Source organism: Anabrus simplex, chromosome 5 (genome assembly GCF_040414725.1).
Source record: "Anabrus simplex isolate iqAnaSimp1 chromosome 5, ASM4041472v1, whole genome shotgun sequence".
Classification (NCBI taxonomy): domain Eukaryota; kingdom Metazoa; phylum Arthropoda; class Insecta; order Orthoptera; family Tettigoniidae; genus Anabrus; species Anabrus simplex.
The window spans coordinates 27201744-27345922 of record NC_090269.1 but is presented as its reverse complement, the minus strand read 5'-3'; positions in this window follow the sequence as shown (position 1 = coordinate 27345922).

The following is a 144179-nucleotide window of genomic DNA, read 5'->3' as shown; positions in this document are numbered from 1 at the left end:
TAGCACAGCCCACTGTGTTTCTAATTCAAAATAAGTAAAATACATCGGCAGAAATACTTCTGGGATGATCTGGCGCTTACAAACGCATAATATCAATGAAGAGGAATCGTCACAGAACACCTCCGGCCCGGTCTGAATCACAAGAAGCTACCCTGCCGACAACGATTGTGAGGCATCCATGTAGGTTTACATCCTAATAATAGTTATTAACAAATCGCGCCTGGTTAACTTCTCTTAAGTTAATTAAGTTTTCCCAGACTGGGCGTGTGCTTGTTTGCTCCAACATATACACTCATATATATATATATGCAGCTAAGAAGTCCACCTGATATAACTCGTGAACAGTTTAAGATACTGGCATTCTGTCTTAATTTTCGTTAATGATATTAAGGAGCTCATAGTTCAACATACAGTGCTTTCCTAGGCTTTTGACAAAATTAATCGTCACACACGTTTCCATATGAGAACTGCTGATGATAACTATCAAGCTTGCACTCGTAGTTATTGGGACGTCGCACAGTTCGCAGCACACGAGAATCGGTCTCGAGAGCGTTGCCCATCACCCCTGCTGAAAGAATTGGAGCAAAATCGGGCATTTTAGATTACACGTTCCACTTAATGGGGGTTGCATATGCAGCAAAGCGTATCTTCCCCGTCTCAGGTTCCAATAATGCACACCGCTAGTATTCAAGTAGGTGTACATCCTATCTACAGTTATTCACAAATTATGCAAGGTTATTCAGCTAAGATATCCACCCCGGAACATTGTAACATACTGGCATTCTGTTTTCACATTCGTTAATGGTATTAAAGGGTTCATAGTGGAACATGCAGTACTTTTTCTGGCTTTTGACAAAATGTATTGGCTAACACGTTTTCATATGAGAACGTTATTTCACGCAATAACTGCCAATGATATACTATCAAGTTTACACTCCAGTTACTGGTACGTCGCACAGCTTGCACTACAGCAGGATCGGTCTCGAGAGAGAGCTTTGCCCATCACTAGCGCTACACTCTTGTGCTGTTATGATGCTCAGATATGCAGTAGGCTTGTATGGTCGGGTGACTTCCGTAACAACGCAAGTCCTGCACTTGTGTAATTTTGAAACTAACATCATACCATAGGATAAATGTTTGAAAATTGTGTTGATTTGTTCCTCATTAGTTAGAGCTCAGCGAGACTAATTCAGTTATATACAACCTGTGACAACAAAGTTTGGTGAATGAAGTCAGAACGGTCGATCCGGCAACATTGGCGACACGCAACGCTGCACCTGCGTAGCAGCAGGTTTTGACCACCTGCTCCCAACATTGTTCAGTTGAGCATCGTGTGTGTGCCATGTAAGACCTGTTTGATATAGTGAGTGTTTAGTGCGTTGGTTCTGAACTGCAAACAGGAATATGAACGACCAAAAGATCAATGTACAGTTTTGTTTATAAGCTTGGCAAGACACCGAAAGAAATGCATGCAATGCTGGCACGTGTTTATGAAGTTCAAGCGCTTGAAGTGTGTGTACGAGTGGTTCGCCCGTTTTCAAGGAGGCCGGGAAAGTTTCTGACAACCCCCGTAGCGGATGACCGGCGACCGCCATCGGTGACGAAAACATTGAGAAGCTGAGGATATTAATCATGAGCGATCGGCGATTAACTGTGCGCATAATAGCGGATGAACTGCAGATTAACCATGCATCCGTACGACAAATCGTTACCCAGAAGTTAGGGAAGAGGAAAAACGTGTTCTCGTCTTGTGTCACATCACTTGACTGATGATCAGAAGCAGGCACGTTTAGGGGCTTCAAAGGATTTTGTCGAAACGGCGGGTACGACACCAAATTTCTTGAACTGCATCATCACTGAGGATGAAGCCTGGTGTCTCAGGTACGACCCTGAAACGAAACGGCAAAGCATGGAATGGCATTCTCCGCGTTCCCTTTGTCGGAAAAATGCCAGAACCGAAAAGTCACGCATCAAAACGATGCTCATCACCTTTTTCGATAGTCAAGGCATTATCCATAAGGAATTTCTACCTGAAGGAACGGCATTGAATGCTGCACGATACATTGAAATTTTGACCCATTTCATGCAAAGTACGTCCCCAGTACGCACAACAAGGTTCATGGTTTTTCGTCCATGGCAACGCTCGCCCACACACAACCAATATCGTCAAACTGTTCATGGCAAAAAAAAAACGGGGTGGTGCAACTTGAACATCCCCCATACTCGCCAGATCTCAATCCTCCAGACTTCCTCCTATTCCCATGACTCAAACTCGCTTTGAAAGGAAAGAGAGTTGACGATATTCCTGACATCCATCGAAACGTGATGAGGCTTTTGAACACCATCCCAAAGGAAGCCTTCGTGCAAAGTTTCCAGGACATGTATTGCCGATCTCAGCAGTGCATAGTTATGGGAGGGGATTATTTCGAAGTTGATAGTACAGGACTATTTACCGAACTTTATTGTCACAGGTTGTATATAACTCATATAGCATCAAAAAGTGAACTTATGCAGTCATAATATTCAGGGCTTCAATTGGTACACATCTGTCCCTTTCATCGTACAAAATGGAATCATACACTTGTCTTTGTGCAAAAATTGACTCCTCATGCATGTTTTCTACCAACATTGATTTACAGTATGTATAGAAAAGCCACTCTTCACTGCAGCATTTCCATGAGACAGTGTAAGACAAAGCTTTATTACTTGCCAAAATTCACCATACTGTTTGTTTTCTGCTAAAATGTCAGGAAAGAAAATGTCTAAACCAATACTATCATCATATATTGAGATGTATTCTTTAATTTAGTTTCCAAAGCTTCCTTCGATTCACAACACAGAGAAATATATTGTGCTTTAGCCCTATCGGCCACATTTTCAGTTATTCTGTTAGCTTCATGCAACACTTCCAAGACACATTCCATTCGTTCCAAAGGAGTCTGACCAAGACTTGGTTGCTGATATATATGGGTTCAAACTTGTAACACCTTTTGCTAATCTATACTTTAAAGGACTCTTATCCAAAAGTTTTGTCACAACTGCCCCTAATATTTTCTGACATTGGTGTTTAAAACCAAGAATTTCTCTCTCTGAAAATTTTAGTTTTTTAAGTATCTTTTTCGTACTAAATCCTGTAGATCAAGCAAAATCACACTCCTAATATCAATGGCATTTGCCATTTTACTACACTTGACAAAGCGATTTATCAAACTTCTTAATAGTTCATTCAGATGGGAATACAAAAATGGAGCAACCGTTTTGTTACTTTGAAATCACCTGAGAAAAGGCTTTGAAAAATGCTAGTTTGCATTTTATTAAAGGGTCTTGGATTTGTTCTTTAATATCTTTACAGGACTTTATTTCTGGAAACTTAGCATTTGCAACATATGCCTTATATGGTGAAATACTTCTAAGACTCGTTCCAGACAATTAACCCTTTCCAGCCCAATGATGCCATATGGCATCATGATATTTAACGTTTTTTTCTGTGCTTTGAAAATTATCTTGAATGCCATATTACATTATGGTAGGATACGTTGTGGTGTTAGGAGTTCATTGGTAGCACTGGAGCAGTTCAGTAGTTGAACATCGCCGAAGAATAGTGCATGTTCTTTGATCATGTCGACTTGGAATTGGAGACTCCTTCACACCGCACTGCATTATAACATGTTTTATTGTAAGTACTATTCATTTTTGTTTCAAATTGTGTTATTTTGGAGATAAAGGATGTAATATAAATATTCTGTATGTAATTTTTTGTTATGTTAAGCTTGACAGGTTTTCTGTGTGTGTAAATATGTATGATGCCATATGGCGTCAGTGGGCAGCAGCCATGTCTTAGGTTATGTTTATCTGAGGCAATTAGATTTTTATTCAGCGGCCTTTCTCATTATTACTGGTTGTTTTGCGATATTATATAAACGCTTAACAGTATATTTTGATCATTAAATGTAAGAAAACCTGCTAATAAACAGCACAACTGAAATAAGTAGCCTACTATTCCAAATTATATCATAATAAATTTTCGTTAGAAGTTGCATTTCAAATTGTTGTGTACTATTTATTCACTTTATTTTTCTAGATGAATCCATTAAGTGTAAAATTTTATCTGAGAAAGAGGTCATTCTTCTTCTGGAAGGTGACATATCTGACGTTGATATCAGTAATGATGATCACAAGGAAGAAGTAACAACACCAAATACAGTTGCAGAACCAGTGCCAAATACTATTCCGGAAGTGGGGCTGAATTTTGAAGTAAATGTTGAACCTAATTTGCATGAAGATGTAATACCGTTGGCTCATCGACTTCAGGCAAAAACATCTACTTCTGGCTCACCAGTACCCAATGAGAGGCAGAGGGACTCAAGGTTGCGGTGTAAAATCTTAGAACCTATTTATTCAGAGTGCACAGTGAATCACTCTGTTCTACCAGGTGAAATGACTCCATATGAAAATTTCAAACAATTTTGTACAGCTTCTCTCATAGACAATTTTGTAGGCAACTCAAATTTATACTGTGTTCAGAAAACTTGATCCTCACTGAACACAAATAAGAATAAAATAGAGCAATTTCGGGGAATTCACATTCTGTCAGGCATAGTCAGGATGCCAAGTTACAGAACGTACTGGGCACAAGCAACCAGATTCCCCCCAATTGCTGACATTACGTACCGCAATAGGTTTGACAAACTCAGAAACTTCTTCCACATCAACGATGATAATATGAAGTCACGTGATCATCCAGAGTGTGATAAACGTTTCAAAGTCAGGCCTTTTATTGATGCCATCAGAGCTAGATTCGCTGATATTGAGCCCGAGGAGTACAATTCTGTGGATAAGTAAACTCGTGTCCTCATCCCGAGGTGGTGCAGCTCTTTTCAGGCACACCCCCATTGGAGGTGAGCTGCACGTACCATTTCAACCACATACCAGCCCTCCTGCCATTCTTAAATTTCTGGCAGTACCGGGAATCGAACCCAGGCCCCCGAGGACGGCAGCTAATAACACTAACCGTTACGCTACGGAGGCGGACAATTCTGTGGATGAAATTATAATACCGTTCAAAGGGCGAAGTTCATTGAAACGATACATGGGGTGTAAAAGTTTTTGCTCAAGCTGGTTTCAGTGGTATTGTCTACGATTTTGAAGTGTATGTTGGTAAAAGTACTATTTTATAGTCAGGAGAACCGGTTTTAACAATGGAGCATTTATACAAATGGTATTATGATTGTATTTCAGGTTCACAATTTGAAGAACATTTCATGAGGACTTGCATCGCATGTGCCCAATGATGCCATATGGCATCACAAAATTTTGAGCATATGAGAGTGCGACAAAAATTAAATATTGGTGGTTTCATGTTCAGGACGCACATTTTAGATGAAATTCACAGGAAAATATTTTTTTTCCATCACTGCAGATAATTTGGGCTGGAAAGGGTTAACATTTTCAAGCCATTGTACTGTACAATACTTCAGTGGGAACACTGTACTGCCAGTCACTGCAGTGAACTGGGCCCGGCGAGCTGTTGAGTCTTTTAATAAATAATACATGTTACACAGGAATGAGTTAAGCTCCCAATTTACAGTCATTAAACCTGTTTTAACAGCTCCATTGATAACATTTCTTACAAAATTTTACAAAGCTCCTTTAATCCTCCTAGTCAATACTATATATTTTACATCCAATTAAGACAAAACTTCACACATAAACAGACATTGTTCGACCTGGCATTGGGTCATCCTCAGTAAGACATGTATAAAATGTTAGTTAAAAAGTGTTTTAAAAGGATGATAAAAGTTAAAAAATTGTGAAATGTTGATCGTTAAAACAGTCCGATAAAGGGAATGCAATAGTTATCATGAAGAGAAAGGATTATATTAATAAAATTTGACATAATCAAGAAGGATCCCTTAAATAACCTGCAAAAAAGAATTAAAATAAATAGTCCATACTAGTACTTTCCTTTTGAAAAGAAAAAGCTCATTGCCATGAACCCTAGGTTACCAGTAGCAAAATCGTACCAAAAATTCACTCCTATCAAATACAGTAGAGACAATACGCGACACTCAGCGAGGTATCGAGGAACAGCTATTAGAGCTCTCTCTCTAGCGGATTGACCTGAGAACTACTGATTCTGTCATAAGAGCACGTGTATTTGTGTGTGAAGTTTTTGGTGTTATTTATGCGTTTTCAGTGAGATGACATAATTAAATAGTAGCGTGTATCATTTCTTGATATCTGTCTTTCTTCCGTTTACCTCGTGACAAGAAAATGTAAGTAATATTGTGTTTGCATATATGCGGTATTCTGCCAGTGACAAAGAGATTTGTATAGTACTTCATAATCTTCTGACCTGCTCCACCCATATTTTAACTGGCTTAAAATATAATACGCATATTTTGTTTCATAGTGCAGCAGTTAACCTTCAATACCGATGTGTTGTTGTAGGTGTGATCTGTGGGTTTGATTTAATTCAGGAAAATACATATGCATATGAGTGTGGCTGGTTCTGTTCCAAGTTACCCCATTTAGAATGCCATAATGCGTTGTCAAGCACTGAAGAAAATATGGGTGATTTAAGAAATGTACATGTTTTGTTGAAACAATATGATGATGCAAATTTGCTTTACCCTAATGTAATGGCATTATTGCAAGTATTGCTTATAGGGAAAGTTTGAATTTTTTAGTCTAAATTTATAGATTTTCTTTCTGTTAGTAAGCTTCAAGTTAAAAGGAAAATTGTCCAGCTCTTAAATGTAAATTCATTGAATCGTGTTTGTAAGGAATGTGCCGATATTTTTGTTGACAAGTGTTTTAATATGATGATACAATGCTTTTAAATGAGAAAAAAGAAAAATCTAGCCGTGAACTAGTGATGAGCATCGCTCTCGCGAGAATCTCGAGACCGATCCTCCTGTAGTGCAAGCTGTGTGACGTACTAGCAACTACGACTGTAAACTTGATAGTATATCATTGGCAGTTATTGCGTGAAATAACGTTCTCATATGAAAACGTGTGAGCCAATACATTTTGTCAAAAGCTTGGAAAAGTACTGCATGTTCAACTCTGAACCTCTTAATATCATTAACGAAAGTGAAAAACGAATGTCAGTATCTTAAACTGTTCACGGCATATTTGGGGTAGCCATCTTAGCCGAATAACCCTGCATAATTTGTGCATAACTGTACATAGGATGCTAGAGGCATGCAATGTTCGAACTTGAGACGGGGAAGATGTGCTTTGCTACATAAGCAACCCCCATTACACATAAGTGGAACGTGTAATCTAAAATGCCCGATTTTGCTCCAATTCTTTCAGCAGGGGTGGTGGGCAACGCTCTCGAGACCGATTCTCGTAAGCTGCGAGCTATGCGACGTCCCAGTAACTACAAGTGTAAGCTTGATAGTTATCATTAGCAGTCTCATATGGAAACGTGTGTGACGATAAATGTTGTCAACAGCGTAGGAAAGCACTGCATGTTGAACTATGAGCTCCTTAATACCATTAACGAAAGTGAAGACAGAATACCAGTATTTTAAACTGTTCACGAGTTATTTCAAGTGAACTTCTTATCTGAATAACTGGTATAATGTGTTAATAACTGTTATTAGGATGTAAACCTACCTGGATGCCTCACAATGGTCGGCAGGGTACCATCTTGTGATTCAGACCGGGGCAGAGGTGTTCTGTGACTATTCCTCCTCATGTGTTTTTAAGTGTTGGACCATCCCAGAAGTTTTTCTGCTGACGTATTTTACTTCTTTTGAATAAAAAATACAGCGGGCTGTGCTATGTGGCATCTCTTCAAAATAACAGACATCTGCGACTTACGTTGCATTTCGGACATCGTCTTCAAGTTGTCGCGTACAACTAGACACAATTACACATTGCACTGTCATATACCGAAGTACCTTATTATCATTATTATTATTATTATTATTATTATTAACAACAAATACATCGCAAATGGGACATATCCCGGTGGCAATGGTCACTAACAGTAGTGTAATAATAACCAGCATACTGATGTGGGCAAGTTTTCCTTCGTAAACAGGACCATAAGGGATTGGGATAAATTACCTGCAGCAGTCTTTGATGAATTCTCTTCCGGTATCAAATCCTTTAAGATGATGATTAATGCTAGTGTAAAGTGAAAAAATTAAAACCTGCAAGTGGGAGGACACTGAATTTGTGATTTTCTTCTGGATTTAGAATGTTAAACTAGTAGTATTTCTTCTAATATTTTCTCTTCATGGAATTGCTTGTTGTACTCTTGTTGTTGTAGTTGTTGGGTAGTTTTGTTTTAACTTTAATATCACTTGTAGTGTTAAGCTAGTAGTACGTTCAACCTATAGTATTGTAAGCCATAGTGTTAAGTAATGGAAATACATAAGCTGTGTGTGAATTAGTGTATAGGCTAATGATGCTGGATTTAGGGAGTTAAACTCGTAGTATTTCTTGTCATATTTTCTTTCGTTGTTGTTGTTGTTGTCGTTATAGGTGTAGGGTAATGCTGATTTAACTTCACTTTATTATCACTTGTAATGTTAAGCTAGTGGAAAGCTCAACCTATAGTATTGTAAGCGGTAATGTTATAATTTCGTGTGGCTATTTCTAGCCGAGTGCAACCCTTGTAAGGCAGACCCTCCGATGAGGGCGGGCGGCATCTGCCATTTGTAGGTAACTGCGTGTTATTGTGGTGGAGGATAGTATTATGTATGGTGTGTGAGTTGCAGGGATGTTGGGGACAGCACAAACACCCAGCCCCCGACCCGGCCTGGAATCGAACCCGGGACCCTCTGAACCGAAGGCCAGTACGCTGACTATTCGGCCAACGAGTCGGACAGCGGTAATGTTAAGCACTGGGAATACTTAATTTGTGTATGATGATGCTGGATTTAGAATGTTAAATTAGTAGTACTTCTTGTAATATTTCCTTTCCGTGGAATTGCTTGTTGTACTCTTGTTGTTGTTGGGTAATTATGCTAACTTTACACAAATACAGTAGAGACAATATGCGACACTTCCGGATTTAGCCTTGTTAAAATGGGAGACAAGTCGCAAGTGGCGCTCCTAGTGGCTTGACCTGAAAATTCGCGCTAAATTCAAATATCAATGGAAATGTATATACGGAAATAGATAAATAGATTACGTCTAGAAAGAAAGTGTTACTAAGATATTAACTTCAAAGTTGCTGAAGCGATTCTGGACAAATGAATGAAGAATTATTTAACAGGTTATTATTTAAAGACTGGAAGTAGACATATAATCAAGATGTGAAATGGACTGCTGTGAAAGAGCTTGATCTTTCATTTATGCATTATTTTTTTTAGCTTTAGAATTCCTGCCTGAACGTTCACGGCTAGATTTTTCTTTTTTCTCATTTAAAAGCATTGTATCATCGTATTAAAACACTTGTCAACAAAAATATCGACACATTCCTTACACACATGATTCAGTGAATTTACATTTAAGACCTGGACAATTTTCCTTTTAACTTGAAACCTACTAACAGAAAGAAAATCTATAAATTTAGCCTCAAAAACATTCAAAATTTCCCTATAAACAATATTTGCCATAATGCCATTACATTAGGGTAAAGAAAATTTGCATCATCATATCAAAATATGTACATTTCTTAAATCACCCATATTTTCTCCAGTGCTTGACAACGCATTACGCCATTCCAAATGGGGTAACTTGGAACACAACCAGGCACACACATATGCATATGTATTTTCCTGAATTACCGTAAATCAAACCCACAGATCACACCTACAACAACATATCGGTATTGAAGGTTAACTGCTGCACTATACAATAAAATATGCGTATTATACGCCAGTTAAAATATGGGTCGAGCAGGTCAGAAGATTATGAAGTACTATAAAAATCTCTTTGTCACTGGAAGAATGTATATGCAAACACAATATTAGTTACGGTACATTTTCTTGTCACGAGGGAAATGGAAAAAAGACCGCGCATTCTTCTCTACTTCATAGTTACTGGAGCCAAACACAGCACATACCTTTCCCCTCAAGTTGAGAGGAGATATCAAGGAATGACACACGCTACTATTAAATTATATCAACTCACTGAAAACGCATAAATAACACCAAAAACTTCACACACACATACACGTGCTCTTATGACAGAATCAGTAGTTCTCAAGTCAATCCGCTAGAGAGAGAGCTCTAATAGCTTGTCCCTCGATATCTCGCTGAGTGTCGCGTATTGTCTCTACTGTATTTGCTTTACAAATGACGCGAATACTCTATAACATTGTAAGGAATTATTTCCTTCGTCATCAAAACATCGGTAAACACAAGCAGTGGTCATAATATGATACTGAATGTGGGGTCTGATAACAATGTACACCTACCTGTCAAAAGAAATGGAGCAAACTCAAATATTTTAGATTAAACATTCCACTTATGCGCAATGGTGTTTGCAAATGCAGCAAGGTGAATCTTGCCTCGTATCGAGTTCAAATATTGCACGCCTCTAGTATCCAGATACGTGTACCTACAGTAGCCGTCAGCTTCTGTACTTAAACCACTCATTCCTGTACCTACCATTGTATACAATGCCAGAATGCGTATCCTTTATAATTATGTTATACTGCGTCAAAATAGACCTGGATAGAAATGAACGCCCTAGTCGCTTGTTGATACGTATTTACGAAATGGAGAAGGCCCGTGGTTGGCTATTCGCATACTCAGCACAAACAACGTTGAACTCCGACACCTGTAGGTCTAACGACACGCTGCTCGCCGCACAATGCGGGGACAACGCTCTCGAGATCTCTCGAAATTTCTCGAGAGAAATTGTGCCTGCGCTAGTCTCGAGAAATCTCGAGACCCAGTCTCAGACTGCCCATCACTACCGTGAACGTTCTGGCAGGAATTCTAAAGCTAAACAAGTACCGTAATGCATAAATGAATGATCAAGCCCTTTCACAGCAGTCCATTTCACATCTTGATTATATGTCTAATTTCAGTCTTTAAATAATAACAAATAATTCTTCATTCATTTATCCAGAATTGCTTTAGCAACTTTGAAGTTAATATCTTAGTAACACTTTCTTTCTAGACATAATTTATTTATCCATTTCCGTAGGCCTATATACATTTCCATTGATATTTGAATTCAGCGCGAATTTTCAGGTCAAGCAACTAGGAGCGCCACTTGCGACTTGTCTACCATTTTAACAAGGCTAAAGCCGGAAGTGTCGCGTATTGTCTCTACTGTATTTGCCCCTATATGACTAATTATCAATTTTAGGGGTAGCCCAACGTACAAATTATCTCAATTTATTCAAGATTTCCTTAGCACACATTATCACTACCAAGCGAATACAACGATAAAGAACTACATAGAACTTTGCGAAAGAATAAAACATATAAAGATACCAGAACACAACAAAATCCTTTCATTTGATGTCGTCAATATATATGCCAATATCCCCGTTAAAACCACTATAAATTTGATACAGAATAATTTAACCAAATTCAGTAAATTAAACATTGGTGAAATAGATGAGTTCATAGGCCTATTAAAATTCTCTTTAAGTAATAATTATTTAATTTTTGAAAAATAAAATCTACCAACAGACAGGTTTACCTATGGGAGCACCGTCCTTGAGTATTTTGGTGAACATATATATGGACCACTTAGAGCACACAAATGTCATAGATAAGATCAAAGCTATAAAATACTGAACACTTGACATCGACGATGTGCTAGCCATCATAGATAGCAGCGTTAACAAAGGAAAGGAAATTTGGAACTACTCAACAGTTTGGATCAGAATATTAAATTCACTATGGAAATGAAAAAAAAGAACTCCCTTAATTATTTAGACATAACACTATCACGTCATAAGAATAATCGCCTGGCATTTAACATTTACCGGAAACCAGCTTACACTGCTAACACCATTAAACAAAATTCAATACATCCTGAAGCTCACAAAAAAGCTGCCTACAATAGCATGTTAGAAAGAACTTTAAAAATCCCACTCTCAAAGAAAAATTTGAAAAGAGAAATCAGGTCCATCCACAAAATAGCTTTGAACAACGGATTCAGCACAAAATTTATAAATAAGCTAATCAATAAACATACTAACAAGCCCACAACTACTTTAATGAAAGTCAAAAACTAAAGAAAAATATGCACATTCACATTTAGCAATAATAATATACACATAATCACCAACGTCCTAAGAAAACAGAACCTAAAAATTGCTTTCAAAACCAGCAACACTAATGAAAGAATATTATTCAAATCTCACACAGTAAATACCGGCAATAAATACACAAATTCTGGGATATATATACTGGAATGTCAGGGATGTGTGTCAAGTTACGTCAGACAAACTGGTAGGAACTTCCTCATAAGATATACAAAACATTGCAACGCTTTAAAATATAATTGTTTCTCTGCCCCAAGTAACCATCACAAAGACTATAATCACAATTATACTAAAATAGATCAGGATCTAAAAATTCTACAACGTGAACAAAAAGGTCCACTACTCGACATTTTAGAGAATTTTTACATCAGCATGGGTAAATATAAGAACCCAGCCCTCAACTTAAATGAGATAAATGAAAAAAAACAAAAAAAAACGTAATATGGGAAACTTTTATTCCCGTCATTTGTAGTAAAAAACAGGAACATAAGAACTCACAATGATTACACTTGGTTTCAGTCACTGCTCCCATTATTCCGCACATTTCCATTCTCCCTCAAGTCCCGCCCCATTTCCCCATTCCACTTACTTGTAGCAACACGTTTTGTGTCTCGACTGCAGGAGAAAATCAGTCGAGAGCTGGACTCCCTAGTCAGAGAACACGGACTATACAAGCGGGCCACGTAACTTAAGTTAATTTTCGTTCTTCATAACTTAATCCAAATGTTGTTCCTGTTAATCACCATTTTTCAACCTTAATTAAGTTTGTATTATCCATTTTACAGACTAAATATCAGACGATTCAACTTCAATAATGCTTATGTACATCAGCCCATTTCGAAACACAAAAACTAAGGCAACAGTATAAGGGTACAGATACCAGTTGAACCACACCAAAGGACAACAAAAGGCATTGAACAGAAAGACTTCCAGCTCAACTGTTTTAATGATCAACATTTCACAATTTTTAAACTTTCATCATGCTTTTTAAAAAACTTTTTAAGTAGCATTTCATTTTGTGTGTTCCTATGTATCTTAATTTACACATGTCTTACTGAGGATGACCCAGTGCTGGGTCGAAACATATCTATTTATGTGTGATGTTTAGTCTTAATTGGACGTAAAATATATAGTATTCACTAGGAGGATTAAAATAGTTTTGTACAATTTTGTAAGAAGTTCAACCATCAATACGGATTTAAAATGAGATTCATATTCTCCATTGATTACATGCAAACCATACACTTCCAGGTTCAATAACTTTTTCCCATCAGGATTTTCTGTCTCTTTAAGCTTCCTGAGAAAGCTCAAGTTCGCATTAGGCTCATCCATTGAGGCCTGCAACAAGTTTTTTTCTTTGAAGAGGATGCAGTCCATGATTAAATTTCTGCAGCAGATCTTGGGCAGTAGCATGACCCAGAAAAACACTGTTCCAATATCTAGAAACCACTTTATGAGTGTTGGTATAAAAAAATCTGACAATAAGATTTATTTGTCCTTGTTATGTTACCTTATTGAGTGACTCATCAAAAGAAACTACATAGTCCTCACAAGTTTTCAAATTGATTGTTAATAACTCACTGAAATATTGTGCAATACCATAATTACACGTAAGAACACTTACCTTCACCAAAGGTGAATTTTGTTGCAATTGCAGTATCTGGGAACATAAGTTTAAATGTATCAATATATATTTGCACATGAACTCCTCTTGTATTTTCTAGCAACAACTTTTAACGCCCATAACATTTCTGCTTTCACTACTTCATCTTTATTAAAATAAGAAGTAGCACACTGTACTGACTTTCCACTTTGCACCCCTGCCTCAGTCTTTACTGTTTCTGTTGAACTAATAGCTACACTTCTTAATTCTGTTGAACTAGCGTTAGGTTTAACAAAAAAAAAAAAAAAAAAAAAAAAAAAAAAAAAAAAAAAAAAAAAAAAAAAAAAAATGATGACAATGATGGTTGTTTTGATTTAATATTCTGAAGCTGAGTGTGTTTTGGTCCAGTTCTATGTGAATGAATTGCCTGGCTGAATTTAAACTTCTTTCTGCACACATTACAGCAGGCTTCAAATTTATTGTCCCGTACATCAGTGAGCCAATCTACAAACTCTGGATTAAGGGTTGAATCCAGCCACTGATATGAAAGTTGTTTTTGTTGCCATCTTAATCTGAAACAAACAAAAAGCATGTTAATTGTATGCAAAAACTGTATCAAAGCACAAATACATTTATCTCAGCAATGAAAAGATACTTTAGCTTGGTAGGGCCAGAGCCCTCACACATTGTTCAGCATTTCAACAAACTCATCTTGTTTTAATGCTGCCATAGCCCGAAACATGTATGATTTTAATTTTTTAAAAATAAAATTCAACTTACCTCATCAATTGATCACGTTTCCTCGCTTCAAAGGATTCACAGGTTGCAGTTTGTTATCAGTATAAATTACGTGACCCATAACAAATTTGAGTCAATTTCCCTGACACACGCCAATTTTTAAAAGACTTCCCTGACAATCCTGACTTCCCCTGATTTTCTAGGTCGCTGGGAACCCTATTATCAGCAAAATTACCTGCTTTGCCATACATTTGCATCTCCCAAGACACTAACTTTGCAGATATCCACATCTGTGCAAGGCTCTACTTACGGTCTATCAAAAGATTGAATGATTTCTCCTTGTCACCAACTTAAATCAGTTCAATTTAGTGGGTTCGATTCCGGCTCAGTCCAGTGGTATTTGAAGGTGCTCATATATGTTGGCCTCATTTACTGGCACGTTAAAGAACTCCTGTGGGACTTCCTTCGTTCAAAATCTGAGTTGTATTATTTAATGCTATTTTACTTGGAAAGAGTCTGGACTTGTTCCGTGAACGAATGTCCTTAAAACATTGTGTAATGTTTAAGGTTTACCATTCTGTGGATTTATTTTTTTCTGATATTTCTGTTGTAGCTTTGAATTTATCATTCCATTAAATACAGTACACAATGAAGTGATTTTAAATACTAACACACATTATTATTTACTAACCTGTTCATTTTATGTGTGTGTGTGCTTATTTTTCTATTGGGTTCATGATAGCCAGGAGGCATAACCACTGGCTTCTTACAAGGCAGCCATGGTTTGAATCCTGGCCATTGTATGTGGAATTCGTGAACTGGAAAGTCACTTTCCTGTGGTTCAGTTTCCATATAAAATGTTGTATTATCCCTTCTTTGTTCCTCTGTGCAACACATTTTCTCATGTATTGTACATTCCTCTTCCTTAATTGTAATTTATTAAATGAGACTGTCTACCATAACTGGGTAGTTACTAATCACCAATCAATAAAAATCACTGATCTGCATTCAGGGCTGTTGCCCAAGTAGCAGATATCCTATCAATTGTTTACCTAATCTTTTCTTAAATAACTTCAAAGAACTTGAAAATGTATCTAATATTTCCCTTGATAAATTCCATTCACTAATTCAGAATAGAATACTCCCATCTTCTAATTTTGGATCACCTGAAACTGGGGTGGCAGTATTCATTTACTGCAATCCAGTTTTCTTTTTTGATACATGCATTTGATTTTTGTTACTACAGTCAGTTTGTCTATTAATACATTAAACATAATTAAGTCTAATAAATGTATACACTCATTTTCCAGTTTATAACTTTTTCTTAATTCTGGATGTTAAAATGTGCTATATAATCTAGAACCTGTATCCTACCCTTCATTAGGTGATTTAATGCTTGTTTTTTTTTTTCTTTCTCTTATTTTCTTTTGCCACATATTTTTTAGTATATAAAAAGAAATTGCTGTCTTACCCAGTGCGATCCACTCTTTGTTTCACAATTTTACAATTGTATGATATTCTATTTTTGATTGGGAATCACTACTCAGGTATTTGACTCTACTGTAAGTGAAGTGAGTCTCTCTCCCTACATACTCTCAAGAAATGTGCCTCTTCCATTCTATTTCTCCATATAAACAATGATTCTCTTCATGTTTTTCTCTCTGCTCCTTCTTATAGATACCCATTAATCACCACACCATACCTCTAACTCTTTTGTAAGGTTTTCTTTCTTTATTGACAATTTCACAAAATTCTAGTACTGTTCTTTAGGTCCTACATTTTCACAAAATCATCTGCTTCTCATTATGCTTCACTCAAACAGTTATTTTCTTTACTCACCCTCTTTTCTTAATATTGAATCTATTTATCCCAGTACTCTCCCATTCCTATTCTTTTGAGCATCCTTTTTCACCTTGATTACCCGGTAATCATTGCTGTTCTGAGCTACCTCGAACCATCTTGGCGTCCTGGGAATCCGAGTGGCTAGCTATCTGAACTCCCAACAAGCTGAGAGCAATTAAGAAGACAACTACCATGTGGTGATCCTCTTTCCGACCTTCACGGAGAGAGGCCATAGTATTGTGTAGGCTGAGGATAGGTCATTTACGATCTACGCACTCTTATCTCCTAAAGAGAGAACACCCCCCCCAGTGTGTTCTTGTGGTGCCGACTTCACTGCGGCCCACATCCTCACAGAATGTGCCGATCTCTCTGGCCTAAGACGGAGCCTCGGCCTGCAGGAAACACTCCAATGCGTACTAGCCGATGACGTGACTACTGCTGATCTCGTCATTCGCTTTATGTGTGACGGTGGACTTATCAAGAGTATGTAAATTACAAGTGTACTGTTACTCAGGGAACACAGGTTCCCTTTTGAATCATTAGTAATTTTTTTGGCCTCATTCAATAATTTTGTTTTGTTTTATTTTGAACTGTGTTTCCAAATTCCTTTGTTAAATAAATAATTTTGTTTTTATTTTAAATTTCTTTTCCACTAATTTGTTCAGAGAGGATGATTACCTTGTTGTACTTCCTCTTAAAACAAAAATCACCACCACCACCACCACCACCACCACCACCACCACCACCACCACCACCACCTTAGGTTTACAATGCAACAGAGAAAGTGCGCGTCACTCCTGCACCTTTCAATGAGTTCCTTGTAATTTTCAGTTTTGTGACAAGAATTTAATTCATGTTATACGCGTTTCTGTGTCGAGTAAGCCATGATTACCAATAGAGAGATAGAAGAAGGATTTGAAAAGGGTGTTAGTGCTGAATCAAGTGATGCTGACATTTCGGATTTGCAATGTGATGCCACCTTTTCTGGGTCGGAATTGGACAGTAGTTTTTGTAGTGAGGACACTAGCAAAGATTCCGGTGCTGCATCGTGTGATGATTCAACCATATCACCAGCCAGTGACAATTACTGGGGAACATTCTTAGGTTTGCAGAAACATTTTTTTATTCACACGTAGCCCCAGTTAAAAATTTCCTTTGAGTGCTAAATCTCAACCAGTTGGTTTCTATTGTGCTATAGTTAATGATGATATTATCAATATGATGGTACATGAGACCAATGAAAATGCAAGGAATGTGTTGCAAGGGAAACGTTTGAGTAGGTGGAGTAGATTCACTCAGTGGACTGATATCAGTTGTGCTGACATGAAAAAGTTCTTAGGCTTATTGATATGGATGGGCTTAGTACAGTTTCCCAAACTACATACTTATTGGTCAAGAAAAAACAGACTGTATAAAAACTATGTTGGAGGTCATGTAATGAAGCGGGACAAGTTCTTACTGATTCTGCATTTCTGGCATTTCAACAGTGAAGCGAACTGAAGTCAAGACAGGTTGTATAAAATCGCACCTCTTGTTCTTAAGCTCAATAAGTATTTCAAAGAACTAAATGAGCCACAAGAAACATTAGTCATTGACGAATCTATGATCCCCTTCAGAGGAAGACTAATATTTTGCCAGTTTATTCCAAATAAGGCTCATAAATACAGGGTGAAGGTATTCAAACTATGTGATACAGACGGCTATACCTACACCACAAAAGTGTACTGCGGCAAAGGGACAACTGCTAACCCTGGACTGCCACATGCTACAGCTGTTGTGATGGAACTTATGGATCCTTATTTAGACTGTGGATCAACTTTGTTCGCAGACAGTTTTGACACGTCTGTTGATCTGGCGAATAAACTCCTAGCTAGATGCACTCACCTGGTTGGTACCTTGCAGAAGAATAGAGTTGGGCTTCCGCCAGGTCTAAAGGAAAGAGTCAAGAAAGGAGAAATGGTTGCTATGGAATCACAGAATGGTATCCTAGCCTTGAAATGGATGGACAAGCGAGAGGTTTATGTGCTCACAATTAAGCATCAGTTAGAATTCATAACTTCAGAAAAACATGATAAGAGTAACACGGACATTTTCATATCACCCGTAGTTATTGACTATAACAAAGCAAAGCCTGGCGTTGATGTATCTGATCAGCTATCGTCCTATAATACATCTGTTCGGAAAACTGTTAGATGGCATCACAACGTAGCGACGAAACTACTAATTGGAACGCACTTGGGGTGAATTCGTGGATTGCATACAGAAACTATCAAACAGTGCCAAAGCTGCAAAAAGTGTCCATCACTACCTTCAAGGAGAAATGTGCTCTTGAACTAATGTGCTTGTCAGATGAAGTAGAAACACCTTGTCACAGTTGTGGTATCCATCTTCTTGTGGAAACGGAAGAAACTGAAAAGGCTGGAAATTCCACATGGAAGAGAAGGAAATACTGCAGCATATGTTACAAAGAGGCTAACGAAAGTGGAGGTCGACAGGCTGTAAGGAAAGCAAATAAAGTAACAACATACTGTAAACATTGCCCGGACAAAGCATTCTTATGCAAACCTCACTATGAGTTGGTTCACAAGTGATGTGTATCTTGTAAAAACTGTTCATCATCATCATCATCATCATCATCATTGACCAACTCCAGTTTCCCAGGTGTGGTATATGAGCCCCTTCCATTTTGTTCTGTCCATGAACCATTCTTTGTTCACAATCCGTTCCCAATCCTGACCTCTCTCCTCTACATCCTTCTTCACTAAGTCTGTCCATTTTTCTCTAGGTCTGCCCACTGGTCTCTTTCCCCTGATTTCTCTTTCATACTCCTTTCTTGCAGACCTGTTGGCACTCATTTTTTCACATGACCAAACCACTTCAGTCTTGCTTTTTGGATCTTTTGGAGTAAGGAGTCTTCTAGTCCTACGTCTTCTCTGACTTTTTCATTCCTGATTTTATCCCTCCTGGTCCTCTGGATCATTGTGCATAGGAACTTCATTTCTACTGCTTGGTGTTTCGAGTTGTCCTTTCTTGTTAATGTAGCGGTTTCCAGGCTGTGTGTGAGGATAAGGGTGTAGTATGATTTATACAGTGTCATCTTGGTTTAGAGTGGTACTTGTTTATCCCATAGTAGCTGTCTTACTTGGAGGTTAAAATGTATTGCTTTGCTGATTCGACTGTTTACTTCATATTTAGCTAAGTTATCCTTGGACAATATACTACCCAAGTACTTAAATTCTGTGACACTGTCCAGCTTAGTGCCATTTAGCATGATTTCTGGCTGATTGTCACCCTTCTGTACCTTCAACACCACTGTTTTAGCCTTGTTGATGTTTAATCCATATCTCTCAAACTCCTGACTCCACCCCTGCAGTCTCTCTTCTACATCTTTCTCTGAGTTACCCCAAATTACTACATCATCTGCAAATGCAAATGCTTTTAAGTCTTGTTGCCTCTTTTCTTTTAGCGTCTTTAATATGGTATCCATTACAATAATAAATAATAGGGGCGACAAAGCACTACCCTGTTGTACTCCCCTTTTTGTCTCAAACCAGTCTGACAGTCCAGAACCGACTTGTACACAGCTTCTGGTTTTCTCGTAAAGCACCTTAACTTTTGAAATTAGACTGTCTTGAACTTCAAGCTTTCTCAGGCACTTCCAAATAAGCTCCCTTGGTATGCTGTCATAGGCCTTTTCGATGTTAAGGAACAGTAGATATAAAGGCTTCTCTTTTTCCCAATGTTTTTCCATCAGCATCCTGACAGCAAATATAAGATCTGTTGTTGATCTTCCAGGCCTAAAGCCATATTGTTCCTCTTCTAAAAGTGGTTCTACAATTTCTTGTAGTCTATTCTCTATAATTATTTCCATAATTTTTAGTCCATGAGAGAGCAGAGTGATGCCACGGTAGTTGGTACAATTCCATCTGCTGCCTTTCTTTCAGTCTTCTGGGATGGTATTTTTCTGCCCTACTACATTTAGGAGTCTATATAGCCACTGGATTGCTGGGTTCCTTCTGCTCTTAACGTGTCCACACTTAACTCATCTATTCCTGCAGCTTTCCCTTTCTTCATACTTTTAAGGCTCTTCTCTATCTCCAGCCATGTGATTGGAGGCTCCATATTTTTACTGGGCTCTTCACTTTTTCCAGATTCTTCTCTGTTTTGAATTACATTTGATGCCTCTCCATTCAGGAGCTTGTCAAAGAAGTTCTAGAATTCTCTCCTGATTCCATCTTCCTCTCGTACTACTGATCCACTGTCCTGCTCTATTACCTTCATGTCTTCTAGGTTATTTCGCTTGTTTTTAATTCGTTTGTAAAGAAGTTTCTTGTTTCCTCTGCTGTCCTCTTCCAACTTTTCCACAAACTCATTCAATTTTTTCTTTTTCCTCTCTTACTATCCTCTTAGCTGTAAGTTTTTTTGTCCTGTAGAGTTCCTGTAGTTTAGTTATTTCTTGGCCACCTGGATCTTGTGCATCTTTTTGCTTTTCTTTGTCTAGCATCTTTTTTGCCAAATTTCTCTCTTTTATAGCCAATCTGACTCTGTCATTCCACCAAGGTGTCTCTTTTTCTTTCATGGTCGATCCTGTTACTCCACACAGGTTTTTAGCTTCACCCACCAAAGTATCCTTAAAAATTTAAGTCTTCACTTTTCTTTTTCTTTTTCTTTCCTTCAGGGTTGTGTTAGCCACATGATTTAGGTCTGCAATCAATAATCTATGATCACTGTCCATACTCTCACTGGGGATAACTTTGACATCAGTTACATATTTCCCTCCTCCTTTGTTAGTGATGATATAGTCGATGAGAGACTTATGTTTTCCATCCCAGCTATATCTTGTTATCTTGTGGCTGTCTTGTTTTTGGAAGAAGGTATTATTGATGATCAATCCATTTCTTCTGCACAAATCAAGCAGTTGTTCGCCTTCTGCATTTCTGTTCCCAAACCCATGTGGTCCAATTATTTCCTCATAACCAAGTCTGTCTGTCCCAACTTGTGCATTTAAGTCCCCAATGATGATGACATTTTCTTCATCAATTATATCTTCTAGATCTTGACAGAATTGTTCCTTCTCTTGAGCACTACATCCAACCTGTGGTGCATATACCTGCACTACCGTGTAATTTGTGGACTCGAGCTGCATAGATAATTTAATGATCCTATCATTCTTATAGGATACTTCGGTAATGGCGTCCATGTCTTTGGTTATCAGAAAAGCTGCACCATTTCTGGCCTCTTCCTCACGTCCACTCCATACTAATTTGTAGCCATCTCTGAGAATCTTGCTACCTGCCTTTCTCCATTTTGTTTCACTCATTCCCAATATGGATAGGTTTTTCCTCTTCATATCAATTTCTTCATTTTTTCCAGTCAGGGTCAAAATATTCATAGTCCCAATTCTTAGATTGTTCTTTGGACATATCTGTTATCCTGTCATTTCATTTATACTATGGCATAAATTCCATGACTAGCATGATATATTGTCTTCTGTGTTGTTTTCTTTTGTAATTTTAACTTTCCTTAGAACAGTGAAGCTCCATTGATCTAATAATAACCATTTCTGAAGTTATGTAACAATAGTATGTAAGAATAAAGTAATAATAGGCTCCAATCCACATTTTCCTTGCCATTAATAATTGAATTCTGATGGTTGCATAAATGCCAGAGAAATTCCACTGTCTGTTGCACAATGCACAGCATGCTGAATGGGCACCGCGTTGGAACACCTTACGTGAACAAGCAATACAATACAACAGCGAATGGTAGCGCTAGTTTCGCACGACAGTCTAAAGTTGAGAGTCCTAGACACACTACCGTGTCGCCCCATGAGGGGTGACATCGTCTTCAATGTGTTAAGTAACTGGAAAAAAAAAAATCATATGGCCTCAGCTACTATGTGCAAGCATTTTAATTTGATGCCATCTGGCTGCTTGCGTGTCAAATTTGAAGTTCTGTTTTACTGTACGCTTACTAGATGGCAGAGTAAACCAAATCTCTCTTGGGTATCTATGGCTGAGTTTTAACTAATTTTGTTGTGTAGACACCAAATGTGTCACCAGACATCTTTTACATACCAACATCATATGATATGGGCTGTCGAATGGACATTTTTCCACCCTTCAAATTTTTGACTTCCATTGCCGGGTTTCAACCCGCTATCTTGGGATCCGTAGGCCGACACTCTACTGCCGATCCACAAAGAGAGCTAATGGGTTCACTGTCGACAGCCCTGAAGATAGTTTTCCGTGGTTTCTCATTTTCACACCAGGCAAATGCTGGGGCCGTACCTTAATTTAAGGCCACAGCCGCTTCCTTCCAACTCCTAGGCCTTTCCTACATCCCATCGTCGCCATAAGACCTATCTGTGCCAGTGCGACGCATAAAGCCACTAGTAAAAAGAAGCTAAGTAATTGGAAGCAATGCTACTGACTTGTACAAGAAAAGTGGTGGAAGTTTGCACAGAATAATAAAATAAATGCAGTTTTACTCTGCAAGAATTTTAGCATGTGTGCAATAAAATTCTCACCGCTCACCACCCTCTAGGACCCCGGTACGACCTAGGGATGATGAGGTGAATAACCTTACCCACCAGGGTGAGAGAAGAAGAGAGAGGAAAAAGGACGGAGAGAGAGAGAGAGAGAGATAGAGACCCTGGCGAGAAGGTTGCTAGCGTGCCCGCCCCAAAATGGGAGTTATAGCGAACACGAGGGAGAAGATGGGCACAAGAAGAGCAACAACAAAGTTCAAGCACAATAAAAAACAAGAAACCATAGAAATAACTTACCGGAAACAGCGGAGGAAGACGACTTAAGGCCGTGGAAGTAAATGCACAAGAAAATCGGTGGCAGTGCTCCACCGAACGTGGCGAATGAAAACCAACACTTCAATTAAGTTGAAGAAATTTAATGGAAGGGCAAATAGTAGGTAACAAACCAAGTCATTAAGTTGATAAAACCCATTTTTATTTTAAGACGTAAAGCCAAAATGTAAATAAAGTCAACGTAAAGTTGAAAGGTGGAAAAGGTAATTAACAGTAAATAGAATAAAACAGAAAATACCCAGGTATGGTTTAAAAGGAAAATTAATTCATTATTAATTAACAATTAATGGTAAATAAATACTCTTTAACAGATAATAAATTGAAAATTTTATGAAAACAACAAAGAAAGAAAGGGATGACCTCCGTACCTAATAAAATGTGTTCAGAAAACAACGGAAAACCAAATGACTTCCTTACCTAAATACTACCTTGAAATAAAATGTGATCGATCACGGATAGTTATTTAATAAAAAACTAAGTTAACAATTATTCAATAAAATGGATCTTCAACGCGGCCGCTTCTCATAATTACCAAAATTAAAAACGTTCAGTTTTCACCAAGGACAGTTTCCAAGACATATGGAATTTCATGTAAAAACAAAACTCCTTCGGGGCAAGAAAATAGTAACACAACGTTAAAGGGCGGTCGAAATTAATAAATTAACTTAAAACAGAGAACGATACACTCAACTCAGAAACAAATACTTCTAGATGCACACCGGCTCAATACGCCAGACAACATTAAAACTCGACAACAATCCACACACCAAAACGTTGCCAAGGTAACCTGCAAACAAAAGCAACGCCTCCAAAAGGAGGAAAACAGGGTAGAGAAAATAATTGTTAATTGACCCAAAACCCCAGAAGGGGGAGGGGAGAAGAAAACATACCAAACGAATTAGAAAACAAAACACAGGAAAGTAAACAGAAAGCCGAAGAAGGTAAGGCTCACTACCTTGGAGACTGTACCTTGGTTTACAAGGAAAGTAACAATTTAAAGTGCCAAAAATAATTCGTTTAAATTTTAAATTAATAATTCCAATTTAGTTCACGGTGAACCTTCCACATTACTGTGATTAGTTGCCGAAACTATTTTTCAGATTTTCGATATCACACACGCACATAGGTATTAATTTAACGGCGAAGTCCAAATATTTATTATTATTATTATTATTATTATTTTTCCAGAAATCTTCGAAAATATCAAAATCCTCTTCAGGACGACGTTTAAAATGATTTCAAACACTGGTACATACCTTTGGTGATGAAGAAATGAGAGGAATTTAAACCTGACATTGTTGACGAAGAAATACAGTCACACGACCGGCATCCAGACCTCGTTGGGAAGTATCCAGACGAAAAATAAATCCAAAAATATGATCAGAAGAAATGGCCGGAGGTCTCCAACTAGTTCATACGGGGAAAATCCCCGTTAATGCAGGTATCACGGGGGTTTTCTGGAAATCCACCTCTCCATTGCGTAGTTCACAAACACACAAGCGCACATCATGGCTGACTGAAGCGAACTGAGTCTCGCGTCGGCAAGCGAGCAAGGAGACAAGTTTTGCCTGGTAGTAGGCCAGCGCATGCGCAGTTATCCTCAACGAAACACAAGGCTAGACAATGGCCCGCTGTCTACCGTAACTTTAAAAAAAGTATGCTGGCGTAAGCCGTTTGACACCAATATTCTAGGCCACAGGGCCAGTTCAAAATGGTTATAAGGGGGAGGCTCACATTATTTAATATTGTCTCAAAATGCATAACCATACCTGCCAACTTTCCTGATTTAGGCTAGAGACTCCTGATATTTGTCAGTTTTTCCTGCCTCCCAATTATAATTTTTTCCGATTTTAGCATATTTTTGGTGAACTTCAAACGTTCATTTTCAAATCTAGCTGTGACAACCTGCTCCTCTAGCTGCCAACCACTTACTGAAGCTCCGCCCCAGGGCACGCCCCACTTATATAGACAAGAGTGGGTGCGCGTGTAGGGAGTCCAGCACTGCCCTGGACGGGGCGTCAGCAGAGGCGACAGGTCGCCACGAGAGGGTAACACGCCTCTCAATTGCTGATTTTATTAAGGAAAGATACAATACAAACAAATAGTTGTGCATATGAAGAACCGGGAATTATACACAGATAGTGCCGTTACTCTTTGGACATTGGTGCGGCCCGGTTCTTCATATGCACAACTATTTGTTTGTATTGTATCTTTCCTTAATAAAATCAGCAATTGAGAAGGGTGTTACACTCTCGTGGCGACCTGTCGCCTCTGCTGACAACCCTACTGACGCCCCGTCCAGGGCAGTGCTGGACTCCCTACACGTACACCCACTTTTGTCTATATAAGTGGGTCGCGCATTTCAGCATTGTACGCCAGTAGCCGGAAGTCCTTCGCTCATTGGCCGCTTTCAAATGAGATATCGTTGTTTATTGATATGAGAAATGCATGCGAATGTGCAATGTTTATAGAAACCTGTATATCGTGACGCGTATATCGATTGTCAATCTCTTGTTCTCGCGTGCTATGTTTGTGTTCGTTCACATGAGTCTAGTTGCTATTTGCTTTACGTCGCACCGACACAGATAGGTCTTATGGTGATGATGGGACAGGAATGGTCTAGGAGTGGGAAGGAAGCGGCCGTGGCCTTAATTGAGGTACAGCCCCAGCATTTGCCTGGTGTGAAAATGGGAAACCACAGAAAACCATCTTCAGGGCTGCCGACAGTGGGATTCGAACCTACTATCTCCCGAATACTGGATACTGGCCGCACTTAAGCGACTGCAGCTATCGAGCTCGGTCATGAGTCTAGTCAGTTCTAGTAAGTTAGTGACAGAATTTCAGAGATAGCGACTAGTGAATTTTCTACAGATTTTACGAGCTATCTGGAGGCAATTCTGGCAAATTTTACTTTATTACTTGATAAAATAACATAACAGCTTAGCATAATCGTGCGGGCGTGTGATGCAATATATTAATCTATGTATTTGCTAAGTAAGGGCATGTAAGTGCACGACTGATTCACACGTGTGGAGCCTGAGTTCATACCATTTTCGGAAGGTTTATTAGAGACCAATCATCTCACTTACATACTTCCTGTGAGGGAATAGAGATGTGTAATTTTTAGCCTTCTAGCCTCATATAGCTACAGTCAGGTTATGAGACAGTAAGTGTTATTAGTACTCCTATTGTATTACACAAGACATGTAGAATAAGCAGTTTTGACCAATTGAATCTCCTGATTTTCATATCAAAACCTCCTGATGTTTGGTTTTATAAAGTTGATAGGTATGCATAACGATCCTAATATGTTTCAAATCATGCTCTTGTATAAGTGATCACACACTAATCTTCAGTCAGTTGCTAGGCTAGGTAGTTCAGGCAGCAGAGCGCTGGTCTTCTGAGCTCAAGTTAGTGGGTTTCGATCCTGGCTTGGTCTGGTGGTATTTGAAGGTGCTCAAATACATCAGCCTTGTGTCAGTAGATTTACTGGTTGTTAAAGAACTCTATGGTACAACATCTCTGAAAACCGTAAAAGCAGTTAGTGGAACGTAAAGCCAATAACATTAATTACTTCAATCATTTAGTTGTACAGTATATGATCTGATATTACTTTGATATGTGATTTACTAAGTACCTGGTTATTTTATACAGTCTCATTTAAATTGATTTTAATCCTCTCAAATATCTTTCTGTTAAGTCAGTCCAGAATCTGGTTAAATCCTTAAATGGTGCCACCAAAGGTTATAAGGAGACTGCAAAAATGAATGGTGGTGCTGTAAAGAGTTGTACTAGGGACAATAAGCAAGATAGTTAGCCATGGTTTTCTTACTGCTACATGACTTTTTCTGTAAGTAATACTTTCATAACATTCAGACACACTTCTTGTGTTCCAAATATCATTACTCAGCCCTACCCATGCCTCAGGAGTATCCTTACTGCCACAGTCGTAAATTGGACTGAGACTTAAGTGGAAGCTCTATTTTGCACTGGCCTGTGCTAAGAAAGATGCAAAAATACTACATCCATGAAGAAATAGTAACAAGCATACCTGATTGAATGGTGAATATGATAGAAGTAACTGAATAACAATGTTCTTAGGATCAGAATATGGTAAGTAAACACACTCACCAACACGAAAAATTCAACACATAATAAATGCTGAAGAGGTGTTGTGTAATTATTTATTTAATGTTTAGCACTTTATCTGATATTTTTAGACAGGGAGGTTGTTGGGTTTGTATTGTGAGCAAACGATAAAGTGTGGATTTTTTATTCCACTAGCCTTATTTTATTTTTTCATGTAATCTACAAAACTTCATTGATGTGAGGCAATAATGTTTTCCTGCTCTTCAAGCACTAATTGTTGTGTTGTCCCCATTCAATCAAATATGTTTTTGAGATGTTTCTGTCATTATCATTATCATTCTGGAGTAAACAAGCTAATAAGTCCTGAAGGTGTTGTAGTGGAAGATGGTCGCAGTATGCAGAACTATGTGAACTACACCTTTCATGATTTCTAGAACCATAAAAAGGTACAGGGAAATTGAAGACTATTTTTGCAGACCCTGATCAGGCCCAGGAAGAGCAACATGGACAAGAGATGATCCCTTCTTACAGCTTCATGTTCTCCACAACCATCACACCACCGCTGTTGAAACACAAAATCAACTCCACCAAGTTCAAAAGATCAGTGTTAGTGAGAGAACTGTCCAGAAAACCTGGAGGAAGTCCAGCTTCAATCCAGAAGACCTGCTAAAGGCTCAGAACTCATCAAACAGTATTGCATTTTGCAAGGGAACATCAAAGCTGGACAGACAACAATGGGAGTAAGTGCTGTTCACTGATGAGTTGTTGGTAGAGAAAGGGTCTCGTCCAGTATGCCTTTGCAAGGTGGTTCTTTGATGGTGTGGGCAGGAATCGTTATGACTGCAAGGACAGATTTGGTCTTCATGCAGCATGGGAGCCTTACAAAATCGGTGGGGGTGAAATCCTTCTGAAGCATTTTGTGCGTTTTGCTCCATTTATTACACACTAACACAGGAGAATGCACACCCACATGTTGCAAGATGTATACAACATTTCTTGGTTGAAATGGAGATTCATATTATTGTTTGGCCTGCTTGAAAACCCAATTAGAATCTTATTCAGCATCTATGGAACAGTTGGGAAGAGAGGTCTGTCAGCACTATCCATACACTCTACGAGACCTACAATCAGCCATCACTGATCTGCATTTAGGGCTGTCGCCCAGGTGGCAGATTCTATATCAATGGTTTGTCTAGTCTTTTCTTAAAGAACTTAGAAGTTTACAAATACTTCCCGTGATACATTATTCCAATCCCTAATTCCTTATCATATAAATGAATATTTGCCCCAGTGTGTCCTCTTGCATTTTTCAGTGATGCACTTGATGACCACCAAGCATTCATTACTGTCATATTCTTGTGGCTTGTATTGATGCTGCAATGGGAAGTCTCAGGATGATGTATCCCAAAACGATTCATGTCACATGTGTAGCACATGGACTTCATCAAGTTGATGAAGCAGTAAGAGCTGTTTTTCCTGAAGTGAATATCTTGATTTGTTCGGTGAAGTGAGTGTTCTTGAAGGCTCCTTAAGTCGCAAGAATTCTTTTTTGAATACACAGAGCCACTGTCACCTTCGCCAGTTCATATAAAGTTGGGGAACGTGGCTCAAAGCTGCTGTTTATTACGACTGTACTTTTCAAGTATTAAAAAGTAAAAATAGTAGTAGAAGACCTTGATTCTGAAGAAGTATAATAAGTGTGATCAAAGTTTGCGCTGGAGAACTACTTATATTCATTCATTCCCATTTGATGGCCATGTTAGTACGGGGATTGTTGAAAAAAGTCAAACATTCCCCAATGAACCTAACAAATTGAGTTTTCTCAAGGAAATGCAGGATGGAGTGTCGAAAAGCTCTGATCCCTGCAAATTTCAATTTTAAAACATTAATGTTCTCCAAGGCAAAGAAACAATTATTGCAGCATTAAGTTGGCTTATGCTCTAGTTGCGGCATGTGATGTTGAGAGTTTTCTCCGAGTTCAAAACATTTTAAGTGAAAATAGGTGTAAGTTTGTTTCACCGCCTGTTACATCATGCTGTGATTAGCATAATCAGAACTTGCAAATTTCATTTGGTATGTATGTAATTTTTGTTTTTTTAACAATGTTTAAAGTGTACACTTATTTTTTGTGATATATAGTACATTGCTGATTGATATCAGATTTATGTTTGTTTTCAATACATATTTCAACATCTTTGACATTTTGGCAATTTTTAGTGTCTATATGCTCAATTATCCAAAACCTGCTCAGGACTCTTCAAATAGCAAACTGTGTCCAATGTACTTATGCTTTTTTAATTAATATATTGACAAGAAATAAGAAGCTAGGAATACACTGGTGATTTTTTACCTATGTAGCTGTGGCTTCGAACAGCCCTCACACAGACCTTGCAAGTCACCTTGCTAGTGTAGAGCTGTGTGCGAAAACTCACACCGCTGCTTGCAGACTTCTAAACTGTTTTGATCGGATTACTGCTCGCGCATGAGCAGGAACAATGTTGTCCTCAAAAACATGGTCCAAGAATAAAACCATGGAGTTAATACAACTAAACGGGTGTCATGAAAAGGTGTAGGATGTAAAATCTGCCAGTTACAAATATCGTCTGGGGAAAAAAAAAAAAAAAAAAAAAATTGTAAGCAGTGTTCTTGCACATTATTTTAAACTTGAGAAGTAAAATCACAGAAAAGTGGTGATGGAGCAGAAGACGTCTAAGTGAGCATGTGATTGTATTTCGATACTATGAAGTTCATGACATCGGGAGTGGCCTGCCGATCAACAACAAATAGTTTGTGTATTAATATATATTTCAGTATGCTTAGTTTAGACTTATTTTATTAGCATAATTTCTTTGAATCGTAGACGAAGCAAATGTTGCTCCTATCTCAAATTACATAATTATTGCAATACAGTATCTCTAATGAACAGTTTATCTGCCTCCTTGCATTCAAGAAACACTTTGTCTTGCTTGTTTGTCCATTAAGTCATCAGATTCTCAAATAGCACCACCAAAGGTTATGCAGTTACTGGGAAACTGCAGCAACTGATGGTGGCGTCAAAATGACGTGTACTAGGCAAGATGAAGAGTGGGGTAATTTGCCATTGCTTTCCTCACTGGACCAGAAAGTGCTATTGCAGCACAACTGACCCTACGAGCATTGCCATCATAACAATCAGGCACACTAGTTGTACTCCGAATGTCATTACTTGTCACCACCCACACCCCAGCAGCATCCATACTGTCACAGCCAAGGATGGGACTGGGTCTACAGTGAATAAAAACCCAACATTTAGTCTATAATTTGTTGTAAAGCACAACTGATGTGATTGTTCTGGTTTGAAGAAAATACATTATCTGATCAAAAGTATCCGGACACCTATCTGTAATTGCACTTGGACTTTACCCGCATCACGTTCCATATTATTGGACATTAATATGGCGTGGGTCCACCCTTTGCCTTTATGATGGCTTTAACTTTGCTGGGGACACTTAATGAGGTGTCTGAATATCTGTGGAGGAATGGCAGCTCATTCTTCCTCAAGAGCCGAAACCAGAAAGGGTTGTAATGGTGGACGCTGGGATCTGGAGCAAAGTCGATGTTCCAACTCATCCCAAAGACGTTTCATTGGGTTCAGGTTGGGACTCCACAAACCACTGCCTCACAGATGCAGCTGTACGACAGGGTACATTATCATGCTAATACGAACAATCATCGTCTCCGAACTGGTTCTCTACAGTACACAATGGTTTAAAATATGTTCATATCATTCCACATTACGCATTTCTAAGAAATCAGAGGTATTATAAAATGGATTTTCTATAATACCTCTGAATTCTTAGAAATGCATGACGTTAGTAGTAAGCTTTAATAAAAGGTGTATGTTCATTTCGCCTTAGTAATAAGTATTAAATTATTATCAGTTGACAAAGCCTATTTGATTGTATTTGGTCAATGGCAAATAAGGATTCTTGATTCTTGACACATTTAGAGTTTTCTTCAGCACAGTAAGGGGACCACACCCCAACCATGGAAAACACCCCCATACCATAACACCACATTACTTAACATGATTGTGGGTAACATTCTCCAGGCAAATACCAAACCTAAACTCTTCCATGGGAATGCTGCAGGGTATTGCATGATTCTTCACTCCAAATCACTCATTTTTCACTGTTCAGTGGTTATTAAATTTACGAAGTACCAGTACTTCATCTAAGTAGAATGTGAGCATTCTTCATTTCATTTTTTGGTAAAGCTTTGTGTTGCACCAACACAGATAGGTCTTGCGGCAAAGATGGGATAGGAAAGGCCTGGTGTGAAAATGGGAAACCACGGAAAACCATCTTCAGGGCTGCCGACAGTGGGATTCGAACCCACTATCTCCCGGATGCAAGCTCACAGCTGACCGCACGGTCAAATCGCCCGGTATTCTTCATTTCTAATAGGGTGAAAAATGCTAGCGTGATTTTTAAGAATGAATGTTTTAGAGGGCTGATAATTATCTTGTTTTGCCCCATAACTTCTTGTGGCTGACAGGTCCATAAGAATAATGGAAACATGGCAGATCTGACTGCAAAATAGGCAGGTTTTCCACCGTAAACGGTAGCTATATGAGATTTTTCAATGCAACATATTCTTTAGCTAAATTGAGCTGTGCTAATGGTCTATGGCAGCAGTTCTCAATCTTAGAGAACCTGCGGCCCATTAAATTCATTTCTTGTAAGTCGAGAGCCCAGTCCCAACACATTTAATTGTAAGAAAGTTTCCATTGTTTTAAGTTCAGACATTTAACCAATATAAGTAAGTACAGCAAATCATCTGTGTGCTGGTAGATTTTCCCTCTGATTCTTGTGGATGGATGAGTTGTTGCAAGACAACATTTCTTTACCCTTTGAGTGCCAGCTGAAATTGCTTAGTACAGTGCTAAAAGTGCCAGGCCCAGTTTCCTAAATATGCAGAGGTTTGGATAAGTGTTCATAATTTTTTAACTACTGAAGTTAGTCACATGAATCCTTCATTGGAAGGTGCTCAACAGTCCATTCTCCCATTTATCACTCCAAAACTTTAAATATAATTAATGACAGTATGTGAAAAATCTATAATTTTTTTCTGATTTTTTTTTTTTTTCAGTTTGAGAGCCCAAAAATGTTATAGTCTTATACTCAAATTGAAAACACAGAATAGTTAATAATTGACAGAAATGCAACATTTCATCCATCTGACTGTCTTCTTTTAGAATCGGCAAATAAATTAGCAAAGTACTACATTGCATGAAAAAAACACTATGAAAAAAGACAACTTACTAACTACAAGAAGAGAATGAAACAAACCACAATATCACATTCCAACATTCACATGACACAAATTTTTCAACATTCACATTTATGCCCTGCGATGCAGGCTGAATGCAATCCTTTTTGGCAATGTACACACACAGCAACAGTCCTTTTCTTGGTTTTGCCATTGGTGCAAACTTTACACAGCCTTGTTTGCCTGTTCAGAAGTTTTATGACACCAAAAGACAATGAGGCTTGCATTTGTTGAACGAGAAGCATTTACACAGCTACTTTCCGTCTGTACATCAAACCACTCCTTTGCAAATTCCTCAATTACAGCATTGTTGAAAGATAATCATGACATTCTCTTAACACCTACGGTATGATTATGTTCGTACAAAATGTAAGAATTTAGTAACATTCGTGCCATTATTTTGAAAGTTACCTTTTTCCTAAATTTGAGAGTCCTTCTTTCATCCAAATAATTATACAGCATCTGGTCTGATGAATCAGTTAATTAATTAATTAATTAATTAAACACAATGTGTACAGTCAAGTTTTTCACCACTCTGTCATTTCCGTGATTAGAGATTGAGGTCTGTTTACACATTCCACTAAATGGTATTTAGAGCATGGATTATTGCATTTCTTGCAGACGCAATCCTCCTTGGGTTCATGGAATGCCTCAATCTGGCAGATCCTTCCATGAAACACGTGGACACAAAATCGTGTATATAGAGTCGAAGTTTGAAATTCAGTCCCTTCCAAATTTCTGACTTCATTGCATCAGTCTCCATTATTTCTTGGGGTATCTCGTCGGCTTTTTTCCGCCCCTCCTCTATGATAGTTTTATCTGCATGCATTTCCGGTAGATCAAAAATGTGCTTTATGTCTTCCATGAAGAAGGTTTCCCGTGCTTTTTTATAGGCGTAGCTATTTCTTGAGTATTTTGATATTGAGAGAGCTCGCTTAATAAATCTTGCTTTGATGCTTTCTAGCTTCCTAAGGTTCTTCACCAACAAGTATGGCCAAATTGAATACCATATGTGGCAGTCGGCATAACTTTAATTTTGAATAGTTTCATCGCTGTTGATAGGGATAGGTTTTGGAATTTGGGGATGTCATATGAGACTTTTGTTGCTGCCGTAGTCACTCCTTTACATGTAGGGAGAAAGCAGTTCCAGTAGTTTATAATACGACACCCAGTTTTTTTTTTTTTTTTTTTTTTGCTAGTTGTTTTACGTCGCACTGACACAGATAGGTCTTACGGCGACGATGGGACAGGAAAGGGCTAGGAGTGGGAAGGAAGTGGCCGTGGCCTTAATTAAGGTACAGCCCCAGCATTTGCCTGGTGTGAAAATGGGAAACTATGGAAAACCATTTTCAGGGCTGCCGACAATGGGGTTCGAACCTACTATTTCCCGAATACTGGATACTGGCCGCACTCAAGCAACTGCAGCTATCGAGCTCGGTATCCAGGTATTTGAAGCTGGATATGAATTCTAAAGGTTCTTTTCCGCATTTTTGTTGATCTATGTTAGATATTCTTCCTCCCCTTCTAAATTTCATAGCCTTTGTTTTGGAACTATTTATTTCCGTAGAATTATCTTTCGCCCATACCCTAATGTCATCTACGTACATAAGCAGTTTGACTGATTTTGAGTCTATAGATTGCCCAATATCCGAGGTCATTACATTAAAGAGAACTGGACTCATTGGATCCCCTTGTAGAACACCCTTGGTTTGAGTGATTCCTCGACATGGCGATGCCTTCATAGATTGTTACATAGTTCACATTTAAAATCGATTTCAATGTTTCTAATTCACTATTGGAAGTGCCTAATATGTTTTCCAATTTATGGATAAGTATCCTTCTGTTAATACTGTAAATGCCTTAGAATAGTCTGTATATGCATACAGCGGTCTACCAGATTGCGCTAATTTCTTGCACAAAATCCTGCACAGCCTGTAGAGTTGATTTCCCCAAGGTGAAGCTGTATGATTCGATGGTATGTTAGCACGTAGACTTTGTTCCATCCGTCTTAGAAGGAATTTAGATAAGGTTTTGAACATAACATTTTTCAGGGCAGTTCCCCTGTAAGAGTTTGGATCCTCCTTCCCTTTTCCTTTGTAGAACACAATTATGAGTGTCTTCCTCCATTGTTCTTGAAGTGACTTACGTTTTAGGCATTCATTGAATAGGCATGTTAGCGGATCTAGCAGGTCATGCAGTGTGAAATGTTCTATGTAAATCCCATCAGGTCCAGCCGCTTTGTTATTTTTCCCATTGCTTATAAGTTGGCTGACCTCCTCTGTTGTGAATGGGCGCGAGTCTTGGATGTTTGTCAGTTGCGGAGTGAAGCCGTTTTTCCTTATATTCGTTTCTCCAAGAAGATGACGAAAATGTGACTCTCATTGCGACATGTTTACAAGAGGAGTTGATGCCTCATTCTTTGAGTACTTTAAGATTTTATAAGGCTTCACTTCTACCTCAAATAATAACTTCTGTTCTATAAATAAATCATAATTTGTTTCCTTTTCCTTTAGTAGAGTTCTATATTTCCGACATTCCTCAGCATATTTCGCTAACGCATCCATACCGTATACCCTAGCAGAGTGAAGTAAATGTAATGTTGATTGTCTCATGATGTAACATTCCTTATCAAACCATGGCTTTGTAGTGCAATCAAATGAAGGTAATATAGTGGAAGCGTGCCAAATTGTGTCATTCAATGCTGCTGTCGTTCCATCCAGGTTCCCCAGCCCTAACATGTGCACGATTGTTGGAATTACTTCCCTGCTCTTTTGCCATCTTTCCTTATCTACTCTATATGTCTAGAGACTCTCTGCTTAGGGGGTTCTCCTGACTGATGAATCAGTGTCCCCCGTATACTTATTATAGTTCAACATGTCTGGTTTCATCCCTATCTGACAATTTCTTCTCGACAGTTTCAGAAATTGCAGTTAAGGAAGCGATAGAAAGGAGGAGAACTTGATTTTTCTGTGTTTTCTTTTCTCTGAAGCCACAGAGAAGCAGAAAGGGCTTCCAAAAGAAATGAATGTCCCCAACATTGAATTTCTGTGGAATCGGAAGAGGTAGAGATTTTCTGTTTTGTCTGATTGTGCCAGTTATGTAGGTTCCAAGTGAGTATAAATTCTCAGCTAGCAGAATGGATGTGAAGAAATTATCACAGAAAACATGGTATCCTCTGTTCAAGTAATTGCCTGTAGAGAGAAGATTTTTCACAACAGTGAAAGCAAGACCATCTTTTCTAATTTTTTCTTTGTCTTCTACACTTTTTGCATCACGATATGGATAGAGACGAAGACAGTAACCCACATACCAACCAGAATTGATTCCCCATCGGTGATGATGTTTATTTGGGAGATATTGTAATAACTGGGTATGTGATTTAGTTCCAATCAAAGACTCCTCGATACTAAGCTGCTGATGCAGAGTGTAAAAGTGCCTGAAGGTCAGATTTGCATGGTCTAATATGGGCTGAAATTTTGCATATGGATCATATGAAGGGTCACAAGGTGGAGAAACTTTAGAATTATCTACCATGTGAAAAAACTGGAGAATTTGAAATCTATTGCGAGAAAACATTTGTCGGAACCATGGTGTTAGCATGGAACCTTCACCAGTAGCTAAATTTGGATGGTTTGCGAATTATGCCCATGTTCAAAATGCAGATCACAAATGCCTTCATCTCCGGCAATGTTACTGGTTTCCACAGTTTTGCTCTGGATTTCGGCGTAAGATTGGGATGGGAAATGAGGAACTGTTGAGCATAGCGGTTTATTTCTGTCACAAGAATATTGAAGAATGAAGTAGAAAAAAAAAACAAGGAAAAATAAGACGATGGCTTTGAATCTGGTGGGGGACAGGGCTTAGGACCCTATACTTCCATGAAAGGCGTTGTAAACCTACCTTTATTTTCTTCCCGTCATCAATGTTTTCGTCATCTCTATCACTGATATGACCATTTGCACCATTATCATTTTCCTGATATGTTCCCGAGACACTATCACGTTCACTTTTATCAAATTCACTTTCTTCAAAGTCTGAGAAAACGTCCCCTTCCTCTGAGGATTCACTTAAAACAGTGCTAATTCCTTGTTCTTCAGGCCGAGCATGTTTACTGCTGGACACCGCCATGTTGTATGTCAGTCACCTTTCACTCACTCCAAAGAAAATTTAATATTTCAAAGCAAAACAACTATAGACTCTTCCAAGCGGCCAAATGAGGAAGCTAAAGGACCCTGCTATTGAGAAAGCATGACGTTAGTGACATATAGCGATTACAGAAGGAACTACGTGAAGTTAAACGAGGCGTTGATTATATCAACGCCGGCACTTCTCACTTAATTTCCAAGCGTCGATATAATCAACGTTGGCACTCAAGGAGTTAATACTAAAATTGAGCAATTATCTTTTATATTAACATATAAATCTGCCCTACCTAATACATATATATAAAATAAGAGTTTTGTCTGCACATTGCACAGAATTTGAAAAGAATGGTATTTCTGTATCAGTCATGTCCACAGTAACAAGGAAATGCACTTTTTACTTCTCTGTAATTTCTGTCTGCACTTTTTACTTCTCTGTAATTTCTGTCTGTCTGTCTGGCTGTCTGTCTGTATGTATGTATTTACACACATCACAAGAAAACGGCTGAAGATAATTTAATGAAAATCTGTATGTAAACTCGGGGCTATAAATCGTTTTAATTACACTGAGTGAAATGGTAGTTTAGGGGAAGGCCTAAAATTTAATTCTCAAATATTTATATTATTAGTGGTCCTATTGATAAATACTACATAACTAAAGTTATATAGAATAAAATTTATGATCATTTATGTCTTATACATTTTTGCTTCAGGCTACCAACCCGTCGGAAGGACATTTGATTGCTTTCAAGTCTTGCAAAAAGAAAAATGCAAGACCGTAATGGGACACATGGCCCAATACTTGGAAGGAAGATGATGATGATGATGATGATGATATTTTGACCGTACCAGCTATGATAACAGAGATATTCATAAATTTGTATTTTTGTCGTCAACGCAGAGTCACGATAACATGGGTGAACAGAATTTAATGGAAATCGGCATATAGAGTCGGGGAATAAGAAACCACAATCTAAGCTATAAACAATTTCATTCACCCTGGATGAAGTAGCAGTTTAGAGGAAGGCACCTAAAATTTAATTTTTAAATACCTATATTATTGGTCCTATCGAAAAGTACTGCATAACAAAAGTTATACAGAATGCAATTTCCGATCATTTATGTGTTATTCAGTTTTACCGTACCGACTATGATAAGAGTGGTATTTCAGAGGCAGAAGAAAACTGAATGTGAAGGCCTACAATATCGAAAGCACATAACATTGATTAACATTACATTGACCATTGTTTGTTGTGATGTTCTTTTTCTCTTATGCTGCCACTCAACTCCGATAGATGGGACTACTGCTGCATACCGAGTATAACAGCCTGACTGAATACTGGCGGGAAATAGCTGGAGACTTAAATAACTTTCTTCTTTAGCATATCATTCCTCTGGTTCATACATTCTCTGATACTGCTGGTATGCAACACACTGGTTCATCATAGTATTCCAGCTTTCTGCTTTTTGCCCTGGGACTCTCCACTATTCCATGCCCCCTCCCCCGCCAAGAAAAGACGAAGAGTGTTCACGGATCACAGCTGTCTGCGGCTTGGCATTTCAGCTCTAGAACATTGGACTGTTAGATCGGCAGCGTAGTACTGTTTGTTAAAAGTAAGAAAATGTGCGGTTTTTCAGTGATTGAGTATTTCATATGAAAGCATTGCTTTTAATTGTGCCATTCCTGCTGACGTCATTGTAAATGACCTATGTTCATTTCAGTTGGCTAAAACCACTAAGACAGTCTTTCTGAGTAAGTAAAAAGGCAGGTGGAGAGTGAGTGTCTGCCATTATAATGAAAGCTCCCCAATCTAATTGCGACTGATGATAGGCAAGCGGGCCTACCATTACAATGAAAATAATGAAAATTCCCTAACACAGTCTTTATATGAGAAAAAACATTTGGTGACTTCCCCGTCACATTTCTACGGTGACGTTAAGAGCTATGCAATTTAATACAATCTTGCTCACAGCACGTACACTACCTAACCTAGAATTCTGTATACAATGTAAAATTCCGTAGTGAAGCATGCGTACATCAGCTAGTTGTTATAAAATCATGCAAGCAATTATGTACTGCAATGCAAACTTGCTAAAAGATATTCACTATGACTATTCAGCCTTAAATATTCAGTGTAATTGAAAAATGTTCGTTTTTTACTTCCCAATTAATTTAATGGTCACCGACATCTGCAACATACCTGTTATTTTGTTCAGTTTTGAGAACAAAGAATTCAATGCTCATCGTTTTATTCAGCTTGCAGGCAATTTTTATGATCAGTAATAAACAGCAGCAATCTCTTTCCCAAATGTTGAATGACTTCCATGCCTGAAAATTCCCTGATCATTCAAAAATGAGCAATTGTTACATACTGGTAGTTGTAAGTTATTTATGTTTCAGAATTCAGAGATGACATGGGTCTGCACTTTTCAACACACTCACAAAAATTCTTACCCTAAGAATATTTACATTGTAAACTCTTAATTTGTGAAAAAATGCATAGAAAAGTAAAATGACTACATTCCAGGGAGTACTGTAGCTCATGGCCTTGTATCAGGCTGCTGCTTGGTGGTTGAGAAATACTGGTCTATTGTAAACTGACCAATCATTCAGTAAGATGAAAGCAATAAAAGAGACAACAGTAATGTAGCACTCCTCTTGCCTGCTTTTACGGATATAATTTTAGGTAGATTAAGAAGTGACATATTCACAGAGAATTTGAACTTCTGCAGCTTAGTACATCGTGGCCCGCGTATTAACCACGAGTGGTTTTTATCTCATTTGAGATTATCTTTGCACATTTCACTTGACGACTTGAAGTCTGCTGATCTTATAATTAGGTTTGTTAGGCTAGTACACCACTTCTACATTTACAAGTTTAGTCAAATAATGTATACTATGCTCTCTTTTAATGAACAATTTAAGTTTCAATAATTCATTTCCAATTTTTTTACTTAAAAATGTATTTGTGCAGAGTCAAAGACAATATTATAATCTTACCACAAAGGTAACTGTGGTTCATATGCAGTTCACTGCTTGTGGGATTTTAGAAAGAGTCCGACTCCTTGGCTGAATGGTCAGTGTAGTGGCTATCGGTTTGATGGTGGTTATTATTGTTTTAAGAGGAAGTACAACTAGTCAACCATCCTCTTATTAACAGTAATCAGAGAGAAAAAAATGCAAGGGGCAGACACTTCAGAAAATGAAGATAAAACACAAGGGCCACAAAGGACATGAAAATGAAAGCCTCCCTAGGCCTCGAAAACTTAATACCATCAGGGTCAGAAAAGAACAAGAGTTGACCAAGGGAGGTCGGTTAGGATAGATGAAAGTGAGGAGCCTGGTACAAGTAAGTGGAAGCAGTGGCAGGATTCAACTTAGTGGCCTGTAGTCGCCAACCCACACTCCCAAGTTGAGAGTCCCTGGGACCCGTTTTAGTCACCTCTTATGACTGCGGGAGTTCTACTGCCCCACCCACAGGGGGCATAAAAACATTTTAAAAGTTTGTATCATTTCCCATCTGTACTGGCTTATGCAGTGGGTGTCCAATGTGCGTCGCACCTAAGCTCAAGGTCACGAATAAACTGAACTTTCTTGAGTTTTGGTGATTTTTTTCCAATTTGTGATTAGTGACAGGCAGAATCAAATACAATGCATTTGAAAACTTTTGAGAATTGATACTTGCATTCAAAACCATATTCTCAAGTACAACATAACCCACCTAGCAAGTTGGCCACGTAGTTAAAGTTGCATAGCCGTGAGCTTGCATTCGGGAGATGGTGGGTTCGAACCACACCGCCGGCAGCCCTGAAGAGGGTTTTGTGTAATTTCCCATTTTTATATCAGGCAGTTATCCTCCACCACAATAACACACAGTTACCTACATATGGTAGATGCCACCCACCCTCATCGGGGGGTCTGCCTTACAAAGGGCTGCAGTCAGCTAGAAATAGCTACACAAAATTAAATTAATACCAGGCAGTTACCCTAATTAAGGCCACTACCGCTATCTTTCCAATCCTAGCCCTTTCCCATCCTTGTGTGCACTGAAAATATATTGTGTAAGAGCGACATTAAGTTGAGTAGATCTAATTGTAATTTATGCAGAACGAGACTTGCAGAAACTTACTACATATACCAGCAACCAAATAACCAGGAAAGATTAAAAAAAGAAGGGATTTTTCCATCATGTTGGCTACCTTTGTATTGGATGTGCTTTATTTTATTAGATTAGAGAACTAAAAATCTACTTAGGATTGATTGTTTCTTGGCTTGGTGTTATTTAGTAGCATATTTGTCAATGAGCTTGGCCGATCAAAGTTGCTGACCTGAAATAAATTTTCACGGGAAAGTGACAAAGTTATCCCAGTAAAAGTGAATTTAAAATACCAAAAAATTTTAACGTGTGTAATTCATGCACAAGTTTTTGTAAAATTATCATATGTAACTTCGTTCCCAATATTTTGTCGTCCTGTATTGTGTGCAAAGAAAGTCATCTTGAAGAAGTGAAGAAAAGTGTAGATGAGGGTAGTGTATATGGTGTTTCAATAATAGCAAATCCTGGTTCATAAAAGATTGTTGTTCATTAGTGTACTGGGTGGTACACCTCTACGCCGCACATTCAAATTTTCCGCCTAAAAGTACTCCTCTACTGGAGAAACACTGAACTTAAAACTGGACCTACTTAAACTTTTGCTCTGAAGATGTCACTGTGTGAATTTCGACTTGTTTTTGTTTACATTTATCAAGAAGTGTGGACATTCTCTCATAGATGTCTCTACCAAAAAAAACTATGATCATGCACCCTGGTGCGAAGTGAAGGAACTTTATTTGAAGAAATTTTGTACTCATACGTTTTTTTCTTTACTAAATTTCGTTCTTTCATTTGTGGGTTGGCAATATTAATCTTTTCTTTCTGCCAGTTTTGAAGTTAGCCAATCAATTATTTCTGTAATTAATTTTCTGCCAATCCCGTACGCCTTCTTCGATTTTGTGTGTAACTGTGTACTGTAGCCAATAAAAGCCTGTGGGTGTGTCTTAATTATTCATGAAAGGTCTCGAAACTTCCCCGAGGGTATAAAAACTGCTGATTTTCCTGTCTCTCGGCCACTTGTTTAACATCTAGCCCTGTGTATGGAAGTGTAGCAGGAGGCAGGAGGTGCCTCGTTCATCAGGCAGCAGCTCTTCAGCAAGGCAATGGCCACTTAACATTTTTATTTCTTGCTAGCTCAGCAGTTTAACACGCGGGGAAGGTCCGAAACCTTTACCATGTAACCTATCTCTATAAATATGTAAATTTCTTCCAGTTTATGTAAAACTTGAGTAAATTTGTAACTGTAAAATCGGGGATAGAGAGTGCTTTACCCTCTCGAGCTCCCCTTCATTTTGATTTGAGGTGACTACGTTTTGGTAACTGAATTTCTTTTCTTCGTAATGTTCATATTTCTTTCTTATACGGGTCACCTCCATAGTCTGGGAATAGCCCCTGTTTCATCGGCCTAGTGCCTTTTAGGTTTTAAAGTAGTTTCATGTAGGAGTGCAATTTCATGCCTCCATTCCTTTTGTATGTCGGGCCATTTACTTAACCTGTTCTTTTTCTGCTAAGGCCCAGTAGGTTGGGTGCAAGATACCCCCGTTTAATTTTATAAGTTGTGCCTTGATGGCAAGTAATTGTAAAATTTGATTTTGCCTTGAATAGGCTTGATTAACTGAGAGCCTGTTAGCTCTTTTCAAAATTAGATTACTGAGTGCCTTTTGAAGGCTTGATATTGTGAGTTGGGAGCAAGTGCTCCAGGAATTAGGGGATTTCTGCCCTTTGAACAAATTTGTGCCTTGGTAAAGTTAGGCTAGTAGCTCAAGGATTGTAAAACTTGTGGCTTGAAGCCCAGATTGTTAAATTGTCTCTAAATTTTGGATTTTCTCGTTTTGGGTCAAAGCCTTGTCATTTTACCTAACGTTTCATTGTTATAAAATTTGCTAAAGTTGAATTAAAAAAAAAAGGAAAATGTAACCTTCAGTTTAAGTTTTAAATTTTTCTTTTCTTGGCATTTGTAGTTAGACCAATTCACCCCTGCACCTTCTTTCACCTCTGCTGTTCCACAGAACCCTCGGAACAATTAGTTTCAGTATGACCCTCATATTACATTGTATTTATCTATGATATACTCTAAATATTCAAGTCCTATTAAATAGCACTGTAAATTAACCAAATCAAATTAGTTAAAATAAAACAGAAGAATGATTAAAATGGTCTTTCTTTTACCTGTTTTCACCTTTGCTTTTCTCTCTTCCCTTTTCCTGTGGTTATCTGGCTTTGTTATCCTATACTTACCACATCAAGACTAAAAATGAAATGGTGTATGGCTTTCAGTGCTGGGGGTGTCCAAGGACATATTCGGCTTGCGAGGTGCAGGTCTTTTGATTTGACTCCCGTACGTGACCTGCACATCATGAAGATGAAATTATGACGAAGACAACACAAACATGCAGCTCCCCTGTGCCAGCAAAATTAAGCAATGATGGTTAAAATTCCTAACCCTGCCGGGAACATTACCTGTTTTGTAATAAGTGTTACCAAATGTGAACGTATAGTAGTAATAATATGCAATTGTTTTAAGAAAATAAAATGTACTTACTTCATTACTTGTCTGACTTTCCCCGCCTTCATCGCCGTCAGTGCTTCTGCTTCCTCTCGATTCTATCCCTTGCAGTAAAAAATTTAAGGCTGGTAGTCAAACCAGTTTGACTTCTCGGAGGAAGAGCCACTTTTTTTGGATTCCGTAAGTTTTTTGTGCTCTTGCCTAAATTGTGATTTAATGTTGTGAATCTTTTTCTCCATCTCGTGAATGGACATAGTGAACTTCTCAGCCAGAGATTCCATTGCTTCCCTCCTTTTCACCCTGTTTTTATACTTGGTAGACATAACATCCCAGACAAGGGAGGGTGTGTAAATCCTCAATCATTTTTAGAGTAGTTTCCATCGCAAAACAACAGAAAACGAAACACAACACCAACACGTGGCGGCTATCTGCACACTGGCATCGGCGTGTCCTGGGACTTTGTCTCGTGACATGTTCAGACTACATCATGTTGTGCACCATTTGTATCATGTATCCTATGTTGAATGGGAGACCTGCGACATGGAACTTTAGTATCGCGACAGTCCCAAACACGGAAAAAAATATTGCAGGACATCCCTGGGACTTGTCGCGATACACGTGTTCCACGACTTTGTCACTTGGTGTGTACTAGCCTTTAGTCCTCATTTGCTTAGAGGACAAAAGAGGAGGACACAGACAAAGCATTCATTAAGAGACTCTCCTTCTTCCCTACCCGATGACCCAGATGTGTCCAGTATAGTCAATACACTGACAAGGGAAGAATTTATGATACAGAAGATAGAGAAGGCTTGCCTTTTCTTAACAACAGGTTGTCTTTTGTTTGGAGATTAATAGTTGCCTCCTGGAGTTCCCCATCTGTCCGTAATTTTAACAAAACGAAGGAAGATATGAACGTTTTTCTTCTAAAAACCAAGCTTATGCAGTAAAAGAAGGTATTATTTTAGAATGCAATGTCCTGTATAACAGCCTTTTCTTTAAATTTTTAATGTTCTGGCTCAATATATCTGAAGCGATACTTCACTATAAACAAAATTTTTAGTATGTATTATAAGGAATATGAATTGGGGCAAGACAATTAGGTTCACTATAGCCGAATGTTCATTATAATTGAGTTCACTATATCCAGAGTTGACTTTATGAATAATAATCTTGCTTAACATTCTCAACAAAACTACATAACACACTTGTTCAACCTGAATTTGAATCCAACCACTTTATTCCATAAATTAGGTGTTTTAATTGATTGTACTTTGTTAACAGAACTTTAAACAAACTTACTCTCCCCTACCCCACCAAGGCATAAAGTACAAGAAAAATTTCTCCTTAAGCAGGTTTAAGGGTCTCAGAGGGAGAAAATCTGGCCTCTAACCAACTGTCATTACAAAATGATACTGCATCTTCTATTACATTATTACAAACACCAAACTATGAAATACAATGATAATGGATTTCAAAGTGTAATGGTTACAAAGGAGAAATTCAGTCTTAATATTAGCAACACATATGCAACTATTAGGTCTGGGTGGAGGATATTTACTAAATAAATATGCATGTAGCAGTTTCATATTTCACTATATTGTTAAAAAGGGTTTCATATATATAAAAAAAGAGAACTTTGGTAAAAAATACAGATTAAAAATCAACGCATGATACTATATTGCATGAAAGGAACAAAGTTTATGGGGGAAAAAGGAAATTAACATGACAAAGATTGCTAATAACCAGCAATACTCGGTACTGTGATGGAGAACTAAAACTGCCATTAGCACCAAAAGTAATAGATTGATTGTGCTTTACCTGTATGCAACAAATGATCTATAATACTGAGAATGAGCTCAATCTCAGATATCTTTACTCTTTTCTTTAATTGTTATGAAATATAGAACTTTCAAAATAATATCTTTTATAGATCACTTGTTGCATGCAATAAATGTATTTCCATATCTTAAAATTCCTCAATAACAACAGCTATAGTTATCCATCAACAATTGTTTATATTCAGATAAGACAGAGAAATTTGTTTGCTTAAACATATAATAGGGTTTAACATCAGTCGAATCTTTGAACACAACTCTTCCTTAGTTAGAACTGAGCTATTTCTTTGTTGTCAAATTTCAGTCAGTTTCCAGTTTTGTACATCAAATTTTCATTGTCATCCGAGTTAATTAATTTTAAGTAATACAAGATTTAAGAATTAAATGGCATAAATAGACCAAACCTGAGTATTAAACAAGAGAATGCTTTTCAAATTAAATAACTGTACAAAATAAGTTAAATAAATATAAAGTCTTCAAGAGAGAAGGTTGAGTGACCTATTCACATTGCTAATTTCTGTACACATAAATTAAGATATGACTGTATAACGTTTACATATTTTAAGGAATATTTATAACATTTTTAAATGTAGAAGGACATAAAACACTTACTGTTAACAACAACAATTTGTCACAAAACATTATAAATATAGCTGAACTGGACAAAAAGCAGTACATTAAGAAATATCAAACATTAATGTTCATTGATTAAAAATGTACAAATTAAGTTTTAAGAAAATAAAATTTTATCTACATGGACATATTTAGTCCTATTACTAAGTATATATTGCAAAAAAAAAAGCTATGCAGATTTTAATTATAACATGATTATTGAAATTAAAAACAGATACTTCCAAAATAGGGTACAAAGCATTGCAAAACAAACTTTTCATTACACCTCTTAATGCTATTTATTAATTCTTTCACCCAGCCCATATAATGGCAGTGATATATAGGTCACAATGACCATGTATTATACAAATGCTATGTTGAAGAATGATAAAAGTATAATGTAAAATATTTCTTTGTAAGAAACAGGAAGAGAAAGAAGATGAAGAAAAGTCTATACAGACAGTAAAAGGGAAGTAGTAAGAAGTAGACCATAGTATAATCTGAATCTCCAATACAAAATTAAATAGAGAATTTATCTAGATTCTGATATAAATTAATAACCGAATACAGTAACTGAAAAAAGTATGGAGTATTAACATCACAATTACGGAATATTCAATTACTACATACATCTGAAGACAGAAAGTTATTCAGAAGGTAAGGAATACACACTAAGTACCTACAGAACATAATTATAAATATCTACATCTCGCATTAAGAGTGAATATTCACCCACCCCCCCCCAAAACAAAAACTGCCCCTTTGGTAAGTGTTGATGCTTATCTTCTGATGAAGATGGAAAGCAGAAATTAGTTTACTAGGGTCCAAGGAAGTACTAGAACGACATCGATGACGAAGACAACACATACACGCAGCCCCCCCCCCCCCCCCTTCCCAGTGAAATTAACCAAGGATGGTTAAAATTCCCGACTCTGCCGGGAATCGAACCCGGGACCCCTGTGACCAAAGGCCAGTACGCTAACCATTTAGAGTCGGACATCAAGACTAAAGATCTGTCAGGATGGCCCCTTATCGAATTTTGATGTCAACCCTCCTGATAAAACTGGGAAGCAGAAACAAGCTTATTGGGGGCTAAGAAAAAATAGATGAAAACTGGGAATGATGAGGGAAAAGTTCATCTATGTGAAGGTAACAGTGTATGATGATGTGCAGATTGTCTTCATCTTCCCTTTCTGTAGCTCCCTATTACTACGTAGACCTATCACTGCATTTACCTCATTATTTCTTATTCATATTTCTGATTAAAACTTGAGTGTCTAAGGAAGATCTATGTGTATATTAATTTGAAGGAGACCTTAATTAAATTATACAGTATATCTTATATAATTGCAGAATGGAAATTATGTACGTATGAGAAAACATTTCTTTCCCAGTTACGTAAGTACATTTTGTACTCAGGTTGAGGGAGGTATTCCTGAATTCCCACGAACTGAACATGATAAAATGCTTTGCGTCTTTATATGTGGAGGTTGTAATTATTTGTCTCTATCCCTTGTTCCTTCACCCTTGATTATGATATTTTCGGGAAGAAAATATCAATGTCATCGTATGGGCAAAAACACAACCCTCACTTTCATAATTTATAAAAAAAATTGAGCACTTTCTCACTATCTAGTACTGCTTCAGCATGAATATGAGCAGCAATGTCTGGTATGCAGGTAATATTAGATTAGGAAATGAGGTCATAAAAGAAGCAGATGAATACATACTAGGGTAGTAAAATACCTAACGATGGCAGAAGTAAGGAGGACATAAAATGCACACTAGCACAAGGAAGGAAGACCTTTCTTAAGAAAGTAAATTTGCTCACTTGGAACATTGATATAGGAATTAGAAAGATGTTTTTGAAGACTTTCGTTTGGAGCATGGCATTGTATGGAAGTGAAACATGTACGATGACTAGCTCAGAAAGAAAATAGGATCTCTTGAAATGTGGTGTTACAGAAGAATGCTGAAGGTTAGATGGATAGACCAAATCATGAATGAAGAAATACTGAATTGGTGAGAGACCGATTTGGTTAAAAGAAGAAATAGAATGATAGGACAAATCTTAAGACACCCAGGGCTTGTTCAGTTGGTTTTCGAGGGAAGTGTAGGCGGTAAGAACGGTAGGGGTAGACCAATGTATGAATATGACAAGCAGATTAGAGCAGATGTAGGATGCAATAGTTACGTAGAAATGAAAAGGTTAGCACGGGTTAGGGTGGAATGGAGAGCTGCATCATATCATTCTATGCACTGATGACTCAAACAACAACCACCACCACAGAGTCATTTACTGCGAGATGCAATATATTGTGCCGTGACTTTCATTGTGTTAAGACGACCACAAAATGCAGTCGCCGAGCCTTAGGCATTGACCATACACGGTTAAAATCCCAAGTCTGGCAGGGAATCAAACCCAGGGCCCTTGGTAAAAAAAAAACCCCACATTTGTTTTATAATGGGTTTGTATAGTGGGCAGGATATAGAGCATTAACCCAAATATAAGATGATGTATTTTGCATAAAAATGTATTTATAAAAAATGCAGTCATCTTACATGCACAGTTTATACTGAGGTAAAAGCTGTACTGGCCTGTCCAGTGAGTGTCGGTGAGCTTAAGGTCATGAATAAACCAAAATTTCTTTTACAATTTGTGGTTTGTAATTAATGATGGGCAGAATGAAATAAAATGCATTTGAAATCATGTTCTCAGAGTGCAAAACTTCCAGAAACTTACAAGATATATTGGTAACTAAATAACAAGGAAAAATAAAACATCGCACTGTACGCTTTTGTATCAAATGACCAGCTGACCTCGGACCAACTGCTTCAAGCCTACAAACACCACGTGTACTAATACACTCTACAGTACCACATGAGACAAGTATCAGAGATGTTATTGACTTGTGTTTGTAGATTTACTGGTACATAAAAGAATTCCTGCAGGTCAAAATTCTGGCAACTTGGCATCTCCAAAAAATGTACAAAAAAGGTAGTGAGTGAAAATATTTTAAATATTTTAAAAGAAGAAAGGAGAATCCTGAGGAAAATTCTCGGTCCCCGAAAAACAGAAGATGGATATAGACTGAGGTTACGCAGAGAGACAGAAGAGCATTCCAACATTGCAGCAGACATCCGCAAAAGACGTCTGAAATTCTATGGGCACGTCCACAGATTGCCGGCAAGTAGACTGACACACAAGATTCTCACCTACATAGAACATCTAAAAAATATTCCATGGGTACTAGAAGTGAAGAAGGATCTGGAAAAAGCCCAGATAAACCCAAATGACACCGCGGACAGAAACCTTTATAGGAAAAAAATTAATGGATGGAAAGTGCAACCAGAGAACGAAGTGAAAAAGAAGACTGGAGCAAAGTGGACAGAAGAACGAAAAAGGATCCACGGAGAAAGGATGAGAGCTGTTTGGCAACTCAGAAAACAGAATCGTTAGAGCTTTGCGTGATCCATTGGGTCCATACGCACATAATAATAATAATAATTATTATTATTATTGAAGCCTCCATGGCTCCAGTGGCAGCATGCTGGCCTTTCACCGCTGAGTTTCAGAGTTCTAATTCCGGTCACTCCATGCAAGATTTGTGCTGGACAAAGCGGAGGCTGGATAGGTTTTTCTCCAAGTACTCTGATTTTCCCTGTCATCTTTCATTCCAGCACCACTCTCCAATATAATTTCATCTGTCAGTGATTAATCATTGCCCCAGAGGAGTGCGACAAGCTTTGGCAGCCGGCACAGTTCCTACCCTACCGCTAGATGGGGGCTTCGTTCATTCCATTCCTGACCCGACTGAAACTAGAATCAGGTTGTGGATTTTCATTGTTATTATTATTATTACTCAGAGAAATTGAATCAAGGTGTAACAAAGCTAGTATAGTGAGACTGCAGTTGCGATCTATGGTTTTCTGTAAAAAAGAAGCGAGTTCTCAGACGAAACTATCTATACATCGGTCTGTTTTCAGACCAACTTTGCTGTACGGGAGTGAAAGCTGAATATCTTATTCATAAGTTAGAAGTAACAGACATGAAAGTAGCAAGAATGATTTCTTGTACAAAAAAGTACACGAAATTAAGAGATAAAGCATTAAGTAGGTATATATTAACCAGCTTCAGCAGCAGGGTCATGTGAGGCAATGGAGAAAGATAGATTACTTACAAGAATAATGGACTCAGCCATGGAGGGTAAGAGCAGAGGAAGACCAAGGTGACTATGGTTACTCGGTTTTTCAATGATTTAATGGCAAGAGATGTGGGACTAACTGAGGCCACAGAGCTAGTTGAAAATAGAGTGTTGTGGAGAAGTTTAGTTAATTCTCAGAGGCTTGTAGACCAAACCCTGAAAGACATAACAATATATAATGAAGATGTATACTGTGTTTACTTGCATAATTTTCCTGCTTTTTAAAGTCATTTTTAACATCAAAAACAAGGGGAGGGAAAATGATGAGAATTTAATTTTGAATATTAAATACCAATGTAATTCCACCATTTTTGTGGTAAGGTCCTTCAGCAATAGCTAGCACACAAAAAACCTCCTACAAAGAGAAAGGTTTTTCTTATTCAAAAATCTGCACAGCCATCCTCACCCAGTTGTACTTCTTCTTAAAACAAAAAACAACACTGTCACCTCCGCTTGCAACTGTGAGATTTCTGTATTACTTTTCTCTGCATTTCCAGTACCTTAACTGTAACATTTAAGCATTTTGTAAAAAAAAAATGAACAGACATTGTTTCTTAACCCTGTATCGCTCCCCATTTTAGGGCGGCTGTCCAACGGAATTACAGTGTTTTCTGACAGGGGCATTAAAATCCCAATAGACGCAGCAGCATCAATGTTGCCCTTTAAAAACACAGAAGTCAGACGAATAAAGATACAAATGTAATTTCTTTTGCATTTAGTTTCTAAGTGATCAGAGTGCGAATATCTTTGTAGGCTTACTCACTCTAATTTTGAATAAATATTGCCCAAGTCTCCTAAACCATTTCAGTGTCATTGCCTGCCTTACTAACGGGCAAGTCTCCTAGGAAGTAATCGTCAATTTCAGGTAAAACCACCAAACCCATCTAAATGCCCTTATGTCATTAGTATAATGTGTTGCCAGGTAATATCAACAGTTCCAGTTTTCTTTGTAAATATTCGGGATGAATATTTGTCTGTTTTACTACAAGCTCATTAAATTCCCACCAAACAATTAATTGAAAAATTAATTTTTCTGAACTCCCAGAAGGTAAATCATGATTTTAACCAGCACTGTTTCCTCATATTTCAAGGTCATTAGAAAGATTATCAATATTACTAGTAACATTTCTCTGCAGTCCTGTCCCTTGGTCTTCACACACACATGCAGGCGAGTCAGAAAACTTGACTGCTCTGGAGCTCTAGGAAGGGCATAGGGTTAAATTTTATGCAAAACTGAATAGCTGCCATTTCTGTATCTGGTTACATATTTTTAACAGTTCATTTTCAATTCCTGTATACTTGTCTGATTTTGGTTCCAGAAATGATACGGCTGTCTTCTTGGCACACTGCAACTGATCTATTCATTTACACCAATAGCGTACATGTGATGGCTCTACACAAAAATCATGTTCTGCAGCACTATCACCATTATTTTCCAGAAATGCAACCACTGTTAATTTTTAACTGTGCTCTGTAACTCCTGTTTTCTTTATCCATAACCAACCACTATTCACTTATGTATGTAAAAACAATGAACAAAAAGACCAGTATATGTTATAGAACAAGTGTGCGATGTGTGCATAGAGTAACACTACGAGTAACTGGCTAGTTATGGCTAGACAGGCATTGTTCAATATATTAGTTGTTTTAAGATCTTCGCTAATTGGCTGATGATGACACTTGAAATGTGTTGAAACCGGTCCCAATAAACAGGTTGTAACTACTTTTTACTACGGAGTATTGAAAGGTGGATCCTTCCCTATAATATTGTACATCTTCTTATTTCTCTATTCAATACGGAACAATCATGAAGTTTTTAACTTTAAAAGAATTTTTATGGAAGTGAACGTAACATTTTATTCCACTCACCTTGGCTAGACCGCATCTTAAATAATTAATAACAACTATGTGTTAAATGACACAGGTTTTGGAATGCACTGGCTTCACAATGTATTTTCAATGTAGTTGCCTTTGTTGGGTCCTTGGTGTAGACCGTCATGCATTTTTGAAGAAATGAAGTGTTTTGAAATGTCATGACAGAATTAAGCATAACATCAAAAGTGATTACTTTGTTACTGGTTGTCAGACAATGCCATGAACAGAAATGGCTAGAAAGTGGTGGATGTGTGATCGACCTGGTCTCTCAAACACTACATTACTTAATGTACATATAGCCGCAAAAAATTGTGTCCTTTATCAGAAGATCAAAGTCATGATCAATTCGTCTGTGCTGTGACCTTGAAGTCAGCTTTGTATTTTGATATTGTGTGATAACTTCCGTAGTGTCTAGCCATGGCATATTGCATACCACTGTGTACATATTTCTTACATTATTCAACTGCTGAATGTTAGGTTTAATATTGTCTTCATGTTTTGCACGAGTGCACATTTCCTCCAAACTAAAACAGAAAATACACCTATGGCAGAAAATATTAACACAATCACGGCAAGAAAATTACGTTAAGTTTTATTTCCCCCCAAATTTCCATTTCAGGAAGTTACAGGAGGGGGAAATTAAGTGGGTAAATACAGCATATGTATGCTGATTAAAACAAACTACTCATACAACCACGTTGAGGAGCATTTTACATGAACTCGTGGAGGCGGAAGTTTCTTTGTGAGGTGGCCTCAAACATTGCACTGAGAAAAAATAATTACAGCATCAAGTTTTCTACACAGGAATAAAAATGTTCGTAGATAAAAACTATGAACTACACTATTTTCAGTCTCTTTGCACATTTAAGCTCCCTGCTCTGTCTAAAAAGTATGATACACAAGAAATAGGAGACAATGCAGTGAAAATCTAGACTTAATTTGGAAGGAAATACATGTTCTAGTCCTCTTTAGTTTAAAAAAATCATTTATAGCTCCATTTGTCAGTTTTGAAAGCTTTCTGGCATTAACTAATATAGTGGAAGTACATTAGAACTATGAATTTAGTTTACAAAACAAGGTTTCACTTTGGGAATTTGGTGATCTAAGAAGGTTTATTTATTGTTTGCCATTTTGCATTCAGTCCTGTGTTTCCTCCATAGCCCACTGCGATGTCCTTTAAGCCTTGGCAGTTTTGCCAGATCTTACAGGAGCTGACGAATGAGAGTTGTTCTATTCCTTGTTGCTAGGAGCTCTGATAGCCGTGCCCTACTAGAAGTGCGTACCAATACATTATGATGAGTTTTACTGCAATGTACATGTGTTCGTGAAACAGAACTGTCGATACTGGAGAGTTTCTTTGTTTTAAAATCTATGTTTCCCTACACTTTTGAAGGTAAGCTAAATAATTACAATATTATATTTTTCAATAGAAATATTCTAGATCATTAATTTTGATTTTTTCAGAGAGTTACCTGTACTCATAGTGGCTACCGTACATTATAAATGTCACAATGAAGACATACAACTTCATTCCCTGCAGATTATTAAGAATCTAAGGCCACAGTTGCTCGAAAGAAATATTTAAATTTTTTTTTTTTTACAATTTGTTTTACGTTACACCGACACAGATAGGTCTTATGGTGACGATGGGATAGGAAAGTGGCGCTAACAGTGGGAAGGATGCGACAGTGACTTTAATTAAGATACCTCCCCAGCATTTGTCTGATGTGAAAATGGGAAACCATGGAAAATCATCTTCAGAGCTGCCAACAGTGGGGTTCGAACCCATTATCCCCAGAATATAGTTCCTGCCATGTATGCTTATACACTAAGGGTACAACTTTACTCTTTCACCCCTCTTAATACTGACAGTAGTGACTGATAGTTATTTTCTAACTGCTAGGTTTGATTCAGTGTCGCTAACCATACAGTTTAGGGACCTTACTTTGATCCGACGTCTTATAAGTCTTACATGTGCTGCCACTGCCTTATTGTGAAAATCACTAGTGTTACATTTGCAGGAGTAAGTAAAGCATATTTTCTTTTCCTGTAGGATTGCAAATCTGTTTGGGTAATACTAGGTAAGTAGAATTGTGGCATGTTCGAATAATGCATTTAATACCGTAGTTGGTGTTAAATGACAAACGCAGCATTTTATTAATGCAATCTTATTTTGTCCATTTCATATGTACAGAATTCAACCAGGATGTATAAGAAGCAAGAAAAATCATTTAAGAAAAGAATTCCTCCGAAAAGGAAAGGAACGTTACCTCTTCTATGAAGATCAATTCAGTTGAAATGGAAGAAGATGTTGTTATCAACCAAACCTGTCTTGTCACAACTTTTGTACGGTTTGCAGACTTTGTGTATTCTTAATGACTTATGGCATATGTGTACGTAATATATTTGCTTGTGTGTATTATTACAGCACGGTTTCACTTCGGTCCGTCAAGTAATAGCAAATTTCAAGAAGAGAGCTGAATTATTTACACAAGGCAAATACCGAAGAATACGGTTATAGCAGTGCGTATATCAAAATAAAGGCAGAAGGTGGGAGAGAGAGTTTATTTCCTTAATGCCTCACTGAGCTTGAAAACCAACTTAATTATGGATACCTTGATTTATAATTTATTTGGGTAATGGAGCCTCCAATACTGATACTTATATTGAGGTCGGTCTGTTGATGTCTCGTAATTTCAATATGTATCTAGTCAAGTTGGCAGCAGTGATGAGCCATTAAAAAAAAAAAGGAGAGCAGGACAACGATATTTGCTTTTTAGTGTATAGTCGTATGTGCCGAGTACTAGACAAGCTGACAGCTACGTGACCCAAACTACGCAGACACTCGCTCAACAGAACTATGTTTGACAGACAGGAAGATATAACGGGAACACACATAAGAAGTCTGGTCAAGCTTCAGGCTACAGATATAGTGAAGCTTGTCGACTTTTTGAGTAGGAAACATGTTCTTCCTAAAATTTTAAGAAAACGAATGTCAACCAGGCTAAGAATATATTTTTTCTTAAACTTCTAGCTGTTCTCATGTTTTTAAAGGACCAACAGCCATCATCCTTGAATTCATTCTCCACAGCAGGAGCTATCGCAGCATATATGGAAAATGTATACAAACGGTTCACTCTTTATGATATGATAATTATGATATGATATAAGTTAGAGCAGCTAATGAAGACCTATGCAATTTTCCTTCATTAGCAACGAGAAGCTTCAGTGGTTAGAAAACCAGTTTCTCGAATATCTCAACAATATCAAGATACGAAGTGAAGAATCAGGAAAGGATTCCATTAAGTACCAAAACATATGAAACGGTCAGTTACATCAACATTAAGCGGCGTGAGGTATTTTATCAAGAACGGCTTTCACTAGGTTTTAAAAGGGGATTTAATTCTGTTTCGGTCGAAGTGTTCTTCAGTGGACTGAGACAAATGTCAAGAGCAAATGACGTGCTGGACTGCAGAACTGCTACTTTTAGTATGAATAAAGTTATAAAAACAGGTATTTTGTCTCTGCCCTCTTCCACAAATTTCGGAATCACAGTAGACAATACCAATCAGGACCCAACAAGTAACAGAAGGTAGTGCTTGTGTGTATCTTTACCGAATTCCACTCTGTGTATCTTGGATGGCCTGCATAATTTTTAGAGTATGTAGTAAAATAAGTAATATTTATAATTTTACTAAATTCCTTTTTGTTTAGCTCAAAAATTTTGTGGAAGTATTTTACTTGTTTCAATTCCTACACAGACTACCATACAGTTATCTTCCCTGGCGTACACAGTAGGTTTCGTGGTGAAGGAGATTGAGGTTGAGGTATCCTGTGCTACTTGTAAAGGCATGCTGATCACTACAAACTGCCATTCTGCTCTCTTGGATCTCACTTTTAAGTGCAACAAGAACGCTACATTCCATTACTCAATCTCTAGGTTTATAGCACTTTTATATGTAACACAGAAGTTCATAGAAGACGCTGTGTCTAAGTTATCAAAGACATATAAGAGAAAGAACTTGGAGGAGAAATATTTACCACCTGCTCTGAAAGTCAGTAACTTCCTCGTTGTATTGAAATTGAAAAGTATACTGCTTCACTTAGTGAACTGATGTGCAAGAACTTCACTCCAGTTAATTCTGAGATGTACAGCTTCAGCAGCAACAGAAGTGTCTGGAAAACCAAAATACTTAAATAGCAAATCCTTCAGCCGCAAACTTCTGTATGTGTGAATTTGCCGCTTCGAGTCAATGAAGCTGGCATTCAGGGTATCAGCTATCGCCACCAAACGGAGAAATCTGCAACTACTACCTACAACAAGTGAGCAGGTGCTTTGCTAACGCTTATAGGACATCGATGAGGGCTATGGTTTCCACATACTGTCTTACTTAATTTTTGCAATCAAATTAATTAACTAATAACAATGGCAAGCTCATAAAAGGGCTTCATTGTTCATTAATGTTCATTATACTGAGGCTTGAGCTTATAAAAAGAAGTCCCTTTTTAAAGTAGAGTACAGTAATCTTAAAGATGAGTTCATTAGTACAGGGCATTTAGATATTTGCCTTACAGACCTTACAGACTTCTAAAGCATATAGATGGGACTAAGTTGATAACATTTTGAATAGGAACCCAGGTCCAGAAATGTACCATTTCCATGCTACAGGTACAACAATTTCGAACCAAGTATCTAAATCTCTAGCTTCTGCTAGGTGCAAGAGTGACAGTAATTTAATTAACTGTAACTCAGTTAATGACATTTCTAACAAACCAAAATTCTTTTATTTGGCAACAATGTTCAAAGTAAGGAAAAACAAAGAACTTAGTAATAATACTGTTGCATTAGTAATTCTTTCTTCATAAACAAAGCAACATTCACCAATCTGGTAACACTTGATTTGAAGTTGATGTACTTGAAGCACGGAAACTGTACGTTTTTGCACATGGGATCCTGTTCCTTACCTACTCAGTCCCCTCTACAAGCCATAAGAGTTAGTAGTGTGAATTTCTGAACACCCTGGATTCAGGGTTTTAAAAAACTGTTTAAATATTATAAAAAATGGGTTCAAGTTATAAACATTAAAAACAAAAAGTTGCTTTCACATGGCATACAATCTTCAAATTTAAGAAAATGAATTCCTTAAGTATCAAGTTTGAAACTCAAGATAAGTTATGACCTTAAGTCATAAACCAAGGGAATTTACATTGAATCCTTCCTTCCGAATATGTTTAGCCATTCCAGAAGTCACAGTTGCACTGACTGTGATTCAAAGCATGGCTACCCTGGTGAGAAGCTAGCAATGATGTCACTGAGCAAACACATCTGCTTGCTCATGAGGGAAGAACTTATACATCAAGCATAATAAATATTTATAATATAATAAATACCGATTGGTTTTCAGGAATGCCACTAGTAATGCATAGGAAGAATTTCCATAATTCAAAAATAAATTTTAAAAGCCAGATTTCACACTTACACAGATGGAGTAACAAGCTAAAGGTGTGGTGGTGGTGGTGGTGATTATTGTTTTAAGAGGAAGTACAACTAGGCAACCATCCTCTATTAAAGGTGTGGGATAGCAGCAGGACAATACTGAAAATGATTACTGATAAACTTCAAACTTTGTAAAATAACAGTTACTGGTTAAAATACCATTCCAGTGCAATTAATGAAACATGAAAAATTAAAATGGTAATTTAAAGATAGGGATGTGAGGTATTGTCAGCAAATATTATAACATTCCTCATACTGTTTTGGTTGTTGGATATATTCCACAATTACACAATATTGCCACAGAATTGAATTTCATTTCAAACTTCTGATTCATTATTTGCATCAAATATGACTAAGATTTCTACAATGGTAATTCAACATTTTTTTAAAATCAGAGTGTCATTATAACTAATTCGTAAAGTAATACTCCATACTTTGGTAAACTGAAAATTATACTTCCTGTTCCCAGAATTGCAGAAATAAGTCTTCAATATGATTTAGGCCCTATGTCAACAATAAATTAAAAAATCGATTTGCTGGCGATGAAGAGCCAAATAAATAATGAATAATCAATAAATATTCCAAAAAGGAAATGATGAAGTCCTAAATGAACAATAAATATCAAAAAAGTGAAAAATACTGCTTACACAGGAAGAAATTGTAACAAAATATTGTATTTTTGTTCCAGCTATAAAAATCTTCTAAAAACACAGCTACTATTCACTTAATCTATTAAGCAATACTGCTTTTTCAACCATAAAGGATGTATCAGACTATAGATTAAATACATTTGTTCAATAAAATTAATGGAATATTAGGGAGAATAAGAATAGAGAAATAAAAAAGTTAATATTAGTAAAACTTAAGAGAGAAAGAGACGACAGCCTAAAATTAACATTTGTACACTGCTGGTTTTTAAAGACTTTATCACATTTGCACTTCTATTTTGGCAGTCTATAAATCTGATAAAATTTGCATTGCATAGTGAACAATAATAGAAAGCAGTATTGATGTACAACTTTCTAGTAATAAATACCTAAAATTTTCTTTGAGGAATTATTTTCTCTCATATTGTACAGTCTATTTTACTTTACTGAATACAGCACATAAAAAATGGTAGAAATTATCTATGTTACATCTTCTTCATTTATATTAGATATGTTTATGCCATCAACTGCTATGTTACCATAGTCTGTTTTCATAATATTTTTTGCAAATATATGTTAAATATTACACAGATTAGAATATTCAGTATTGTATTTACATTATTACAACTAAAGGGGAAATATCTGGTTTAGTTTGTGATTGGGGGCTGATAAACTACTATACATAACAACTATGAACATACTAAGAATACTTCTGGCAAATAAACATGCACGTCTATGGAAGCTATTGAAGCATTCTTGAAATATGATTGACTATTTACATGTGACATACACTAGACTATGCATGTCATCTGACTTAGTTTAACATATTTCCACAGAACTGGGAGATAGTTGCTTATTAAAAAAGTAAGAATGTTTTGAATGGAAGAAACAGTCCTCTAGCATTCTTAATTAATCACAGCTCATGAATCTGAACAATGCTCCTTTGTATAAGAGCAAGATAATCTTACTTGAGTGCAGCAACACTGTATTTGTTTTGTGATCTTTTCTGGCTCTTCACTTCAATCCTATCTTGGACTTTCTGAATCAGCTCATTCAGTTCTGCCTATAAGCAAAAAATGCATTGAAAATGATATTACACAACAGAAATAATTAGATGATGATGATGATGATGATGATGATGATGATTCTTGTTGTTTAAAGGGGCATAACATCTAAGGTCATTGGCCCCTAATGGAATGAGATGGACGATATAATATGATAATTAAAATTTTAAAATGTATCCACTGACTGGAGTTGCATTGCCTGGAAGTACAGATATATAATTCAGTTAGAAGTTAAAATAACACATTAAAATACGCAGACATGAACTAAAATAAAGTCAATTGGATAAAAGCGCAGTTAACACAAATACACTAGGACAAAGGACATCATTACACATGATAACAAAGACCACTTATCCCTCATGAAATGGATGGCGAGGTCTGCTGACTGCTCGTCATCTCGCAGGATGAGGGAGATTGTACTCGGGAAGTTAAGCCTACGGCGCAGATTGACCAGGTCCATAAGGATGTGTACCACGGTAAGATGATCGCCGCAAGTACACATCGGAGGGGGTTCACCCTTCAGTAAATAGGAGTGTGTTAGTATACTGTGGCCAATCGGAAGATGACATAATACTACTACTTCCCTCCGAGAAGCCCGAAGGGTAGTCCTCCATACCTTCGTTGTTCCTTTTATCACTCTCAGCTTATTTGGAAGTGGAATGGCCTGCCACTCCATCTCCCAATGGGACATAACCAGATGTCTCAGCTGAATGCGAAAATCACTTGCTGGAACCTTGTAAGGCAACAGGGACAGTGTAACTGCCTCCTTGGCAGCCTTATCTCCTAACTCGCTTCCCTCTATACCCATGTGGCTTGGGAGCCACTTCTGGTGCCGGCATCCGAACACCCGGCCAGCAGGTCCTGGATCCGCTGCACCAGAGGGTGCTGAGGGAAACAGGTATCAATAGACTGTAGCGAGCTCAAGCAGTCAGTATACAGAAGAAAATGTCTGCGCTCCTTGGACATTACGTAACACAGAGCTTCACAGACAGCACAGAGCTCTGCTGTGTACACACTACAGGTTTCCGGGAGAGCAAAAAGAAATCTATCATTGTCAACAACGAACGCACAGCCCCCTTTGTTTCTGTCCTTGAACCATCCGTGTAAACGACAACTGAACCTGGATACCAGCCAACAACGGACAGAAAGAGCCTCCAATAAATCGAAGGGTTCGTGTTTTCCTTCAGGCCAGTGTGCAGATCCAGGATTTTTTCAGGTCGTTGTACTACCCACGGAGGTACCCCAATTAGATGTCTGACAATGCAAGGAACCGAAGGAACGTGAAACATTCTGTGACTGCTATCCAAGCGTATTCCAAATGGCCGCATTGCTCGAGGATGAGCATCGTACAGTGGACGGTTTCCATTGTGAAATACGCAAGGATGACGAAGTTACTATAGATTCAGATGATAGTACGATGGGGAGCGATGTGGAGGTTAGCCCTAACAATGAAAGTAATAATAATCAGTTACTTGAAATGATGCAGTTAATGTTAAGTAAAATAGAGGATAGTAAATCGGAAATAAAAAATGAATTGAAACAAACTAAACGTGAATTAAGTAGGAAATTGAATGAACACAAGGTCGAAGCTAATCAAAGGATGGACGCACACAGCAAACAGTTAAACAAATTATTTAAACAAAATGAAAGATTTAACAAGCAGATAGAGGAACAGAACAAATAAGCAGTAGATAAGAAATTTGTAGAGCAGAGGAATTAAAGAAACAGGTGACAAGTATTAATAATAAAGCTGACACTCAAAACGAGGCAATAAGGGAAATTAAGGAACAGATACAATACAATATCAATATGGTTAAGTGCATGATAGAAGACAAAAATGGGGAACACAGAGAAATGTTTGTGATTGTAGAGGGAAATACATTGGAGATTAAGATATTGAAAGAAAACAGAACACTTTAGTGAATGAAACTGAGAGGAGAGAGAAAGATGTAGATAATCGCATTGCGATAACAGAAACACGCATAAGGCCAGAAGGGAAAGACAAGCTAATACTGACAGGCAAAGTCATGGAGGGATTTACAGTAAGGAAACAGAATTACCGAGGGTCAATGGGAAACAAACAAACCCGCTGGAATTTCTTAAGATAGTTGGGAAACTGTTTGGGAAACGGATTGAGGAGGGGTTTATGGACTGGGAAGAGGCTATCAACATTACTGATCATGCTTTTGTGAGAGAGACGTGTTCCTGGTTTTCAGTCTATAAAAGCAACATGGAAAGTCTGAAGGAATTTAAGACGAAGTTCACAGACAAATATTGGAATGAACATGTTCAGAGCCGTGAAAGAGAAAGGGCCAGTATCCAGTATTTGGGAGATAGCGGGTTCAAACCCCACTGTTGGCAGCCCTGAAGATGGTTTTCCGTGGTTTCCCATTTTCACACCAGGCAAATGCTGGGGCTGTACCTTAATTAAGGCCATGGCCGCTTCCTTCCCACTACTAGCCCTTTCCTGTCCCATCGTCACCACGAGACCTAACTGTGTTGGTGTGACATAAAGCAACTTGAAAAAAAAAAGACAGATTATATCTTAGCTCGTGATGATTTGCCAGAATTTAGACGGAATCACAGCTGAATCAGATGTAGCCAGATAACTGTTACAATATTTTCCGGACAGGGTATGCAAAGCAGCGTGCATGAAAAATATTAAAACGATCCAGGAAACGGAGCTGTTATTAGGGAGTTCTTTTTTTTTTTTTTGCTAGTTGTTTTACGTCGCACCGACACAGATAGGTCTTATGGCGACGATGGGACAGGGAAGGGCTAGGAGTGGGAAGGAAGCGGCCGTGGCCTTAATTAAGGTACAGCCCCAGCATTTGCCTGGTGTGAAAATGGGAAACCACGGAAAACCATTTTCAGGGCTGCCGACAGTGGGGTTCGAACCTACTATCTCCCGAATACTGGACACTGGCCGCACTTAAGCGACTGCAGCTATCGAGCTCGGTATTAGGGAGTTCTGACGCATTAGGAAGCATTGGGCACAGAACAGGAAACCCACATCATTTTGTTCCTCACAGAGAGCCAAGGGACAACAGGAGGTGGCAAAACTATGAAAGTCGTAATCAGTTTCAACTACGGAATAACGGTAGGGGTGGAGCAATTGAACATAGAACGAGAAATACCCAATGAGATAGAGCACAAGTTACTAATGAGCCAAGTGTAGGCATGTAAGCGCAACCTTTAAACTAAATGCAGGCTGTAATGAAGGGTCAGAATTCCAGCCTTATCCGCAAGTAGTTAGAAATTGTGTTATGAAACTATTGCCATATGACTTAGATGTTAAGGAAGATCTTATGTATGAACCAGATCATAATTATTTAGATTCGGGTGATGAAGCTGTTAACCCTGTCATTAAATTAGAAGTAAGGGGGGAGCTTATGTTAAAAGCATTAATTGATACAGGAAGTCAGAAATCATGTATTAGCTCAGAATGGTAAGATTCTTTAGTTAAACAGGGTATTAAGAAGGAAGAGATGCCTGTTAAGTCAACATTCATTATTACAGCTGTTGGTAAAAAGTCAAAAGAAATCTGCAAGCAAGTCGCGGTGCCAATTAGTGTAGAGGGTTTTATTTCAGTACAGGTATGTCTGGCTATTCCTAACCTGGTATTATATCTTATCTTGGGATGTGACTGGCTGACTTTAAAATCGGCCCAGTTATATTACAAAGAAGCAATGGAAAATCTGAAGTGGGATAATACGGCCAACTCAAACTGAAAAATTGAATTCGGAGGAAAACAAATGTTTGTGCCATGTGGAGTGTTATTTAGGTTTCTAGATCCGAAGAGGAACCCAGAGAGGGGTTTAATTTATCTCAGTTGTGGTTGAAAGAGGATCAAGAGGATGCCTTATTTGAAACTGCGAGTAACAGTAAATTAGAGGAAGTCCAGAGGGACGAATTGTTGGCAGTGTTATGTGAACACCCTAAGATTTTTTCTGTGAAATCCGGGAAAACACATGTCTATGAACATTCTTTTTCAGTGCTGAATGACAGTCCTTTCAGCGGGCCACAGTATGCTATACCACACAAATATGCCAAGGCAGTTGACGATCAGATACAAGCAATGTTAGCTGATGGGGTGATTGAAGTGTCAAATAGCCCTTATTTAAATCCTTTAATTGTTGTGCCTAAGAGTGATGGAAGCGTGAAACTTTGTATCGATGCTAGAGAGATGAATAAACGTATTTGTGCAGACCAGTTAAAATCACAGACAACTGAAGAGTTAATTCAGGCTTTTCAGGGTAAAATAATGGTTTTCATCTGTTGATTTAAGAAGTAGCTTTTGACAGATCCCTTTGAGAGTAGAAGACAGACCTCTTACAGCATTTAGTCATAAGTACAGCTTGTATACTTTACAGCGTGTTCCCTACAGGACGAAGACGAGTTCAGCAGCTTTAATCAGAGCATTAAATATAGCATTAGGTAATGACACAGGGGATTTCGCTACGGTTTATATTGATGATCTGGTCATATCTTCTAGGACCTTTGAGGAGCACTTGAATCACTTAGAGAAGAAGAAGGTTTTTATTAAGTTTTCACTGGTTTCACTATGAAGCTAGACAAGCGTGTTTTGGGTAGACAGGAGGTGACATTTTTGGTACACTGTGTATCTGCGATAGGGGTTACGCCTGAGAGTACAAGGACTGAGAAGATATTGAATACCAGTACATATAAAGAAATTTCAAGGAATTAAGGTAGTATATTGTGGTATGCAATTTTTTCAGACGCTTTGTATTAAGCTTTGCAAACTTACTTAAGCCGTTTAGAGATCTGTTAAAAACCAGCAGTAAGTGCAGATGGACAGAATGTCATCACAAAGTTTTCAATGATTTGAAAGAAGGTTTCAGGCAAGCGGTTGTTCTTAAGTACCCCGTAGCAAATAAGTAGGGTTACTCACAGACGCATCTCACTATGGTCTGGCTGGAGTATTATGTTAAGAGGATGACAACGGAGACTTAGGAATTGTGTCATTAGCATCAAGAGGTTTAAATGCACCGGAGAAATGGTATTCTATTACCGAGTTTGAATTCCTAGCTATCGTGCATTCTTTAAGTAAATTTAAGATGTACGTCTTAGGAGTAAAATTTCAGATTAGAACTGATTATCATGCTCTTTCGTTTATACCTACATGTAAGCTATCATCCAATAGGGTTAGAAGTGGATATTGGCCTTACAGGAGTACAATTTTTTTGTCGTGCATATAAAAGGAAAAGATTCGAGACTGTGTGATGAAGGAAGTCTCCTGAAAACAGAGGAAGGCATTTTAATTTGTGCATCCCTTAGTAAGGACAGTAAGCCTGCTCTAAACAAATTACGCAACCTGTTGGTGGCACAGTCTGTGGATGAGGAATGTAGGGAACCTTTGTCAGTACTTCAGGGAGGTGAGCAAGTTACTGTAACTCGTGGTAGACACGTTTTTAAATTGTTTAGACGTCTTTCTAGCTAGAAAATGTAGCGAACATAAATGGGCTATTTGTGTACCCAAATCGCTACGAGTGGAGTAAATTTGGTTCATCCACAAGGAACTGGGGCATTATGGTGCTAATGAAGTTCTGCATGAGATCCAACAGAATTTTATCTGAGACAAGATGTGAAGAGAAATCAGAAAGGTTCTTGCCACTTGTGATCTATGTCAGTGAAGCAAAATTCCGAACCGATATTTAGAGGGACCTCGTCAGGCAATAATAGCAGAAAAACCTGGTGACTTGGCATGTATCGACCTCTTCGGAATTATAGTTATACTCTATGAGGAAAGCAGAAAATCCAGGGGAGTGTTCAAATTGGAAATGAACTTCTTGAAGTAGTGAAAATTTTTAACTATTTGGGCAGCATGATGTCACAAGATGGAAATTTGAATGGAGAAATTGATTTAAGAATACAGCAGTCTGCACGTTTCTACCAGTGTGTGAGACATTGTATGGAACAAAGATGTGTCAATGAAGTGCAAGAAGGTTTTTATACTCGTACTATTATAAACCTATAATGACCTATACTTCAGAAGCCTGGATGCTTACTAAGCGGAACCAAAGTAACATACAAGCAGCTGAAATGAGGTTCTTGAGGAGCATACAGGGAAAGACAAGATGAGATACAATACGAAATGACGAGAAGCGTGGGAGTGTGTAAACTTCAAGAAGAGATTGATATAGCAAAGCTAAAATGGTTTGGACACATGATGAGAATGCCAGGAGAGAAAATACCAAAGAGAACTTTCATGGATACAAAAACTGCAAAGAGACCTACGGGACGTCCTAGAATGAGATGAAGGAGCTCTGTCATGGACTGTATTGCAAATAGAGGAGTCGATAGCAATAAAGTACTAGAAGAGGAGTGGTAGAATCGAGTAAGGTGGAGGGCTTTGATACACTACCCTACCCAGAGAGAATCTGGAAAAGGGAATGGATAAAGAAGAAGAAAAGAAGAGGAAAACAACAGGAAAATCCTGTAGTTGTGTAATCCGATAAAAGTATGTCCCTGAATTAGGTACTCCTCAGAGAATACTGTCGGACACAATTTACATCAAAGAAGTGGAAAGCTGTAATTAGTGAATTAGGTGTTACTCATGTCCATTCATCCATCAGAAATCCTCAGCGTAACATGTGTGAATGGGTGATGAAAGAATTATCGCGAATGCTCAGATCACTAGTGCACGAGAAGCATTTCGCTTGGGTAGCGCATGTATCCCTTATTGAGACATGGATCAATGCTGTACAGCACAAGAGCACCAGATTGACACCATTGCAAGTTCATTTTGGTAGTAAGCCACAAAATGAACTGATGAGAGTGATGGTGAATTTTATATATGATTGACCAGAGAAAATCTAGTAAAATCTGGCAACCTTCGAAAGAAGCAGCAAAAACGTAAGGTACTGGATGAATTTGAGGAAGGTGACCTTGTTCTTTTAAGAGTTCCCATGCTGTCCAACAGTGAAGATAAAGTCATGAAAATGTTTTTCCTTTTATATCAAAGACCTTATCGTATACATAAGAAACTAGGATGTTGTGCTTATAAATTAGCTGATGGCGATAGTATTCTGCTTGCGTCGTACAACATTAGAAGTCTGCGTAAGTATATTACGAGTCAGGTGGATTTTCCGTAGATATGTGATGTCAGTAGGCCAGGCTACTTTTATCTTTTACATAATGTACCTGTCATGGAAGGTGGATTTTCCGAGATTTGTTTCGCTATCAAGACGATGTGTGTGAGGTATACAATAGACACGAGTTCATTAACAAAGGTTACGTCTGTTTCCCTTATGTAATGCAATTTATGTGTAACCTAGATTTTGATTTGCCATAACAAGGGTTATTAATATTGGAGAATACAGAGCTCGATAGCTGCAGTCGCTTACGTGCGGCCAGTATCCAGTATTCGAGAGATAGTGGGTTCGAACCCCACTGTCGGCAGCCCTGAAGATGGTTTTCCATTGTTTCCCATTTTCACTCCAGGCAAATGCTGGGGCTGAACCTTAATTAAGGCCACGGACGCTTCCTTCCCACTCCTAGCCCTTTCCTGTCCATCGTCGACGTAAGACCTATCTAAGATCTGTAGATTCCCTGTAGACAATATGAAGTCATCATGAAGACTTGCAATAATTATTTTACCCTAGGTTAAAACCATGCAAATGTATTAGCGTGTATGAAGTGGTAGTTACACAGCAAGAACTTATGAACACTTGATAAAGAGAAAGCCTGGGATGATTATGTAATTCAGTATATTTTATTTGTGTTTTTTCTGTACAGGTGTAAATTGAACTGTCAAATGTTTAAATCACTGCATTTAGGAAATCAGCAAGATACGATGAAAATTTGGAAAAGTGAGATATCAAAAGCTCGCTAAGTAAAATATTGTGTATGGTTTTTTTAAAGGAAATTTTGAAGTGTTATATATTATCTGTTGTAATTAAGTTGTATGTGGAATCATCAAGATGACAAACACTCAGTCACAGAAGAGACCAAGAAGTAATTTTGTAATGTATTGCTTCATGTGTGTTATGTTGTACAATGAGGGAATTTTGAGTTGATTTACACACAAGAGTAGGCATAAGAGAAATGTAAGTGGCAGAGTGTACCGTATTTCCCGGCATAATCGTCACCACCACGTAATCGTCGCATCCTTTATTTTCAATACAAAAATCGGACTTTAAATATTTAATCGCATAATTGTCACACGTCCAAATTTTGTTCACCAATGTGGTTAAAAGGTAAATGGAACTGCAATGTAAGTTGCACATGAATGTGCAATTTAAATACGTGTATCGTTTGTGGACAATTTGGCAACACAGTCACATTTGCGAGATGTTGCACAACATATAAATAAATAATACCAGTATATGTAGACACATGGCTTACCGGTAGGCTATCGGCAGTTTGACAACGTGGTCGCGAGACAGTGTACAATTTATTCACCACCTACAAATTATGAGTTCTCATTTGAAATACGTAAGGCTCTAAGTTATCGCTTATCGGCAACGTTGCCAGGAAATACCGGTACCAACACACACTTGCCTTCTAGTAGACAAGAGGTCTGACAGAATTCTGCGTTATTACACGCCCCCCCCAGCTCAACAATCGCGAAGGACCTTGGCCTAGCAAGCGACCGCTGCTCAGCCCGAAGGCCTGCAAATTACAAGGTGTCGTGTGGTCAGCACGATGAATCCTTACGGCCATTATTCTTGGCTCTCTAGACCGGGGCCGCCATCTCACCGTCAGATAGCTCCTCAATTGTAATCACGTAGGTTGAGTGGACCTCGAACTAGCCCTCAGATACAGGTAAAATTCCCTGACCCGGCCATGAATTGAACCCGGGGCCTCCGTGTAAGAGGCAGGCACGCTACCCCTACACCATGGGGCCAGCTCCTGCGTTATTGCGCACGAAGTGAAATCCAAGATGATAACGCAGATTTCCACGGAATTATTCAGCTCACGGTCAGCCGAATTATTTACGATGTCTCAGTTGTCATCGCTAGACTCATATCTTATCATAAGTGTCTGGGCATGGGATGAAAACTTTTACCCAAGCGGTCAAGGTAATTATTATCCAATGGTATTAAAGTTTTATTTCATAAACTCGTCAGTAATGTAATGTAAAATCATCAATAACTGGGAAGAAATATTAACCTAATTACCGTATGTTTAAAAGAAGTTGAAAAAATGAATGTTTGTTACTGACGTCTTCGAACACGGTCAACTACAGTAGATCTACACCGCGCTAGCTAGAGTGTAAGAAGACATCCGTGCTCCAGTTTGCGAGCTTTGCGCAAGTGCACTAGTGTTTTGCAACCAACAAGCTCAACTGATAACAAATTGCTGCATGCTTCCTTGCTGCCTAACAGTATTGGCTGCTCTGGAATGGACAGGTCACAGATGCATTTTGTCACCGGTGTGTGGGACGGAGAATTGGAACTACAGTGTGTTTAAAATTTATATTTGTAAAGTTTTTGTGTACCGGTAACTGAAATATGTTTGTAAAATTTTTTTTTTAAATATGGAAACATCAAGAAACATTGAACTGTATGAACATTGCAACGTGCAGAAGTGTTTTGAAGTGATTTCTTTTTAAAATGTAGTTTATATGTAATCTGATGTAAAATTTGTAAGGTGATTTATTTTGGAGCATCCTGTACCTGTACCACACGTGTGGTTTCCTATGATGAAATTTTGGTGTTGTAATCGTAATGTTCCAGAACTTGTGTAATTGCTAACGATGTTAAAATTACCATATATGGTAACGAGATTTCCTATTGGCAAAAGGTCCAGGAATCTAGGGTAAGTTTGATCTTATTGGTTGATTGTAATCGGGCCATTTCCGGCCTTGTGGCCGGCTTCGGAAAATTATGCGTGTGCTCGGCGTCTTTTCCATCCGACCGCCCTAGCGAGCGTTCGCGCTCGAGGGCTGCTGCCCTCGGGAACTCCTGCCTTTCCGAAGTAAGTGTTATTTCACTGTTTGCTATGTTATTCTCAATGTTTTCCGGTTTCGTTTCATTTAGTCTAATTCCTCTTGTGTTTCATTATTTCTTCGCTTAATGTCATCTTAAAAGTTTAATTTGATGAGTCCGAGTTTACCCTAGGTTCCAACTGCCGTACTTTCAATTCTTTCATCCATTATATACTTTCGCTTTAAGCTATACCTTTAATGTAGCATCACCTTCATTGTTAAATCAACTTTTATGTTAAGTTACTTAACTATGTCTTGTTTCCGTGTCGTGGAACTGCATTTTGTAAAACTTTCTTGTCATTTTTAATATAGTTGAGCTAGAGGGTGTTTCTTGTAAATCTTTTCTCCCCCATAACGTCATACGTTCCCATGGACCTCGATAAGGGCTCCCCGCAGCTTCCACATCCTGTCTTAGTTGTCATTTTTAGGCCTGTAAGAGTTCCCTGTTTTGGTTTATATGAATTCTCCGCCACTGCGTCATATTTCTACCTCCTTATTCATATTATTTACTACAAGTATTATTATATTATTTCTATATTATTATTATTATTATGGTAACCGTAATTGTCCCGAAAGAACGTTACATTTGATATCAGAGCGTGTGTTATGGAAAGGAGCGAAGGCTTACAATGATCATCCTCGGCTAACTTTCTAAAATTAATTTTAAATTTTTTAAGTTTGAATATAGGTTGTAAGTGTTTCGTGTGTGATCTTAATTCCCGCTTTTGTTTTCATGATTCTTGCCCGAGTTCATCTCACCACGTGTTTTTCGTTCCGCGATGTGCAGTCTTGTGTTACTGTGTTTCTCTTGCAATTAATGGTTGGAGGAAATGGTGCGTCACTATTTGTAACAAGTTTTTGGTCTCGTTAATTTCAATAAATTTTCCTGTGTGGCAAGATTTCACTTGACCACGTGTTTTTTTAGTAAAGTGATATCTTCACATGTCGTGTGCTGTGTTCGCGTTCCGAAAGTCTTCTTTGATAAATTTCAATATGTTTGATTATGTCAAGTTTTTTTATTTCAATATGTTTGATTATGTCAAGTTTTTTTTTCCTTCGATTCGTGTGTTTTCATCGTAACACTTGTGGGATTACTTGTTGCTTTAGGCTATGTCATTAAATTTTGCTAAGTGCTGTACTTCATTGCATGACCTAATGTTATCTCCCAAACAGCTGAGTTGCGTATTGTGTTGAGAACAGATGATTGCTTGACTAACTTCCGAGATTATGAGCGCTCAATTCAATCTTATAAAAGTTTCTCGTGTCGTAATCATCTTCTTTTTCTTCTTCCATTTACGTAAATTGTAGTGTGAATTGTCAGAGTGATCATTGTGTTCTGGTTAAATTTTAGCACGGAGTTTCCTTAGTTTTTCTGTAATTTCTGTTTTGGTAAATTTTCGGCAACAATTTTAAGGCTATGTTGTGAATTTTCGTCTATTTCTTCGAGTGTTTTCCTGTTCGTAAATCTCGTGTTTCAGCAATTTATTTTCTAAATTTTGTTTCTTGTCGCCTGGTATGTTATGGTTGGCAGTATTTCACGTGTGTGATCTTTTAAAGGTAATTTTTACGTCATGTTGTAGCTCTGTATGTACTAAAATTTCCGGTCATGTTGTGTTGTTTTTGGTCTTTTGCTGGATCTGGGTTCGTTTCCAAGTAGGTATGGGACTATTTTGGTGACTGTTTCCCAACTAGACTTCTAAATTACGAAAGTTTCCTAGTTTGTCTTGTGCTTTTCCATCGTGTAAGTGTCGGTTTCCTTGTCACGTATATTTATTTACCCGTGTATTCCTATATTTGCTAGGGAGGGTTCTATGAGGACTTGGATAGGCTCATAGGGTGACACGTGTTCACCATATTTTTAGACCAGGTAATGCTGAGGCTCATTTTGGGCAAATTTGACGGGTTACGGATCTGCACTTGTGATCGTGACAGGTTGGAAATCTAGTGTATCTGGTATGAGATTCCTCGTAATCGTTTTCTTGGTATTAGGTGCCTAGATGGAAAATGATGTCCCTTGTGATTATAAGAATGATTACTAGGAAGATTTTCTGCAAATGTTCATTTTGGTGTTCTTACGCTGAGCTATAAATTGGTAAATTCATAGTAGGTCTGCAGATGGCCAAGATTTAACGTTCTGTTAGTTTAAATTTGTCACTAGTGAAATTTTGAGGGTATCGTAATTTGGCTAAGCCATTCAGTTAAATTTTCTGCTTGTTTTGTCTTGTTCGAGTTTATCGATAGTAAGAATGTCTTGCATTACGGGTTCGTGTCTTCCAAATTTATGTAGGTACTCAATTTGTAGAAGTATGGGATTCTGTAGACTGAGTACGGTTCTAAATTTGTAGCTGTGCTGTATCTGTCCTACGAATTTTGAATATAATTGTGCCTTTGCTAGGTATATGTGTGTGTGTACTGAGAGTTAGGGTTAAGGTGCTGAGAGGCAGTTCCTCTTCTAGGAGTACAATATTGGCCCTAAGAGTCTCATTGTTGTGTGATAAGTTCAAGGGTACTTGAGGTCATGTTCTGATGTTCTGTCCTTTTATTTTGTGGGTACTTCTTGATGTGTCATTGCACAGGTGTTTTGTTTGTGTGTGTATGTATGGGTACTGTGTTCATATGTCATGTGATGAGAGTCAGTATTGAGGTCGTCCGTGCCTTTTACCATTCGTTGGTTATGCTGATTCAGGGATCGTCGCACTTGTTTTGGTAGTTTGATGTTGTCTGTGTGTATGTCGAAGGACAGATAAGCTGGGTAGTCTTGTGTGTCGTGCGGTTGTCTGGTAATCTCTGGTATGAAGGTTGTACTTGTACCTTTTTATTTCTTATATCAGTGAGTTGGATGTCTGCATGTGCACTCTTGCATCGCTTTTGTTTTTCATTTTTGAGTTCCTGTTGATAAAGTAATATGATTTTCATTTGGTATTCCTGGCTTTATTGCGCCTTAATTTGACTGGTGTGACCCATAATACGTAATGTGAGTTTATCTATGTAAAAATTTATGAGTACATGCCATGGTAATAAATAGTGACTTACTATCCTCAGTTCATTGAAAGTAGAAGCTAACGTAATTAATTATTTCTCGGTTTTGAGTTCCCTTGTAACATTCTAAATTCTTCCTTTCATTTGTTTCGTTCTGTTCCTTCATGTTGGGTGATTAAGAACGCACACGGTAACTTAATTTGGTAGTTATGAGGAATTAGTTGTAAGCAAATTTTATTAATTGGCGCACACCATTTTTCGGGTTTTGTAGTTAATAATTTAGTTAAGTTACTTTAGTTGTAATGGGAAGGGTTATTTATAATCATGTTAGATATAATTTTATGTAATGTCTGTTGGGGTAAGTTTAGAAGTTTATTGATGATTAGTTAGGGATTTTATAATGTTTTGGCACTAGGGTAAACTCTGGCAAATTTTCTTTTAGTTTTTTAATTTTCCTAAATTTTGAAATTCTGAAATAGCACTTGCCAGGAGGGCTGGGGTTTCCCAGAAACATGAGAGGGAATCTCCCTAAGGAGGCTTGTTATTGTTAATAAAAAAACACAAAAACCCACCCTCGAAACTCAAGGCTCCTCGTAACGTCATCAATAGTTCAGGCCAGTGGCCTAAGTTCTTCAGTTCCAAATTTCTGCTGCGTATGTTTATGTTCCAGTTACTGCTATGCCACTGACATTTCGACCTGGGATATCTATTTGGAGTCTGCAACGCACCTATTGGCCACTAATGTCTGATGGTGGAATGGAAAGCTGTTTAATGGTGGCAGTTGTCTCTGCTGTGCCACCTACTTTCGCCAATTATGGACCTGTTCACTAAGTTGGGTGGGCTGTGCTGAGGCTGTAAGTGAGCAATGGTTGGACTGCAATTAGGATGGAGACGCTGGCAACGGCCGCGGTCAGCGACTTCGTTTGACAGCGATACCAACGCTCTACTGGTTTTTGCTTGTATGGACGTTCCTGAAGAGAACGATGATAAGAAATTGTGGTGTGGTGCAATTTGTGGCGTTGTGAAAATATTCAAATCTCCATTAAGCCTCCCATTTTAAGTTCATTTAAATTTTGTTATTTTGGGGTAAATTTTTTTTTGTCGAGCTGAGCTCGACGTTGGGAGGAGGAGAATGTCACCGGTGTGTGGGACGGAGAATTGGAACTACAGTGTGTTTAAAATTTATATTTGTAAAGTTTTTGTGTACCGGTAACTGAAATATGTTTGTAAAATTTTTTTTTTAAATATGGAAACATCAAGAAACATTGAACTGTATGAACATTGCAACGTGCAGAAGTGTTTTGAAGTGATTTCTTTTTAAAATGTAGTTTATATGTAATCTGATGTAAAATTTGTAAGGTGATTTATTTTGGAGCATCCTGTACCTGTACCACACGTGTGGTTTCCTATGATGAAATTTTGGTGTTGTAATCGTAATGTTCCAGAACTTGTGTAATTGCTAACGATGTTAAAATTACCATATATGGTAACGAGATTTCCTATTGGCAAAAGGTCCAGGAATCTAGGGTAAGTTTGATCTTATTGGTTGATTGTAATCGGGCCATTTCCGGCCTTGTGGCCGGCTTCGGAAAATTATGCGTGTGCTCGGCGTCTTTTCCATCCGACCGCCCTAGCGAGCGTTCGCGCTCGAGGGCTGCTGCCCTCGGGAACTCCTGCCTTTCCGAAGTAAGTGTTATTTCACTGTTTGCTATGTTATTCTCAATGTTTTCCGGTTTCGTTTCATTTAGTCTAATTCCTCTTGTGTTTCATTATTTCTTCGCTTAATGTCATCTTAAAAGTTTAATTTGATGAGTCCGAGTTTACCCTAGGTTCCAACTGCCGTACTTTCAATTCTTTCATCCATTATATACTTTCGCTTTAAGCTATACCTTTAATGTAGCATCACCTTCATTGTTAAATCAACTTTTATGTTAAGTTACTTAACTATGTCTTGTTTCCGTGTCGTGGAACTGCATTTTGTAAAACTTTCTTGTCATTTTTAATATAGTTGAGCTAGAGGGTGTTTCTTGTAAATCTTTTCTCCCCCATAACGTCATACGTTCCCATGGACCTCGATAAGGGCTCCCCGCAGCTTCCACATCCTGTCTTAGTTGTCATTTTTAGGCCTGTAAGAGTTCCCTGTTTTGGTTTATATGAATTCTCTGCCACTGCGTCATATTTCTACCTCCTTATTCATATTATTTACTACAAGTATTATTATATTATTTCTATATTATTATTATTATTATGGTAACCGTAATTGTCCCGAAAGAACGTTTCACATTTATTTATTTGTTTGTGACTGACGTGATTACTGTAGACATGTGTGCGTGAGAATTTAAGTTTTTAATTTGTGTTTGGGGTGTTTGTAGAAATAATTTGTTTTAATAGTGAACAATTACGGAAAGTCATTTATATTGCAAAACATTAATGTGTGGAGCATTTATAAGCAATTATGGGTAAATAATGAAACTATTCTGTGGGCTTCAAGCTAAGTGTAATTGCCTTCGCTGAACAGCACGGGAACAGAGCTGCAGAAAGAAAATTTTCAGTGAGTGAAAAGTTGGTGCGTGACTGGCGGAAAATAAAAAAAAAGCTAAAAAGCACAAACCCTTCTAGATGCGCGTTTAGAGGTCCTAAAACAGGGAAGTTTCCTATAATTGACAAAGAACTGTTTATGTACGTCAATGAAATACGTAGCAATGGCTGCAGTGTATCATATGAAATGTTACAAATTAAGGGACGAGAGATAGCGCGCAAACACAACATACTGGTAACTCAGTTTAAGGCGAGTTGTGGGTGGATTAAGGGGTTCATGCGACGACACAATCTGTCAGTGCGAAGGAGAACAACACTAAGCCAAAAGTTGCCTGCTGATTACACGGACAAGATTGTAAATTTTCACCGATTTGTCATACGTTTGTGCAAGGAAACTTCATACTTGCTTTCTCAAATCGGTAATGCCGATCAGACGCCAATCTTTTTTTGATATGCCTCGCAATAGCACTATTGCACTAAAAGGATCACGAGTGTATTAATGAAAACCAGCGGTAGTGAGAAGTTGCGATGCACGGCAATGCTAGCCATTACAGCTGACGGAAGAAAGTTGCTGCCTTACATCATTTTCAAGAGGAAAACGATGCCTAAGAATATATAGTTTCCCTGTGGAATTCATGTACAAGTGCAACCAAAGGGTTGGATGGACGTAGAACTCATGCTGGACTGGGTTAAAACTATGTGGGATAGAAGACCCGGTGCACTACTAAAACAACCAGCTCTGCTTGTTTTAGATAGTTTCCGAGGTCACCTCGTGAATGAAGTGAAGCAACTTCTCAGTAAAAATAAGACATGACAGATAGTCATTCCTGGTGGCCTAACATCTGCTTTGCAGCCACTAGACGTATGTATTAATAAACCCTTTAAAGATCACTTACGTCGATTTTACAACGAGTGGATGATTAGCGGCGATCAGCAATTGATGCCCGCTGGAAATATCAGGCGTCCACCCTTGGATTCGTTATGCTCGTGGGTGATGAAGAGTTGGGATCTTATACCACCTGAACTAGTCTCCAAGAGCTTCAAAAGGACTGGGATTTCTAATGCACTAGATGGATCCGAAGATGACGCAGTGTGGCAGAGAGACGAAGAATCTGATACTGGTATTAACAGCGGCGAGGACGGCGCATCAGATACCGAAACCTGCGATAGCGACACAGAAGATTTGGAATAAATTGTGTACAAGTAAGTCCGTATTTCACAACAAAGCGATAATTTTTTGCAAGTGTAATATTTTAACTTTAATACTCAAATTAATGACAATTAACTTAGAACGTTCATTTTTATTTTCAGGTTGGAAAAACATTCGCTGAATTGTTGCGAATAATTACAGATTTTGTTTTAGACTATTTTAATTATTTTGATGTATAAACGCGAGTATTATGTACATCTTAAATTTGCATCAAATACAATTTAGTTATAAATAAATTTTTTGAGTAATACAAATACTGGTATTAAAAATTCTTCATATGCCGGGAAATACGGTAGGTGTGAGCCCTCAACTGAAGTGTCACTTGTTTCGGGCTCAGAGGGGCAAATATGATGTTTTGAACATCACAGAATGTATATAAAATTATCAAACTATGGAATTAATTGGAAAGACGTATATGTTTAATTTGTGGTAAGTCATTCTAAATTATTATGCTTATTTATAGGGTTTTTAGTTATCCATTTCACATTCTCATCTCATTTCTTTTACCACGGCAATGACGAATTCTGAACGAGTTGATTCTTGAGTAAGGTTTTACAACACGACCCGTATTAATAGCTTGCAGTAAATTTCTAGTAGCCCGAGGTCAGGTGACCGGACACAACATGCTAATTTTAGCCCTTTACCAGGAAAAGGACTTCATCTAGATTGCAAGACTACTTAGCCCCCTCCATATTCTGAAGCGACAGTCATAACGTGTTAACTCCTACTTTTTGAAGTTTGCTACATGACGCTTTGATTGTCCGCGAAATTTCAACATATGTGAATGAACGTTATGAAACAAGATGATGGATATACAACAATGGATAGAAGAAGGGATAGAACATCAGATCTTATTGGACCGTGTGACATGGTAGATGGAGGGAGATTTTGGAGCCTATATACATCATCGATAAGTTGGGAGAAAGTCTTAACTGCTGAACATCTTTGCATCAAGAGTGTCTTGACATCGGAGCGTCTTTACATTGGAGGTGGTCTGAAAGTCTGAAGGTTTTAACTTAGTTCACTTCGCATCTGAGTAGAGCACTACTCAAAGTTACTTTCACTGAGACCTGATTATCTCAATGACGAGAAGTAAAGTCAACGAGAGATCGGTTTTGACTTGTCTAGAACAGGAGATATCTTTGTCATGTATTTAGTTATGCTACAATTCTGTAATACAGAAGAATACAAGTGTATTCTCTCCATGAATGCAACCCAAGGTGGTTTTGATATTGAAATTAGGGCTCATTGCCACATTATGTAATGAGTATTGTAGGAAGTGTTAAAGTCAGGAAATCTGTTATCCAATTAGTGGGCAATGCACAAATAAGAAATAGGACTGGTACCTACTATGAGAGATGATCACTGAAGAACGAGAGGATTATCAAACAGCTCCTACATCATCGAACGTGTCCAGATACCAGAATCTACAGATGGTGAGCTAATGGCATAAATTACTGCAAGTCTCTGCGTAACAGTCCATTTTCTTAAATTTTATTTCATTCAATTTTTCTTTTGTTTCCGTAAGTTAAGTTTTCGTAAATACGCTGTCACGTTTATAATCGTAATAAATAGCTATTTTAATTGGTACTTTCATAAATTCTTATTAATGATTCTTAATTTCCAAGTTAGTGTGTACTTAATGGTTAGTGTTCTGTCATCCCACCTCTGGGAGTGTTTAGAGTCTCACTACCTTTCATTATTAATTATCAACTATCGTCTTCAAGCCATAAGTTTGAAGGCTGGTGCCCATGGGATATTGTTTGAAGAGAGCGAAATGAGCGAGTATTTATTTATATTAAAATTAAGGTGACCCAGCACGTCACATACTGTCGCACACATGCGGGCAAGAGCAGGTACGTCACAAGGTAGGAAGAACGAAACCATACTTCTCTGCTTAAAAGGCTATTCTCAACTGATAAGACACAGGGAAAAAAATTTAAGATTGTCTAGTGAAGAAAAAAAAGTTGGTACTTACTTGATCATACGTATACATCAGTTTACAGTACTTCAGATGATGCCTCTTCTTGGTTAGAAGATCAATTGCATGTGGTAAGCAATAAACACCTTCTTCATGAGAGTTCGTCACCTAAAATTATGAATTCCAAATAACAACAACAATAATAATAATTACAATAATTACAGAGGTATTTCCCAGCTCCCAGTAACATTCAAATTCTCTCCAAAATACTACTCTGAGAAATACAGTTAGATAAACAAATAGCAGAACACCAAGATCCTTTCTGAGAACCTTTTTGATCTTGCAGAGAACAAATATCAATATCAAATCTGTCTTCACACAAACCAAGAAACAGTACAATAACTTTTCAACTATGAACTCACTCAGCTCCAAAAATGGAGGAGAGGCCTTAGAGTCATAAATAGAAAACTTAAAATAAGAGTTTACAGTGAATTGCATGACATTACGGATGACTTAGCCATTTTTACAGACTTAGAGAAACAGCAATAGTCTAACTCAAAACCCTCCGATTCACAGTACCCAGCAACAAGATCTAAAATGATGAAGAGTTAAAATATCTACGAGAGTGAATCAGTCAGGATCTCAAAATTAACAAAACATCAGAGGAAATATTCAGGAAAATGGATATACCCTACAATCTATGGAGGAACGTTTACCAAAAGAAATCCATATCAGTCAGAGCAAAACTGATACACAATATCACAGTAATTAAACCCAAAATTATTTTCATGGCAGAAACCCAAACTAACAAAGGAGCAATACAGAAACTAGAGGTCAAGGAAGGAAAGAATTATCCTGAGAAAGATTCAAGGCCCAAGGATTTTAAACAGAGGACGGAAGATACTACCGACCCAATGAGGAACCAAAACAAGAAACTTTAATGGACACCATTATCAAAAGACACCTCAATTTTTATGAACACCTAAAAAGGATGGAAGAATTAAGACTACCCAGCATAATCCACAGAGCCAATTCATGTAAAAAAAAAAAAAAAAAAAAAAACAATGCTTTGTTACAAAGAAGTCAAAACAAGATCTTGAAACTTTCAACACCCCTGAAGCACTAATATATGAGGGGCTCCGCTTCAAAACTTGCTTAATGCACTCAAAATAAACTTTTAACTTATTAGGTCGTGTCAGTACATTTCCCGATCCACTGGTGTACTGTTGGCCACTTAACATCTCTTCATTATGTACAGTATTATATGTGCTGAACCCGACCTAATAAGTTGAAAGTTTATTTCAAGTACAATGCTGTCATGAAAATGAAACACTCATTGCTTAATGCATTTTTGACCAACATGGGTTATTACTGGCACTCGGAAATCTGGAACATAAGCAACTAAAGTGTGCAAACGTCTGCATCAAACTCATTTATTTAGCCATTTTAAAAGGCTGTTGAATATGAGGCTCCATTCCAAAACCTGCATAATGCAAACAATGAAACTCAGAATCAAAATCTGCTTAAGGCATTTACAAATTACAAGCCACCTGTCAGATTTTCTTGACAGTCTAAAATAACAAAATTAGATGCACTGTTATGGACATTACACACAGTACTGTGCAACTCGTTGGTACGTGAGCTTGTTGAATTATGGAGAGAACATCAAGACCACTGTCTACAAATCCCAAGGATCCAGGAGTAGAGGTGGAATATAGAGAAGTTCATCTTCACACAAGAAAGAAAATCCATCCTTGTCAAAAGGGAAAGCACTTATCATGGCCATCTTGAGGTACCCCAAAATGTTTTTGAGAAAGGAAACACTTTTACAAGTGTGTCGCCAAAAAGATCCAGCACTGGAATTCCCGTCTCACCAACAAAAATTGAATATGTGAAGATATTGCTGAAAAAGCACTTTGGGGGTTCATGGAGGGATGTTCCTGAATTCTCATGAAGGATGGAGAGAAACATGTGATCCAGAGGGTCCTGACATTAGTACACAATTTGTGAAAAAAAATCTGTAGTGCATGTATTAAAATAATACATAGTCTGACTAAAACAGTTTGCAAACAGTATACAAAACTGTGAAGTGCTATTCATTGTACATCTATAACTAGTAGGAAATTTGAAATAATATATGCAGACTAGCAAGATGCCCGTGCTTCACTACGGTATTATACTGAAATTTATAATTGAATGCTTAATATTTTATATATAATCCGCCAAAATTCGCGATCTGACTCGTTTTCTGAAGGAATCTGCCAAAATTCGAGATCTGACCCCTCATTTTCTGAGAGATTACGATGAAGTTCCTCCCATTTTTCAATCTCTATTTCCAGCAATCGATTCATAATTCCCGGGCTAGGTCCAGGTATTCCACCCGGTCAGTTGGGTCCCTAAATCTTTGCCATCTTTTCCTATAAGCATTTTTAATATGGATTAAATCCTTGAGGAGATCTGGTGTGGTGCTGTCTTGGGTGCCTTGGTCGTACTGAACCTTCGACGGACTGCATTCGTAGTCATTACCTGGCCAGGACCCGTTCCCAGCGCGGTCCGCACATTTTGACGACGGTCCAGATTATTATTATTAGGGTGGGTGATATTAATTGAATTTAGGTTATTATTATTATTATTATTATTATTATTATTATTATTATTATTATTATTATTATTATTATTATTATTATTATTAATGTTCTGGACCCCATAGCAAGATGCAAGACCACTACTTGGCGGTAAATTACATATGCTGCCATTGATATTGCTGACAATGTGACCGGCACCATTGTCGCGCGGAGGCAAGTGCGCGGGATTTCTGGCGATACGAATGACATACTTCCATGCGTTATTGGCCTTATTATAGAGGTGAACAATTGCACGGTCAATCTCATTCCTAACGTTTATTTCAAATGTGTTTTAATTTTTATATAAATGCCAGGAGAATCTACTGTAATCTAAGAACGTTCCCCAAAGAAAAAGATGGCACTTGAAAATGAACCCAGGAAAGATTTAAAATGATTGGTTTATGATCAGAATAAGTACATTAAAAATCCACAGCCTGTTTCCAGTCATTCGACCGGGTCAGGAATGGAATGAATAAAGCCCCATCCAGCGGCGAGGATAGGAATTGTACCGGCTGCCGAAGCCTGTCGCACTCCTCTGGCGCAATGATTAATAAATGACAAATGAGATGAAATGATATTGGAGAGTGTTGCTGGAATGAATTATGACATCGAAAACCGGAGTACATGGAGAAAAAACCTGTCCCACCTCCGCTTTGTCCAGCACAAATCTTACATGGAGTGACCGGGATGTGAACCACAGAACCCAGCGGTGAGGGGCCGGCGCGTTGCCGCCTGAGCCACGGGGGCTCCTTATAAGTACATTATGAACAGTAAAATCAATTGGTCTCAACTCCTTTATCACCCCACCGCTGTTAAGTTGATTTACCCCCCCCCCCCCCGAAAAAAGGAAGGCGTGTTTCTTTATGTTTAGAGGAGATTCTATATTTCAATGTTCACATCTGTTACCTTCAGTTTTGAGATATAAGTATCCTCATAAAAATAATTCACTTTTTTTCACTTCCTTTCACACACACCCCCCCCTCCCAACCCTTACGGGAAATTTCCGGCAAAAGTATTTGTTTCTTTAATAGTAAAGGATCTTCTAAATACCAATCATCACGACTCTAACATCTTCAGTTTTTGATTTATGTGTCCTCATGAAAGGAATTCAACTCCTGTTCACTCCTGGCCCCCAAGATGATTTGCCCCACACCAAAACGCGCCTTTCTTGTTTGTTTTTAAAGGAGATCCAAATACCAATTTTAACGTCTGTGACAACTTTAGTTTCTTTAGATGTAAGTATCATGATACAATTAATTCAATTAATTTTTCAATTCTTTCACCTTTCTGAGAATACGCGTCTTTACTTAAAAGCAGATTCCATATACCAAATTTCTCGTCTGTAACATTGTAGTTTTTGAGATATCAGTATCCTAATAGGGATGTACTGAAACACTACCGATAGATGTCTCACGTGTAGTACCCGGTATGCGCTTGTCGATCGTCATTTGTTTGTATGCGTTTTTAATGGAAGTTACCTAGTTAAATGCTGAAATTAAAGATTTAAAATATCGTTACGACAACAAAGATGACAAGAAAATTGTAATGCCTGACTATTGCTGTGTCCCAATGTCCCAAAATCAAGGTCGACCGTATTCATACCCTCAATTTCCTAAGCAAGATGCTTTCCGTAAAAAGTGGTTGCATGCGATTCATAGGCAGGACCTACGAATTAAAAATATGACTCCTAATATCAAAGTCTGCACGAAACATTTTACAGTTGAAGATTATGTCATTACTGAAACTGGTAAGTAAGCTAATTAGTACTATTAAGAAATAATTTTATAATAAGGTACCGGTAGTACATTCTAAAAAGTTAATATGACCTATTTCAATAATTTTAGGTGAAAGACGAAGACTTAAGGAGAACGCTGTACCTTCGATATTGTCATGGTATGGCACCGGTACCATGGAAATAACTCCGAGAGCAAGAAGATATAGAAGTAGAAAAACAGCCATAACACCGTGTGCGATACGGTACCCTGAATCACACAGTGACCTATAATTTGACACTGGAGCACCATTATTTCCAGACTTCCTGAACATTACTTCCAAATTTGAAATTTTTATACCGGTATTTGTCTTATGGTCCGAAACAATATCCTGAAACTCGTGCGCTACATGGAAATGAATTTCAGTCGTACTGGATGTAGCCCCAGGCACTGCTGTCACACCAATGTCGTGCCTTATGTACGCCTATAACCGGCAAAGAAAAGAAAAAATACCGTATTAAAAATGTTTTCAAAATGCTATTTGTACTTTAAGAATTCAATCTTAAGAAAAACCCTAAAAGAAGAAGTTGCTGCATTTATTCCTTACTGGTACCTTTCAATCAACTCTTGAATTTTTCCGTATATTTTTTCGCCCCTTTTCTTCAATTCTGCTTCCAAATCCGCAATCGTCATTGCAGCTATACAATTTCCCGCCTTGTTGAAAACATTAGCAGAATATGGTAACTCCATTTTAATGCATTTAAAGCAAAAGTTTCGTTTCGATGATCGCAAATGTAGGAATACTCCATATAAGTCTCATATAAAACAATCGAGCAGCGGAAAGCGCATACCGGGTAATACCATTACGCTGCCTAGCGGACAAGTTTTGCGTGATACATCCCTATTAAAAGAATCCAACCCCATTCCAGTCACTTTTACCCCCACCCCCACCCAAGTGGTTTTTGCGAAAACTAAAAATACACGTTTCTTTATTTTTAATAGAGATAAAAATACCATTTTTCACTTGTGTAACATGTTAAGTTTTTGTGATATATTGTAGAAATTTTCATTTTAAAATTTCACCCCCCTTTTTAGTTCCCCTTAAGTAGAGTTTCCAAAAACAAATCACCTATTTTTCTTTAATTTTACAGGAGATTCCAAATACCAGTTCTGTAACATTTTACATTTCTGAAACATACTGTAGATATAATCTTTCTAAAAGTTCACCCCAATTTGTAACTCCTGTTTAACCCCCATTAATTGGATTTTTTATAAACAAAAAAGTATGTGTTTCTTTATTTTTAAAGTAGATCCCAAATACCAATTTTCAGGTCAGTAATATCTTCAGTTTCTGAGATATAAGTATCCTCATTAAAGGCATTCAACCCATTATTCACCCTTTTTCACCCCTAATATTGGGATTTTCCGAAAACAAAAAATACACGTTTCTTTATTTTTAAAGGAGATTCTAAATACCAATTTTTACATCTGTAAACTTTTAAAGTTTTGAGATATAGATACACTCATTTTAAAAATTCACCCACCTTTCCCCCCCCCATTAACTGGATTTTCCAAAAACAAAAAATACATGTTTCTTTATTCTTAAAAGAGATCCTAAATACCAATTTTCAGGTCTATAATACCTTCAGTTTCTGAGATATAAGTATCCTCATTAAAGGCATTCAACCCCTTTTTCGCCCCTTTTCACGCCTCCTATTGGAATTTTCCGAAAACAAAAAATACGTGTTCCTTTCTTTTTAAAGGAGATTCTAAATACCAATTTTTACATCTGTAAACTTTTAAAGTTCTGAGATATAGATACACTCATTTTAAAAATTCACCCCCCTTTTCACCCCCCCATTAATTGGATTTTTCACAAATAAAAAAAATGTGATTCTTTATTTTAAAGGAGATCCCAAATACCAATTTTCAGGTCTGTAATATCTTCAGTTTCTGAGATATAAGTATTCTCTTTAAAGGCATTCAACCCATTGTTCACCCCTCCTATTGGGGTTTTCCGAAAACAAAAAATACGTGTTTCCTTATTTTTAAAGGAGATTCTAAAGACCAATTTTTACACCTGTAAACTTTTAAAGTTTTGAGATATAGATACACTCATTTTAAAATTTCACCCCCCTTTTCACCCCCTTAGCGACGGAATATCCAAAAATCCTCCCTTAGTGAGCATCTACATTGTACTATAAATGTACCCACAAAATTTCATTTCATTATGTCCAGTAGTTTTGGCTCGGTGATGATGAATCAGTCAGTCAGTCAGGACATGTTCTTTTATATATATGTAGATATTACACCCAAACCGATATTTAAAGATGATTTTAAAAACGATTTGTATGAACTCCATAGCAAAATGCCAAATGTAAAATCAAAATGTAAATTGTAATCGATTTGTTACAACTAATCTCATAAAACATACTGAGAATATAAAATGAAAATACAAATAAGAAAAATAAAACAATTCCTACATTAACTATTTTCATGTGCCATAACTTAAAATATTCACTAAAAAATACATATAACTACAATCCTGATATACTTCAAACTGCTTAGAAAACTTTTGAGTCCACTTCTATGAAGAAAGAAAGAAAGAAAGAAAGAAAGAAAGAAAGAAAGAAAGAAAGAAAGAAAGGGATGGTATTTCTGACTTTTGGAATGGTTTTTTATGCACAGACCTACATGAAATGTTATTTGTTTAACTCTGAAAGCTGTAAAAGTAGTTAGTTGGATGTAAAACTAATATTATTATTATTATTATTATTTGTTTAACTAGGTAAAAATACTCCACAATACTTCTCAAGGTAACTCACCAAAGAAACAAACAAATTGGCTCTGCACATTTCACATTCATAATCACACTCCTCTTCAAGTGCTGGGCGAAGTTTGCGCCGCTTGACATTTGCTTCAGGTAGCGGTAATCTTTCTGATGTTTTTAACCCAAGATTATACAACTGCTTACGATAATCCAACTCTTGTTGTCTAATGCAAAGAATCATGGGTAAAACCTGAAAAGTAGAACAGACAAGATTTCAGGACAAAAATAAATATGAAATACTTTTATACACCACACTCTATTATTTCTTTTCTAAGCAGTAAAGGGTTGAGTTCTTATTCTGAATAATATAAAACGTTAATTTTAAACAGTGCAGTATGACGCAAACAATATTCTCTCACCCATGGGTAAATAATGCAAGTATCAAGCTCGAATTATTATTATTATTTTACAATAATAATAATTATTATTATTACTTGTAATGTATGGCTATGAAGTGTTTATGAAGGACTCCACATCGAAACTAACCATAAGTGCATTATGTTGAAGGGTTATGGTTGACAGCTTGTTGAAGCAAATTGTTTCAGCCACTCATAAGACGTACTGAATCATACATCAGGGACTCTCGGTATTTCGTCAACAAGCTGTCAATCATAACCCTTCAACCTAATGCACTTATGCTGAGTTTTGATGTGGAGTCTTGTTCACTAAAGTGCCGATTGACTCGGTCATGTCTCTCACTGAACACCTGTTCCCTGAGGACATTACTAAGCTATTTTACCACTATATGACTTCCAGCTATTTCTTGTGGGGTGGGAATTTTTACGAACAGACGGGTGAAGTGGCTATGGGAAGTCCACTTTCGCCTGTAGTGGCTAATTTCTTTACGGAGCATTTTGAGGAGGAGGCTATTGCTTCGGCACCCGTCAAACCTATGATATGGTGGAGGTATGTTGATGATGCATTTGTGGTCTCGACAGAAGGTCCTAAGAAGATCTATTTCTAAACCACCTAAATTAACAACATCCTTCAATTAAATTCAGCATGGAGATGGAGTCGGACCGATCGATGCCTTCCTTTCTTGGATGTTCTAGTAAGAAAAAAACCGGATGGCTCCTTAGGACATACAGTCAATCGTAAGCCTACACGCACAAATCGCATCTTCATGCAGATTCTCACCACCATCCAGCACAAAAACAGGCATTCTCACAACACTCGCCAAGAGGGTAAGACGAATTTGTGAGCTATCAAATATCCAGCTGGAGATGGACACGCTTAAGTCAAGTTCAAGGGTAATGGTTACAGCGATTTGCAGATTCACAGAGCCCTGTATCCCAGAGAAACGATCAAGCAAAGCTCACAGAAGGAAGATGTGAAGGGAACTAACTGCCTACTTGCCTTACATGAACAACACCAAAGATCGAATTGCCAAGGTCCTCCGCAAACACAATATAAAAATGGTGTTGGCACTGCCATTAAAATTGCTCATAGTCTGGGTAAAACCAAGGACAAATTGTCCCCACTTTTACATCCTGGGGTATACGAAATTCCCTGTACTTGCGGTAAGGTACACATCGGCCAAACATGCCAGTCCATCGGTACCCGTATCAAGGAACATGAACGTAATATTCATCTCAACCAGCCAGACAAATCGGCAATAGCTGAGCACGTTCTATCGTCGGGTCATGATGTCATGTTCCAAGATGCTCGAGCTCTTACCCACACTAGACACTACAGGTCCAGGATTATACAGGAAGCTGTGGAAATACGTAGAAATCCTAACAATTTCAACAGAGACACCTGGCTATCAATTCAGTAATACCTGGTTGCCAGCCATCAAGGATTTACGTAGGTAGTTCCCTTCCCTGTCCCTTCACTATTGTTATTTCGTCTCGGTGTTTTCCAAATTCGTATGTTCCTCATCGCCAAATGTTTCATTTCAGGCTTGTGCCAAAGTCATACACCTATCAATGTCATATGTTATATACACATGTTATGTGACCCTCTTAGACGGATTCTGATAGTTCAGTCAGCTTCCGCTTCGAACGCTAGCGCTGTATCGCATCCGGGAGCCATCTGGTGACGAATGAATATACCATTTCCACTTCTATTATAATGTCTACATTTCAAAAGCTCATTGTTTTAAGAAGCCTTTTTCGTGGACAGTCGAGATTTTCTTCTGATGAAAATTCCCTGTACTTGCGGTAAGGTATACATTGGCCAAACATGCTGGTCCATTGGTACCTGTATCAAGGAACATGAACGTAATATTCATCTCAACCAGCCAGACAAAAACAATTTCACCTTTTTTCTTGACAGGGCATAAGCCCAAAAGCCTATATCATGTCTATAAGTATGGGCCTTAAAGCATCAATGGCAACATGTTTGTAAGCAGTCAGCAGGGAATTGTTTTAAGGTTGCAATCTCCATGTGGCATGTGTTTAGTGATAGGCAATTGTTAAAAATTGTGGTTTGTTGATGTTTCCCATGTGACTGTTTTGTTTGTGGCAGCAGTTAATTACGTTATATGTGTGTTTAATGTGTGATGTGTAGATAAATAGTTCTAACTAAATAAGCATATCAAATGACAGCATTTTGTGTGCATCTTTGTGGATACATCATGTCAAAGAGAGTAACTGGGGGCTTGAAGCTTTAATCTCTCATCAGCCATGTCACAACTGGTCATTGAACAACAAATCTTTGTTTTGTTTTGTCTTAATCTCAGACAGGTTTGTTATTTTGGATTATTAAATCATTACTTGTTTTTTTATGTACCTTGTAATATGTGCTCTCTTCTGTAAAGAGGGGGGGGGGGTAAAATCTGGTAGCAGAGCGTGGTTGTAGAAGAAAGAGATGCGAGAGCAGTAACCCTTAACTAACCTAAAATAACCTGGTATCAACTCCTAACGTAATTTCTTGTTAACATATCTCGTGTGGTCCCTGTTCCGTTCCATTTGAGGAAGGAGGAATTAGTTTACGAACTTCGTATTTGTAAACTGAATTCGACAGGAAGGGTTAGGGATGACGCGAGCTTGTTAAAGCAACCGCTTAACGTAACGATAGCCATACCCAACCTATCCACAGATGAAGTGTGTGCATCTTTGACCCTTGTTAAAGATAAATTCACCGAATTCGAAGCTATTCTTTTGTCCTTTTGTTCCTCTAAACCGTCTAATGCTCAGTTAACATGTGTGAAAGCCTAAGTCCAGCATTACGTGGACAGGATTCGCGACCTGTTAACTCTTAATTTATCTATAAATGAGCGACAGGAATGTGAGCTGTTGTTATCAAAATTTTCCGGGATTTTCGATAAATTGTAGGTTTGCTAGAAGGCAATGCATCGTCTAGCTCCAGTTCTGTGGTTGATGTGTCTGAACCATCTGAAAATTGTAACAGTGAAACTATCTCAGTATCTACTGCTTCACAATTTAGTAATGGGGTAACTTGTAATAATGTTCCCCTGCAATCTTCTCCTGTTATATTTACAAGTGCTTCTCTGCCCGTGAATAATGCCAGTGATGGTTCTTTTACAGAAGTTGGTATGTCTACCGTTCCTATGGGAACTGTTACTTCTACTGTGTCTTTATCTCAACCTTCAGTTGCGACCCAAGTTGTTTCTCTTCTTATTGTGCAAAGATATCCCCATGTCCAAGTGTCACCTGTAGCAAATGCTTCGGTGGTGTCACAAATGTGTGAAAATGTTTCGCAGATGCAAATATCTGTGCTGGTTTCGATGCAATCTAGCTGCGGTCCTAACCTCACTTTTAGTACACCCACCCTTTCCCAGGGGCGTTCAAGTCAAGATTTCTATACAACTGTGATGCCTTCTCTTAATCAATCCAGTCCTGTTCAGGTACCTACTACGCCTGCTGTTTCTCAAATGTTTGCTAATTTACCTCACCCATTAACTGCTCTATTTAAGGGTGTATGTAAGTTCACCGCTAATTCAATCGAAGAGATTCTTACATTTCTGCATTTCTTGGTGGAATTTAAAGATCAATGTATAGTATATGCTTTAAGTAGTGATAATTTCTTCCAAGTGTTATATCCACATGTATCTGGAGGTCTTTCTGAGCATGTCATAAGAGCTATTTCTGAAAAGTGGACAGTTGACCAATTTCACGCAAATGTGCTTGAGTTCTTTATTCCTTCCCGTGCTTTGTCTTCCTTGGTGCAAAAGCATTATTTTTGTGTACAGCATTTGAATGAAACATTGTCTGAATATATTCAGGACATTAAGTTCAATGCCAGGATTTTTATGCTCGACTTTTCTGAGTCTCAAATGGTTGCTAGCATTGTTGAGGGTCTTGCACCAAATTATCGGTCGTATCATGCTCTGTCACCACGACCTGCTACGTTCGCTCAGTTGAAAGCTATCACGGTTTCTGCTGAAGGCATTAGGTATGCCGACCAGCTACGCGTTGCGTTAGTTCCTCCTCCTATGAGCATGTCTTCTCAGGTCATTAGTGCCGTGTCTTCTCTCCGTGCAAGCCACGTAATTTGCATGCATGCTACAATTGTGGCTCCACTGATCATTTCCAGCGGAATTATCCTAAGATTGGGGCCTTAAGCAATTCAAAACCGTCCGTGGGTGGTCAACTTCAAAATTTCCAAAGGAATTGTCCTAAGATTGAGCCCTTAGGCAATTCAAATCCTAATGTGAGTAGAGTTTCTTCCTCCACTAATTCTTGCAGACACTGTGGGTGAAATAGACATTTTTCTAGGCAGTGTCCTCTCAATTCTTCCGGTTCTGGGAGTTCTGGTAATGACAATGCCAGATGACTAACTGCCAATTCTTGTATCAAACCTTATAGTGTATCTTCATGTTTCGTCTGTTATCGCTGTCAGCTAGATGATGACATACACAACCCGGTAGTTGATGATAAACCTGTATCTGACCCAAGTGTCAATTTCCCACAATATTGTGGTATTTCTGCTATTCCTCTGTGTAAATTACCTTACATATGCCTAGAAGTGAACAATGAACCTGTTTATGCTTTAGTTGATTCTGGAAGTAGCCTCACCTTGATGAGCAAAAATTTGTATAACTCTGTAAAATCTGTTTGTAAGTTCCCTTCTTTAAAACCTGTGTCTTTAACCTGCCATACGGTTAACTCTAATTCATTGAATGTGATTGGAAGTCCAAATGTCAAAATTAGAATCCGTAATTTCACGTGGAAAATGCCTGTGCTAGTGGCGAAAGATTTATCTTGTCCTTTCATTCTGGGTGCAGATTTTATTGCCAAAACAGGTATGATTTTGGATCTTCAGTACAACAAGTTCCAGTTAAATTTTTCTGTTAGAATCTCTAAATTGTGTAGTCGTTCTCCTATTCTTCCTTATCATGTAAGTGCTGTCCCTGAGGACACGAGTGAACCCAAAGCGTTCGACTTTAGTCATTTACCTGAGAGTAAAGCCAACCAACTTAGGAATCTTTGTGATTAATTTCCTGATGTGTTTACCGATAAGTTAGGGGTAACCAATGTACCTGTTCGTTCTCCGTACCGGTTGTCGCCTCCCAAGATGAAAGCCCTTAAGGCTATCATCGATCAAATGCTTGCTGATGGTGTAATACGTCCCTCTAAATCTGCGTACTCTTCTCCCATATTTCTTGTCCCTAAACCACAGGGTGGATTTCGGCCTGTAGTGGATTATAGAATGTTGAATAAGAGAGTTGTGCTTCAATCCGTTCCTCTTCCTGACTTACACTCTTGTTTGTCTTGGTTTGCTAATGCCAAAATTTTTACCACTTTCGATTTGAATCAGGCATATTATCACATACCTCTTGCTGAGGAGTCCAAGCATCTCACGGCTTTTACCACTGACTGGAACCTCTATGAATTTGAGCGCGTACCGTTTGGGCTGGCGAAAGGAGCCGCTGTTCTCACTCAGCTGCTGGATAACGTGTTGTCTGACATCAAATTCAAATTTGTTTACAATTATTTAGATGATTTAGTAATTTTCAGTGAAACTTTTGAAGAACACCTCGTTCATCTCAATGAAGTCCTTGAAAGACTCCGTAAAGCAGGACTGACCCTTAAGGCTAGAAGGTTACTTTCGCACAGCCTCAGATGTCCTTCCTAGGGCATATCGTGTCCGAGAAAGGTGTTTCTGTTGACCAATCTCGTTCTGCAGCGATTCAAAATTTCCCAACCCTTAAAGATGTCAAAGCTGTAGCTAGGTTCATTGGTATGGTCAATTTCTTCCGTAAATTCATCCCCAATTTTGCAGAAAGAGCAGCTCCATTAAATGCCTTGAGGAGGAAAGATGCTAAGTTTGAATGGGGTGATGCTCAACTTGAAGCTTTCTATGATTTGAAATCTGCCGTATGTAATGCTCCTGTGCTGGCGATGCCAGATTTTTCTAAACGTTTCATTCTCCAGACTGATGCCTCATCTACTGGAATATCTGGTGTGCTCCTTCAGGAATTTGAAGATGGACGTCGTCCAATTTCTTATGCTTCCCGTAGTCTCAATCCTGCTGAACGCAATTATTCGATCTATTGATTATTCGATCTGTTGTTTTCTCTTTGGAAAGATTCAGAATGTACCTCAAACACCTCCCATTTGATCTTGAAACTGATAATCAGGCGGTGAGTTGGGTACTGGCCAGACCAAGAAGGACGGGTCGTCTTGCGCGTTGGGCAGTACGCATCTCAGCTTTTCAATTTGAAGCTTGTCACATTCGTGGAACTCAAAATGTTGTTGCTGACAGTCTCAGTAGGATGTTCTACCCTGGCAGTTCTGATCCTCAATCAGAGCCTGTAGATCCCTCTCCTGAACAAGTTTCGGCCTTTGTTAATGTAGTGTTGTCCAATTCGCCTGTCCTTTTCAAAGATATTTCTAAACATCAGGACAACGACCCTGAATTGAAAGCTATTATTGACAGAATTAAGTCTGGTGAGCATGTCAAACCCTATATCATTAAGAATGGTGTGCTGTGTTGTCCTGCTCGTGGTCGCAGAGACCCCAAAATTGTTGTTCCGGCTAATTTAGTTCCTGCTCTTTTCAAATATTTCCATGAATACCCTGTCGGTGGACACCTTGGTGTATTCAAAACTAGAGAGAAAATTCGTAAACACTTCATTTGGAAATCTATGGATGGTGAAATCCGCACCATGGTCAAATATTGTAAAACCTGTAACGTTAGTAAACCTGCTCCCAATACCCGCCTTGGTCTGTTGTCATCTAAGTAAGCTTCTTGCCCGATGGAGAGACTATTTATAGACTACATCGGACCATTCCCACAATCACGGACCGGCCATTGTTTCATACTTGTGCGTGTTGATGCGTTCTCGCTTTTTACGAGGCTGTTTTCTACTCGCACATGGCTAATGCTAATACTACTATTTCTTGCTTGAAAGAGATCTTTGCTTCATTTGGACCCTGTCAATTTCTGGTAAGTGATAATGCTAGAGCTTTTACATCTGTGCAATTCTGTAATTTCTGTTTTGACCAAACTATTTCTCATGTGACTACCACCCCTTATTATCCCAGGCCTAATTATGCTGAAAGAGTCAATTGAAATTTAAGATTGCTCTTATTGCCTACCACTCTTCTGACCATTCTAAATGGGATTCATCACTTAATTGGTTATCATTTGCTTTCAATACTGCCGTTCATGAAAGTCATAAGCAGACTCCTGCTTCATTGATGCTAGTGTTCACCCCCAATTCTCCACTCTCTAATCTGTGGTCTATTAACGATCTGCTACCTGATGTCGCAAATCCAGAAACGATCCGTGCTGCTTGGCACCGTGCGCGTAAGAATCTGAAAGTATATTATGCTAAAGTTCAATGTAACTATAATCACGGGCGAAGACCACACAATCTGTCTGTGGGTGACCAGTTTTATGTAAAGACTCATACTGTGAGTAGCGCTGCGGACCATGTTATTAGTAAGGTGGCCCCCAGATTTCGAGGTCCCTGCACGATACTGACATTTTTAACCCCTGTGTCATTACTAGTCAGCGATCCTGAAAAGAAAAGGATCAGTCAAGTCCATTTGTCGCAAGTCAAGATCCCCTAGTTATGAGATGATGCTTTAGAAACGATTAGTTACTTAAGGAAACTTAGTTGTAAGCAATTTTTTGGGGTATATATCTGGCCAGATACATGGGCAAGTTTAGAGGTTATTTAAGATTTTAGTTGTAATAAGAATGGTCGTTTGAGATCATGTTAGGTATAATTTAGTATGTCCTCTAGGTTAAGATTTTCATTCATTGTCATAACTAGGGATCCCTTGTAAAATTTCCGGTATTAAGGTAAACTCCAGTAAACTTTCCAAATTTAATTTGGTCTCTTACGTTTGGTAAATTTTTATACATGCTTGCCCTGCGAGGGCTTGGAGATCCCAAATAAATTTGGGGCGAGGTTATCCTCCTCGCATGGAATGAGTTCCTGATATATAGTAATAGTCATAAAGAAAAAGAAACTGAAAAACCACCCTTCAGTCTACGTTTCTCCAGACTCTTCTGCAGAGCCGAGGCTATGCCTTTTTCTATATTACTTCCTTTTCTGCTGCGGTTGATCTCTGTTCCAGTGATCACTATAACCTGGTCCAGACAGGGAACCTGTCGTGCCTGTTGGAAGGGGCATTATGAAATCCTGACCTGTTTGCATTCAACCTGGGAGTGCATTGTCGCAGAATTCCTGGTGGTGGCAGTTTTCCAGTACTGCGCCATGTCTTACTACATGTTCACTGTGAGTTCCCTATGCAAATGAACTATATGAAGCGTCATTGGAGACCCTGGTTGGACTGAAAAGGGAAACCATGTTGGCAGGTGGCTGATGTCAGCGATCCTATGGACAGTAATACCTGTGGTCAAGCTTAGGGAATTCTGCTTCCAAGATACTCTTGGTAAAAGTTGCATCAAGATGTGGTTGATACGTGTTCGTATCAGGGTGTGTTCACAAAATTCAGACCTCTTAGTTAAAACTGCTGTTTAATGTAAAGTGCTTTTTGAAAATTTATTATCGAACAGAGCTCGAGATTCGGCGGTGGAGGATGTCACCGGTGGTGAGTTGATAGTCGGTGGAATCATTTAATTCTTGACTTGTCAAAAGAAACTAAGGAACTGACATTTTTGAAGAATTTGATTAAATTTTGTTGTTGTTGTAAAAACTGATGTAAAATTTGGTGTTTTATTTCTGGTGAAATTGTGTGATTTTAAAGAATTTTCAGGACTTACAGAAGAGACAATTATTTACTTAATCATTGAGTGTTACAAGAAAAGACATTGATATTGGAGATCTCCAGTAATATGTTTGTAACACATTTTTTGTATCACCCTGTAGTTGCCACGTGGAGGCTTCGATCACAAAATCGCTGAGTTTCGCAATCGAAACCTCTAGAATGAATTTCCCACATTACTATATATGGTGCTGTAATGCTATTAGCAAAAATAACGCTAAATTGTATTGGTGAAACTTCGGGTCGAAACAGAGGTAGCTTCCCTGATTGGCTGTTTGAGTATTTCTCAATTTCCGGCCTTTTGGCTCCTTAGCAGGAGCAAGGCTCTGTTCAGCGTCTTTGGTTTTCGTACGTCTTAACGATCGGACGCACCTCATAAGGTGGTCCGCTCAACGGCTCCAGCCATCTCGGGGTAAGCATGTTTTCTTTTTTCAAGTGTTAAATTAAAATGTAAATTCATTTGTACGGAGTTTACCTTAGACCCTGGTCTTCACTGTTTTGATTTTGTAATGCCTTAGTTCGTCAGCTAGGCATATCCTTTGTTTTATTAACCTTTTGTGTAAATGTAAACTTTAATTTTTTTCTTCCGAGTTGCCTCCAGCAATTCCGCGTCAGTTTAGCGTACACCTGTTGAGCTACGCATCCCTCACTGATGTGTATTAGGAGAGGACTGCCCCTCTATAGGCCTCTGCACTAAATTTAATTTCCGTTGTTTCCTTTCCTTGTAACATTTTTAGATTGCCTTGTAAGATGTTTGTAATTATGTCACATTCCCCGTTAAATTTTCATTGTAAATTTCAACATCGAACTTATTGTCACTTATGTAAATGTAATTGTAATTTTGTGTAAATATTCACTTTTCTGAAGAAGTACCGATAGGACCCTCGTGGTTCGATTTAATTGTTTTTTATTGATTATGTTATCCTTTCAATAGTGGTTTTATACCTTTCTTGTTAAAATTCTTTAATGTGAGTAAATTAGACTAAAAGGAAAATGCTCTCACATTTCTTTCTCTACAACGTCACGTAAAATCTCGTCCTCTGTAGGGTTTCCCAGCCTGCTTCCCATATATCCTTTCTCTAGTTGTCATGTTGGTTATCCTGCGAAGCCACGTGTTGCCAAAATTAAAATGTTTTTCCGAGTGTATCATCGGCTGATGTCGTTTTCTCACGTTTGTTATTTTTGGATTATTAAATCAGTACTTGTTTTATACGTACCTTGTAATATGTGCTCTCTTCTGTAAAAAGGGGGGAGGGGGGGGGGTAACAGTTATAAGGTTGCAATCTCCATGTGGCATGTGTTTAGTGATAGGCAATTGTTAAAAATGGTGGTTTGTTGATGTTTCTCATGTGACTGTTTTGTTTGTGGCAGCAGTTAATCATGTTATAGTGTGTTTAATGTGTAGATAAATAGTTCTAAATAAATAAGCGTATCAACTGACAGCATTTTGTGTGCATCTTTGTGGATACATCATGTCAAAGAGAGTAACTGGGGGCTTGAAGCTTTAATCTCTCATCAGCCATGTCACAACTGGTCATTGAACAACAAATCTTTGTTTTGTTTTGTCTTAATCCCAGATATATTTATGTACAGAAACAGCTTCAAAAAATAACTCTGAACCTGGTTCTTTCTGAAAACAAATGAGTTGAAAATACTGATATCACAGATGGTACAAACATCTAAGAGATTCACAATATCAAGTGCACTATTTGTAACCTCGGTAGCTTATACAGATTTAAAATGTCCTTAAGACGATCAGATATCAGCCTTTCACTACTTTATCAGGTTGGTTCATGTTAGATTTATATTCATTCATATTTGAAATGTTATGCACACTGAAATTCTGTAATATCAAAAAAAATAAAAATTATATTGAGTTTATAACATATAATAGCAATTTTTACACCACCATCAATAACAATGGGTCCAAAGATGAGTCAAGGAAGTTCGATTATTAGTATCACATACGGTAGAAAACAAAGAGAAGAGAACAGTACAAGAAGAGTACAAATACAATAATAAAACAATATAGTACATCATATGTTTTGAAATTGCAAGTATGAAATATTTCCTTATAAGTTCAATGACTTACCTGCCTAAGAACTTCAACATGAGATCGAGTATCAGATGCAATACTAAAAAGTAGCCTCTCCAAAGAGAACATGGAAGGTTCACAGCTGTTCTGGATGTCCTGAAAAATTTAAATAAATAATATTAATATACCATTAGTAATTTTCTCCGAGAAATATTATCAGACTGAGGCATTGAAAACAAATGCCTTTTGCGACTCACAACAAATGAACAGCGAACTTTCCCTTCAAACCTCAACCTTTCCATGAATGGAAGCCCTGATCCTGGAAATTGGCTTGGTCCAGAGGTCACTCCAGGATTATATCAGGATGGTTTACTAACTACAGAGGTACCCTACTGGGAGTTTTAGTTATGCAAGGAACTGAAAGTATATTCATGAGCCTATCCCAGCATATTCCAACTGTCTTTTTTTTTTTTTTTTCCTCCAAAAGAAAATGCAGCATAAAGCTTATGATTCTGACTGTGGAATATGCTAGGATAGCTTGGATGAAGTGTCATCTGCTCTAAATTTGCGGCGTGGCATAACAGCATTTGTTGGTGCCTCAGGCATAAAGGTGGTGCACCAGATTCAGCGAGCAAGCTAGCATTATAACTTGTATGGAAAGATCCCACTGCCAACCTCACTCCACTGTGATGGACACTTTTCAGTTTGTTAAGAATTGATTTACATGCTGGTCTTTATTTATTTATTTGTGTCTTTATTAAGTGGCAAAATTAGGACTCTTGACCCTCTCTTACACTTAACCACATTCATTTTTATTTTTTTTACAGCATTAACTTAAAATATCATGGTAATCAATTACAGTTATTGAGATAAGTCAGATAAGGAATAACAATAATACAATTAATTAAGATTACAATTGATGAAAAATTATAGGATAAATAGAGTGGATAATAACAAAAAGAGATCAACTTCATACCTAAAGAATATATCTACTAACTAAATTAAAGGAAAACTTATTGAAATACAAGGCTAAAATAAATTAACTGAATATTATTGTTACAATGTGAGTATACTAAAATCGATGTTACTATGTAATCTGTTTTTTATGAACAGTACATAACCTTAAATGAGAGGAGTAAGAACGTAAATGGGATAGCCTGAGATACTTAAATCTAGTATGTAATTTTTCGTTTCAGTCACACGTCATTCACTCTTACATTAATTTGAGTCAACTGTATGTACACTGGAGGAATTTACGGTAGGGTGTTTTAAATGTCCCAGACGAACAAGACTTTTTAATATCTTCCAGGATCGTATTCCATAACCTCAAAGCAGAGACCAGGGATGAATGGCTGTAGGTATTTGTTCAATGCGGTGCTATTTCAAGTAGTGATCTGGAACGAGTGTTAATTTCGTGGAATGAAGAAAGAAACCTAACACTGGATGACAGATATGTGGGGGTGCTGTTTGAAGAAAGCAATTGATAAACGAGGGTCATCTGGTGGGTTATTCTACGGTCATTTAAACGTAACCATCCCAATTTTTTGTGGTATGGTGTTACATGGGCATCATGTCGGAGCTGGAAGGTATATCGAATCCAAGAGTTCTGTACACATTGTAGTTTTGCTGCTTGATCACAGGTTGCATCAATCCATATACTGCCAAAGTAGTCAAAGATTGGAAATAGAAGTGTTTGTATGAGTTTTAATTTAAGGTCCAGTGGGAGAACATTTTTATGACGCTTCAAAGGATAAAGAGATGCATGTACTTTTCTGCACACATTAGTTATATGCTCATTCCAGGTCAGAGTCTCATTTTAAGGTGACTCCAAGGTTTGTAACTATCTTGCGAGTATGGCACTTCAGTATCATCAATGGTAATTGGACAAAGATTGCGATTATTATTTAGAGTTACATAAAATCAGCTTCATGGTCCGTATCGCACTTCAATAGATTCACAATTAAGTATTTATTTATTTTCCACCTAGTCGATACAATGATTGCTTAAGGCAAATTTTAATGGTCAAAAGTGGTACATGTTTCGTATATTATCAACATCTTCAGCCACATAACACTGTTTAGATGAAAAATATATAAAATTGACAAAGTAATGCTTTAGAGGAAGTGTCAATTTTATATATTTTTCATCTAAACAGTGTTATGTGGCTGAAGATGTTGATAATATACGAAACATGTACCACTTTTGACCATTAAAATTTGCCTTAAGCAATCATTGTATCGACTAGGTGGAAAATAAATAAATACTTAATTGTGAATCTATTATTTAGAGCACATAGTCAATTTTTGTGTCCAATTACTATGCTTTGGGTCTTTCGTGGGATGATGAGTAAGGCGTCGTTTCTGGCATAAGTTGTGAGTCGTCGTAGGTCTGTATTCAAATGTAGGATCGCTTTGCATGTATTATGTATACTAGTATGGTAATATACCTGTAAGTCATCAGTATACAGATGACATTTACAGTGGACAAGTGGGGATGAAATATCATAGATATGCAGGCTGAATAATAAAGGTCTCAGCACAAATCCTTGAGGCACGCCAGATAATCTGATAGTCCATTTAGACGTAACATTGTTTACTGGGACACACTGAAGACGATTTGTGAGGTAGGATATAAAGAAATTGAGCGCACTCCGGTCGACGCCAAGGGAGCGAATTTTGAAAGGAGGAGTTGTATGTTGACTGTATCAAATGCACTGCTAAAATCAAGGAGTGTGGCTAACGTCACCTGTCGTTTATCCATAGCAAGCCTGATATCATCTGTGACCCGAAGAAGTGCTGTCGTCGTAACGTGGCTCTTCCTGAAGCCAGATTGCAACGGGTCTAATAGTGAATGATTTGTGAGATATTCAGTTAGTTGCTCGTGTATTAGTCATTCAAGGGCTTTCATAAGCGGAGGGAGTACAGATATAGGGCGGTAATCTGATGGATAATTTGATGTGGTGTTCTTTAATACTGTAATCACTAGAGCCGCCTTCTAAATGGCTAGAAAAGTTCCTGAATTTATACAGTAATTGAAGATATGAGTAATGATCGGTAATATTGCGATGATGACATTTTTTATGAAGCCTACTGGGATATGATCTGCTCCTTTCGCTTGAAATTTAATGAAATTTAAGACTAGTTTTACTTCGTTTTATACTGACAGTTCGTAATGAGAATTTTGGTTCAATATTCAAGTAATTGCCATCTTTGTGTGATGGGAATCCGGACTGGGGTCGAGTTTCTTTAATTTGTTGATAAACTTGACCATAATAGGTATTTTATTTGATCCTGTATTGACTTGTCTCAATACACCTTTTAATGACGTCTTCATGGTAGAAAACTCAAAATCTTGTTTGAGAGTCCATTTCAGGTTCTCTATGGTAATCAGCATCTATATCATCTGATGGCCAGGCAGGCATCAATTTTTTGAAATGAGACGAAGTCTCTCATAGTGCATTGGCACTGCCAGTGGCTCCAAGTAGCCTACACTGTGGACTCCACGGTATGCACTACGCATGCATCTTGCTGGGTGTGCTATTTACCAACTGATGAGCCCAACTTAGCACACTGAGGCAAAACGCTGGCAACCAGGAATGAGTTAGCTGGAAAATTTATAATGTCCAATAACGGACCAACTATATTGGTATTATAAATTTACTCATTCGGTACAAATATTTCAGGTTCCCTATGGAAATCAACATCTATATCATCGTGGCAAATCATCTACAATCATCTACGGAACAACTGCTGGACCAACAGCAGCAACAGCAGCAGCTACCACAAACAGATTGACACTCAATACCAACCCCTGTGTAACTCCAGTCTCTTGCACGGTAATAATTCTAAATTAGATCCAAGATCTTTCTTAAAATACTAAGCGTTTCAAGCCAATCAATAATTTCAGCTGATTACCAAACATTTCATATGATTATGTGGTACAGGGCCTAATAGTCAAGAAGTTTTGTTTTAAAAAGGTTCACATATTCCAGCTGATTGTGACAAGACCGTTTGATAAGTCTATGCCGAGTTATACAAACACACGACAGCATTTTCACTCATTCCAAGAACATTAAAATGCCATGTGTTTCATATCAGTGTCTAAATGTCAGTCAATGTGGATATTCTCAACTACGATAGTGCATTTGTTTCCAATAGATGCAAACAAGACCAACACTTCTATTCTGTGTTCCACATACACATGACAACCAAAACTGTGGCTGCTGTTGAACAGCAGTGAACAGAAATCAGTGAAGCAACAGAAGTCCTTGTTATGTAATGTTATTTAAATTTTGTCTGGTCATCATGTTGGGTAAAAAAAAAACATTTAAAAAACTGAAGTGTTTACACAAAGCAAATTATTGTATGTAGCTTTCTTATTCTGGAAAACCTCAAGAAAAGACTTGAAAAATCAATGGGGTGTAACATTTAAAAATTATTACATATTTAGGCCCATGAAGAAATGGAATATGAAGAAGATTTATGTTCAAAGGGATCTGGGTATTTACATTTCCTGTTTTAAATTGTATTATTCTGTAAATTATGTAAAGGGATGTGGATTTTTATACATGAATTGTGAGGCAGGGTGTGCCACGTGTAAGTGGCCCTTTCCTGTCGTTTTGTAATATCCGCTAATATGTGAATTCAGCAGAAAGGATTATTCAAGAAGATCTTTGTTATTGGCCAAAATACAAGTGTTTTTAATGGCCAGTATATTAGGATTTTTAATTGATGAATGTGGCAAACTGGAGTGTTGCTATTGGTTATTTTTAATCACTCGATTTCCTGTTTGTGGCTCCTCGCGTGTGCGAGTTAATTTGTCTGTGTCTTTGAATTTGGATCACTACAGCGGGCAGACGCGTTTTGCGTCCGTCCCGCAATGGGTTTTCAGCCGGCCAAGGTAAGGTCTATGTTATTGCCTTATGTTATTTAAATGCATTCTTGTATTTTGGACTAATCCCACTTAACGTAACTTCTGCAATTATGTAGAATTTCATCTTGTGTGCCGGAGTTTCCTCTAGTTTTCCCCATTTTCTAAAATAGAGCATTTGTACAACTTAGATGTTATGCTAGTCCACAACGTGTTGTTTTCGGAGGCAAACCCTCTTTTCTAAATTAGGGTTTTGTAATTGTAAGTAACTGTAACACACTTTCTTGAATAGTGTAATTAATCTTTGTTTCTTTCAAGGTTGCCTCCTTTCATTCTGTAAACTTAACTTTAATGTGAACCTCTATGCCAAGGTTCGTTCGTGACCGAAGAGCTTAATTGTTTCCCTTACACATCGTCTGTTTTAGGGCCTCAAGTATCAGTTAATCCGAAGTTCATTTATCTTGTTTATTTATAAATGTACGTTTCATTTTCTCCATAATTACTTGGCTGTTGGGTGTATGATTGTGAATCTTTTCTCCCCCATAACGCCATACCTTCCCATGGACCTCATAGGGTTCCTGCACCTTCCACATCCTTTCTTAGTTGTCATTTTTGGGCCTGTAAGTGTTCTCTTGTATATGATTTAATTTTGCGTATTTAGAAATTTTCCATCACGTTTCCAAGCTTTGATGTGTAATCACCGCCACTGCGTCATTTTACTATTTCTTTATTCATATTTTCCAAAATAGAGCATTTGTATGACTTAGATGTTATGCTAGTTCGCAACGTGTTGTTTTCAGAGGCAAACCCTCCACACTGTGTGCATCATGTCTGCAATTTGCACAACAAACTTTTCGTGCATCTGAATATCGTTGGCAGTTATACCTCCCCATAGGAGACAGGATGTATGGCCTCACATCACAACAGTGCTTGTGGTACTTGTACAGTACTTGTAAGCAGCTGGAAGCAGAACCTTCTCTGGCAGCACTGAAAATTCACAAGAAGACAATGATGGCATCAATGGCGACGTCTTTGTATTTCACTATGCCCTTAATATGCCAGACTTCTACCAGGTCACAGCTCTAAATGTTTTCCTTGAGCTGTTTATTCATATAAAAAGAGAATGGATGCGGTGATACATAAGTAGGTTGCTTAAATGAACATTGTTAAACAAGCCTTACAATTCTACAACCTGCTTAATCTCAGCTTCCTAGAAAAGGTTTTCGTTTTCTTCTCTTCTATGATTTTCTTTCATCTAAGCATTCATTCCATGCACAACTTTTTGACAAATATCAAAGAGACATGGGTTTACCTCTTACAAGTTAATTACAATAATGAAATCTAATATCTAACATTTTAACAAAGGAATATAATAATTTGAGCACATCTATGTCTATAAGTAGAAATTTAAGAAAGGTGGTAATTACCTTGAACACTTGTTCAGCAGTTGAAAGCCAACTTGGTTGTGCAAAATAGACACTCTCTGACACCAAGTACCCTGTGCATATACTGGATGTAAATGCACGAGGGAATACTACAATGAATTGGCCAGGCTCCTGCACTGTGTGGCATAGAGATACTCCATGCTTGACTAGAAGTGACGGAGGAACCATGGCAGTGTCAGAAGGAAGCCAAATTGTCTTGTTTCTGCAATACTTTGGAACTAATTTACTCATTGCAGTTCTGAAAGCACTGCTATATGTATCTGGAATGCCATACCTACATTAAAAAAAAAAAAAAAAAAAAAAAAAAATATATAATAATAATAGTATTACCTTTCAATAAATACTGGATGAGAATACAGAAATAACATCACACTGCATTCAGTGTTGGTGTTGCAAAAATACAAATACTATAACCCTAAACCGGGCGCACAGGTGAATTTCATTCACCAACCTGGGTATTTCATCTGTAGTTTTTAGTTCCTTCCGGTGAAGTCTTATCGATACTCTCAGTATAGCGGAATCTGTTCAGGAAGTTGTACGTGTCACGCTATTCGACCTTGACTCGCATGTGCCGTCATTTGGTGAACTTTCTTCACCACGCACTGGGAAATGTAAGTAAAATTGTACCTTAAACGTTCTTGGAGTTTCATTTTTTTAAAATGTAGACTATAAAGGAAACAAAAGTAACTATCTATTTTTATTGTAGGGCGAAGTTTGTAAAGGATGAAGACATAGAAACGCTGTTACAGGAACTATCTGATGGGGAGGAAGGATCTGAGGGAGCTGAAGTTTGTGATTTTTCTGATAGTGAAGATGAAGTGGTAAATTATTCAGACACTGATCACGACAGTGAGAGTGAACAAGAAGGTGATGTAGGCATAGTTGATAGCTATGAACACGACGAACTAGAGAGGATTTTTTCTTTGGGAAAGACGAAACAATGTGGTGCACCACTAGCTTTTCCAGGGCTACCCCTAGGATTAAATAAACAAAAATGTGATAAAAATATTCCCTTGTCCAAAAGGAGATGCAAAAACAGTGTTGTGTGAAATGGATGCTTTCTTACAAATAATTGATTCTGAAATGATTAATGAAATAGTTTCTTTTACAAACATTTATATTGCAAGGCATTGCGAAGAAGTGACTTACAGCCATGAGCGCGATGCTAAACTTACTTGCCATGAAGAAATAATTGCTTTGATTGGTTTATTGTTCCTCACTGGTTTGAAAGATGAACAGTACACATCTGTGGATGAAATCTGGGCGAAAAATGGAACTGGAATGGGAATAGCAAGAGCCTGCATGTCGTCAAAGAGGTTTCTATTTTTGTTACGGAGACTTCGTTTTGACGACAAAACTACTCGTAACGATCGCCTAGCAGCAGTTTGCACATTGTTGGATTCCTTTGTAGTGAACTGTAAAAAGAGCTACATACCAAGTGAATTTGTAATGATGGATGAGAAGCTAGTGCCTTTTCGAGGGAGATGTGCATTTATACAGTTTATGACAAATAAGCCGGCAAAGTATGGGTTAAAATTATACGCACTGAATGATGCTAAAACTTGTTAAACTTCATCCTTTGAGTTATACTGTGGCAAGCAACCTCCTGGCCCCTATGAACTCTCTAGTAAACCACATGATATAGTGAAACATCTAATAGACTACGTGAAGGGAAAAAATCGTAATCTAATAATCGACAACTAGTATACCAGCTATGACCTAGTCCTTGATATTTTAGAAGATAAAATAACGTGTATAGGCACTCTCAGGAAGAATAAAAGAGAAATTCCTCAGCAGTTTCTTCCTCATAAAGGTAGGCCAGTTGGCTCAACAATGTTTGGGTTTCAGTATGAAAGCATGCTCATTTCGCATGTTCCTAAAAGGAATAAAGCAGATATCTTACTTTCTTCTATGCACGACGAATCCTCTGTGGATTACAACAGTTCAATACCCCATACTATATTGGATTATAATCTAACTAAAGGCGCAGTCGATACTTCCGACCAAATGGAAGGCAAGTACTCAGTAGCTCGGAAAACCCCCACGGTGGACCATGTGTGTCTTTTTTCCTCTACTCAACATTGCCGGAATTATTATTATTATTTCGTATGGCAAAACAAGGATACATTATAAATGCATATAAACACATATTCCTTAAATAAGTATGTAATTTACAAGCCAGCATTCAAAACTTAATGTCCAGACTTTTCAGCCAGTCTACAAGTGTTGCTTCACGTCCGTAGGTATAACCTTAAATTACCCTACACGTGTCTCCCGGGTGGTGCTAAGTAAGCAATGAAATTGGCTGATGGACCTTAAGCTCTGCTTAAGGGATATCCCAACAAATAGAGGATACATTAAACTTCGACTATTGCCGGAATCAATAGTCAGGTACTTTACAAAGGGAATCCAAAGAACCAACCAGTAAAGAAACGCATGTTTTTGAAGAATCTTTCATTTCAGCTCAGGAATAAGTGGTTGGTTGAACGAGCTAAGACAGGAACACTGTCTCCGGATATCCGAGCAGTGTTATCCCCATACCATCAGGAAGGAACATCAGAAGAAATAAAAGTGCCATCGAAGAGAGGACGATGCATTCACTGTGAGCGGAAACAAAATCAAGTCACCACAATGAAGTGTAATCAGTGTCATAACTTTGTGTGTTAAGCACACTCTAAAAGATGCATTAGATGTGTTAGCTGAGTGAATAATGATAATGATTAATGAAGATTGTTAGAAGTGTTCCATTTTAAGTTCTCATGAGTTAAATATTCATCTGTTTCAATTTTATTTTCAGTCTTCAACTCATGAACATTTTTACCTTTTATTATTGTATGTATGTACTGTCATTTGTAATTTGTGTTGTAATTATTATGTCTAAGGATTATAAAGTACATAAGGAGTAACAATATCAGTCGTGTAAGAGTTAGTACTCTTTAACCAGTTGCTAAGACTAAGAAAAATGAATGGTGAACGAAATTCACCACGCGCCCGTCAATTTAACATTCATAGTCTTTAGGGTTAAAAATGTATGCAACATCATCTCTATGCAAGGAAATTACAAATATGCATGTTTCTTCTCTCTTTAAAAGAACCTTATGTTTAATGGTACCAAACTTCAGGAGAGAGTTAAATTATTATTACAAATTTAAACTGCAGGAAAAGTATAATTTTCCTGTCTTTGAAAAACTGAGGAGCTATGTCAGTTGAGGCGAGATGTGTGCAGTCATTTCTAATATATTATGAAATAAACTTCATTTAATACTATTAGACTTTAATGTATATGACTGATTAAAGTGCTCCAATGGGGGTATAAACTACGTAGTAAAAAAAAAAAAAAAATACATTTAAAAACTTCTTACCAGATCTTGCTTGCACCAGTATGCAAATATTCTATCCATGGTAAACCATGGGGGTCTCGATACCAGCAGCACGTTGTGAAAACCATTCCTACATGCAAAGTTGGCACTGTAACACCTGCAAAAAAGTATAATGGCTATGATAAAAACACAGAAATAAATAAATAAAATATGGACAATACAATCAAGCTTGCAGAGAAAACAAGGAAAAGTAACTCACAGACACAAGGGCAAAATATACATATAAATTACATTGAAGGATTGTATAATTTTTAATAAGTTCCAATTAAAATTACAATGATGAAATAATAACAAAATGAAAATGAAAATATTCTCATTTATGTATCTCATAAACTTAGAGGCAGCTATTTTTCCCTTTAAATAAACCAATGAGCATTTTCAATAGATATAAATGTATTTAGGCAAGCTGACAACCAACAATACTAGGTATACTGAAATGGGATAATATTGGACCACTCCTTCTGGGTGATTAACTTTTTTTGTTAGGCAGTGTGTATAAATTTGTTTTCAACATCGTATGGCCATTTGCAAAAAAAAATGGAACACTTGCATTACGGTTTGTTTGTATCTTTCTTCTTCTTTAAATTTGGAAACAACACTGAATTCGTTTTACTAATATCATCTTGTGACTTTTTAAAATTTCACCCAAACTCAAGATCAATGTTCCTAATTAACCTTGTGATGACAATATGGCTGAAGATGCTCAGAAAATGAGCAAAACATGTACCACGTTTTTAATAATTTGGCAATAAAATAAGAATGAAATCCTAATTTTGTATGCTAGTTTCTCCTTTCAATTGATTTTCAATACGGGATCTAAAATGAGAATAGTCTCTTGCAATACCTAGTCTTGCAATAAATACTGTTACTACCTAAAAACTGAAAAACGCAACTATCATGAGAGATACTTTAATTTGCTTCCAGTATGTTGTTCTTACATGCATTCACTACACACAACACCAATCACCTTTCGAAACGGTCATCTTTCATACTGACACAGGCTCTCAGCCTTTGTGGCCACTTGTCTATGGTGGAACGCATGACATCCAGGGGAAAATCTGCCACTGCTGCCAGCAAGGAATGCTTTAAACTTTCAATAGTGGGGTGCAGATGATGCCCTCAAGCACTGACCACAGTCGGAAGTCCAAAGAGTTCAGGTCTGGACTGCTACTGGGCCAATCTTCAGGCAAAATGAAGTCAGGGACATGACGCTGAAGCCACCCTTCAGTTGACCTTACCTTGTAGACTGGACAGAATCCTGCTGGAAAGTTCAGGGTTGGTTTTAAAACAATGTGCCACTTAAGTTCTTCACAATAGGCTCCAAAACAGTGCTATCATATGCTATGGCACTGGTTTTAACTCCCTTTTTGCAAAAATACATCTGGGTGGTGCCAGAATAACTCGCCCCCCACCCCCACCAAATCTTCACAGAATGTCACTTGCAGATTTTTCAACTTTATGTAACGCTATCACGGCAACACGATTTTCATAGTCATCCCATTCCATGTTTAAACCTGCAGCTCTGAGCTTTTGGAACTTTTTTTACTCGCTTCCTGAGAGGTTGCTGCATAAACCCTATCGATTTGACAACTGAAAGACTCTTCAATGGTGAATTTTTCTCATCGTGAAGAGGATTTTCCGATGACCATTATGGGCGTAACGCTGCAGGAGATGTTGATATTTTAGCCCTCTCATCTTGTTTAGGCACGCGTCAAGGTAATGTCCTGTACCTCGATGATGAACCCTTAGTCCAAGGTCCCCTGACAGAAGCCTGGACACTGACCTTCTCGAAATGTCCATTTCACTAGCCATGATAGCGTCCTTCCATACTGCATTTCTCAGAACACGAGCTGCCACTGCTTTTTGGGCTGCTGGAGTCTTGACACAGTGCGGGTGACCCTCTCTCAGACGATCCTTCACAGCTCCGGTTTCAGTGAATCCCTCAATGGTCTAGTACACATAAGACTGATTTTGAGCGTTTGTAGCATCTTGAAAATGTCACTTGCAGATTTTCCAACTTTATGTAACGCTATCACGGCAACACGATTTTCATAGTCATCCCATTCCATGTTTAAACCTGCAGCTAAATGCTTCCTCTTTTTTATGCTATTTGCTTTAAGTCACAGCATGGCAACAATGGGACAGGAGAGGCCTAGGGATGGGAAGGAAGCGGCCGTGGCCTTAATTAAGGTAAAGCCCCAGCATTTGTCTGGTATGAAAATGGGAACCATGGAAAACCATCTTCAGGGCTGCCGACAGTGGGATTCGAACCCACTATCTCCCAGATGCGAGCTCACAGCTGCGCACCCCTAACTGCATGGCCAACTCATCCGGTTAAATGCTTCCTCTTTCACAGGCAAGCTCATAATTGTGGAAGGTTAACGTCAGCACACTGGCAGTTCTTTATCCATCAAACCGGTTGTACAGTGTATGTGTCAAAAGTTCGTAATAGTATTTATGGCATTTGGAGTGGTACATGCATACCATTGATGTTTGAGTAAATGATTAGATTTACAAGGATCTGTAATGTGTAGAACGCCCACCAGAATGCATTCGTGATGGCACCGTCTTGTTGTTGAAAAGTTGTTACCAGTCAACTGCTGAGAGTCACAGTTAAGCAAGACGTGCAGAGAGGACTACGAACAGTACAAAGCTCCCGTGATGCCTCGCAGACACGTTAGACAGACTATCCACCAATAGACAGCATTTGACAGAGGCCGCATTGTGGGACTGCATGATGCTCGTTGGTCATATCATGCAATTGCCAGACATGTGGGCCATTCAGATGTCACAGTGGCCCGATGTTGGACTCAATGGGTACACGAAGGCACCCAATCACGTCGTGCAGGTTCGAGTCGATTAAGAAACACCACCCTCAGGGAGGACTGTCGCATGGTGCGCCAAGCATTGCAGGATCCCATAACTTCAGCACCCACCATTCGTGAACATGCACTGGAGACTCTACAACATCCTGTGAATTCACGCAGTGCCTCAACAACAAGCATCCGTCGGACTGGGGTCCTACTGCCCCATGTGTCGGTTGCCATTGATAGCAGAACACCAATGGCTGCATTTGGAGTGGTGCCTTGTCCGGGAGTATGGACAGAGGATGACTGGCATCACATCATGTTTGATGAGTCCCACTTCTCCATAACCTCCGATGACCATCGTGTGCGGGTTTGGCGGCGTCGAGGGCAGTGGGCAGATCCTGCTCATATTGAGGAACAACACACAGGCATAATCCCTGGCATCATGGTGTGGGGAGCCATAGGATATGCATTCAGGTCACCTCTAATAGTGCTTCGGCAGACTTTGTCAGCACAGCGATACGTCACAGACATTCTGCATCTGCACGTCCTACCTCTTATGGCACAGCACCCTGAGACAGTGTTCCAACAAGATAATCCACTTCTACACACAGAAAGTTGTCTATGGACTGCTTAGAATATGTTGAGGTGCTCCTGTGGCCAGCAAGTTCCCGGGACCTCTCCGTCATTGAACACGCGTGGGATGACATTAGAAAGGGACTCCGTCCCAGTACCAAACTGCGGGATCTGGAGGGACAGCTGCAACAACTGTGGACAAACTTGCCTCAGGAGAGGATCCAAAGGCGGTTTACACCACTCTGTACCACATGAGGACATGCACTGCGGCGACACACTACTGACCTGGCGCCAACATTCTACCTGTAACTGCCAACGACCTTGTCTCTCTTTCATCTCATATTGTAATCAGTTCAATGAAGGCAGATGGACTTTCAGCATATGTAGTTTCATTCACTTTCAACCACTCCTTCTGGGTGCTTAACTTTTTTTTGTCAGGCAGTGTAGTTTTCAAAAGTGTTAATATTAAACAACTTAAATTACCAATGTAAAGAAAATTTCATCAAAGATGGAACTTAAATCTTTCATCATATTTGACAGTAGAAGCCTGGCCTACATGACCTACAGTGATTGCTATTGGGAGTTAGGACAAACTTTCACTTGATCTTGCAGTGTCAGGAGCTCCTCAATGTCTCACAGCATACACAGTAGCTTAAGAGTTTGAAAATATAGTTTATATAGTCAATACTGTTTAAAGATCAACCCAGGACAGATCAAATCTCAGAGTAGCTGTAGGAATGTGTATACTCTTCACATACTTTCTTACTTTTAAGATATAATAAAGAGCCAACTGCCATTTCGATCTTCATAAATTTTTGGAAAGTTTCCTCACATCAAGCAAGTCTATAGTGGATGTCCATTATAGCGAGTACGAGATATGACGAGAACTCCGTTGTAACGACAGGTTTTTTATCTCCCTTCAAAATTCCTATATTAAACTGTACAATAGCCTTCAGTTACAACGAGAACCCTTCCACTGAGTCATCCGTTATTACAAGAGATTTTAACGTGTTTTATTTTATTGGTATTTATATACTTCAGCATAAGAAGCTAGCAAAATTGATTATTTTTTTCCGTGAAAAACTCAATATTCCACAAACTAAAGTACGGTAAATATTTGTATATTACTGCGAATGTTTTACACAATTAGATGGCTAAAAAATATGAAAAGATCGACAAACATTCCAGCAGCGGGTCTCTTGCAAAGGATTTTATTGGCACCATTATACTCTCGTTCATATCAAGCATTCACACAAAGCAAAAGTTCTTTTAGATGTCACAGATTATTTTCCATTCAGCGTAAGTAGCTAGCAAAACACTACCGATTATTTTTGTGCGCATAACTCTCCATACTCCACGAACTAAAGTACGGTAAATATTTGTACATTAGTGTGACCGTTTTACACAATTAAATTATAAAACCTTCCACGAAACGAGACAAACCTTGCAGCAGCAGTTTTCTTACTAACTATTTTATTGGTATCATTATACTCTCGTTCGTATCAAGAATTCACGTGAAGCGGTAGTTCTTTTGGATGTCACAAATTTGTTGGATTGGTCAACCTGTTATGGCTATGCATTGTCGTAACGAAGAGTCTTTTATCGAGCTGCTATTATTGCTGTCAAAAATTGTCATTCCTTGTGGTGGGACTGCACCTGATGCTTTTATTTATTGCTATCGTATGCAGTGTCTAAAATTGCTTTCTGTGTGAGATGTGAACAGACTGTGCTATTGTTTATTTAAAAGATCGAGTTTCTTTCTGTAAGATGCGAAGAAGTCGTGTACACCCTATTAGTGATATTAAAAGCAAACTGACTGTACTGTGTAGTGTTAATTTAAATTTCTGTTTGTCTTCAGTTTTTGGTACTGTGAACAGCATAGTTTGAACTGTCGGCTGTTTCTAAGTTGTGTTTGGGAGTCTTCGTTCCTTTTGAAAACAGTATCGGTAATAAAACAAATCCACTTTATTCTGCTGTGACTCAACACATTACAATGTCGAGTGGAAAACGAAAATCGTTAGATTTGGCTACAATATATGAAACTGTGCAGACTTGTGAAAAAAGCAGTGTGAGCAAAAGTGAAATAGGCAGGCGGTATAATTTAACATCTTCGACTATATTTACTATCCTTTAAAATAAGGAAAAAATCAAAGACGTTTGTTTGTTTTTGATTTTGAAGTAAAGGAACTTGGTGCCTTCAATACTTTATTGCATTTGATATGTCTTAATGATGCGATATCACAACTTGATAACGGACATGACTGTTGCATGCGTAACCATTTTCAACAATACAAAATCATCTGACCAATCGGTAATAGGCTTGGAAAGTGCCAACTTCAATTAATGAAATACATTTGCAAAAATTAAGTCTCTTCATAACATCTTGCCCCCCTTGAAAGGAGTTCTTTCAACTAAACCATTGTAATCTTATAAATATTGTAAAACACTTATTCTGAACATATGCATTAATACAAAACTCTATACATACATATTTTTATCATTAAAAGAAAATAATATTGAAATTATATCGTTGATGAAAAATAACACAAAGTTAAAGATATCACAGGAAATCTTGAATTCAGTTCTCCTTGTCATCCCCTTCAATGGGAAGAGGGCATATGTTTTTGATGCTTCGGGTGAAAGTTCCACCAGCCGTCCGAACGGTGACAACCCTCACCTCACCATCTCGTCCAGGGTGAACTTGAACTATCCTACCTCTGGGCCACTCTAGAGGAGGGATGTTGTCCTCAATTAATAGCACCAAAGAATCAACATCAATACGTTGATTGGTATTGTACCGGGCGGTACACCTCTACGACGCAAGTTCAAATCTTGCACCAATTTAATCTACTCTACAGGAGAAACCCTGAACTTTAAAAGCCGAACTAACTCTACGGTTTATCAGAAGCTGTCACTGAGTGTTACTTTTGTTATTCAGTGATCAAGAAGTGTGGACATTCTCTAACAGATGTCTCTACCAAAAACTATGGTAATACACTCTGGTGCAATGGAATGAACTCTCTTGAAGAAATGTTGTATTCATAAGTTTTGTCCTTACTAAATTTTGTTCTGTGGTTTGTGGGTTGGCAACATTAATCCTTCCTTTCCGCCTGTTTTGAATTCAGCCAATCCGTAATTTCTGTAATTAATTTTCCTCCAATCATTGCTTCCTTCTTCGAATTTCCATGTGTAATTATTAGTGAACCAATAAAATTGAGGGGGTGTGTCTACTCATTCCTGAAAGGTCTCGAATTTTCCACGAGGGTATAAAACCTGCTGATTTTCTTGTCTCCGCGCCACTTCAGTAACATCTAGCTTAGTGTGTGGATATGTAGCAGGGGGCGGGAAGCACCTCTTTCTTCAAGCAGCAGCTCTTCAACAAGGTAATGGCCTGTTAACATCTTTATTTCTTGCTAGCTCAGCAGTTTAACTCTCGGGGAGGGTTCGAAACCTTTAATATGTAACCTACCACTTTAAAATGTAAATTCCTCTTCTGTCTATGTAAAAACTACAAATCTCTTTTACTATAAAGCGGGGATAGAGAGTGCTTTACCCTCTCGAACTCCCCTTCAGTTTGAAATTGAGGTGACTAAGTGTTCATAACCGTTTCTTCTCTTCCTTAATGTATTAAAGTTTTCTCATACAAGTCACCTCTCTAGCTTGGGATTAGCCCCTGTATCATCGGCCTAGCGCCACATAGGTTTAAAAAAAAAAAAAAAACACTTTAGTGTAGGAGTGCAAGTAATCGCCTCCATTCAATTTTGTATTTTGGGCCATTTATTTAACTCGTTTTGTTTTCCTTCCTGAGAAGGCCCAGTAGATTGGGTACGAGGTACCCCTGTACCATTATATGTGTGCCTTGAAGGCAGTTAGTGTGAAGTCTGCTTATGGCCTCCTGATAGGCTTGAACCTTGAGAGCGGGTCTGCTCTTTCCTAAATTTGATCTCTGTGTGCCTCTAGGAGGCTTAACATTGTAATTAGGAGCAAGTGCTCCTTGGCATGATGGGGTTTTCTGCTCCTTTGTTCAATTTTGTACCTTGGGTAAAGTTGGGCTAATAGCTGAAGGATTGTGATTGTGGGGCTCAAAGCCCAGACCTTGTAATAATCCCCTAACACTTGTAATTTCTTTGTATCTGATTTTGGCTTGTTGTTGACTTGTTAAGTTTTCAAATTCTATATCACCATTGTTAAGTTTTGAAAATATAAGCTTTGTTGAAATTTTAATTCATCTTTCGAACTTGTAGTTAGACCCATTCCAGCCCGCACCTTCTTTCACCTCTGCCTTCCACGGATAACTCCGTAACAGGTATCATGCCACTTGACGCGTTTTTGCAATTCCTGCAAGTATTCTCGCTGCCATCTCTGCCACAACCGCTGCCAAATTTTCTGCAAGTGTTGCCAACGTGACAAGCGGTTATCGGGTTCTCTCAACAAATCCCTTTGCACGGGTTGCACGATCGAGTCACTTAGAAGAAAATGTGCTGGTGTTAAGACTTCTAAATCATTTGGATCATTTGGCAGGGGAGTAAGGAGACGTGAATTTAATACAGCCTCTATATCGCAAAGAATAGTGTAAGTTTCTTCGAAAGTTAGCACGCGTCCCTGTGTTTCAGTCAGCAAATGTCTTTTCATCATCTTTACAGCTGCTTCCCACAATCCCCCAAAGTGGGGTGACCGGGGAGGAATGAAACTCCACTGTATCTGCTGCTGAGCGAGTGAGGAGGTAATGTTCGTTGACCCCTTTTCCAAAAAGGACTGGATATCTTGTAGTGTGTTGGCTGCTCCAATGAAATTCTTAACATTATCACAGAAAAGCTGCTTGCACAAACCTCTTCTCGCCGTAAAGCGTTGCAGTGCAGCTAAGAAAGCTTCGGTCGTTAGCTCCGACACCAACTCCAAATGCACTGCCTTGGTACTGAAGCATGTAAATACAGCTACGTAACTCTTGTAAGTATGAATGCGGCCCCTTCTGTGGCTTTCTTTTACAGATATTGGACCTGCATAGTCCACTCCTGTGGTAACAAAGGGTCGAACAACTAACGTAACCTTTTCTTTTGGTAAATCTGCCATGCGTACCTCTGGAACTGTAGGATGGTAACAAAAGCACTTCACACACCTCTTGACAATCCTTTTCGCTTCTCTTCTGCCGTTGATAGGCCAATATCGTTGTCGAGTTGCATGTAGCAGTTGCTCTGGGGGACAATGCTTCAGACGACGATGTTCATTTTCCATGATCATTCTGGTGATGTCATGATTTGCTGGTAGAAGCACAGGATGTCTCTGTTCTGATGTTAGCTCCGAAAAACGAAGCCTTCCTCCAACCTTAATCAATCTGTCACTATCCAGAAACGGACTGAGTGACTTTAGAGAACTCTTCTTTGGGAGGTCTTGATTATTAATTAAGCAATGTAGTACTTGAGGGAATGCTTCTAATTGTGTCCATTTGACAACCTGTTTCTCTGCTTTACAAGTTTCTTGTATTTCTAGTGAACCCTTTTTCCTTTCTGGCGGCTTCAGTTTGCAATTATAAATGAATCTTTGACAATATGCTACTATACGGCATAATTTCGGAAATGACGAGAATTTATTCAGTAGAATGCTGGTTGATGTTGCTGTCAACGTAACTGCTGTGACCTTCAGCTCTGGTAGTTCAGTTTCAAATTCTTCTGAATGCTCTGGTTGTTGACGTTGTGTGTGAAGCCAAGAAGGTCCACTCCACCACAGCTTTTTATCTTCGAGTTCTGCTGAAGTAATTCCTCTTGAGAGAAGATCAGCTGGATTTTCAGTCAAAGGAAAACATGCTTCCAGGTGGTTGCATCAGTGGCTTCTTGAATCTTTGCAATCCTGTTTGCCACAAATGTCTTCAGCAGCCCTGGCTCAGTGTTGATCCATCCCAAAACAATAGTACTGTCACTCCATAATCTGATCTGACCAATTTTTTCTTTCAAAGCACTCACTGTTGTTTTGACAAGTTGTGCAAGAAGAAGGGCTGCCTCCAATTCAAGTCTTGGCATCGAAATGGTTTTTAAAGGAGCTACTTTCGTCTTCGCACAAAGTAAATTGGCAATGTAGAGACCACTTTGCGTTTGACAAACTGCATAAATGCATGCTCCAGAAGCCTTCTCTGAAGCATCACTAAATCCAAACAAATCAAAAGAGCCAGAGCAATTCCCAGGATTTATGTTTCTCATAATTCTGATGTTGTTCAGTCTTTCTAATGACGCATAATACTCGTTCCAAACCTGAAGGTGCTCTCGAGACAATGGCTGATCCCATTCAAATCCATCTACCCATAAGTGTTGCATCAACAACTTCCCTTTGATCAGTACTGGACCCACGAGTCCTAGTGGATCAAAAATCTGTGCGATTTTGGAGGTGACTTCTTGGATCTTGGTGACTGCTTTGCCAGCTCAACTCGAAACTTAAGGCAATCTTGTGCTGAGTCCCAGAGGAGTCCAAGAGTCTTACTAGCTTCACCTTTGTCTAAAACCAGTAAAGTCCCTTCGTCGCTTTTGCTCTCCAAATCCTGCAAGATCTCTTTGCTGTTGGACCTCCATTTCCTCAAATGCATTCCACCACTCTTGAGTATATTTTGTATTTGCCACCGTAGCCCGATCACGTCTTCTAGAATGTCTCCTCCACTTAAGCAGTCATCCATATAAAAATCATCGCGAATAGCCTTTGCTGCTGCTGGAAATTCATTTTCATGAAGAGTAGCCAATTTATTTAGGTATCTCATGGCATGGTAAGATGCTGATGCTGTTCCATACGTTACTGTATTCAACAGATAGATCCTCACAGGGGCTGAAGATTCCTCTTTCCACAAAATCTGCTGGAATGCTCGATCTTCAGGATGGATGAGGATTTGCCGAAACATCTTTTACACATCTGCCGTCATGACGTGCTTATGGCTGCGGAATCTAAGTACAATGTGAAAAAGATCTCGCTGTAAATTTGGTCCTGTCATGAGCTTGTCGTTGAGTGATGTCCCGAGTGATGTTTTTGCCGAGGCATCAAATACCACTCTGACCTTTGTGGTGTCACTATCTGGACGAACCACTGGTTGATAGGGTATGAAGTATGAATTTGGTACATCTTGATTTTGGTTTGTATCAATCAAGCTCATATGCCCTAGTTTTTCATATTCATCCATGAAATCTGCATAAACTGTCTTGAGTTCGGGGTGTCTGCTTAACCTCTTGACTAATGATTCTAGTCTGTTTAGGCGTGTTTTCTTGATTCTCCGAGGATGACATCCGGCTTGATAGAGAGCCTTATGATGAATCTACCTGTTGTATCTCTCGAAACGGTGTCCGTGAACTGTCTTTCGCATATTCTTTCTTCTGATGTGTAATGTTGAATCTCCGGAATTGCTTCTTGTTTCCAAAATTTCTCCATCTGATCTGATAATTGTTGATTGCTAATTTTCATGCATGTTGTTGTTGATCCTTGTTTGTTCTCAGAAACTTCACCGCCTATAATCCAGCCTAATCGGGTGTTTTGCAGAGTTGGTTGTCCTTTAGCTTCATTCTTGGGTGGACCTATGACTATTTTCCAATAAAGTCCTGCACCAATTAACATGTCGATGTCTCCAGGCTTGTTGAATGTGGGGTCTGCCAAGCGAATGTCCTTTAGAATAATAATCTTGTCTTTCTTGATCTCCAACTGTGGCAATCATCCTGTTATAGTCGGCAAAACTAGAAATTCTGCTTCCACCTCAAATCCGTCATTCCATGAAGCGAGGTGTACTCTCGTTAATCCTTTTTGTTTCCACTTTGGAACAGTCTACTCCAATGATCTGTGTGTTTGTCTTGACATTCGGTAAACCAAGTTTCTTATACAGACTTTCCTTTATTAGATTCGACTGAGATCCCGGATCCCGTAAGGCTCGGCATGTCATTCTTCTTCCATGAACATCAATCACATCAATTAAAGCTGTTGACAAAAGTATTTGTGATGTTATTCCTTCCGCCAAGCTCACATTGAGTGAAGCAGGTGAATGCTGAGATTCGACACACAGGTTTATGGGCACTTGATTTTCTTTAACATTTTGTTTCTGTTTGTCATCTTCCTCAGCATGTAAAAGTGTGTTGTGAAGAAGTCCACATTTCTTGCATTTTGATCCTCTGCAATTTCTTGCAATATGTCCTGGTTTCAAACAGTTATGACACTGTCCTTTTTCTCGAAGCAGTTTTCTTCTGTCTTCAACTGATCGTTTAATTAATTCTTCACATGTAAAAATGGGGTGACTTCCACCACACAGATTACAGCTTGCCCGAGACGTCATCATAACAACTTTCTTGCTAGGTTGTCTGTCCTTCGGATTTGCCTTCGTGTTCAATGCCTTGGTTTTGTTATGATTTAAAAGCATATATGATTGGGAACGTTCAGTTAAAAATTTCAAGAAATCATTCAACGTTGGCATCTTTTCTGGAGTGTTGCCTTTCACCTTTTCCTGCCAGTCTCTTTGCTCAATGAAATCCAGCTGCTTCTTTGCTAGATGAATAACCAATGTATCCCAATATTGTACTGGTTGCTTCATTGCTTTTAATGAAGCCATGTGAGTTTGAATATGAAATTGTAATTGCCTGAGTGATTCAGATTTGTTCTCCTTAAAAACTGTAGGAAACTTGAAAAGTTCATCTATATGTGTCTCGATTATCATCATTTGATTATCATATGTATCTACAAGCAAGTTCCACGCACTTGTGTAGTTTTCTTCTGAAATGATAAAATCCTGAATGACTTTGCGTGCCTCGCCCTGCAGAAGACCGATCAGATACTGATATTTTTGGATATTTGTTAGTTGAGTATCATTATGAATAGTTGACTCAAAACTGTTCTTAAAAAGCAACCATTTTGTGAATTCGCCGTTAAATTCCGGTAATTTCTGCATACTTCTGTTATGATGTTGTGGAACTTCTTGATGTTGAACGGCGTTGTTTACTGGCGTGTTCATTTGAACTAGTAAATTCTTTTGAACATCCTCTGCTTCATCTATTATCGTTTGCAGTTGTGTAACTGCGCGGAAATAAATAGATTCAAAAAGGTCTCGCTCTCCCCAACATTCCTCATGAAACTGTAGTGAAGCTGTTTCATCAGTGATCTCTGTTTCCTCAATTTTAATTTGTACTTCTTCAAAAGAATTCCATAGCTCTTCACATTTTTTAATTTTAACCTTCGCCTCTGATTTTGACATGTCACCTGTAATCGACTTTATTCTTCTTCTTAACGTGCCTTTTACTCGACCACGCGATTGTTTCAATTTGTTTAGTTGCGACATATTGAAATTAAGGTTAGCCTATGCTGCGATAGTTCGAAGGGATTGCGTGAAGGTTATGTATAAATTCAAAGGAATCGTGTTGCTGAATTGAGGTTATATGACAAAGGAATATGGATCTTTTATATTTATGACAACAGGAGGATCAATGGACTTCAATTATTATTTTCTTATTATTATTATGTTGATCACTGCATGTTTATGTTACGAACATGCACAATGGAAAGAGGCTAGAATCTACGAGTACCGTATATATAGCAAGGATGGTGTATATGTCAAAGAGACTCACGGTCTCACGGAGATTCTTGCAGTGAGCGGTGAGAAGAATGTAAATCTTGAAATCTTGTATTTACTTCTTTGTATGTACGTAACATCGAATCGTACTTGCCTGATTACTGATTTATGCTGCACTCCGTTGAAGTTGTTGCCCTCAGCGGTCTGATTTTCATTATGAACGAGAATGCAATATCCGTGAATGATTCCACGAATTCGAGATGTGTTGTATTTTTACTCCGGTGCTTAATCTCAATTGCGATGCATTGTTTTCATTTCTGCATTTCACTTTTCATGATCTTGCTCGTACTGAATATCTCAGGTTATTGAGAGCCGTGCTGTTGGGCGCCAATGTTTGTTTTTGATTTTGAAGTAAAGGAACTTGGTGTGTTCAATACTTTATTGCATTTGATATGTCTTAATGATGCGATATCACAACTTGATGACGGACATGACTGTTGCATGCATAACCATTTTCAACAATACAAAATCATCTGACCAATCGGTAATAGGCTTGGAAAGTGCCAACTTCAATTAATGAAATACATCTGGAAAAATTAAAAGTCTCTTCATAACAATGTTGTTTTAAAAGGTAGCGTTACAAGTGGAAGTATCTGCGTGGTGCAGACTAGGCTGACCTTGAGGCTGCCCTTTTTGTGAGGTTTACCCAGAAAACAGCTGCAGGAGTTCCTATTTTAGTGCCCCTGTTAAAATCTAAGATGCAAGACTTGGCTCTCATTGTCAGACTAAATATTTCAAACTTCCAGTACAGCGATGAATGGTTAAGCTTTAAAGCCAGTTGTGACATTTCACTTCACACAATAAAAGGCAAATCAGGAAGTGAGACGAAAACACTGCCAATGACTGGCTTCTGATTCTTCGTGAAATTCTTTAAAGGTACGAGCCCAAAGATGTCCACAACGCTGATGAATCTCCACTTTTCTATAATTTATTACCCCAAAGGACTCTTGCGGTGAATGGTGCCCCCTGCAGAGATGGAAAACACAGCAAAGAACGACTAACTGTTTATTATTGGCAAATCAGCCAACCCGCGAGCATTTAAAGGCATGCATAACATTCTATACATGTATGAAGCGAACACGAAAGCATGGATATCATCAGCGCTTTTTAAGCAGTGGCTTCAAGCATTTGATTTGAGAATAGGATCAAAGAACAGAAAAGTTGTTCTTTTTATAGACTATTGGGGATCCAAATGTTGAGCTGCAGAATACTGAATTGGTATTCCTACCACCAAATTGTACCAGTGCACGACAACCACTTGATCAGGGCATACTTAAAACTCCTTAAACACTCCCTTTGTAGTATACTGGTCAACTCATTGATGTGTAGGCTTGAGGTAAAATGAGTACTGAAATGGAATGTACTGGAAGCTATCAGAGGTATTGCAGTGGCGTGGAAAACCATATCTCCCGCTGCAATTTCTGCATATTTCAGACACGCTGGCTTCCGACGAAGTGAAACACAAAGCAAAATTATTGAGGAGGAATTTTCTCATCTCGAAGAGCCAGATAGCTGGAATCGTGTCTCTTCTCAACTGGAAGTCACCTGTCACACGATTATGTAAAAGCTGACAAAGGTGTGCTTGTGTGCAGGGATCTGAATGAGAGTGAAATTCTTGACCTCGTTAAGCCTATTAACTCACACGATGAATCCGACGAGAGTGAGGAGGACGGATACATCCAAGACGTACCAACATCACTAGACGATTTGGTGGCTATCCAGCGAGTGGAGAATTTTGTGATTAGGAACACCATTGTTGGCACAAGACTGAAACCAGCGAATATGGACTCCTTCCTGAAGTCTCTGTAAGGCATTCAAATTTAGTGCTGTGAATGGAAATTTTGAATGCAAATGTAATATAGCCTAGAAAAGTTTTAACTTTCATTTTGCATGGTGAAACATTTTTAATCGCTGCACTTTTCACCAGTTTTGGTAACTGGTCCCTTGTTTGAATTATGCTGGTGTATTTTATTTTGTATTATAAAAAGTTGTGTGTTGAAATTCAATTCATGTCCTGTCGATTAAAGACTTTGACAAAACTGACCACTGCAATTAGAGTATTAACGGTGTGCGCTAAGTTGTCAGGTATGCCGGGATTGCTAGGAATGTAAATAATAAAAATGGCTTCATGACTAAGGGATGTTGTGTGTGTATTAACTGCTGAAGTATGAAGCACATCTCTGCCTTTATTCAGGGAGCTCTGTAAAGTATCACAATAAAAGAAATAAAACGGAAGTGTACGAGAAGATAGAAGAGAAATTTCTCAAGGAAGTGGACAGCTTTTACATTTATTACCATACGATAATCAAACACTATCCACAATATTCTATTTATGATGATCTTCGCATATTATTATTATTACTATTATTATTGGTAGCAAATTCTCCCAATATTGGAAACATAAAAATTAATAAATGAATATTATTATTGAATTCCTAATATCTTTTTGTGCAATAAGATGCAAATTTCAATTGCGTTGCTATAATTTTTTATTCAAATCACGTGTGTAAATGCAATACAACATAACCTCTATAAATGATGTTAAGGCAGTAAAATCATTACAAAAATTATGTAGAAGAATAAATGTAAATTATGCCTTACTGCACGTTTCTCTTCCTTTTAATTAAGAATATATCACACTGCTAGTCCAAGAACTACAACTGCTGGTTGACTTTCCTCCACATTAAAACAAAATTCTATCAAACCTTGCCAAATCTTTTTCAAATCTTGTCAAACCTTCAGCAATGTTGAACAGTCTTAGACAAGATTTGAAATTTTTCTTGTGAAGTACTGAACTGAAAGAAAAATCTGATGGTATACTACAGGCATTTTTAGTCGTGGGTTTCTGAAGGCTAGATTTAAATCGAACATGATAGATCATCCATATCAATTTCTCACTACACCCACTACCCACACTAGCAAGCTATCTCGTGCTGCCAATTATTAATCACAATGAAATTGAAATAATAAATAAGGTAGTTCAACCTATTCAATACAAATAAATATGATATGTAGTATTACATTCCTATTTAATTAATCCCCATTGAGTGGTGAAAAGAAATATTCAAGTTTGAAACGAGAGAGAACATGCCATATAATTCTTCTTCTTTGTAAGTGCATAAATAACGTGACAGATAGCTTTTGTTAGCTCGGTCAAAATAAAGGCTGAAATAAACAACTGAAATGAAAATGAAATGTTGTATGGCTTTTAGTGCCGGGATATCCCAGGACGGGTTTGGCTCGCTAGGTGCAGGTCTTTCTATTTGACGCCGGTAGGCGACCTGCGCGTCGAGATGAGGATGAAATGATGATGAAGACAACACATATACCCAGCCCCCGTGCCATTGGAATTAATCAATTAAGGTTAAAATCCCCGACCCGGCCGGGAATCAAACCCGGGACCCTCTGAACCGAAGGCCAGTACGCTGACCGTTCAGCCGATTTGGACATAAACAACTGATTTCAGTAATAACTATGTAATTGGCCTTACGTACCACTAACTACTTTTACCGGTTTTCGGAGATGGTGAGGTGCCGAAATTTAGTCCCGCACGGGTTCTTTTACGCAACAGTAAATCTATGACACAAGGCCGATGTATGTCAGAACCTTTAAATACCACCGAACTGAGCCAGGATTGAACCTACCAAGTTGGGGTCAGAAGGCCAATGCCTCATCATCTGAGCCACTCAGCCCGGCAGTTGATTTTAGTACTAGGTACAGTAAAAAAAATAAAAATGTGAAACATCGCAAGATATGACAGTATGCAAAACTGATTTCAGGGGTTAGTTTATTACCATGTTGAGTTAAATTTCAGAAAGGCTGTTCCCTCATAAATTTACAGCAAAAATATTATTATTATTATTCTGCCGGGACATACAATATGTTTCCATAATACATGCATGGTGAAGTATTTGGTTTTTTGCGTATCTTTTCTGAAATTTAGGGAAAATCGGGTATAACGACAATCCGCTATAGCGAGTAAATTTTTCGCCGTTATAAATTCTCGCTATAACGGACTTCTACTCAGGGTGCGAAATCGGAAAAAAATGGTGGTGGTGGGGGGGAGAAGGAGCGTAGGGCTTAACTACTAGTGTTTATTTCAAACAGTATATACGGGAATATACTTCCCTTCTAAGTAAATTACCCCCTCCCCATTAAAAATGTAAATTTAAAATGTTTGTTTGAATTCGAAGGTGCAAGTTTCAACACAGATACAATTATGTTCCTAATCCGTACCTACATAGGCTATCACGCGACAAATATTTGGTACCCTTCACTGTATAACACAACATAATAAATTTCTAACTTCTGAATGGAATGTGACATACAAGCTCAAAGAGGCTTTCTAGGTTATTCAGCAATATCAGTGAAAACTGGAGAGCAAAACTAAACTTTTGTGAGGCTAACGGCTTGCCTCCCGAAGGTGTAATTTACCCAGTAAAGATCAGGACTTCCAAGGCCATTTACTCGTTTTCATGCAACTGTTGGAGAAAGCTTGTATGTCACGTGATACCCTATGTAGGTACGGATTAGGAACATAATTGTATCTGTGTTGAAACTCGCACCTTCGAATTCAAACAAACATTTTAAATTTACATTTTTAAGGGGGAGTTTACTCAGTCCATGTAGTTAGCTACTGAATACTGATAATTAAAACAATGTAGACAGTTTGCATAGTTTTGAAGTTCATGTGAATTCAGTATGTACTGTTGTATAGCACTGGGTAGATGACTAAACTTCATATTATATAAATAACTCTTTGAATCAATGAATGATACACACAGCGATGTAGTCAGCCAAACCAAACTCACAGTATACAAGTCAGACATGATTTTTAAATCAGTGCTTTAATAAGAACTAGCAAGTACTTACCCATAATAGGGCCCATCGATCTCAATACAGAACCACTGTTGTTTGTGAGCACTTTGAGATTCCAAGGATGCCTAGCAAATGGACTATTCTTAGAACATGGAAATCCATAACCCCAACCGCTTGAATCAATGGAACCCGAGTGAACACAGACATGACTAGTTCGGGTTGTAACGTGTCGCCAGAATTCCTGTTCAACCTCAGATGCTGATGGTTCAGGCTGGCGGAACCACATGCTCATAGTATTACGAGCAATGCGGTAGAAAGCATTAAGAGGCATATTACGACCCTGCAAAACAAAATATAATTTAAAAAACAATCAATAAATCAAATGTACCATTAAACCTCGTAACTTACATAAAAAAAATGTTCCTCACAATTTTTACAATAAACCTTCAAACCAGCTATAGTAAAACAAAAGAACAGTAAATTTAATGCTTAAATAAACCAATGATATCAGTGGTGGGAACAACATGATACATATATTTATGCTTTCCATATCTACATGCCTAGAATTCTGACATCATTCCATAAATTCCCATGAATCTTCATATATGGTGTTTTCTTTAAAACTGGCTTTACGTTGCACCGACACAGATAGGTCTTACAGTGATGATGGGACTGGAAAAGGCTAAGAGTGGGAAGGAAGCGACCGTGACAATTAATGTGGTTCGAACCCACTATCCCCCGAATGCAAGCTCACAGCTGTGCGCCTCTAACTGAACAGCCAACTCACTCGGTCTTAAAATATGTAAAAAGTTTTAAAGTACATGCACAGTTGCTAAAAAAATCATGTGGCATTACAGAAGTTCTTCGCAGATGCACTTTCCTCAGAAACAACTGAACTTATAGATACAGTATAATATTTGTTGTGGGTATCTACATAGGAGGTGAATTATATAAGAAGCAGTCAAATGAAAACAGGTCACCTGCCAAAAAGTATAGAAGGACACTTCAAACCTAAAAAATCACATGAATATTGTTAAGACATTTACCTCATTGGATGATTCTCATTCTTTTCCTCCTGAATTGGAAAGTTATACTATGGCAACCTCTGAAACGAATCACCCACCCTTTGCTAGCCTTGAAGTCATCAACTTCCAGCTTTTAGCTTGAGCACAAAATAGTGGTCCGTTAAGTGAGATTTTCAGAATTCTCCTCCCCTGAAACTGCTTTCGCCGGGCTGAGTGGCTCAGACGGTTAAGGCGCTGGCCTTCTAACCCCAACTTGGCAGGTTCGATCCTGGCTCAGTCCGGTGGTATTTGAAGGTGCTCAAATACGACAGCCCCGTGTCGGTAGATTTACTGGCACGTAAAAGAACTCCTGCGGGACTAAATTCCGGCACCTCGGCGTCTCCGAAGACCTTAAAAAGTAGTTAGTGGGATGTAAAGCAAATAACATTATTATTGAAACTGCTTAAACATAGCAGCATCAAAGTCACTATAAATCATAGTTTTATCTGTGTTTTCCAGTGGGATCCATGGTAGTTGAATTCACAGTTTAACTTCCTTTTTCTTAAAAATGTTGCCGCTGTTGATTGCAATAATTTATATTTTTGTGCTACGTTTGTTTGTTCCATTCCTGTGCCTATTTTCCTAACTACAGCTGATTTCTGCTGCAGACTAATTTGTTGGCAAGAACCTGAAGTCAAGCTGACAAAAGTTTACACATTAATACGAGGGCAGATCAGAAAATAAGTTGCACTTCCCAGTTATGGCCATTTATTACACCACCTATACAACAGCAACACGACTATAATGAGACTCCAAACATTTCTGCGAATGCACAACCAACTTGTCGATGTCGGATGCATAGAAATTTCCTCCAGCATTCTGCAACCACTCGGAGACAGCGGCCTTCACCTCCTTATCGGTCTGGAAACGTCGACCACCAAGCTCCATTTTGAGCTTACCGAACAGATGAAAGTCACATGGCGCTAGGTCGGGACAGTAGGGTGGATGTTGCCAGACCTTCCACTTGAAACGCTGCAGCAGTTCTCTCGTTTGGTGGGCCTTGTGAGGTGGTGCGTTATCGTGCAACAAAATCACACCAGCGCTCAATTTCCCCTGGTGCTTCTCTTTAATTCCTTTACGCAACCGGTGCAACATTCGACAATACGCCGCCGTGTTGATCGTCGTTCCTTTCGGCATGAATTCCACGTGCAGCAAACCCTCCATGTCAAAGAATACTGTCGCCATAACCTTACCGCCTTCTTTCATTGTGGTGATGAGGGGTACACCCATTCCACTGATGTTCGCTTCGTTTTGGGGGTGAAGTGGTGGACCCATGTTTCGTCGCCTATGACGATTCGCCGCAGAAACCCATTGCCGTCTGCGACATAGCATTGCAAAATGCCAGGGAGGATTGGAAACGTTGCCCCTTGTGCTCAACGGTAAGACCCATCTTTGACCCAGCTTACGATATCCAAGGTCCTCGTGAACAATGGCGAACGCACTGCCATACGACATGTTCAGCTGCGTAGTGATTTCTCTCAGTTTAATGCGCCGGTTCTGTCTAATGATCGCATTTACACTGTTGACCTTTGCACGGGTCCTGGACGTTGCGGGCCTGCCTTTGTGATGGTTCTCCGTGATATCCGTGCGTCCGGCTTCGAACTGCTGACGCCAGTTTACAATACCTTGCCGGGAAATGGCCCGCTGCCCATACACAGCACTAATTTCACGATGAATGTCCGTGCAATTCTTCCTTTTTGCCCATAGGAATTGGATTGTCGCACGCACCTCATATTTGGAGTGAACGTTCAGTTGACGCGCCATTGCATTTGGCCGTTATTCACACGATACTAGACGAGACACTCGGTGACCTGCCTAACAGACATGTGGGTCGTGTCTGTCCCTTTCTCCGCTGTGCCTACGTTTGCGACACACAGCGCGCTGCTGCAGCGCGTTAGTGCAACTAACCTTTTGATCCACCTACGTAACACCTTAGAATCCCTCACCACCTAACAATCACACTGCATACTGTTTCCATGGTAAGACACAACAGGTTTCTAATACTGTTCTGAATTCGTGGAAGAGATGAAGGTTTGGAATTTACAAATGGATATCTCATGAGATAACAAAAGGATTTTCATTTTGAAACAACAGTTTAAATCCTTCTGGCATGCAGGCCAATTTTTCTGGAATTCAGCATGGTAACAGTAACCCATTTCTCAGTCCTCAAACTCTGCTCAACAAGTGCACAGGTATGACAATGAAGGTGGCTGGATGTGTTCGCAGAACAGGCCAGATCAAAGCAGTTGAGTCTGCACTTCAAATAACAACAGGCTACTCCTTCATGGTTCATATTATCATAGTAAGCAGGATAAATACACATCAACTAAGTCTGAAAAAAGCAACTGTAATAAAGAGAAATATCATTATCGAGGGTATCGTTAAATCTAGATGAGTTTTACACTGAATTAATGGACCAGAATATTCTATCGTTGCATAGAAATGTCACTGTATACTCATTATGTAAGTTGATTGGAACTTCCTGTCCGGCTCCATGGCTAAATGGTTAAGCGTGCTGGCCTTTGGTCACAGGGGTCCCAGGTTCGATTCCCGGTAGGGTCGGGAATTTGAACCAACATTGGTTAATTTCACTGGCACGGGGGTGTATGTGTCGTCTTTATCATCATTTCATCCTCATCACGACGCACAGGTCGCCTACGGGTGTCAAATCAAAAGACCTGCATTTGGCGAGCCGAACTTGTCTTCGGACACTCCCGGCACTAAAAGCCACATGCCATATCGTATATCATTGGAACTTCCTCAATAACAGGCACAGGTCCCTTTAAGGAAATTTCCCAAAAAAATGTCATTAGTTAGGTTTGTATTTTAAATTATTACATTTCAAATATTTTTTTGATCCTTAGCTCAATAACTAGCAATGTAATATCTCGCCTGGTGGCCATGATTGTTAAGACATCAAGTCCATATGGTCCAACACTGTGGTTAGCCAGTTTGAGTCCCATTGGTGGAAAAAAGTTTCACCATCTGAATGTTGGCCAGCGGGAAAGAAGAGGAGGTGGTATACAATTTCTAATCACTAGATTACGTGCCAAAAGCATGGATTAAATTCCAAATCTTTCTGCAGTGTTCATATGGAGTGAGGACATACGACACTAATGATGGTGATTTGTACATCAAATGAAGATATTAAGCCTTGAGCAGACCCCTTGGTGTCATTCAACAGGAGTAGGCTATGTGCTGACACCAGGTTTCATCCTCTCCCATCATCATCATCATCATCACCCCACATGGCTAAATGGTCAGTGTGCTGGCCTTTGGTCTACGGGTCCCAACTTCGATTACTGGCTAGGTTAGGTATTTTAACCTTCATTGGTTAATTCCAATGGCTCAGGGGCTGTGTGTTTGCGCTGCCTTCAGCATTAGATTTCATCATAGGTAGGACCCCATCCTCACAGACGTGCAAGTCGCCTCTAAATCCGCAACCCTAAAGACTTGCACCAGGCTTCTCCGGAGGCCACACGCCGTTATTATTTATTTATTATTATCCTCTGTCCAGATGTGCTGGTCGCCCATGGACATAAAACAGAAAATTCTGCACCAGGCGAGGTCTTATAGTGACAATGGGACAGGAAAGGGCTAGGAGTGGGAAGGTAGCGACCAGGGCCTTAAATAAGGTACAGCCCCAGCATTTGTCTGGTGTGAAAATGGGAAACCACGGAAAACCATCTTCAGGGCTGCCGACAGTTGTGTTCGAACCCACTCTCCTGAATGCAAACTCACAGCTGTGCGCCCCTAATCGCATGGCCAACTTACTCGGTAATACGAGTCAAATCATTGTACAGAACATGGAGCTGATGAAAATGACAAAATGTGGTTCTCTGAAAGTATCTTGAACATATGGATTGAGCTATTACATGGGCAGGTTTTATAGTGTGAGGGAATAAACTCTACATTTATGATTAAAACTGCTGAGATAACTTACAGATTATTGGAAATACAAATAAAGCACTTACAAAAACAAGTAATTCCAGTATATTTATATGCTGTATCTTTCCTCACCTTGACAATGCATTCTTCATTTTCATCACTAATATCATCTTCTTCTGGGTTTTCAACAGTGGTACCAGTAAGCTGAGATGTTATTCGGCTTTCCCTGAGGGCCCATTCAGTTTCCACTTCATCAAAGAGCTTTTGTCTTTCATCTGCAAAGGGACCAAATATTACAGTATGATAAGGTTTTACAGCTCAGTACAACACATCAATGTACAAGGTGCATAAAACTAAATTTTATGAGGTGGTATGGATTCAGAGGAAATATAGAAATACGTGAAGCAATCTTGACTTTAGGTCTGATTTTTGAGGATCGAATTAAGAAAGAGAAGCCTATGTGCTGTACATGGCATTCATAGATCTAGATTGAACTGAGCTATTTGAGATCCTGAAGGTGATAGGGTCACATACAGAGAAAGAAGAATTATCTATAATCTGTACAAAAATCAGTCTGCCCTGATAAGAATCGAAGGCTATGAAAAAGAAGCAGCAATCTAGAAAGGAGTGAGGCAAGGCTGCATTTTGTCCCCTCTCCTTTTCAATGTTTACATAGAACAGACTAAAAGGAAATCAATAGAGGAATTTGGAAAAGAAATCACAATCCAAGAGAGGAAATCAAAACTCTGAAATATGCTGATAATACTGTTATTTTATCCAACAATCCAATGCAGTATTAGAGAAAGAAACTTGGAATGAGGCACAGTGTTGGAGGAGGAGCGGTGGAAAGAGCGAAGAAAGTGGAGAGGAGCCATATTTTCCCCTACCCAACTACAGCTGGATAATGGGAAATGATGATGATGATGAAGAATATGATACCCTTATCCCTTTTCTCTACGGTGTCGAGTATGAAGTGAGACGAATCTTCGTAGCAAGTTTTTATGACTGGACATCCTTCCTAACTTCAACATCATCGAAGAGTTAATGAGATGAAACGAATGAAGTGATATAAGAGTACCGTAATTAAAACTGATTATATTTACTTTATATGCAGGCCTAAAAGTCATGTGTTCACCATGTATTCTTTTAAAATTTAGAAAACTACCTTCCAACAAAAATAGTCAGTAAAACTCAGAATCCATCCATAGGTTTGTTAAAGAATAGTATTGAATGTTTACATGTACAATTTATAGCTCTTTATAGCCTAGAAGTCATGTGTTCACTGCACAAAATTTGAGGTTATTGCATATTGGACCCCCTTAGTTATTTTGGCTGTAAAAAAAAAAAAGACAAAGACAAAACTGAAGTTCTTCAGGAAGTGGATAAGCACCCACATTTTAAGCACGTAGAATTGACGCGAATGTTAAATCGTTCCTCGGCGATTGAAGTCAGTCCAAAGCAATGTAAATGTATTGTAGCATTCAAGGTGGTGATCAAAGTCATTCTCTCACACCTTGTCTTGCACATGGGTGAGTGTAACCCCCAAATAATTCATAGTCGAAAAGTATGGCCAGAAAACAATGTTTATAACCCACTTATCTGAAATACTGCATAAGGCTTCAACTAACAGTTCAATATTTTACATTTGTTTTAGAAAAAGAGTGACCTGCAATATGTTGATACTTTTAAGGGCCCTAGGGCAAATGTTTTCATTTTGCCATCTCCTGTTCTTCACACCTTTTAATACACCATTATTTCATAAGGTCCAGTGGAGAAGGTTTTCATATTTGTTCTCTTGCCTTTTTCACACCTCATTTCTCATCTTCAGAAATGGAAGATACAACTTCCACTGTAGGCCCTACCTGTACATACACAACGTAAAATGCACGCATAACCCTATTGGATAGTTTTTATTTGCATATTCAATAGTACATTTTCTCGTTTAACCCTCCTACAGAGCCTATTTGCAGGAATCTGCTCAAAGGAGTTCAGACTAATTTTTGTTATTTTACAACCAAAATATTAAAAAATAACAAGTAAATAGTTAAATATCAAAGAAATCAGACTAATATATGAAACTATGAGCATTTTAGAAATGGATATATCTTGGATGTACGATTATGAGTAACACAGAAAAAAAAAAAAATTACTTCATTCTGACAGTACATTTTGAAAAACAATCAAAGTTTTCAATGACAGAAATATCACACATTCTTTTGTCTGACTATCATATCACTGTTAAACCTGAAAGAAATAACATATTACAACTACCCATTCAATACTAGTAAAAAGTTAAATTAAATTAATTGTTTAACATTTAATAATTAAGAAATAACATATTCTGAATAATTTGATATCAGTATGATTTGTGCACTGCAATTCACTCATTGAGTATGACACAAAGTTATCCACTGCACATGTCACTTTTATTAACATCAGATTTCTCATAGTCCAATACATGGCAAGCAGCTGCCAGAATGTGGAAATCTTCAGAAGTACAGTTGTCATTTCCTACATAATGGGAGTCACTTTCAGCAACAAAGACACTATCACTGTCTATATCATCTGAATATTAGAGCATATCAAAATCATTCAGCCTTGAAGTAGGCCCAGGTATTGAAAGAAAAAGGTGATGCAAGCACATACAGGAAAGGCATAACGAAAATATGTTTACATTATGTTATAGGTAGGGCCCGGATTTTTTTAAAATGCATATGCGCATATGCAATTGCATATTTTGACATATTTTGAGGGTTAGTGCATATTCTAGACGTAACAGCATATTCCGGTATATAATGTCTGAATTTAAGGATAATTACAAGAACTACTAAAATAAATCTGTTTTGTACATCCCTAGCTAGTTGCCTATTTTATGTGCATCCCTCGCTAGTTGGTATTTTCGACTGTCTGTGTAACGGCACTTTACTTTCACAACTGAAAATGGCAACGGATAGCTTAGGTGTGGGTAGGCAGGCTGGACTTCCCTGAATTCCTTTCTCTACCACAGCAGATAATAATCTCAGGGGGCTGGGCACTTGGTCAGGACAGAAATATCTTCAGTTCACTAGTTACGTTCCATTTTAGTGCCCTGCATCTCATTTCTAAAAGTGTTAGTTTTTAAAAAATGCCTAAGGAAAAGAGCAGCAGAAGAGATTTACTAAATCAGTGGGTGTCGGGTAATAGGGACTATTCAACAGATGGTGTCATCGTGTACTGTCAAGTTTGCTCAAAGGAAGTGAAATGTGAAAAGAAATTTCAGCTTGAACAGCATTCAAAAACAACTGCACATATTAAAGCAAAGGAGGAGAAGAACAGCACACCACAACAACTACTTTTTACACAGGTAAAGCCCAAGTCCTGTAGTCTTAATACATTTTCAAATGATCTTTGTCGGGCTTTCGTATGCAGCAACATTCCATGGAATAAATTAAACAATCCAGTTCTGCGATCATTTCTCGAGAAATATTGCGTAAATCAAAAAATACCAGATGAATCAACTCTTAGGAAAAATTACCTACCTCCGCTATATGAATCTACCCTGGAATTGATCCGTTCTGATATCGGAAGTAACTGTGTCTGGATATCGGTGGATGAGACAACGGATTCGTGTGGCCGTTACATAGCAAATTTCGTGGTTGGTAAATTACATCCAGACGAACCCGGTAAGCCACATCTTCTTGCCTGTAAAGTACTAGAGAAAACCAACCATAGCACAATAGCAAGATTTGTAAATGATTCTCTGCGACTATTGTGGCCATCTGAAATTGAGACTAATTGTTGTAAAGTGCGTGTACTACTCACAGATGCAGCTTCGTATATGTTGAAAGCAGCAAAGGCCCTCCAAGTATTTTATCCAAAACTCATACACGTAACCTGTTTAGCGCACGGATTACACCGCATTGCAGAAGAAATACGCGCACAGTTTCCAGCTGTTAACAATTTTATTGGATGTGGGAAGAAACTGTTTCTGAAATCACCAGCTCGTGTCCAGCTCTACAAAGATTGTCTACCTGAAGTTCCTTTGCCACCTGAACCTGTCCTGACAAGGTGGGGGACATGGTTATCTGCAGTATCATTTTATCAGGAACATTTTAATGAAGTGAAAGAAGTGGTTACAAAACTTGAAGATGAACATATTGCGTGTGTCCGTGATGCAAAAGGTGTGTTTGAAACCGCTACTGTTTATCAAGATGTGAATTTCATTCATGCACATTTTTCTAAACTTCCAAAAGCCATTGAGAGCTTAGAATCTTCTGGTACTCCCCTCCATGAATCACTTGATCTCGTTGAAAAAGCTGCATCTTCGTTGAATTACGCTCCAGGCGAAATTGGAGAGAAGATTAAATGCAAGTTAGAAAAGGTGTTGAATTCGAACCCAGGACTGAAGAAGATTAAGTTAATTAGTCAATACTTGAGTGGAACTAGGGTATCCTTGCCAGATGTATGCTCCGAAACGTTGGTGCCCATGTATAAGTACTGTCCAATTACGTCAGTTGATGTAGAACGATCATTTTCAGCCTATAAACTCATTTTGACGGACAATAGACATAGTTTGTCTCCAGAAAACATTGAAAGACTACTAGTTACCTATTGTGATGCTTCTTTTTGCAATAAATGATACCTGTAAATAGGTAAGTGAATAAAATTGCATGTTTTAAGAGCATATTTCCTTATTTTCCGTGCATATATTGTAACTTTTTAGTGCATATTTGCATGCATATTTTCAGGTTTTTAGTGCATATAAATCCGGGCCCTAGTTATAGGAAATACAGTGAATACACACAATATCAATGAAACAAAATAAACTCTAAATTGATAACAAGATCGCGCACACACACACACACACACACACACACACACACACACACACACACACACACACACACACACACACACACACACACACACACACACACACACACACACACACACACACACACACACACACACACACACACACACACACACACACACACACACACACACACACACACACACACACACACACACACACACACACACACACACACACACACACACACACACACACACACACACACACACACACACACACACACACACACACACACACACACACACACACACACAAGAGATCCACAATAACAACTTCAAACCGCCATATTGACGGTCAGATTTCATTTTTCAAAAATAAAAATATTTCATAGGATTGGTGGATCTATCTGTTGAGTAAAATGAAAAGTCTCATAACGTTCATCTGGTGTCATCTAGTAGTCACATAAATAACAAAACCCAAACAGCAGAGCCGATGTAACAATGCTGTGGGTGTTTTGCCGTAACCTCTTGCAACGGATGCTCTGAGTGCAGAGCTCTCTTTCCTTATCCCCTTCAGAAATACCTTAATGAGGTTTTACTACATTTACTTGTGACACTCCTCATCAGAGAGAAAGCTGGGACTATCCTTCCTATTTTGCTAAACAGCATCAAAAAGCATTTAAACGTTTATGCAAATCTTCCATATTCTTACAGAGATGCCAACTTTCAAGAAAGGCAATTAGTAATGTAGCCGTTAGGGCATCGGGGGGGGGGAGGCAGCGCGACCGTATATTTTTTTCTTGAGATCTCACTAACTTACACATCATTGAAAAATCAATGAACAACATACAATTCAACTAGATGTGACATATTCAAAGACCGGCATATAAACAGTGTATGATTCTTACCTCCTAGAGTGACAGGTGATCTGCAGTACATATGTGAGTACAGGTTGAAGGATCATTTCTTCTGTTGAGTACTGTACACTTAGCAGCTTGTAGTTCCTGTTTTGTAAAGGTACATGCTTTTTCTTTTGATATCATGTGCATCCTCTGCACTAACAGAGCACTTAACAGTTCGGTGTACATATTAGCACGGAATTCAGTCTTGTTCTTCCTTACCAAACTAAAAACTCTTTCTGCTGGGGCATAACTATGGGGTACTAGAAGAATAGCCATCATTAGCTTACTCAGTGATGGGTACTTCCTTATACCGGAAGCATCAGGGATCTTCGATATTTCGAACCAAAGTCTGTTGGCCCTTTCACCTTGTCAAAAGGGAATCCATCAAATTGGAAAAGACTAAACTTGGTTTCCAAAGAATCAATTTCTTCTCATGACAGAATTTTAGGAAACTGGTGAACCATACATTCTACTGATAAAAAACTCTTGGATTTCTTCTGGAAAACATCAGCAACTTCAGCATGCTCGAGAAACTTATTCCTAATTGTTCATTTGTTGACAATGTACTCACATGTTTTTGTATAGAACAGTGTATGTAGTTTTATCTAGAGAAACTGCCCTTATGTAAGCCCTTGTGTTTGCCCCAATGACCAACTCACTGTCACTTTTCTGTAACTTAGCAGAACTAAATTTCACATCAAGCAAATTAGTATCGGACTCTGGAACAGGATGTTCTCACAAAGTTAACAGTCACTGAAAACTTCATTTAATGAATGAAGTTTATGAATAAGTGGTGTCTCTTGTTGGAGGAATACATTTAAGGAGTTGAAAAGTGGAAGGACAGAGCTGAAAAACAAAAGGCAAAGATCAGTAGATGGATTTTCAAACTGTTCCTTAACTTTCAGAAATTTTGAGTTGGCCTTGTCAGAATCTGATTTACTGAAGAGCATTTTTAAAGGGTTCCACTGTTTTAAGACCCTTGATACACACTGTAGAAAAGATAACCACCTGGTAGAAACATACTTCAAAATTTTGTGAAGCTTTTCACCAAAGTCTTCCTGGCATACCTTTAAAGCATTTTGCCTCTCTGAACTCTTCAGCAAAATAGTAATAAACATCAATTAAAAACTGTTCAATATTAACATTTACAAGAGCACTGCACTCCTTTTGAGCAGCTAAGTGCACAAGATGACAAGCACAACCTTGCACATCAATATTACGATTTTCTTTACAAATAAAGGAGCTCACACCTTTGGAAACATCAGTCATAGTACTTGCATTATCACATGCAAAAACTATGCACTTATCCCACAGAAGCCCCCTTTTCTTCAGTTCATCATCCAAAATATTGAATATTCCTTTGCCTGTATTGTCGTTGGATTCCCGAATTGTAAGAATTATCACTGAAATTTGCGTAGATTCCCCATTAAAAAGCGCTACAACTAATGGGTAGAGCTTTTTGTCATTCATATAATTACTGCCGTCTGTTGCCAGGGCAAAGGGCTGAGATTTCATTAACTCTCTTACCTTTCCCTCAACTGTAGAAACCAAAGTTTTAACTAGCGCTCCCGTTTTTGTTCTCACACAACCCGACTGCAAAGCTATTTTCAAATCGGGAAACATTTTTTTGAACAAACATCCCACAGGGTCACTGCAGGCTAAAGGCAAGTTGTGTTCAACAAGACAAGTTGTAAACAACAACTCCACGTTTGTTACCGAGCTTTCATCTTCCGAGGATTTAGCAAAAATAGTTAAATTCTTGTTTGTGTCCCTCAGCTTAACTGTATCTGTATGAATTTTGCTAGCCACACGCTTACGACAGTCATCCCGCCCACCATGCGCAACTGAAAAATAGCGGCTACACACACTACAAAACATACATGAAGGAGATTTTGAGGAACGCAGTAAACAGGGCCATTCTTTCAAGTATTCCTCCCTGATTTTTTGAACTATTTTTGGTTTCTTACTAGCGTCACTAGTCACAGTAACGTCACCACACATATATTTTCTTGCACAAGAAATCGCTTCATTGTTTATTTCAAACTGTTCACATTTCATAACAAGCGATTAGTATATATCCTAGAAGAGCATATATAAATTTGGCAACCAAAATCACAAAAAATACTTCTTCAACAGTCACTGACACAGTATTCACAATGAAACGGAGTTTGTCACCACCTCCACCACTTTGCCGCCAAAACAAAGATAAAAGAACTCTCAGATACTTGCATGGAAGTCTGATCATGTGATGAACAAAGACAACAACTCAGATATGCCACTTCACAGGTGGCTGTTTTTCCGATACTGGAAGCACACACTGAGTTCGGCGTGTAAAAACTCAAAATATTCTTAAACGAGGGACAGGAAAGGGCAGGGTATAAATGATTACTGAGAAATCCGAAAAGAATATTCTGAGAATTCAAGCTGAAATGGCATTCCTTGTGTATCTTTTTTGAACACTTCATACACTTACATTTAGAAATCAACAAAAAATCGTAATTTGTGATTATTATGATTGAATCATAATAGTTGGCATCTTACTTACACCAGTCTTTCTCTTTATTTTAAAATAAAATGCCAATAAACAAATAAAATTAAGGTCTCACCTGGAGATAAAGTATCATATGGCAAAAGATATTTGCAGTAAATATCATCCAATTTAGTAACTCTATCCTGGGCTGACTTTGGTATCTTCATGCTATCTGCCACACGCTGCCACCTTTTCTTTTCTATGACTTCTTTCAAGCCACCAAAACTCTGAACAGTTTGGTAGAGCCTAGGAAGGTCAACTTCCATGCCACCAATCTATAAAGAAACCAACAGAATATTGCTTAAAAAAAAAAAAAAAAAAAAAAACCACCACACCTACAACAAAAGTGCAGAGTAAAGGGAGACAGAAAAACATCATCTACAACATCTACAATTTAAAGACAATGCATCTCATGCATAAAAAATTCATTTAGAAATATATTTAGTCTATGTTTACATTTTTGAGTTGAACTTCTAAGTGTGGAGACAATATCCTTTCACCCCATTATGAATGAAGCATGCTGGAGTTAACTTCATTTGAGGCAGGGAAACTTGCACAAAATAGAACGAAAGCTTCAAAAGTCTAGGAGTCACACTTTCATCATTGTTCTTTCAACTGCACAGTGAAAACAAATGGCTCAGTAGTAAATTTTAGTTTTCAAATTACAGTTTGTATTCCTGCATTTTCCTGATTTCTTTGTTTTCATAACTGAATTGTCATCACTTTTCAAATGCTGACTAATCTAAAAATTTAAGTTAAATACACATATGAAAATATCCCACAAATTTATGAACAAAATATTCTCAATCGTGCCTAGACAAGGTGGTCAAGACCCTAGGGAGTAATATTCGTAGTTTATAATCACCAACGTTTGAGTATAGAATAAAAATTATCTTCTTGTTTGAAATAAATATTACTATTCAGGGTTTAAGTTGTTTTTCCAACTGATGTCCTGTAAATTTTATATTCAGATGTTATATTTCTCTGCCATACTTAAAATGAAGGGTAAGAGAACAAATTCATACCCAAGGAGGATGGGTGAATGGAATGCCTTGAGTTGCCAAGTACTTTCTTATAGCCATCATTTCCATAACATTGGGTCCCCAACGATGCAGCATCTTATGGACATACTGATTGTAAGCAGTGAAGCGCATGTCATCTGTGACTTTGCATTCAGGCTAGAACATTCAAAAACATTTAATTCAGAAATATTTAATACCAGCAACAAAGATAAAATTGACATTACTTTCAATTATGACTAAATATGATGAAATATCACCTTAAAATTTGAAGGTGGAACAACTCGACAAAGGCCAAATCTCTCAGCAACAGGTCGTATTCTATCTATGAATTCCAAAGGATCTTGAAATTCTTTCTCAGAGGGATGGAATGTTGGAGCTTCAACTAATTGTGGAGAACTGTCCAAACTGGGGAAAGTGGTTATGTTGCTGGGAGTGCAACTTCCATCTAATGCTCTTGATCCCTTTCCTTTCTGAATATTCCTGGGGAAAAAAAAAAAAAAAAAAACAGTGAAAGAGAGTTAAGCGATAATACGAACCCAACTATAATTTTTTTTCAGTTATGAATATTTTCCATCATCTATGAGCAGTATTTACAAGACTCATGACCCCAAAACTTTCAAGAATTAGTATACACATTAAATAGTAAATATATAATACTGCATTTCTACCTGGTCCCTATTTTCCTCAGTAAACAAAAGGATGGTATGTTTTAGCAAAACAGTGCTTTTTTTTTTTGCTATCTGTTTAAAGTTGCGCTAATCATGAAATTTCATGACATGTGCGAAACAATCACAACCAAGAAGTTACACACATCCCATACTCAACAACTGATGTTAGAAATATACTAATTTATATCCACTGTGTTCAGACTCAATCAATAATTCAGATTTATTTGTTAACTTCTTAACTTCTTCACAAAGCTGCAGGTTTAGTGTAAGTATACTTCCGCTAGATAGTACCACAAATATAAATATTATTGAATGTATTTGTTTGATCCAACATTTTGTAACTATTACAAATTATCAAGGAAATACGCGATACATAAAAGAAACTACTATAATTATCGAGAATTATAATTCTCAGGGCTTGTCACTCATGTCGCACATCATGTAATGAATCTGAGTATATAGGTTGTTTTCATGGTTACAATGATCGTAAAAGTGGACCAAAATATCGGCACTAATAACATCAGTGATCCTACTACTCCATGATTTGATAGAAAATACTTTAAAACTATAGGTAACAGACTCTGCAAAATGCTGAAACCTAAGCCAGTACGGAAAAACGGAGGCCCATCGGCAACCGCTGATCGCTGTACTACGGAGATCTCCGGGGCTATTATTTTTATACTTCACTTCCTTTCTATCCCCACCCAAAGGAATGCTATGAGCGTCTTACAGAACAGTTTATTTTTTCCAGATAGTAAGTCATATGTGTATCAATTTTGGTTGGCAGCTATGCCCAAACATACATGCATAATCTAGCTGCTGTAGAATCCTGGAGCTGACATTGCCGTGGTTACGGCTGTTCGTTTCTTTATCTGATACCTAGAGCAGGGGTAGTATGGTTCCAATATCTCCATAATGGTTGGTTTTAGGGCCCTAAAACATGGTTTTCAGGCCCGAAGGGTTTACTGGGTTTTGTTATTTGTGTCAAGGGGCTTAAAAGGAGCTTTGTCTCGTCCTTGTATGACAAATTCGATTTCGCCTATATTAGCCTATTTTTTAATATTTTTATATCTCCCCCCTGTCGCCCCCCCTCAAATTGTTTTGAAAATAAAATACAGCCCATGTTACTCACTGGCAATGTAGCTTTCTACAGGTGAAGTAATTTTTAAAATTGGTTCAGTAGTTTTTGAGTCTATCCGTTACAAAAAAAATATATATATATATAAAATTTTTCCTCTTTATAATATCAGTATAGAAGTATAGATTACATCCCTACACATACGGTTGCCATCAGGAAGGGCATCCAGCCATAAAACAGGGTCAATCCACATGTGCGGCACAGTTCGCACCCGCAACCCCACAGGTGTGTGAAAAGCGATAGAAGGAGAAGATACTCATTTTAAAAATTCACCTGCTTTTTATTCTTTTCACCCCCTTAAGTGGATTTTCCAAAAAGAGTGTGTTCATTTTTAAAGGAGATTCCAAGTACCAATTTTAAAGTCTGTAACATCTTCATTTTTTGAGATATATGTATCCTCATATAAATAATTCAACTACTTCCTCATTTCTTTTCACCCCCTCCTTAAGTGGATTTTCTGAAAATGAATATTTGTGTTCTTTTATCTTTAAAGGAGATTCCAAATATCAATTTTCATGTCTGTAACATGTTAGGTTTTTGTGATTTATTGTAGATAATTTCGCTGCTGTAGAATCCTGGAGCTGACGTTGCCATAGTTACGGCAGTTCATTACTTCATCCGATTCCTAGAGCAGGGGTAGTGTGGTGCAATATCTCCGTAACGGTTGGTTTTAGGGCCTTAAAACATGGTTTACGGGCCGGTAGGGCTTACCAAGTTTTGTTCTTTGCATCAAGGGGATTAAACTGAGCTTTGTCTCACCCTTATACGACAAATTCGATATTTTGCCTATATTAGCCTATTATTTTTATATCTCTCCCCCTTGCCCCCCTCCACGAATTGTTTTGAAAATAAAATGCAGCCCATGTTACTTACTGGCAATGTAGCTTTCTATAGGTGAAGTAATTTTTAAAATCAGTTCAGTAGTTTTCGAGCCTATTCGTTACAAACAAACAAATTTTTCCTCTTTATAATATCAGTATAGATGGAAAGAAAAGCAGTGAAAAATAAAAGTAAAGGACTGTATCGTACATGATGTTACAAAAAAAGAATTAAGACAATAATCTTCAAAATTACTCAACGAGTTTATACTTACAATGACACGCCTTGAAACACGGAACCACACAATGTCCAATCTGGGCACCAATACTGACTTTCTTTTCTAACACGTTTGTCATAACAAACTTTGCACTACCTTGTCACACACTTCTTTTGGTCACTGGATGGGATGAAATCTGGGAAATGCCTCTCTGTAAATTGTGTTGGTGCAGGTTTAGATGACGGCCTTCCTACTTGTGAACTTCTCATTCCATTGGCTGCTTCTTCAAGATTCTCTTGAACCATCTGTTCGCCCAGCTCAATCATAAAGTGCAACCTGTCTTTGGTTCTTCCATTTTTCTAACACAGCTGAAAAGCATTGAAACAAACAATGTCTCGCAAATGCATGAAGAGTTTGAAGTAGTACTTTTTTACTCTTTCTCTGTAATAGGATATGGCTCCATTTGTCCATCACTCTTATCTATTCCATGCATATTCTTATTGTAACATTTTTTAAATAATAAAAGTTGTAATCTTGGTTCAATATGGACAAACAATGTTTATTAATTTATTCTTATTGTAGTCCACTGCTAGCAAGGGTTTTCGTTCCACTTGGTTCTTTTTTTCTATGTCTATGTCTCATCATGAATTGTGCTAATCATAGTAATTTCCCTCTTATCTTTCCTGCACAGGACCATAATCTTGTCCTTGTATCTGGCAATGTGCTCACCTTTCTTCAAGTGTTTATTCTTTAGAATATCAGATACCCCAAGGCGATTTATACGCATCGTTCCCACCATATCAGTGTCCATGCTACATAAAGATTCAGCTAACTGGACACTGGGATACCAGTTTTCTAGATACACTGTGTATCCTTTGTTCAGTAGTTCATGTGACAGTTCCAAGACTGCTCTACTTGATATAGGAGTATTGGGATACAAGTTACCAAAGTCTGTATCCTTCCCAGTGTATATAATAAAATTTCAAATGTACCCTGAACCACTCTCACAAAGAAAAGCAATTTGAAACCAAAGAGACTCCTTTTTGATGGTATGAATTGCCTTCACTGCAGCCTTCCTTTCCACAGCACTAGTGATTCATCCACACAAATATTTTCCTGTGGTGTATACAATTGTTGGCACTTCTTGTGAATTGGATTCAAAACAGGCAAGATTTTGAACAACTTCCCACTCATATTGGCATCAACAAAATGACAAAATTTCAACAATAATGAAAACCTTTTATCACTGTTGAAAAATTGTGTCAAGATGGAATCCCTGCGACTAAAGTACAGTTCATAAGTAGGCTTCTTTATTATTCCTTGAAAAATGAGATGGGATAGGAATAACTTTATCTCTCATGTTGTAGTTGGAGTGCAATCCCAAGCTCACGACCGAAGTTTCAGTACCGTATGCACTAGGGTGTCCCTTAAAAGGGCAACAATTTTTTTTTTTTCATTTATTGAAACGCATGCCCCGTTATTGTGTTTATTAGTCTATTAGTTACCCAAGTACAGAATGTCAACTTCCTACATTAATTTTAACCCGTGCCAACGGGGCCTAAAAGTTTTAGAAAATAGCTGCTTAAAGGGTCTCTTAAATGTAATTGTAGATGATCACTCAAAACAATTATTTTCGAGAAATATAAATGAAAACAGAAATTTATATAATGCTCTTCTTGTAAGTAAAAAAAAAGATACAATTTTTATAGTTATTCATTTGGATATTTTCTCTTCAAAGTCTCTTTTTTACAGTCTGGGTAAATTTTTCTATGTCCTTGCACACAATGTAATAAGAACTGCTTCTGTTCTTCATCTGTGGTAATCAAACCATGAAAGTCTGTCATTAGTTTAACAGCTCTTTCAGCTGTGTCATTAACTGCTTTTAAGATAGAAACCTTCTTTTTAGCTTCCACAAACGCCATGTTGTCTTTCCATGAAGATACAGTTTCTTGAAGGAAACCACTGTCAAGTTTCAGTTGTGAAAATAAATCTTTACTCTTGACAGAAACAAAATCACTCAAAGATTTCCCTGAAACAAGATAAAAATACTTGTAGTGCCTATAAATAAAATAAATAAGTTCTAAATTAAATACCAAATTAAACACTACTAGTCTACTACGTACCATACAGAGAGCCAGACATCTCTTCTTTCGATGGAACATATCTCTTTCCGGAATCACCAAAGCTTTCTTCTTGTAAGTTTTCTACAATGTTTCCTTTAGTCTGCTCATCAACTTCATTATCAAAAATTGAAAGGATGGCTAATTCCTCTGACAAGTACCAAAAGTGTTGACTGAACTTATTTAAAGCCGCATTGGAAATCAACTTGTCAACTTTCTCGTAATCTTTTAAGGTCTTTAAAAAACAAAAATCTTGATTTGGTGCTTTTATCGCCAAACTACATCCAAGCCAGGGCTTCACGTAAACTGCCACAATGAATAAACAAACATCTTGTAAAGCTTGTTTGTCCTTAGCGCTCATTTTAAACTGGGACTTCAGTAAACACATTTTTAAGGAGTAAATAGCTCTTGCCATCCATCGTGCTCGATGCATTGCACCAGGAGGTCTGATTTTTATTTTATTTTTAATGTCTCCACCCAGAAAAACAATAGCGAGCTCAATGAGCTCACGATAATCATCTCGTACAGTCGATTTTGCCAGCTCATTGTTAAAAAATGTCACCAATTCAATAATATTTGCCTCACAGAGATGTTGTTGGACAAAATCAATGCACGGTTCGGTGGCACTAGAATTAATATTCTTCCAGTTGTCTCTAAACCGTCTGAACAGCGGAATATCAGAACTGCTAGTGATTTGTTGGATCTTTGATTCAAACACACTTTTGAGCACCAGTTCGTAAATATGATGGTGGCAAGGAAAGAGTAACAACTCTCTTTCTAGTTTTCGCTCTAAAAGCACACAAGCTCCATTCAAGTGTCCTGTATTAGATGCTGTTGTATCACAGCACATTATTTGTAACTTATCATCCAGGTTCCAGTCATGAAGGGCATTTAACACTTCTTTCGCATGCTCTTTGCCGGAAGAGTTGTCTACCTTCGGCACAGCAAGAAGTTGTTCTTCCTTGTCATATGAAATAATAATTGGTAGGCGTTCTACTTTAGAACTTCTTACGTCCAGAGCATGTAACAATTTTCCATCCCAATGAACAGTAACTACTTCGGGCACGTTATTCTGAAAATCAGATTTAATGGATCTCGCTCTATCTTTTCTGATTTGTGTTCGAATGCATTGAATAGAAGATTTGTTGACTGGGTAATTGTCAGAACTAAGACCAAGTGCTTCTACTACAGACTGAATTATATAAACAGAATCTCTGATGCTTAGTTGACATCTGTCTAAAGTTGCAACTAATTTAGATGTGATAAAAATCTTTTCTTCCTCTTCTTGTAGACATAGCTAAAGAACTTACAGATTGAGATGTGGATGGCAGAGATTCTTCCAGGCTTTCTTCAGAGCTTGTGGATTGTTGTTCTACATCTTCATGTGTATCAAAAGTCTGTAAATTTGCAGATTCCAATGAGCTCACGGAAGGCATTTACTTTAGTCCCTTTTTATCTTCTGCGAGTTTTCTCAGCCTGGCCCTTTCTTCAATATCAGCCAACTTTTTGTCAACACCGCT